We start from the raw sequence: 140200 nt of genomic DNA on the forward strand, positions 1-140200 counted from the left end.
AGTGGGAAGGAGCATCTTTTATTAACAAAGATTATTGGAATCATGAATTTAAACATGGAGAGCCAATCTAGAATTGCATGAAGGCACCCCAGAGTACCATTTAATTGTAAAAATTAAGAATAGAAGAGTCATCTAAATCCATCCTGCTGCCAATGCAGAATAGCTCCCTACAGTATATTTACAAGTTTTTAGCGCCTTGGCTTTGTGCCTCACGTGCACCAGAGACGTACTTTTAGGCCAATAAAACATCCCTTGTCATGGCTTAATGCTGTAAGAATTAATTTATCACTAATTATTTCCTCTTTTAAAACCCTGCTCTTTGGATAGCAGTGATATAATTCTTAAAAAATCGCTGTAGTTGAAGAGTAGAAGAAATACACCGTTCCCTCCAGCTCCCTGAGCATAAAGGACAGATCTTCAAACATGCTTTACTTTTCCTTAACTCTTGCAGTTGATGGGCCATGCTGCACTCCGAAGGATCCAACAGATTCTTTTGGCAGCCTGAGGGAGAGACAACGCTGCGACTAGGAGTGAGCGCTAGTGGGGACTTACTTGACTCCTCTCGCTGCTCCTGTCTGGACGCCCCCCAAACCACCCTCTAGAAGAACTATTCCTTCACGTTGATACTGTTCACGCTGGAAAAGGGTGTTATCATGAAAGTCAGGTCTGAATTCTGACAAAGGGAGGCCTGAGAAAGTAAAGATGAAGTCTCAACGTAACTGAAATCTAAGGAGGCAAGATTTCAGTTTAAATAAGTCTCTGTCTCTCTCGCATGCACACAATCTCAATGTAAGTGATTTCATCTAAATTTTAGAGTTGAAGGTCAGTCTTTTCAAACCCATACTTCTTCTGTAGCAAGTCACAGTTGCTACTCTTGTATTAGATTTGTACAACTGGCATCCTAAATAAACGACAAAAGCAGGGCAATTTGAAGCTATTGGACACTTTTATTTTAATGTAGCACCCAGTTTCATATCACATACATTTTCCAAAATTGGATGGGCATAGTATAGAACGCTATACATTTTGCAGCTTACCATACGGACATTCTGCAGCTGTGAAAACAAATTCCTTAAATCTGGCTATCTACTTTGTAAGTTAAAATTCAAATATTTAGTAGCCTCAGGGTATTTTTTAGATTAACAAGGATAATGCTTGCAATACCATTTTTCTTCTCAAAAAAAAATCACTATCAGAGTAAAACATAACATATATGTTCACAGGACATTATCATGAAGATAACTGAACAAAGCTTCAAAATATGCAATTTCTTCTCAAGGGGACTACATCATTTGTGTTTTATTTCCCTGAAAAAGTACGTTTTCACTTTAGTCAAAAAAAACACATGGCTTCATTAGGACCTCTTTTCCTTCTTTTCCTATGGTTTCATAACACCATGAAGTTCCTTGTCAAGGACTATGTGTGCTGAAGGCTAAAGGGCTGATGGTGGTGGAAAACTGACACTCCTCATACTCTGGCTAGGAACTTTTACAGACTCGTTCTCCCAGTCTGGGAGCTCAGCTGGGAGAAAAGCAGTTTATACACCAGGGAAAGTTAATTTCCACATTATGTCAATCCTAAAAGCTTTCTGTGAAGAGCTCCAAGTCTCAGCTGTCCCTTTGGGATTGTTTCACAAGACAAGTCATCCTCTCCCTGTGCTGGTTAGCCCTGATAGCATCACGCTCTTAATGTCTGGATGAAAGTTGAACAAGTTCCTCTCCCTGATGTAGCAAAAGAGTTCCCAGCAGCAAAACTACTGCTGTGCACACAAAAACAGTTGGGAGATAATCTTTTGAGTTAAAAAGCTATTGGTCAACATGCCACTTTTAGGGCTGTATTCACTGATGACTCACATTTTTGCTATGTCAGCCACGTGAGAGAGAACTCTCTGAAAGATGATAATATTTTCACTTCATCCTAGTATTAATTTAGTGATCAACATCCTCCTCCTAATTATTAAGGACTGATGTTTGTAGTAGGCAGTTTGTTTAAACTGATGCCTCTGAAATGGAAACTGTTCACCTTGCTTAATACTAAGTCATTGTTTATATTTAAAGGCTCAATTAATCTTTCATTTACAAAGGCAACAATCACTATACTCAGTTTGACATTTTTCCTTTTTTCACCAGTGAATTACCATGTATTGAAACAAGTATTTCATAGAAAGGTATTACGTGAAACAAACATGAACGAGTCCACAAAGAAATGCATGATCAAAAGAAAGACAAATGAGTACACACTTACATACATGCACATACCCCAGCTAAAGAGGATCCTTATCTGGGATGTCGAAGAGCCTGTTTAAGACCCTGCTCTGCCTTGTCTTGTCCTGGGGACAAAAATATTTAATTGTCCAAACTAGGAGAGCTGTAGAAAAGTGAAGATTTAGAAAGGGGCAGCAGGCGACGGACACGGCCAGCCTAGGGGTCAGTGCACCTTGTCAGGTTCGAGGAAGCCGTGTTTTAGCTCCTGTTCCCAGGCAGCCTCCCTTGCTGCAGTCCTCTGCTCTGTGTAAATACCTTCAGAACCAGTGAACTGAAGAGTGAGCCCCAATAGGCGAGAAGGTGCTCTCGACCCAGTAGGGCTGCAAGCTGGGACAGGCAGGTTCCTGTTCTTGTTCCAGGTCAGGCAGACCAAGGTCTTGAAAGCTCATTGCTCTCCTGTAGCCCAAAAAAGTGCCTTAGACATAAAAAAAAAAAAATCGGCTGTGAGATCTTCCCTTTTGACCAGTTGTTTTGTCTTGGGTCTAGGAGCATCTCTCATCCAAAGCTTCATCACGTAAATGTTTCTGCAAGAAGTGATGACTCCTCTGAACCTCCATTTTTCCAATGGAAAAATATTTTTTGCGAATTTCGGTAGCACTGGACTTCGATGTGAATTTTGACCAGACAGGGTATGTTAATAGTAGCCACGGGCATGGCTGTGCTGAGCAACTGGCTGCCAGAAGCAATGTCTATAACTTCATTATGCCTTCTCCTCTCCCTCTCAAAATAATAACAAACCCCCAAAACAAGAGTCATTTTTTCATTTTACATGGAATATCACGATTGCTGAAGTACTGAGACCTAAAGGAGAATGATTTCATGCATCATGTATGTAACACATTAACATTTCTCCTTGAATATTTTGCTTTCCTTTCTGTATAAAGCAATATATCATCATCATAGCTGATACCACACCAAACAGAATATAAGATCAATTAATATTCCAGGCCTTGAAGCTGAGTGGAGCATTTGATTGCACCCCTAAAAATGTAACCTCAGTGACAATTAAATTTTAAATTTACTAACTCCTGCGCTGGAATAACAGCTGAATAAACATTTCATTGATGGTTATCCAGGTATCCTGACTTACAGTGAATGGAAAATAACTGTACTTTACAAGTGAGACATCCAAAAGAGCTATGTGAAATAGACTTTTCAGCTCTTCCTTTGAACAACATCTCTTCAATGACTAACCCAGGTGAAATAAATGGAGGAAGCTCCTATCGAACACAGGAAACCTGTTGACAGCCCTAAAAACACAGCTTAAACATTTCTTTCTAATTGTTGAAAAGCCTTCCTCAAAAATCGCAGATAAAAGAAAAACCAAAAGTGCCACACAATTATTGCCTATCAAATAGCTATTTCGCAACCAAATGACAGTGTGAGAACTAAAAAGCAAACAAAGAACATTTAACCTCATTAAAATCTCAGTAATGGTTCAGTGTTATGAACATAAAAAATAAACTATGTTAACTTCTGAACACTACCACTAATAGCAAGAGGATAGCAGTTCTTTTCCAGCTCGCAGGGAGAGTTTACAATTGTAGTATTTTGTCATGGACCATGAATGAGCATCTCACTCAAGCTACGGAAGTCACACAAGAAGTCCCAAATTCAAAGAAATGGCTATTATTGTTGACAGTGATATTTAGCTGGATTAAAAGCAGCATGTTACAAAAATAGACTTTCAGTAACAATTGTGCAAATGTTTTTTTTTTTCCCACCTTTGGATTTCTGGATCTATATCCCACATCCTTTCAGCAAAAGTAGTCTGTTTAGTCACCTCTTTGGGCATTTATGTTGATGTCATTCTCATTTATCTCTGAGCAAAACTTTTGGCTGCTTGATATACCATGTGCAGCCATTAGTTATTTCAAACCTGTTTCTCCTTTCTTCCTGCCCCCAGGGCCATCCTATAGCTATATGGAGAAAGCATCATCCTGAAAACGGAAGAAGACCAATGCACAGTTTTTGAAAGCCAAATGCACACACTTAAATTAGGTCACTGAACAATAGGTATGAAACACATCCAACATCGTGTTTAAGGTGGATAACAGGCAGGTAACATTCCCTTGCAATAAAGCACACATTATACCCATGAAGGGAGCAGGGCTGACATTGTTATGTATGAAATTGCCTGATACGAACATTGGCCCAAGAAATTAAACAACATTAGTTAGCTGGCTTCCATTACTAGAACTGAGACCTAATCCAAAGACCACTGCAGGCATGGAAAAATCCCCATGGAATTCAGTTGGCTCTTCATCAGACCCAGGTTAAAAATTAATCTTTGCTTCTTCATTTAGAAAACTGATGGGTATTAGCAGCGTCACCCTATCAGTAGCACCTCCAGTGAGGTGCAAAAGGAACCTTAATGATAGCTTGTTGTAGGAGGCAACTTCCATCACAGCATTTTATAACCACATATATAGCACTTGTGCAATCTCATTTCTTTTGGAAATACAGTTCTTGTACACATTGCTAGAACAATTCAGCAACTATTAAGACAAAAAAGCAGACTAATACAAATGCACATAGATTTGCTTTTATAAAAGTGAGGAGAATGCGTTTTTAACCTCTTAGTACAACTACATTGTTGGTTTAAAAATAAACAAGAAAGCAATAAACCAACGATCTCAAACATGCTAACAGTTTATAGGCACACTAGCAGCTGCAAGCAAGTGATCAAACACTGGCAGTAGCAAACAGTTATATTTTTTGTAATTTCCAAAATAATCAAATTTTAACACTTTTTACTGCTCTTTCATATGATTTGTTACTTATAAAATACAGTTCCTCTAACATTAAAATACATTCGTGATTGAATAATATACAGTACTAAGAAAATAATCATCTGACATGTGATCGTGGATAAAGACTCTGTACGTCCAGTAAGTTTTATTTTTGACTTTACTTTAAATCCACAAATACTCTGCCATGATATACTCCTACAGGAATAAGTAATATCCAGGAACCCATCTCAGAGAATGAGTTTTAAACAAGAATTCTGGAATTATGCACCTCTTAATAATTGCAGCAAGAGGTGCTCCAAGAATGTATATAAATCAGGAATTCTTTACATAAATAAAATACTCTTAGGCTATTCATTTCAGTGGTAAACTGCATTTACATGTTAGACGGGAAAGAAGGTGGGAAGAGGGTAAAGCATCCCCCGCTCAGAAATATCCTTCAGTTTGATACTTGTTTTCTGTACCTTCTTCATCTGCAAAGGTCAATATGCACAGTAGTAGGGCGCAAAGGAGACCTGACAACCCATTCTTCCCCACTGCCGTCACCTCGGTGAAAACTTTACCCAGTTGCGTTGTGCTCCTATTGCTGCAAGACTCTTGGCGCAAGTGTTCTCTTTCCGCCACTGAATAATGCGCCGAAGGTCATAAGACTGTTACAGGACGTAGCTGCTCCAACTGTGTTTCCAAGGCAATTCGTTCCTTGTGAACTTCCTGGAGCATGGAGAGAGAGATGCACCGTAGCTTTTTTGACACTCAGAGGCACAACTCTGCATTAGTAAAGAGCTGTCTGCTAAACCACTAGCATTTACTAGAGACTTAAGGCTTTACTGTTTATGTAACGCTCCTTCTAGTCTCAAAACATTGTACAAATACCAGACAACTGCCCTTTACAACAGTCTACTGCTGCTTCTTTTCATATTTTGATAATATGGTGGTAAATTGCTTGTTCAGGTTATAACGGAGAGGAGTAGTGATCTACTGGCCAGCAGCATAGCTTGGGATGCAGTGAAGGGATTTTTACTTAAAGAAAATCACGTTATTTTTGAAAACACATTTCCTTCAAAACTGCTTTGCAAAAATTTTGGGTTCATAGAATCAAACTCTTCCATTTTGGAAATGACAAGACTATGCCTCACTAAAATTAAATAGGCTTTGCAATCTACTACTTTGACAACTGCAGCAGTAAGAACCTCAGTCTCCATCAGAAACTGCTAAAGCTTTCAGGACCTGTGCTTCCAGGAAAGCCTCTCTCCTAAACTCTGGGCTGCCCCTGTGCTGAAGGGCACCTGGCTTTCACTGACCTCCTGTCAAAAGGCTCCCTGGGCCATGTGGGGAGCTGGGCTGACATGTGACTCCTAGAAGCTCTAATCTCCTCATCTGGGCAGGTTCACAGCCCTACCATGGCAGTCCAGGCACTGCCGGTCCCCTCAGAAGAGCAGGCAGGGCTCCCCTGGAAAGCTCCCCAGGCTTCAGTGCAAGTTCACTGAGCGTGAGGTGTTTCCATAAAGTCTTCTGGTTTCCGTAAGACCAGCAAGGCCCTCTTCCACCAGAAAATTTCCAGTCAGCAACAGGACTTGAAAGATAACTTCAGTTTGCTGCTCTTGCGTGAACTTGGGCAAATCTCTCAGTCCTTCTGTGCCTCCTTCATCCTGCTGTAAAATACAGCTAACAACACTGGCCTATTTCATGACAGCGGGAGTGTAAGCACATCCAAGATAGCGTATGGAGGCAGATAAGACTACAGACAATCTGAGTAAAATATAATGTGTTGTCATTAAAAGCTTTCATTCCCACGCTTAATCCAGTCACTGTCCTATACTTTGCTATGACTTCAGTACAGAGCATCCACCTTGCATCACTCTAGGGAGATCCTTGAAAATCAGTTCAGAAATTACACTAGAGCAAAGCTGAACATGGAATCAGACTTTCATCATAACTGAAGAAAAAGCGTAACTGGAGGTATCAAGGATAGAGACTGGGACAGAAAATGAAGAATAATATAGAATAGAAATTTCTCAGGACACAGAGGGATATGCAGAGGACAGCTAAAGAGAGGCCAACTCAGTGCAAACCATTGCAGGCTTAAGTAGGACAGCAGAACGCCAGTTCTGGTCACAGTGTCCCTTTTCCAGGCCATTTAGAACTGAAAGTGTTGTGGCCAATTATGTATTTAGCTCCCAACCCCCAATAACAATGTGTGACCAGGGACTGATGTCAGCAGTCTTAGAAAGAGCCCTGTCACACGAGTTCACCTCTCTTTCAATACCAGCGTGTTCATAATATGCAAGGGAGAAGAAGCTGCAGGAGATGAAAAGTTAAGGTTTGTACTACCTTTGGTTTGGGACAACAGAAAAAAACAGCACTCTACAAGAAAGTAGCCCGTTGAGAACACCTTAAAATACAAGCCAGCAGACAACATTAAAAATCAGTGTTAGATGGTCATGTAAAGCATGGTTCAGTCAGACCGTTGTACGTTGAATGCCTGACTCCTGGAGTCAATGTCTATACAGCAAAAGCGATCAGAAAAAGTGAAAGCTATGCTTGAGTTGCTCATCTGCCCTGGGTGATACCACCTCACTATCTAAACTTTTCAGAAGCATAAGGTTCATCCTTTAACCCTACTCTACACGGCAAGAGAGCTGTATGCACACAGGCTATAGCTCTTCCTAGAAAGTCTCATTCTACCCACATGTAATATTAGTTATTCCCTTCTGGAGAGCAGGGAATAATGCAGAAAATGCATTCTTGTTCATCAGAAAATGAACAAGAGTCTCTGCTAGAGGTGACACATAACTGATTGCCGGGAGCCTTGTCACTGTGATTTTCAATGCATTCCTTACCTTCAGCTGCTGCTGGAGCTCACTGTTCAACCTGGCTAGCACAGCATTGGCTTCTTTGTTTTTTCGTATGGCAGTCTGAATAGCCCTTTTCTGCTTGGAAGACTGTCTGCCAGACAGATAAATACAAAACATTTCAATTAGGAGTCTCAATAGCAGCTGATGCCAAAAGACCAACCATCCATTTTGTGTCTCTATACACACTGGACTACGCTTTAAGGACACGGTACCAACGACAAATCTAAGGAACAAAAATATAACACTGAAATCAGATGGCAGAATCAGGTGGACTGCTTGAAAGTAAAATGATCAGACTTGTTAAGCTGAATGACAAAAACATTCTAGGCTGTCTCAATTATTTTAAAATCATTGGAGTCTGATTCAGCCTAAGAATAATCCTTGCATAGTACTTATTGCAGAATCTCTGCTTTAGCTCTTTTCAAACAGAAGAGTTTAACGATTCATGAGCGGTTACCAAAAAATACAAAAATCATTCTATTTGGAAAGTAAGGACATCTGCATGAAAATAGTCTTAGATTTTTCAGGGCACAGCTGATTCTGCTGCTTCTTCACTTGAAAAATTAATCTTTTTTTTCAAAGCAGGTATTGCCACAAAACCATCTGATATCACAAACAGAAACAGGTAGATGAATTATGGACTTCCCTCACCTCTTCTGCTGCTTAAAGAAAGATTTCTTTCCTGTTATTATTATTCTATAACCCACGGTAAGTGGTTTGAAGCAAATTACAGTTAAGCAGATAGGTAGAAAAAGAGATACTTCAGTACATAAGGACCAACTTATTCTAAGAAACAGAGGTAACAACAGGAAAAAGGAAAGAAAACATAAAACGCTGGCTGAATAAGCAAGTCCTGTTCTAAATAGGCTATTTTAAAGTTTTGCATGAAGCAGGAACAACTCTTTTTAATGATAACATAGTGTAAAACAGATGCCCTACTTATATAACTCCATAGTGGTACAGTCCCTGCTAACTCTGTCTCCAAACAGAGCTGATGGCAGTGATCTTCGCAACAGAACCTCCATTTCTTAGAACAGGCTGGTCTTTACGCTATTACCTTCCAGTGAACTGTCAGTTTTCTGCATAACTATTTTGCTTCAAACAAGTATCCACAGGCTCCAGCGTAATAATGATAGGGGGAAAAAAAAGCAAAAAACCACAGAGATATATCTCCATAGTTATTTAAACATTTTAGGAAAGATGTAGACAAGACAGGATTAAGTCGAGAAGTTAACAAATGCTGTTATCTTTCTTTGAACCACTATGGAATATGCACTCCCAAAGCACAAAATAGCACTTAAAGGGCATCCTAGGAGTCCTATTATTTAGTTTAATCTCCAATTACGCAGCACAGATTCAGGCTACTGATAAAGTTTGCCAAGAAGCGCTTGACTGATTTGGGCAGTGTAGTTTTATTTCAGATTGAGCTAGATGTTTTTGAAAGGCTTTGGGTGAAGGCAAGCCATAATGTCTGCACGCTGCTTCCGTTAGGCATAGGCCCTACCGGGCTTCAAGTGCCTTCACTTACCATGCCACAGTAGTATAGCCCCTTCCACACAGCTATTAAATTAAATATAACAGCTTCAACAGTTGTATTTATGAGAGTACAGTAACACACACTGCGTTCGGCAATTACTGGATCTATGGCTCAGCTCATATCAATGGAGAGCTCATTTCTAGCATTCCCTGCTATGGAGAAATATCACAAGGATATGAGCAAACAATCTGGAGCGTTTCATGACTCCATTTCCTGCACATTTAACTGATTATGTCTGTCAAAACAAAGGAGTAAAATTCCAAAAGACTTGTCCAAGGTAAAAACACACACCCAAACAGTTAAAAAGAGACCTCTGTTAGAGATGTTGTCTGAACAGCAAGGCTTGGTCTCCAGACATGTTTACTAGCTAGAGCGGTGGAAAAAATCCATATATTTTGAAGAAGCCATCAATCGAATATTACCAACGTACAGTCAGTACAGACTTGGTCTGTATCTGAGTGGACAAACCTAGACCTGAGAGGCCTGTATCTCACGATGAATTTGCAAAACCGGAACTATTAAGCACAAGAATTGTGCAAAAAACAACCCCAGTTACATCAGATCTCATGGTGCAGTTTGCATGCTTGGTATGGGTTTTTACTTTTGGACTGGTAGGTGAGGCTTAACTGCCGGCAAGGAAGAAGTCACGTTTATCGTGGGAGAAAGCTCGGGGTTCTCCAGCGCCTGTGTCTCAGGCCGGAACTTCCTGCGGACGGGTTTGGAGGGTGGCTGACCGAGCACGACCTCCTGTAAGGGACAAGCACAGCAAGGTTAAGTCAGGCCATATGTGTCCAGTCACTAAGCCAGGGAAGACACAGAAATTGCTGATGTCCAATCTAAGATTTCATAATTTAAAGAGGTACAGAGCTTAATTTAAATTTGGTAAAAGCCTCTTGGGTTTTCTGACTTTGTTCAAAGAAACAATAACTCCTACAACCCCTTAATGAATGAAACTATCGTACTAGTGCTTTGTTTCATCTGGATTACAGACTTCACAAAACTGGACTGAATAGCTCTAAGTACAAACACATTCACTAGTTCCCAGTTAGCCCAAAAGCATTAAAACCAAAATAAGATTTACTTTTAATTGTACATGTTTGGTAAGAACCGATAAGCAATCACTTGCACATCAATTTCCTGCCTTCATGCCTCACGCAATGGCATGAATTCTCCCTTTCCTCTTCCCCTGCTCTCTCATATGAAGTACCACTGAAAGAAGCATAGAAAGACACATGTATAAAATTATCCACGCAAAATTAACATGTCGAATGTGTAGGAGATCAGTTTTTTCTCTTGATAGTTTATTGAGGAGATACTGTGACTCACTGGTAAAACAAAAAGTCTAGGATTTTATACCTTTAACAGTAAGAAGAGCTTTCACTATTTTAAATTAAGATAGCCTTTTTTCCCCCATGAAAGTAGTTTAAAACTTTATAGCTATTTCAATATTGCAGTATAAATATGCTACTTTTCAATGAATTTTGTTATAAGACCTCTTTTATAAGGGATATAACTATTATTGCCCCATTTCATGAATGAGGAAGCTAAGACTCAAAAAGACGGAGTGACTTGACAAAGGCATTTAGTGTCACAGTCAAGAACAGAACCCAAGTTTTATCATCACTTGCACACTGCACCTTTTGCTGGGCTAGACTATCTCACTGTATTTTGGCTAAATGTTAATAAAATGGGAAGAAATTAAATGAGGTGGCCTACTCTGAACTGAGCCAACAATCATAAGACAAAAAAAAGGAGGATTCCGCCTGACTCAGTAGAAGAGATTACTATGAATGATACAGAATGAAAACAACATAAACCCATGAATAGTTAGAATTAAAGGGACTAGAGTTATTAGAGGAATTTGAATGGTACAGGGACAAGGAATTTTGATATTAAAAAAAAAAACAAATTACTAACAGTTCCACCATTACTTTAAAAATAATTTTAAAACATTACAAGATCTTTCACTCAGGATACCAGCACACCAGCACTGCACAGATCTCAAATAATACAGCACTCAGAAAACCCATGCCTACATATAAGCCCTCTGTAAATACATGATGTAGGGCAAGTGAAGACCTTAAACTGCCAAAGAAACTGCAAAATTCATAGCGTTAATTTCCTCCCATTTCAAACACAATCCTGGAAGAAATACCAATTCCTAAAAGCCGACCCCTCCACAGGGTCTCTGGGCTCACTGCTGTAGCACCAGCCCTTTGAAGGCCACAGTCAGCACAGCACCAACAACCTGCAACCTGCATCCCATATCCTGTGGCTTCTCCATGTTTTAGAGGGTGAGCTGGGAAGACAGCAACTATGAAGTAGGTAGACCACAAGAATTTAATTTTCCCAGGAAGAGTACAAAGCAGAGCAAGGAACACATGGGGCTAGGCTTGAAGTAGCAGGCAGTGAACACAAGTGGAGCTAGGGCGTTACCTGAAAAGCCCTATCGTACACAGAAAATGACGGTAGCGCGTTTGCCTGTGCCCCCCATTACGGCAAGAAGTGTACTGATGCTCGCTGGGCAAGGTAACACTGCCAACACTTCTTGCTTGAGCATCAGTGAAGATTTTGCAGGTGCTCCCTGGCTGCAGTAGGGGCTGGGGACAATCTCCAGTCGCCCCCTATTAAAAATTGGTTTGGCTGGGGCAGGTGGGAGGAGACAGAGGCAGCATGAGCAGAACGAGAAAAATGCTTGCTTAAGGCTACTCCATCCATGAGCGAGGCTCTGCTAAGACTGTCATTGCAATTGTAGTGATTAATTTATACAAATTATATGTTTATACAAAAATATATTAGAAACTGTGCGTCTTAAGCAAACATTTGAGGAAGTCTCTCAAATTCCATGCACGTTTAATAGCAGATTCTGACCTCTAACAAACAGGTGTGTTTACATGGGATCAGAACTGAATCCTTAATAACTGGAAGCAAGACGTGTGTCACAATTTGGAAGAATTACAGTAAAACAGGGGTCAAATGCAATCAAATTCTTTTTTGTCTTCCCTAAGGCTCCGTGAGTCCCTACTGATTTGAAACAAATGGCAAGCTGCTGTTCTTAAAGCACATACATTGATGTGTATGTACTAAGAGCTTTCTTAATGATTTATCCGAGCTGATGTCATACATGATCCCAGTTCTCTCTAGTGTCTTGACCTCCAGAGAAGGTAAACATGTACAAACGTAACCCTAACCTTCAGTTTAATTGCTCTAAAACCTAAAACAACGACATTTGTTGACGAAGGCAAATCACTCAACAATGGAACAGCATATGCAGGTCTTACCTTTTTTGTTGAACTGTTTTCTTCTGTCTGTGATGGGGGTCTATTCATCTGAGGATGTAATTCAACCTCGGATACTTGCTCTGTCTGTAACAACAAATCAGTCATTGCTACACCCAGAAAATGACTAGCAGTCACATACAATAAAGTCAATGAAAGGAAACATTATACACAAAAGAAAAGTTACTTTAACAATTCAACAGCGGGGGAAACAGAGATTCAATGTGACAGCTGAATGGATGACATATGTCTTTGGTAGATTTTTAATGAAACTATTTTCTTTCTTTTTATTGTGATAGGAAAACAAGAGAAAAGTTTTTTTTTTTTTCTGAGAAATGTTAGGAACTGTGTCTCTGAATATAAATGACCTAGTGCCAAAGATATCTTCTAGAGTTACCCTTATTGCCTAACTACTCAGAGAAAAAACTAAGTCCTGGGGCAGGGTGGGGAATAAAAGCTAGAAGGATCTTGGTTGCACCTTGTCACCTTATCATCTCCTGAAATTGATGAAAATTCATTGGACTAAGCCTCTGCCTTTGAAGTATGCAAGGCTGGGGTGAGAAAGTATGAATTATACCAAAAACTATAATAAAGTTACTAAAAGTATAGGTCAAAAAAGAAGCCAAATAATCTTCCTTCCTTCCTTCCTTACCAGGTTTCAAACAGAAACCTAGGTGAAGACTCAAAACAGGGGTCTACACTTAAGGAAAAAAAAATACACCGCCTCCAATACGTCTGCCAAAGAAGAAAGTCAAAATGGAGCGTACGATCTTTTCTTTCCCCGCCTCCAAATCTTCCCGTATCTTTGGAGTTTGCTTTACCAGGACATGGTGCAGCACTTCGGCTAAGGGAGGGTACCAGGATTTGGACCTACCTGTCCCTGAGTACACTACGATAAACTTGGTGTGGCCATTTTCTGTAGAGAAGGTATCTGGGGGCTCTTCAAGAAGGGGAGAGGGGGAGAAGGATGGAGGGGGGAGGTGGAGGACACTCAGCCCTCACAGATTGCCTCTTCTGCTCTCTCCCAACTTCTGTGAGGACGGAGCCCAGCTAACAAGGGCCCCCCAAGCAGCATAGGCAACCTGCCGCCATGCTCTTTTCTCAAAAATGGCTCATTTCTACAGAGTAAAAGCCTGTGTCTTAAAAAAAAGTGCAAGGTAAAATTCGAACTTTAATGGGGCCAGAACTTTAGCCATAATAATCTGTCATGCACTGAAGAGTCTAATCTCCTGTGGCTTAGACTCATCAAATTCCATCACAAGACTCACAGCGCTTAGTTGCAAGTTAAAAAAAAATGACAGAACGTACAGAACTTGGTATGTTTAAAAAAGGAGGGACTTTTTTTTTTATACCACTTCCATTTCTTTCATAACACAAACAATAAGAACTCAACAAAAAGCTGCAGGGGAAAAGGAGCTCTGTCAGGCTACTGCTGTTCTTCAACTATATGATGTTGAACATGTACACAGAGGGTGAGATTTGTGATCTTCCTTTAAATGCATGTGCAGCTCCTCTGGAGAGGAGGAAAACATGTCTTGGCTGACAAGATTTCTCTCCCACTCTTCTAACTGTGCTACATCTTCAGTGTTGTCTGATGCTAAAAGATAAGTCTACTGTAATTTTCCAGTAGTTTTTGAATACTAATATTTTAAATATTTGGATTTTAATACCTACTGGATATTAGCATTTCAATTCTGGAAACTGATTCATGGATTGAAGAGCTTCTGTCACAATCAGTGACTTCTGGTACATACAGGAGAGTGAAATGGAAAAAAGCAATCTTCTTTTCTGTCCACAAAAATCAAAGATCTTTAAAAAAGCATTTAATGCAACACAGCGTTTCTTTGTTAGCAAGCTGAATAGCCCATAAATTCCCTGATTTCTCTGGCTACTTTCTATATCTTTGAAAGAAATCAAGGTGCCAAGCACCAGTAACAGTAGTCTGGCAAAGTCTATGAGGCTTTCGTGAATGATTTGGGATAGCAAAGCTCAAATACCTCATAGAGTCACACAATAAATTCGGTCCCAATACACATCCTTTTGACAAAGCATTCATTTAGGGATAGCAAGAGTAAACACAGTCTTTCAGGGACCCATCTAATACGTATAATATAAGGACCTCATGATATAGCTTTGCTGCCAAACACAGCGTAATGACAGAGATAAGTGAGAGCCAGCTCTGAATGACCTATCTTGGACAGGGAGCACTAGATACCCCTTCTAACCTGGCCAGGCAGTTTCTGGTGCCCAAACTAAGCTAGTGCTCAGGGAACCCCCCTTGGCACTAGGTTATGTGATGCTTCCTGAGCATTATTTAAATTCTGCTCGTTAAACCTTGCCTGCAAGGCAAGAATACAGTAGCTAACTCCACAGAATGAAAGAGGGAGATGGATCTTGTGTATTTTTATGCAACTTTTCAAGAACCAGCCTGACCAAGTAATACAGAAGTGACTAACAGACTTGTACTCCACAATGTCAATTACAAGCAAACAGGAAAATAGAAACTAGAATAAGAAACAGCACCTGGAGGAGAAAAAAAAAGTCTCATTTCTCATTGGAGGAGAGAATAATATTTTAAACTGAAGAAAACTGAAATGGGAAAAAGGGCAAACTTTGTGTCCTCGTGGAAGCAAATATAAAACGGAGGGCTGATGCTGATGCCAAAGGGTAAGACTTAAAAGCTTCCAGCAATCCAATATCACAGTCCTTAGTGGCGCAACATGTATTTCTTACTGGCTGAGTGTGGAGATGTGGCTGGCAGCCTAACAACATCTGTGACAACGACAGGGTCTCATACCCACTGGCTGACGTGGGAGCCATGGGGCTGGCCGTTACTCCTTGCTGTCAAGACAGTGAGGACCATCCCAGCCGGGTATACAAACCTCAGCAACCAAATGGACAGTGCAGGCGGACAGTAAAATAAATAAAGAGCAAAAAAACCACCAACCAACCAAACAAAAAAAACCCCCAAACCCACACCAGTTCTGGTGAGGCAGCCTGTGCAGAACGAATAAAGCCGAGTGACTGCCGTGTCCCCAAAGTGCCACCTAGTGGCAAACAGAACAGGCCACTCCCGAGTGTTTTGCTTAGCGTGTAAAAAATAGCTGCCTTCACATTCAGGGCTGGTAGACTGAACCTACGGTTCAGATTCATTCACACGGTGGGCAGACAACAGGCACCCGGACGGAGGGCCTCTCTGGAGCTTCTCTCTCCCCTCTCACACAGAAGCCTGGTCTATGCATCAGTTATTTGCAGCATTTGATGACAGAAGAATCTGCATGCTGTTGCAACGGATTTTGTTCAGGGGCTGACAGCATTTAACCCAGGCAAAAACCTTATATATAAACTGCAACCTGCGTCAATGCAAAGGTTTTCTGGTACAGCTAGCCCAAGAGACCTCTCTAGGCAAGGCTTTAGAGACTTTGTAAGTACTCTCGCAACACGCTATCTCCCCACACTGGCCCCACGCAGATTTTAAAGGAAAAACCCTCCAAGCGATATTGGAAGTTTCCACTTGCAATACTGCAAAATTAAAAAAAAATAAAAAATCAAATAGAAGAGTCTCATTCGTGTCCAGGGAATGGAGTAAGTAACTGATGTCTGTTTGAAGTGCTGGCATACTGGTATGGCTGTGTCCACGTCCAAGGTTTCACCAACTGTACTAGTCGGGATACACAAATTTTGCTCAGGTGTCAGAACACTTCCAGTAGTACAAAAGACACTTTGCGGACCAGGCCTGAGAATACCTTAATGTTTGGGAAGAACTATAAGCGACTACAGAAAACACAGTATCCTGTTTCAAAGACTGTGAAGAGCTTCACTGTCTACAAAGACAAAAGTCCAGCTATTACTAGGGGATGTCTCCTTTTTCCCCCACTACATATTCATATTTTCTAGAAACAGTCATATCCTCCACATTCTGCCAGGCAGAAAATAAAACTGGTCGACACAGCTTCTGTAGAAGGGCCAGAGCCAGAGGAGTGACCAACCTGCAGCCTATGGCCAATAGTGAGCACTAGGACAGGCGGTTCCTAATGGTCAGAGGGCGGTGAGCAAGTATTAGGAATGGCATATGCTCCTTATTTCACTGTATGGTCCTGGACCAGCCATTCATAACCTTACTGCTCCACATGACAACACTTAACAGTACCTTTATAAAAGGATAGACAACACTCACTTAAGCACAAAGTGCTTTGAAAGCCTCAGATTTTTGCCAGAGTAACGTAAGGAATCACTTCACAACTAGTTCTTCACTTACATTTCTAGTTCTTTTGCTATGCAATGCTGGATTATATACAGATTTCACACCCACTTTTCAAGACAATCCCTAACTCATCTTCCACTCCAGGTGGTCTTCACAGAGCTTTCATACTTCTGTTACATAACAGCTTTTTTGCAAGAGCTAAAGCATATATTCTGGAGTCAGTCTTGCCCACACTTATGCTCCCAGGTAACTTTACATATGGAAATAGTCCCATTGTAGTCAATGGCGCTACTCAAAGGAATGAAATTATCTCTGTGCATTCACTGAAGTAGTCCATAATCATTACTTACAGTGTCACTACTTAGATTTGCAAAAAGGTATTGAGAACAGCTTATCTATAAAAAATAGGATACTAAATAGGCTTAATGCTCAGGATGTGCCCACTGCAATCTTTTATCATCTCTACATAGGTTCATTTAAGCATTTTTCTCCTTTCTAAACATTCATATTTTTGTGTCCAATGGCAATTTCTAAGAAGTCAAGATGTCTCAATTCCAGTTTTTGTGACTCTAGTGTATCCCACACCAAATGATCAATTCTTTTCTATTGCTTGTTAAAGAAACTGAAAATGATAAGACAGAAAGAAAACCCATAGGGATGCAAATGTAACAAGGTGCCAGGGTCTTAGTGTGCTGACTGCTTTCTCAGCACTGTGCAGCCCTGAAGTTTTGATAAGCTTTCTTTTCCTGAGCTATCTGAGAGCTAGTGATAAGGTTTAGAAAAAAGGCAGTAAATATAAATGAATTGCTGCAATGTTCAGCCCATTTGCAAGGAAAGAAGAGCACCCAGATGGAAGCATTAACAATCTGTTTCAACACTGCACTTCCACTAAACCAGATTAATGTAAGCTAGAAAGGGGTACGTGCATTCCACTAGAGATACAGGTATTGGATTCCTGGGTGCGTGTGTGTGGGTTTTTTTTTAATAAATATGAAGCCAAATTCAAAAATTATTACAATATATTTTAATTAAGATGTTTGCCCTTCTTCCACCCTCCCAGAAAGCTCTTTAGAAAGGATTTTATGGTATCCATCAACTACTCCCTAAATTCAATTCTAACTGTACTAGTTTCCACCACTTCTTACACCATAATTTATTTTGTCTGGTCGTTTTAGATTTAATATAAAATTTTCATGCCAGCGGAGGATAATCCACTTGCATTATATTAAAGTGGCAGATGGCAAAATCTTTCATGATATAGAAGACTTTTAGTATTATTACAGTTACAGACTTCTTCAGTATCTAATACACTGATTATACAAAATATGTTAATTTGCAGCCAAAACAGTGGAGTTTATTTAAAAAGAAAAAAAAAGCAAAAACAAAGCCCATCCTTTTCTTATACATTGGTTGCAAATGCAAGCTAGAAAAGCATTCCTTTGTTTTAATATAAAAAAGGTTATCTGGAAAACTATCATGATATATACAAATAGAAGGCTGCCAAAGGCAACATTTTTTTTAATTTCTACAACAAAAAAGTTTCTTCCCGTAAAGCTCCAGTATCCTGTCAACACTTGATTCACACAATTTTGCAGTGTAAGAAGGCACCTCTGCTGGCTGAACACTTTCTCAAAACAACCCCTGTAACAGAGATAAGCAAACCCTATCCCATCCTCTATATATCTCTAGCTTTATCCAAATGTCTGTAAAAACAGGCAGAGCACAGAACATATCCTGGGGACCAGCAAGTGTGGGTTGTTTTGGCCAGCAGAGAGGGAAAAGAATCCAACACTCAAGGAGGCCTTACAGAGATCAGCTTGTCAGGATTTGCAGTTCTACTTATGTCTGAACAGTATTAAAACATGAAAATAATCATCATCCTCATATACAAAGATCCTGATCCAAAGAGCATAACAGAAAATGGAATATTTCTTTGGTCTTAAATACTCTTTGGTGAATTGATCGTGGATGACAAGGGCCAGATAATCTGCAGGAGCTCTGCCTAACCATTAAGATATTCTGGTATCCAGCGTTTTTGCCCAAAGGTCTCTATAAATGCTTAAGTATTTTTTCCTGCTCAAGCACAGCACTGCTGCTTCTACAGCTTTGTACTCCTGCTGTCTTCACTCAGTGCCAAATTCTTAGGTATGGAGACAGCGTTGCTATGTTTACAGTAGTAAACTACTCTTGAGAAGAGGAGCGCTACGGGAAACAGGAACTTAATTGTCTATGCAATTAAATTGTTAAAATAGTCACAGGCTTGCTTTTGGCCTGGACCAACCAGCGCTCAGACAAATCCCAGGCAAAGTCAGGAGCTGGCACCGGGGCCAGGATCGGTTCCCAACACAGACCTTGCACGAGGCTGTCCTGTTCAGGAGGCCAGCGCTTTTCAGCGCTATGGACGCGAGCTGTTCTATGCTTCTTGGCCTCGGTGCCAGCGATCAGGGTGGGCATGGTTAATTCACTATTGCAGCCACAGCCTGAGTGCACCCAATACTTGTGCCTCTTTGTGAATTCAGGAGAACAGGGAGGCATGCTAGTAGAGACAACTTCTTGAACTGGGTCCCAGTTTTCACTTGCAATTTTTAATGACGAACGGTCACAAAGCTTCAAAGAATTAGAAAGTTTCAAATAACATTGTGAAAGCTGAACATTAAATATGTTAAAAAGCATAATATTTTAGCTTTCAAACAGAACCAGGTGCCTATAGCTGAGAAGTGTGACCCACCCATCATCCCTCACAACACTTTGAGACCGTAGCACAACAATCTCCGTGATTTCATCAAATGCATACTTTCTAATACTAGCGATTGGTCACTAAATTGACAGTCTAACTGTGAGTTTATATAATATAGCGAGATTTTAATCTTTAGAACTGCAATGCACTTAAAATACTTCAATTTGATAAAGTCAGCAAATGTCTATCTACCCAATTTCACTTGAAAACTTTGCCTCAGTGTTTAACTTTTCCAGTGCCTGTCAAAACTGCCAATATAGAACCAGGGGGAAAACTAGGTTCCAAGGTTCTCTAGAAATAAACTCCAGCGCAAATCAGCATTAATTTACAAAATCAACAGGCTTAAAATTTAGACTCTGGGAGAAGACACTAGGAACAACAGTGTTTTCAGCCAAGATATATAGAGTTTTCTTCCAGTCCCACTGTTTTCCAAAACCCTTATATAGCACAGGCAGGACTGAAGATGTATCATCATTACTGGACAGGAAGGTACTGAAACAGGGTAATTTAAATAAAGGAAGGTTGATCTAATTGTGGAATGCTGCAGATAGTTAGCTGATGTTGGATAAAATCCCAAAGAGTTATATTTGCTCTTCAGCGTTCATCCGTAAGTCCTATTAACATAAATATGCTACTCAATCTCCCATAGTAAGCAGCTGTGGTAAATGGCTTCTGTAGGCTTAAAAGCCAATAGCAATAAAGTATTATTTTGGTTTCCATCAAAAAAATAACATCAGGCTTGAGATGTGCATACGCATGTTCAGCTCCAGCCCAGTTTCAATGGAATGTTATTCATGTGCATCCAAAGTTATTTTCTGCTTGAAATCTGTGTCACTGAAAATCAGCTATGTATGCTGTTGCCTTCCTGTCATGATTCTTACTGTCTATAAGTCACACAGATTTTCCAGGTAACCCTGGGGCAGCACAAAGTTTTGAAGCTACAGTGATTTCATCTCTCCTTGATGACTTACATTTACTGTTAAGTTAGGAACACAGGACCAGAAAAAAAATGACTTGGACACTTTTCTCTACAAGCCCAGACAATACACAGCAGATATTTCAAAGAGCTGCAAATTGTCCATTCTGTATGACATCACTCACAGGGCCAAACAAACTAACGACCTGTAGCCTTTTTTTTTTTCTCCCTCAAACAAGAAAAAGCTATAACTATAGCAGGCCACATGAAGTGAGCAAGAGAGATCAGGGCACTGCCAGTAACCTAAGTCTGTGCAATAACTTGGAGCATATTACATACTTATGGTCAGAAGGAGAAGGAAAACCAATGCTAATTAGTCTTAAATCCAAGTAGCTACTACAGACTTGCCACATGTGACGCATGCCACTGGGGATTCATTGTCAAAGTTATGTACAGACATATATACAGTAGTAAAAAGAAAATATTTCAAAATAATAGATTATCCAAAACAAAACTCGAGTCTTTGCATCAGCCTTTTTCCATACAAAGTCTTTACAAGTGCCTTCCACAGGATTTAGGCAAAACTAAACTGCCTTTCCCTTTTTTTCTTTTAAGAGAAAAGCAATATGAATTGAGGATTTTAATAAAGCATTTCATGCTACATTTCACAACATCATACTGGAAACATCAATTCAAAATGGCTGGCAGATATAGGATGTAATTTGGATAAAAGATGATAAATTGGAGATAATAGTCTATCATGGTAACTCTCCATATTATGTCAGCTTGCCTTTTGTCCATCTTTATTTATAGTCATCACAGGGACCTCAGATGAAAGCATCACTGCATTAGAAAAGCATCTGGTGAAAAATTAAGAGAAAACTAGGGTGCAGTTTGTAGACTGATGCAGATGGAAGTCGATACAATGCTGATTTTGGCAATGGAAAAAAATCCTGAGGACAAGGAGGTACCACAGCTCTTCAGAGACAATCATGAAGAAAGAAACGCATAGTTAATCCACTAACCTTAAAATCTGGTGTAGAGGTTAAGAATAGATGTATCCACACCTGTCAATATGTCTGCCTCCCAACAGTAAAATGAAAAATGGCATGGCCTGGCAGCAGGAACCCAGACTGGAGAAGCCAGCCCAGCCGCTATTTCCTTCTAAACTTGATAAGTCACCACAAGATCCCAAGAACTGAGCCTGTCAAGATAAGTCTGTGTCTCCAGTGAGCTATGAGTGAGGTTCGTTTATACAATAAAAACGGAGTGCACCGTGGTCAAAACAGAAGCAGACCTGGACTTCAAGCCACAGCTCTATCAGCTGTATGTTTTACTTCGTGCTACACTCATCCAGTGCCCCAGTCCTTCTCCCCCGTTATTCACCTAACTGCATTATGGAGGCAGATTTGGATGTGGATATATAATTTAGTAAGTTTGTGATATGACTGGAGACCTTTGGCACGCTATGAATAACCAGTGTTTCAGTAACTTGTTGAGCTTGATTACCTTGGAGGGTTCGACAGGAAAAATAATGTTTTCCTTAAGACTGAAACAAATGTTACGAAAAACAACACCAACCAGGGACCAAAGTAAAGAAGCTGTTTCTATATTCCTATTGATTAAGCTCACAGAAGGACTTCTGCTTTATTGAAACATAGTACCGATCCCTCGGCACTTCTATGCACTTTGGTCTTTACGTCCAATGAGCCCTTCAGTCTCACGCTAAAGAGCCCGCTGGTCCAAGCTGCTTTTCAGCCATCCACAGAAAACTGCAGTTTTCAGAAGAAATTGTTTCCCTTTCCTCCTCCATCAAGTGATTTTCAAAGCACAGCCAAAATAATCACACCACAAGCATACTTACACGGTGCACAGCCACCTGAAATATGTGGGGCTCACTTCATTTCCAGGCTACATTTGTCATTCACAGTACTTAACTGCAGGCATACAGTAAAATGTTAGGGTAATAAAATGGATTTTCAATAACATTGTTGAAAAGAAGTTAAAACAGAAATTTAAGAAGAGCTTGGTAAATCCTGAAACAGGAAAAAGCTGAGTGTGTCATTTCAGCATCATGGCTTTTCTTCAGTTCTTGATCCTGTCTCTGTTTTGAAAGCAGATCCCTCTCTCCAATTTCTTTATGCTCTTTAAATCAAGGGCCCCATTGGACTAATGTAATCCATATGCCTAGTGCTCCTTACAGGCCATTCATGAGGGTCAGCTAAGCTGAATTACGACCCCCTCACACATACACCCCTACTGCTGGTTACCTTTGTCTTCGAATGTGTCTTTCTGTGACAAAACAAACAGGATGTGACAAAGGTGAAGTTTAAATGGTTTCAAGAAATGTTTTTATAGACAGTTTTGTTAGAAATCAGGAAAATAATATTTTGATATTTGATTAAATATCTTTACAGATCATCAGAAATAAATTGAGTAAATGTAAGTAATACATGTAAGCAAAACATCAGCTGTATATTCAATATCGACTAGACAGAAGCTATTCCTTTTTTCAGAAGACAGACTTCTATATTGGAGAGGAATGGATGAAGAATTTCAAATGAGAATCTCTGTGTTTATAAATTTAGAAAGGTCCTGTACTCTACATCATGCAGGGTAGGATGAGCAGTTGGTTCAGTATTTGTGATGTGGTAAGGAAGCTGCTGGACATGAATTTATAAATTAAAATCTCTCCTCACTGCCCCAGTGAAGAAGTGTAAAATCTATCATATGACAGGAAAATAAACAATTAGCAAAATCTTGCTTGAAAACAATGCTTTTATCCTTAGGAACTGGGATTTGCTATATTTACTGTTTCTCTAGAAGGCAGTAACAGGGCTTGCAATACAGGAAGACAGAGTGGCTGTGACAGCTGGCACAAATCACAGCAGAGGCAGAAGGGTTGCTGTAGGTTTTGTCAGTAGCTGCTGGCAGGCAGAACGGATGGGAGGCAGGAAGCAGTGGCGCAGGATCAGAGGAAGGCCACAGGGAAACGCTGCTCTTCCGACAACATTAGACAAAGCAGAAATTGGACGGCTGTGCTAAGCAGCAAAGCGAATGCCATCCTGACAGAAGGGAAGCACACATGCTCAAACCAGAACGCGCTACGGTCCTCAAGGTAAAAAATTAGCTACTTTCAGACACAGATAAGGAGGGTTGGGGGTAAAAAGAGAACAATTACATTTCTTTTTGTGTGGCTGTGGGTGACAGCAAGCCTTGTAATAATTCTATCATAAGATGTTAACATCAGACTTTTAGAGCAGATCCAAAACTCAAGTGACTGTTTCTGGCCCAATAAAGGTGTCTCACCTAGTTTTTGTGTGCAATGGGCTGTTAGCTTTCCTGTGGACTTGTCCTCCATTTTATGTCTCACCTTAAGAGAGTAATATATACAGTGTACTGCTGCCTAAGAATTAACAGAGCCAACAGTATAAAAAGAACAAGACGTTGATTCTCCATCATTTCCTAAAACATGAAGAAGTATCTGCACGCAGATATTCATGACTATGTCTATTTGCATTGTGCTATGGCAGTGTGATGCTCTAAAAGACAAAAAAAAAAAAAAGTGTGCCATCAGTGGCTGGAAACTTAATAAAATAACTGACATGGAATTCACTTCCTTTTAGTGTGACTTTTCACACCTACGGGTGAAATAAACTCTTCCGTGCTCTGGCTCCCTTAACAGATGCCCTGTGAGCATTTGAAGCTTGAGATACAAAAAGCCCATGCCTTCAAACTCTATTAGTAGACTAGCCTTAGTAGCTTTTAATCTATAGTTTTGTCTAGTGGGTGCATACCGGCTTCACTACAAAGAGATTTAATTACTCGGTAATTTGACATTGCAACACGCTGACTAGACAGACCAACAAAAAAGGACATGTATGGAACTGCTGAGCAAACTGCAGGTGCGCATTAACTCGGGAATGAGAAGAGCCGAGATGTCCAAGCTAACTTGTTTTAACCGTAACAGTAATATAAATATGGAGTAATACACAGCAAAGTGCTAAAACTTTGTACATACCTGCGTTATAGAAGGTCGAGGGGGCAATGCAGGTGGTGGTGGGGGCAGCCAGCCAGACCTCACAGCTAAACAGCGAGAGAAAAGAAAACACTTTCACTCACTCACGGATATAGCCAGAAATAATTTCCCTGACAATTCCTAATGAAGAGACAGCATTCAGCATTTTAATAAAAGAAATCAAACTTGACCTTATTGAGCCAGCCCTGTTTGAAATAGCTTCCTCCACTGTTTACCATTCTATAAAAAGAGTAGTGGTTGAATTGCTGTAAAAAAATCCACAACACCACGGCAAAAGGCAAAGATAGAAGCCAGTTAGCCACAAAAGTTATAGCTAAAGCAATCTGATTCTAGTAAAAGAACCCCCGAAAGGGGGTCTATTTATCCTTAGGACTTTGTTCTTTGTCATTAGCATTACAGTATTTTTTAAAAGTGATGCCTCAGTATCTAATGTAGACATCAGAGGTCACTGCAGATAAAACACTCTACATGACGGGGGTGTGGTGGGGTACCCTGAAAAGAAAACATCTGCCATGGAATTAGAAAGATGTAACCCTGAATGTACCAACAAGAAATCGGTTTGCATTAGCTTTGTTTTTTATCTTTGACTGTTATTACTCACTGAGGGTATTCTCGGGGGAGCAGGAGAAATCAGGGGAAAAAGACAATCCCTAATGGCCAGTTTAGGCCCCTTCAACATAACACAATCCAGACTTCCAGTTTAAGCCAGCACAAACGTAGCGTAATAACCACATGGGTCCAGCCACTCTATTTCTGAGTTTCCTTAAAATACCTGAAACCCATCACGGGACAAAACTACAGGACAGATGAAGCCCTCCAAAATCAGCTACAAAGAGGAGGATGAGGCTAACACACAGATATCAAAGGGGACTGACGGGAGCCTTTGGTGGGTTGCCCTTCTTGAGGCCCCTGTTGCACTGTGTGCCTGCACTTGCACTGGGAAAGACGCAAGACAGTCCCATCTTGCACTGATGATTATTTGTAAAGGAAAGAATGTAATATTAAATTTAGGAATGCCTTTTACCACAATAATGCTACGACAGTAATTTTTATTTCCATGAATATTTTAAAAAGCCACAAAGACCACTACGAGCTTAGTTACAGCTTAGCCATTTACATATTTGACACACTAAGACTACAAATGTCTATACGATTGGAAAAAAAAGATAAAAGATATTAAACACTAAGGATAGCAGTGACATCAGAGTGAAAATGTGTGGGTGAAAATATTGAGAACAGTTGTATTGGCTCTATACAGCTCCAGAGAGGCTTATAATACATTATTACTATTTTTTATTTTTTTACATCTTGTGTATCACCACCTCATCAACGAAAATGAAGCCTAAAATCGCTGCACACAGTGCCAAAGAGGGAGGTAGGACAATTAAAACCCAACTCAGGTTAAGCAAGGGAGCTACGGTCGTACCCACAGGTGTAAAAGAGATTCCAAAAAAACAGATTAAGTGATTAGGAACCTTTCTCCTGTGTTTAATTAGTTCTGTTTATAAAGTCGTTGCAATGTTAGCATGTCTTCTCCCCCACGTTCTCTAGCTCTTCTAGGTAACTAATCTTTAGAAACGGACAGCAGAATAAGAAACCTTCCTTTCTTCTAGTCTGAACTTTGTATTATTATTTTATTTATCTGAGCACTGGCAGGGGCTTTGGTTAAAAGCAGTATTTGAAAACACAATCTAACTCAACACAAGAGCTTTGTAGGTCAATCAGCAACATACCTTAACAGCAGACAAGTACATATGCTCAAATTAGTAAGTTTGACTTCAGGAAATCTTGCAGGAACTGTGCTTCAAAGCTCAGTGGAAACATCTGCATGCGTTTTACCTGCCCGTCACCACCAGTTACTATGCCTACAACGCCATCATCTGTACTCCTCCGCACAGCTCAAATGTCATGGCTAAGGCAGGTAGCGTGAGTCACAAACTTCTCAATGTGCCCTGGCGGCTCAAATACAAAGCTACAGAGTAGCAGGACAGGCCAAGGGCAGGCAGACACCCATGCTCAGGCATCAGTGGCACTAGGTTCAGCTGCTCCTTTGGCCTTCTGAAGGTACATAGCCCTCCTCCAGCACTTAAGATTTGGTGGCTTAAACTCTGGCAGGCCCCCGAGATGCATTACTGCAAGAGAGTCACCCACTGAGAACTGGCCTGAACTTCAGTGTTGCTCTAGAGAATACACCACCTACTATCCTGCTCCCCAGTTGTTCAAATTCAGTGATACACCTAGAAAAGTACAGGATAGTCTTTACTTCAAAAGGCTCTGGTCTTGCTGGAAAAACATGTCCTGGCACTGTTCCCAAGTCCCGTAGCGTGAAGCTCTGCAGGACTCCTGGAGTTTGCCCCACAAAATTCAGAAGGGAAAAGTAGTCGTTCTGTAAAACGGTCAAGTAAAAAATAAAAAAATTGCTTCTTCAGCTTTCAAAATATGACATATATGAATCTAGCATTAAAGAAGTTGGATGCTTACACCATGTGCATTTGACCTAGTTTCCTCTTTTTTAATCCTGCAAATTCTAACTTAAGCTACTCATGAAATATTCATAAAATTCTTGCTGTTGCAGAACATCTTTGGCCTGTTGTTGAAGGAAATCATGCTTATGCTAGCACAATTGCTCGACAAGACTCAGAGTTACTAGTCTTTTGAGGACTAATAATAATTTATTATTAAAAAAGAACTTCTTATTCCAGAGGGCCAATGGGAAAAAAGGTAATGGCACAAGTTATACACTTCAGCCTTTTCCAGTGTCACTACTCGAAGAGAGGGCAATACTAACTGATACTCATAGACTTTTATGTGTATCAGCAGAAGACTTGTAATGTTAGCGTATTCCAGAATGTTTGCCTTCTTGGGAGACTGTCCTGCACAGCTCACTTCTTCCTCCTAAAGATGGTATCATCACATTAGCTTTGAAAATAAATACAAATACAGGTGGAGGTCTATTTCCAAAATGAAAACAAGTACCATGGGATGGAGCACCAAAAAAGAGAAACGTCATACTTTCAGGCACGCACAACCCATAGCTTGAATAAGCTCTTTGAAAAGACGTTTTCATAACCTGCACAAAAGCAGAGGGAAAAGGGGCAGGCATGAGGGATCAGGGATAGAAGGACCATGGAGTAAGACGGAGTAAACCTCCCTTCATGCAATTATCCACGTTTGGTTTGCTGCAGTTCTACCTATTGCTCTACAAGTTATGCAACAGCAACGCAGTAATCCTTCCCTGCGGCTGCTCTGAAAATGCCCGTTCTTCCCTGCCCCACAGCAGTTGTCCATGCCAGCTCCACTGGCGATGACGAGATCAAAAATGTCCTGAAGATGCAAGTCACGGATTTACAAGCCCTACCAGTATTCTGTCCCATTCTGCCCTGTTTTGGAACAGCCTCTTTACATTATTTACATAATGAGCAATTACAAAAAAACAGGAAATTATGCTGGGGGAGCACACCACTTGGTAGTGTACAGAGCAGTACCTGCAGATTTTCCGCACTGAAAACAGACTGCAGGGTTGGGCCTTTGTTGTCCGAGTGCTCACATATTTTGCCTTGTAACTGTGCATCTTGGTGGTACTCGCACTAGAGTGAGCAACATATATCAAATCTTAAAGATAGCATTGTGGATGGAGCTTATACGTATCAATAAAATCGGTTTAAGCACATCCAGTAACCCATCTCACACGTATTACCGTAAATGATAGCATTTTCATGCACTAGTTACTCCCACAGAGAACATGATAAGGCTTTCAGTACAAAAATCATAGCTCTTAGCATGTTTACACTTTATGCTGGACTATCAGCATGGCAAGCTTCCAGGACCATTTTTCTGCCCTGTTTTGGTAATCATAAAGGTCTATTAACACTAACAGGACAGCACCCTAGATTTAAAAAAAAAAAAAAAAAAAAAAACAGAAAAAAAGGTTTTCCAGTCTGGAGCTAAATTAACATTTTATAACATATATCATGATTTAATTCCACATTCTGATAACAGGCCATTGCATTCTATCTAGCTAAACTGCCATGCTTCTAGCTTCCCTTGTAGAAAACACACTACACCACGTACTGAAAGGAATTAAGGATTATAAATCCTCCACGTTTTCATTAGTCATGGTATTGGAAGAGACCAATTATGGTGACCATCCAAGAGCAGCTCCTTTATTTGACCTATTTGGTCTGTGAAGGGGAGTCCAAAGAAAATACAAAAATCATCATAGTCCTATCTAAACCATGGGAAGTATGCCTTCAGCTCACCAAGCAGTGCAACAGGAGAGGATACCAAGACTAGGCTGGAAAAAATTTGGGCCCTCGGGATACTTTAGATCAACTTATAAGTGCAACATGCTGCACCTATTCAACTATATGACAGTGACTTGTCCTCTTCTTTCTTATTATTGAAAAGAAATTGCCACAACACACTCAACTGCAGGATCCATGCTATCTTTTTTAATTAATTAATACTGGCTAAGCAGCATATATTTCCTGAAACTTTCCCATGTCAGGTATTTATTTCACTTCAGTTATTTGCAGCTTTTCTTCTTAGTTTTATATGCCTACCTTTTACCTTGGATATCACCTCAGACCAGTTAACGCTGTTTGGATGAAAAAATGTGCTCTTTTTTCCCATCTGAAATAGAACGTACATATATAAGGAATGTCCTGAAAGAAGGGTGATTTCCCTAGGTCATGAGCCATTTCACACCCTTCTGGCCAAGTTACTGCCTGCCAAAGAAAGCTGATCTCATCTGATGTCAAAAGCCAGAACTGGCCCTTACAGTTAGTTGTGAGCCAAGTTTCAGCACTACAAACCTTTCACCCCATGATCAAAAGGGCGCTCAGTTTCATAGTTCCTCTTAATTTGCTTGCCATTCCCAAAGGGAGGAAGACTCCTGTGTTTGTCAGATCACACAGAGGGTGCAGTCCTACAGCAACCACAGCCAATATAAAATCCAGGCTGACATGGATTTAGAGGATCTAAATTCAGGTTTTCATTTCTGTTCCATTTTCCAACCCCCTTCCGCAATGGAGTGGGGCCCATTCAAGGACTGAAGTTGGTAGAAAACACTGATAGAGTTCCTCTGGTAGGGTTTGGCTGCTAATTTTTGGTAGAGCTCTTCTTCAGGTGGATGCTGCAGGCCAGCCCACAGCACAACTATTATTGCTGGGACACAGGAGAGGAGAGGATGGCTGCATCACAGATTAGTTTACATTAGTTTACATTGCCTCAGAGTGATCTGCTGCCAGTTAGGTTCACTAGAAGAACAACCAATTAGTTTTAATCTATCAGAAAGCAGAGGATTTGTGATATTGGAAGCAGTTCCAAAAAGATAAGCCAACAAAATGAATTATTAATATTATACTTGAGGAGTAAGGATTCTCATCAGCTGCTTCAGCACCTTAGGTAGTTTGGGAAGCCAGCATCTTCGCACTTCCTAGGCTAGTCGGGAGAGCTAAGTTATTTTTCCTGCTTCTGTTGCTAAAAAGCACACCACAGAAGAAAAGTTCTGTGTACCTTCATGGAAAGTTCTGTGTCTAAACTGGAAATACAGTCCTTGTTAATCTCTGTCTTATAAAACTTCCCTTCTTGTTCGTCGAAACTGGCACACTTGGATATCACATAATACTGATACCCTCACTGCACCCCTTCATTATTTTACATTCCTGTCTACAGCTTGAGTAAGATGATTGTGCAATAATTGTTTTTCAAGAGATGTGATTTATTAATTCTCACTAACATGCCTTCAGTGAGTCGCAACCCGCCCCAAAACCTCAAACCTGTAGCCAGGAATGCAAATGCAATGAAGGATTCTAGTAAGGTGATGATGAAATACCTGGTTTTCCAGAGTCTGGAAATTTACTAATTCTCACTAATAAATCTTCAGAAGGTAACAATAAGGAAAAAAAGATCTCAAGATTCCTAATACTAATTTTGTGACGAGGTCTGTAGAAAGTTCAAGGGTGGTACGAGCAAGGCCAGACCTGGAGACAGCCTGCAGGTCGAGTAATATTCCTTCTCTTCTCACCGTTAGTTTTGGTAAACTGCTCAGCAACAAAGCTTCACACTTTGTGAGTGATACGCGTATCTACTGGCACAGACACACTCTTGCTACAGATACATTTCATGTTCTAATCATATAGAACACCATTTGTACCTCAGTTGCATGAAAAATTATCTATGCTTTCCAAATAATTAGGAAGACATATAGCTAGCCATGAAGCATGAATACTTCTGCAGCATGAACTCCCAGGTGTTTAACTTCACTTAGGACATGAACGCTTTCTTATATATTAGATGGGACACCTTCAAACCAAAAAAGCAAAATACTATTATGGCTGAGTGTCTGTATGATGTCTTGCTTTTTAATGCCTTATGCAATTTAGCATGTTTTTACTGTAAAACAGATTTTTCTATATTCTGTTTTGTGTTACGTATCCATGTCTTCTACACGTCTAGCTTCCTGCCCCTCACTTTCTTAAATTGTTTCATTTTTTAGTTACTGTTTTCTCTACCCTTTCATTTTCTGTGTGTTTCTATTTGGGGATTGTTTCTCCTCCCTCCCCCCCTTTTTTTTTCCTTTCCCTGAAATGAAAACTATTTGTGATTTTGTTCTATCTCATTTTAAATTTAGCTTCATTCTCCACCCACAGGGAGGCATAGTCCCTCCACCTAGCTCTGGCAGATCCGTGTTGCCAGGGTTTCTCTCGCTGCTGAGGACCCGCAGAGTTTCCCGGTGAGAGTGCTGGAGGCTCCCAGAGAAGCTGCAGCTGCACTTGCTGGTTGTGACTATATTCAGTATAAATCAATTCAGAACGTGTGCACGACAGCAAGGAAGAGCAATGAGCCACCACCAGCCCTCCAGGCCTACTAGTGGGTCAGACTTTTCTTTTTGAGGATATCCATATCTGCAGAGTCTTCCCCACAAGAAGGCAACCTGCATGTCTTCCACACCAGAAAGAGAAGACCCTCCACTGGAAAACTCCTAACTTGGACTGTAGGCTGTTCTACAAATGGACTGACGTTTTTTCATGGAATATAGCAAGCCAAGTGAGACCTATGAAAGTAGGTCAGCCAAGGTTAGTCAGGCTGCTAGGGCCAGCCAAGAGCTTTTCAGCCTTAAGAATTTTCAGAAGAAAAATACTTTTTTTGAGTTAAAATTTCATGAAAATGTTTCCCATTTTTAAAAACCTGTAATAGAATGGAAACAGATTATAAGCCATTCCTCAATCTTAGAAACACAAAAGCTAAAGTTGGAAAAAATAATAATAATTTAAGAGAAATTTAATTTAATTTATACATATTATCATTAAACAGTTGCATTTAAAAGGCTGCTCAGATTTACTCCAATCGGCATAGAAGTACTCTCTGTGCTCAGCATATAAAGATATACATAAAAATTTAAAAGTCTGAAAATGCAGAAATAAGTTACCCACTCAGATTTCTATCATTTAACAATCATTCATCCATTTACATTCCCACCATTTTCTTCAGCCCATTCAACCTTAATTTTGCCCTTGCCAGGTGGGCAAAGAAACTAGCTATAGGGTTGTGAATACACATATCCTTCATAAAACATTCTAAAAGGTTGCAGGGCACAGAACTCTTCCACCCAAACCAGAGAGAAGACATTCGTATTTTATTTAGAATAAGCTCAGCTCAGTGATCATCTAGATTCTGAAGGGGAACAGGACTGGAGGGAAACCACAGCTCCACTTACAGATCAGGAGCTGGTTGGGCTAGGAGGCATAAAATCCCAAAACAAAAAAGTTATTCTGTGCTTAAAAAAAAAATTTAGTAACACTTCTGTTAAGAAACTTTCCAAGCATTTTCATTGCACTGGTACACTGCTGGAGAAAAGCAGTACGAATGGCAGTTTAATTTCGTGTTCTGTCTGCTTTCGTGCATCTGTAAAAGATATTTTTAATTTTAATTGTTGTTACATACCCTGACAACCAGAGATGTTAACTTGACTCTGCACTATGAAGCTGACAACATTAGAACTCTTGCATACTGTGCAAAAAATATTTAGCAAAATTAAATGTTTTACAAATGGTATTTGACACTGCTGTTACTCTAAAATAAAGGTTCTCCAGAATTATCACCTTCCTAATTTAATCTTCTGGTCTAATTAATAAACACAACACAGCAATACGCAAGATAGCATAGTACTTTAGCATGGACAAAATGCTGCCCTGTTGCCCAAGAAAGTAGCTGGGTTTTACCAAAGAGAAGACCAAACAGGAAATGAGAGGAAGAGGCCATGCGTATTAGATCATCATTAATTTAATTAAACAATTAAATCCAGCATTACTATTCCAGATTCCTCTTGTCACTTCAACATTGCATCAAAAAGTTAATTGGGAAATCTCTATTTATGGCAATGCAAACAACATAATCCGCTGCATAAGAACGGTACTTAAAGATTTGACTTAGTAACTAAGAACTGCAGGTAGCTAGCCTCAACAGATACAGCTATTTCCTAGAAAATACAAATAAGCATAAAAAATACAGATAATAAGGCAATAATTATGTTTATAAGTTAACTTTGGCAGGTTTTTTAGTACCCATTTCCATGTGCCCAAAAGAGAAGGTCACCTCTGAGAAGCATTCATTCAGTGAGCTAGCAATATGATGCAGCGGCAAGCAGATTGCAGTATTAGGATAACTATTTGTTCAGCTTCTCTACATGGAGGTTTTCGAGCTTAAAGTCTGCCTCATCCAGGAGTCACAACAATGCAAACTGATGGCAGGGTGTAGGATTACAAAAATGATGGGAACCTAGTAAGACATGGAAAAGGAGATATTGAGAACCAACAGAGAGGACTGGCTTGTATCAAAAAGTTTATCACAATGGAGCAGCAGTCATTTTAAGTCTCTGAATCTTCTCTTTCACACAACTACAGAACTGTTTATTGGATATATAGCCTAAGAGGGGTCAGAAATGCATAAAATTTGGCTGTAGCTGGGCAAATATGAAAACCCAAAGATATTTTAATATGCTTTCACTATTCAGAAATCTCCAGATTTTGCAAATAAAGCCCACCAAGCTTGTATGTTCAAGAAAAGTTTGTGCTCATTTTATAGCTTGGTGAAATATCAGAAAGAATCCACGAACCATGCGCTTCAAAGACGTGAAAGGAAGATGAAATACGATGTCCAGCACCAGCCTTCCTCTAGCATTAATGAAAATGAAAGGGGGCAGAAAGAAGTTTGTACTGACTGAGTCTTATAAAAACACCGTTTTCACCTACATGAGAAGCGTACGTATGAAGGAATACAGAAATGACGTGGGGACGCATCTAGTCCACTTAGGAGAACGTGGAGGCCTACTAACAAATCTGTTTCCTCTCTTCTTTTCTGTAAACAGAAACGCAGAGGAGACACTTTCTTGCTTGGCAGCTGTAACGAACACAACAAGAGATAAGTAGAGGCTGCAGGGCTGACTGTAATTAGAAAATCATCATCCATAACAGAAAACACTGCATTTCTGATAAAATGTTAGTGTGCTTTCCCCTTACTAAGTAAAGATGGTACTCAATACCTCACATTTTGAAAGACAGAAAAAAAATAAAAATATTAGCCTGAAACCCCTGGCTTGTATGGCTGAAACCAACATCCCTGAAGGAACGAATCCGAGTTACACTGAGTATTTGCTTGCACATTCATGTATGAAACGGTGCCTGCGTTCCATGTATCCTTTACTGCAGGAATAGCCTCAGCAGGACAGGAATTTCAAAAGCAAATGAGCACTTTACACTTTCAGTCAAAAATTCATTTGTAAATAGTTATGTGGATGCTTTGATGAATTATACACAGACATTCAATCTGCTTCGATATCATCATGAAACTACGCCGTTCATGACAGCTATGTTGTTCCATCAAAGCAAATGCCCTTTTCAAAACAAGTATCTTTTGTTCTACAGAACTGTAAATCAAAAGAAGTTGTGCGATTGAGAAACAAAACTAAACAGGAAATAAAATGTATTCCACTCTCTATATATTTAATTATATTTCAGAAACACATGTGTCAGTCTAACAAGACCTGGACTGCTGTCATGGACTATACACAGATAATTGCCCAGAACATCACTCAGAAGTAGATACTTCAGTAGTTTTCACGGGCAGAAAGTGTTATTGAACAAAATGCCTGAAGACAGTGACTGCATTTTTGTTGTTGTTTTTTTGTTTTAATTCTTAAAGCTTGGAAAAGTGTATAGAAAAGCCCCTGGCAGGGCTGTATTTTGCTCCGCATCTTACCTCCACTTACACATATCCACGCACAGAGAAAAGCATATGGAGGATTCCCATACTTTCACCTTACTCATTTCTGCAGGTCCAAGAAGTGGCTTCTCTGTGTCTTTACTGGAGCCCAGGTAACAACATCAAAGAGTCTTGAAAACGTGAGGGCTGCCCTAGATGATCACACACTGCTCTACTGTCTCCCCACCCCTCTTCTCACCCTGCAAACAAACCCTTCTGCTCCGAACCCACCTAAATTTTTTGTTCACAAAAAACTAAAGTTGCATTCATGGCGGAATACAGCAAAACACCGATTCTGCCAACCCATCCCAGCACGTACAGCCTCCCCTTCCCACCAGTCCCTGCACCTCTCCATGCAGGACATATCTCCCACCCCTGTGCCTCTTCCCAGCCCCAGGTTACTGGGGTCCACCTGTGGGACTTGCCGCTCCCTCTCAGGCCAGCTCAGAAAGCTGAGACTCATCCCAGTCCCAGTGACAGAGGCACCCCGAGATGGACCCCGGCTTATTGCTGCCACAAGGGGTAGATGGGGAGGAGGCGGTGGCTGGGAGGCGTTGCTGCACACCTCCTGCGCGGTGGGCAGACCCCAGAGGCAGCGCTGGGCTCTGAGCAGCAGGCAATTTTGGCCCCTTAATAAACTGGTCACTCCCCAAGACCCAGGGGCAGATGGAAGAGGCCACAAGTAGCCCTAGTGAGCAGCTGATTCTGTGAAAAACTGACAAAATTAGTAAGTCCTTTGTGAACGGGGAGGAAAAGCTTTGCAGGCCCCAGGCTCATAGGCCTTACTTCGGAAACTCTTAGCTTGTATCTAATTAGACAGAAAGGCTACGGAAGAAATAAAGATGTAAACAGGTTCACATAAGTATGTAAACTGGCATTTTTGTTTGTATTTCAACCCTGCTATTGTCTTTCCAGGAATGCATAAAACCCAGCCAAATATTTTTTAATATGTACTTAGGCAAAATGCCAGAGATTATATATTCAACAAAAAGAAATACACAGAGAATCTAGCTGTACTAAATTTCTCTCAGATGGTAAGCCAAAGACTATATAGGATGGACTGGTATGCAATGATTTTCCTCCAGTTAAATTCACTAACACTCTTAAACACTGATATTGTGGTAAAAACTCTTCCGGGGCTAGTGGGGTTTTGAAAATACTTTGCATCAAGACAATGAAACTTCCACTGCAGCAACTTCCCCGTGCAATGCTTGAGAATATGTGCAGCCTTCACAGCTACGCAAAAAACACAGGCAACCACAAACAGTTTCAGGAGAAGAAAAACAGCTCTGGCAACAGGCACAGCACTTCACTGATGCTGCTACTCCCTAATGCCAATATTGAACTCCTGGGGTTTTGTTTAACATTAAACACGGCCATGCTACCATACAGGCTTTCTCAGTCGCACCATTTTACCTGAGAAATTATTCCTGGGCTACCACTGAGAAACACAGCTCAGTATATGACTGAATACAGCCCTACAGATCACCACATCCACGATGTTTTCCCCAATTCGAGTGGCTTCTTGAATCAAAGGTGTTATATTCATTTTTCAGACATCCACATATATATATTGTTATAGATTAGTAACAGTATTGTGCGTGTTAATAAAATGTCTATCTAATAGCAGTTCAATAATCACAGTAGATTTGAAAAAGTTAATTCTTTCCATGCGTTTCAAAAATATTTAGGGCCCAGATTTGGGTTTCAGTGTTCCTACAGCTCATTTCAGAAGTGAGGCCTTTCAGTAAGTTCTCTTGTTTTTCCTGGGTAAAACTAGATGCAGTATCCCAGAGAAGTGCATATTCCCAGTGGAACACCAATGAAGCATCCTCCGCAAGTGCAGTTTTGTCCCAAATCAACAACTAAAAGGCCAGTTTCCAGGGCTCGTGCGTTAATGGACGTTTGAGCCAAAAGGCACAAATGTTCTCTGCATTTACTTGCAAGGCGAGGGTTATAAGGTAGGTGGTAAACACGACATAGCACACACAGTAAACGGAAAAACCAGCTAGTGCCCACAACAGGCATCTACCATAGATGTTGACCAAATTTAGCAGAGGAATACAAGTACTTCTTTTTCTTCCCTTTAAAATCAAAATAAACAAACAAAAACACCCCCAAACCACTGATGGCTTTAAAATTGAAGAAGTGATATCTGTAGATCAGCACGATCAATCAGGAACTGAAAATAAATCTTAACACAACTTAGCTCCTTTGCAGGTATGGGAGCACATTATCCACCCAGCTCACAAAATTCATTACTTTGAACAAGAATTAGCAGGACAAAAGCTAATGTACAGAAATGGGTTTATTCTAATCACACAGGATATAGCCTGAAAGCTATTCTAATGGCTGATTCTACAGTCTAGTTTTCTGTACTGAAACTCGGCAATACAGTGCTGCTAGAAGGGACGGGTCATTCCAGCTGCTACATTTTGCAGCTCAGCTATAACAATGAAACTATTTTTAAAAAGCTAGGAGGGAAGGGAGAAAGCATAAAACATAAAAAATATAAAATATAAAAAATATAGCCAAGAGTACATTAGGACAGAAAGTAATAAACTAAACTGTTGGTGGAAACACATCACGTTGGATATTTATGTCAGGTTATATTTTCCTAACACCCGAGAAACCTAAACAGTACATTGCAACCGCATCACCTGTGCTGTGAATCTGTAGTTGTACCTTCTGATGGCAGATGGAAACCAACCTAACTTCATTTTTATGCTGTTAGTAGAAATAAAATACAGCTCGTTATTAAACAACCACGTGCAATTTACTTCACACAAATAGGCACACACACTTCCTTTTCCGCAGAACTCTTTGGTCTAAGGTGACAATAATTCGCAATTTCTCTGCTCCATCACGAACGCTTTCTTTAGAAAGGGTACATCATTAAAGCGTTTGGTTCCTAAGCACTGCCACTCCATGAGGAAGAACTGTCTGTCTCCAGATGGCAAAGGCATCTGAATACACAAAACGATGAGGCTGCAATTTCTACTGAGAAGTAAGTTCAGTAAAGAAAGAGTGAAAGAAGTGAGACGATCAAGACAAGAGGTGAAAGAAAAGAAAGCAGCTGTATAAAGAATTATGGTCAATAGGATGTTAGAAAATAACAGCTATTGGGGGGTTAATGACAGGAAAGGGAACGTTCGTGTTTCTTCACGGAATGAAGAACTGAAAACACTCCTTCTAAGGCAGACATTTTTTAATGAAAGTAAAACAAGGTAAATGCATCATGGTACTTGGGCATTCGGGGATGGTTTGATGTATTTCCCTCCTTCTGAGGGAAGATGGTACAGACTTATTCAAATCGGAACCCTCAGGGGCAGGCTATGAAAATACAAATTCTTCCACAAATCCTTTAAGGTTGCAAATTACTCATTATTCTTTCATGGTGAGTATTTACATTCTGACACAAAGTAGAATAGCTCCATTAGCAGAGACTGAAACATACCCATACAGAATACTTAGCAGTGCCACCAGAGGATTTTCAAGAGAGCAAAAAATTACAGGCAAAGACCCTTCGGGTAAAGGAGAAGACTGAACCTCTGGGAGCCCTTTCACATTTCCTCAATTTGGTAGCACACCACATTTCCAGCCAGTTTTTGCTCCAAATATAACTATCTATTAATTTGAACGGAATATGATGCACAATTTTAGGGTGACTAAAGAACTTCCTTTTTATGCAAACAAGCAATTGCCTGTAATTATTTGTCTCATTTCCAGGGACTAAATCCCCCTAAAATGTATCAATAGGATGAGCTATCCTTTCCTTCACTCACGTTCTGCAACTCTTTCAATTTGTTATGCTGTCCAGAAGAAATTATTAAGTTACTTTAAATGTAATGGTGACCCTCAAGATGATCCATTTCAAAGCAAGATTCTTTGAGAATTTACATTTTCCTTCCATTTGTGTTCCAAGAGAAATCTTAATCCAAGTTTACTTCCTTCCCATTATACTTTTTAATCAGGATTCTGAGAAGATTTGCTGCTTTAGAAAACATGATTTGGCTGCGTTTTTTTAAAAAGTATACCGAAATCAAAACTGGAGGTACTGGATTCCTAAACAGGAACCACAGTCAAAAATCAGGAACTGCTTTTCTGTGTAAGGTAAAAAAAACATTGTTTATTTCTGTTGGCTTTCAGGGCTCAGCACACATAACAGGACTCCTGAATTCTGTCTGGTGTTTACACAAAAAATGTCTCATATAGCAAGAGGTGAAACACTTCCTTTTCTATTCCAGCAACCACATTAGAGAACCCCGTTAAAACATTCCTTGACACAGTTAAACCTTGGGCTTTCTTGTGAAGCATAAACATGACCATGTTTAACCTAGTCCTAGATGATTGGTGTGTACTATGTAAAACCCTAGCCTGGTTCAAGGACGCTGCCAAAGCACAATGCACTTCTATCCGTGCTGGGTGCCTGCTATAACTGAACAAACAACTCCTCTTTCCACAGCTCACTGCACAATGCAAAAGGAACGCTCAAATATTAAGGACCAAAGAGTGTTTTTCTTTCATTTCCATCCAGCTACCACTTACAGCTCTTTTCTCTCCCCTCAGTATGCACCCACGTCTAAAGAAAATACCCTTTCTTTTTACACAAAGATTGGTTTTAATTGCCCCCACATATCTGGAAGATTTAACCTGAAAAATATTTGTCTGCTACAAATTTCACTTATCCCAGTTTAAACATTAGAGGTTTTCTTCCTGATTCTGAACTTAAAAAAAATAAATAGTAATAAAAATCAAATGCATTGTAGCTATTGATGAGAATTGTCTAAACAGCAAGACTAGTTACAGACAGTAACTGATGACAGACTACCATATGTTAGCTTCCCGTTATCATGCTAAAAAAAATTTATAATCACGTTAATTATGGCAACAAAGAGATTTTTTTTTCCCCTCAATGGAGATGTAATGCAATAAAGTGCAACTTCAGTTTTGTAGCATACTACTGTCTATAGCCAAGACAAGCATATGCACATACTGTCAAGCATGTGTGCAAACAAATCACATTGCCAAATATGCAACTACTCTAACTGGTCTCAGAAGAATGGAAAGTAAAGATCTAAACGTTGATCTAATTGATCTAAGAAAGTAAGTTCTACCTTGTGCATTTTGTTGAAATATTTTGTTCAGATCCAGAGAGGAAGCTCTGGAATGTGATTTCTGGGGCCTTGGAGGTGGAGTAGGGGGCTCTTCTCCCTTTTTCATGGCATCTTCTATGGATGTGCTGGAATAAGACCTAAGGAGGAAAGGAAAACAAACAGAAATAGACCTTATTTCAGGAATTCATTTTAAACAAATATAGTGAATAATATCCAAAAATATACTGACCAAGTATACTTCAAGTATTTGGTAGAAATTGCTTGCCCCACTGACTAAAAATTCCCCTTCGTAACAAGATAGACTTACCCGGCAACAAATTGAGGAACTATGCCTCTAGGGAAACGAAAGAGTTACACTTACAGGGCTAAGAGTTTTATTTTTTATTTTTTTAAATGTACTACAGCTTCAGGCTCTTCTCATGTGACATTAGCTGCCAATGGGGCAGCTGGTAATTGTTGACTCATGGTAATTAATTCATTGGTAACTATTTATTCAATTTCAAAAAATCCTGAGAAAAAATATAATTTTCCCTTTACAGTTTCTACTGCTTGCCTTTCCTACCCGTGAGGTTAGTGTTTATGCACTTGTAACTTCAATCTGCTTCTTGCAAGTACACATTTTATAATTTATCACATTCTGTCAGCATACATTTTTCACAGAAAGCAGCCAGATTCCACAAAATCTAGAAAAAATTGAATGGATACAAAGTGACCAATACTGGTCAAATACATGTCTCAGTACACTGTTCTAGGCTGTTCCAGATAATTCCATATCACATTAATCCCAATGCACTGTAACTGCTAAGAACTTTGATTTTGCTGAAGTGTCCAGTATTTTTCAGCTGTTGCAGTTACCACTTTTCTGCAAGAACCAGAGCTTTGTTCAAAATGAGCGTTGGCAAATGTGATGTGTTACACTTTATTCTAATATATTATGCATGACAGGCAAGACCAAAAACACATTCAAGCGGAACAGAAATAGCTCCCACTAATGGGAAACGGATCCATTTTTTGCCAAGTAGGCTGTTGTTAGAATACAGCTCTTCAGCAGGACAGACATTTGGCAAAGCTCATCCTATGTATCTGATGTAAACTTTAATAATTACAGGAGTGAAAGCCGTAATTGCTTCAAAATTTACATGTAACACAATAACCTCTGCTGCTGCTGAATTTTTGTCTTAGTAGGGTTCTGAATTCCATAACCACATCATTTCACACCTGATCTAAACCCTGGTTTGGTACCTTGACTTTCCATAATGTGTGATGTATATTTTACTTGCATTAAAATTTTACAGTTTAACAGTTTGACGTGTTTCTTTTTAAGGAAGGGTAAGATAGCAGCTACCAGGTACAAACATGCCTTGCCCAGCAGCACTAACACAGAGCCCCGTGACAGTGAACCACTGCTGACACTACACCTTCACACCTAATAGTCCACACAGTTTGTGCTAGAAAGCCTGGGTCCTGAGGCGAGAGCTGCAATCGACTCATATCGTATCCTAGGTTGATCAGGCACAGATGAAGACGTACAGCGTTAAGGTTATAGAGCCCCCTAAGTCATACAGCGCAAGCTAACTAGAAGGTCTGGGCTGGAGAACGTGCTTAGGAATCTTTAGTCTGAACTTCTGCATCTAAGCACTTCATTTAAGTGACTTTTTTTCAAACTCCTTTAAGCATTTCTTATTCACTTTATGACTCAGTAACACAGCACAAGAATTTAAAACAATATAAAAAGTAAAAGCTTTGGATAACATCATAAAAATAGCACACAGGGTGTTCAGCCTTCCTGAATGCAGATCCTAAGAATAGAGGATTTCCATCTTAATTCATCGTGCTATAGTCGATCTGCTCTTATTAGCAGACTTTGACAAGCTTATGAGGGAGGAGCTCCTGATTATACTTTCATTACCCAAGAAAAAGAAACGAAGCCATCTGACCGGCTCAAATAAAAAGTTGTAAGGTGCAATATGCATGATATTGGCATACGAGAATGGTGAGCAGCCAAAAACCAATACTTAGTCCACTTATACAGAGTATTTTCTGATACAGATCTCACTTTTCTGTCCTTCAAGTATCCAAATTCAGCAGGTGTCACTTTTATTGCACAACTGTATGAGCCGCTAAGTCCTTCCATCATACAGCAACAAGCCAGAATTAAGTACACACTCAGCAACAAAAGCGTACACTCACCCACACCTGTGAGTTGAGCTACCACTGCCGTTTCCTTGGGACTGTGCAGTGTCTCCCTCCATATGCGACCACCACGCAGGTTTCAAGAGCAGAAACCGTTGAAAATGTTCTCCCAGAAAGGGGTAGTGTCTGCTGCACTGCCACGACATCGATGGGCAGGCTTGGAGGAGTCAACACCCTGACGAGGCAGTAGGACTGAGCAGATAGGCAAACGTCCCAGCACCATATGACCAGGGATTGCAGGGCCCTAGGCAGTACCTAAGAAGGGTAGGTAGCTTATTGATCCCTCTGGACAAGCCTGTCTTGGATCTGATCTCTATTTCCAGCACACCACCACCAATAAGAATTGCAACACCAATTCTTAGACCTTGTGTTTAGCATCAGAGGAATATGTCTTCTGAAACAGAAATGAAAGCAGTACCTGGATCTCGGTCTGGCTTTAAGTGCATTAGATTCCTGAGCAACTAAAAGAGAAAAGAATAAAGAACTGTTAAAACATAGTATTTTAAATGAGTGTCTTCAGTTGCAGGATCAGGGATCGTTAAAAATGTCAGTGTTGCAAACGTGGATGTGAGAGTGTGCTCCCACACGGGCAATGAGGATTTAATTATTTTCACTTCTCCTTCCCCTTGGTTTCTGTGGTGTATAAACGTCCCACGAATTTAAAAGCTCAAATGTAGCCACAACTTCACCTTTTAATTGGGTGACAAGAAGGCACGAACTGCAATAGATCTGACACCTCTGACCAGCAGTCCAGGATGTAGTTATGATGAAACAGTGCCACCAAGCAACACAGGAAGAGCATAAGCTTCCCACAGAGAACACCTTACTCTCCTAGTCTAGATATCTAGTAGCGGTCCTGCAACCCAAAGCATGACGATTTATATCCTTCCTAAATACTTCAACTAGTTATCACAAATATACATGTTCTTACACGTGTAATTCTTTTGCACATCTGATTGAGACTAATTTGACATTGGGGTGGAATGACATCCTAAGGTAGAAAGTTTTACGGGCTGCGTTGATCAAAAAAAGGTCTATCAATGGAAAAATCTGCTTCTTTTATCTAGATGAATCCTGAATACCATGCCACATCTAGGTTTTATGTGATAGGAAAACAACACTGCTGAATTATCTCCTCTGGGCTGTTCCCTGGTTTATACAGTCTTTTCGTACCTTTTCTGTTACTCTCCTTACTAACATAAAATACTATTGATAACATATATCTGTTTGATTGCTTTAAAATTCTGCTCACCAAAACGCATATCCTCAAGCTATTACAGCAGCATAAATGATCCCAATGCATAGACAAGGTGAATCCTTGCACTTTTCCCATTACTCTCTTAGTCAGGGTACAATACTACAGAGAAGACAGTAGGCCGGGAATAAAAAAGTTTCTCAGTGGAAATTTCTAGCTTCCCTCAGAGGTATGCCTACTTCCAAGTCAGACATTTATCCTGAGCTACTATAGAGCACTACCTGAGATTACCAAAGGGTTCTTCAAAATACAGAGCAGGAGCTACCTGTGGTAGTAGTTGGCAAATACTGACTTGCTAATGGCTTGCGTTGTATCACTGCATGGACCCTACAGGGAAGCCTTCAGCTGCACAGAAAATGACAGCATGCACCATATGCATAGCTACACGCTACTTCTTGACAAAAGAAGCTGCTTTTAGGGCCGCACAGTGCTAGTTGGTGCTCTGGATGGAATAAACCCAAACATAACTGGCAAAGGTACAAAAAAACACTTAAAAATCAATTTCTAGTAGATGAGTGTCATCAACATACTGACTCTCAGTCATTCCAAATTTCTGTATAACAAAGTCTTACTAGCACTAAAGAGGAGGAGAGGGAATTATTATTAAAATATGTAGGGGTGATAATCCTCCTCTTTCTGTGTCAAACTCCCAGAGAATACAACTTTAGAAACTGCTTCCCTACAGCCATATGACCCAATTTTTCCAATGCTGAAATTGCTGATTATTAAATTACCTGCACAATTATTAAATATATGCCATCTAGAAATAGGAAGTATAATCCTCTCCAAGCTAAGCTATGTGTAAGAAACTTCAAATTTTCTTTCTTCTACAGAGACAGTAATTCTGTTCATGCTTCCTTTAGAACACCTCACAAAACTACAAATAAAACTGACGTTATAACTCTCTGAGGACATCTGGTTGAGGTAAACAGGAAAACACAAAAGGAAGAGAGAATCCTGAAATGAGTAGTAATAAAAAATGATAGCAATATAATACTACTGCCAAAGGTTTTCTTTTCAGCTGCTGAAAAGTCAGGAAATTCAAGGCTACAATTCCACAACACACAGACTTAGCCCTAGTATGAACCTTTCATAAAATAAAGTAATATGATACAAAAGTACAATAAAACAAGTAGTTCATTATTCAGACATGCAAATAACTACTGTTGCAACTTTTTTCTAAAGTGTGCAGATATTTTGCTATGCTCAGTTTGTGCATACTTTATGTGTGAGGTGCAGGTTTATACTCATACACAATATAATCACAATGATACAAAACTATTTACCCAGCTCACGAGTTTTCCATATTCCTATTACTATGTATATGTAAGCCAAGCTTGCATGAAACTGATAAAAGAGATTAAAGCTGCTGAGTAAATTAATTGCATTTATTATTTAGAAGTTTACGTGGTTTCTGAAGTAGTATGGCCAGATGAACTTAACACCCTAGTCTGGACTAATTACATTCATATACGGTGATGAACTCTTATCCAATCATTCATATCACAAGAGAGCGCAAAGGTTCCCGTTTCGGGTGTTTAACCACTCCCAACACCTCCCCAGCCCCTCCACCCCCCAGTTAATACAACTTCTTTCTAACCTTCCTGAAGAAGCAGAATGAATAACTTTTGGCTGTAGCCCAATGGGTTATGCTCGACTGGCGCCTACCTGCTTTCAAGGCTGAAGGCTGGCTGGAAAGCTGTACTATGAATGGTGCAGGCAGGCTACAGTGCTAAGGAGAAAAATTCCCACTAGTTTAAATGACACGTGCACTGACTCAACTCTCATCTCTTACGGATGACCTAGGCAGAAATGTAGAATTTAAACGTTCACAGTATTGGCCCTTAATGCTTGAATAATCTAAGGCCAACAATGATCTTTAGGAACCTCCATAAAATGGCCAGACTTTCTAACATATGAAGTTGGGGTTTTTTTTGAGTATATAGAGTTTTTACTGGCTTTCAATTGCTAGTTCTCCTGATGACAAAGGAAACTTTCCTGAAAAGAACTACAGCAGTATCCCAAATTTAATAAATAGCTTGAATCAATAACCAAAACAAAATTTTTCTCCTGCTTCGTTCCAACTGAATTTGCATCCTGAAGGTCAATGATTACAACGACCTTTCAGAACGAGGATCAGTTTTGAAAGAATCACTCAATTATTGTGTTGTAGCTAGCATGCTAGATAGACAGACGTTTTGACTTTGAATATGAATCTTGCCATGCGACCTGAGAGTGTGCCTGCTCAAATCCTTAATGCCCAGGAGAGCAAGGGTGAAGTTCCTCAAGTGACAACCATCAGCACAACAGGGCAAAACTGTGCCACCCTCTTCCTTGGCATACAAACATGGCAACACTGTTAAAGGAGCACAGTAACGCCCAGAAGACTCCCTGATTAGGAGATGAAGGATAAGGGAGGAAAATGACAGCGGCAAAGGAGATATGCGGGCAACAACAGTTTTTTCCTAAGCGTACCAAAGATGGAATTGCTGAACTGAAAATAGAACTCCCTTCCAATGGAGTTCCTGGACAAAACCGGGGAGGAGAAGAAAACTGAAATCCTGTCACCAAATCTCCCCTTTAGAGGGACGTATGTGTGAAGGAGAAGCAGCGATCACTCAAGAGTAAGAGATGAAGATAGGAAGTCTGGCAACTGCCAAGCGTTTGGGAAGAAGCCAGGAAACAAAAGAGTTGAGAAATGAGGCAAGCAGCTGCTGAGCAGCCATGAATAAATTGAGCTATGACAAAACTGCTAGGACAGACACTCGGGTCAGTTTTCTTGATCCAGGATATGTGCATGACTAAAGACATTTATAAAAAGGGAAAAGAAAACAAGTTCAGATGTTATATTCTCTGGGATGAAGAGACTGCAAACACTCCTACCACTCCAGGAATGAGATTAAAAAAGAGGATGGCCAGGGAGTTCTGGAAATTGATTTGAACAGATGGGAAGTTTCTGGAGCAGCTAAATACCTTTTAGATATGCCATTCCAGAAATACATGTTTCTGGTATGATAGGAACAAAGAGGGTAGGTTCGAGTTGCAGAGAGGAAAAATCAGGGGTGGTTTCACAAGAGAAACACCTCTGAATAAAAAGCTTGTGTCAGTGCCACAAGGTCTGTTCTCCAAAAGGCTGTTTACCCTTGATCCCCTAATGGAAAATATGAAAGCCCAGCTCCTAACAAAGAAATAGACCATTTTAGAATGATTACTGAAACACTAAATAATTTATTTTATATGTGAGAAGAGCTTTTTAATCAACAGATACAATATTCTCATTCTCAAATCTCATTTATAGTACAAAAAAATAAAATCCAGACTACTTAAAAAATGCTATGTTAATATAATTTCCACACAGGAAGAACATCACAGCTGCTAAAAATAAGGGAAAGACAGCAAGAGTACCTTTTGACAACTTTAAGTACTAATTAAGCCCAACTTTGCAAGTAGCAGTCATTACGAGGTAAAAGATAATTTCAGCAGTAAAATATTACTAGAGCAAAAGGATCTTGAAAAGTCAGGTTACGCTAATTTAGGTTCACTGTGATATCAAAGTATTTGACTGAAATTCTAATGGAAGTGTCACATTAATTTTTTTCTTCTTACCTGTTTTCACAGTCAAGTGCTGAAATTCCTTTGGTATTGGTTTGATAGCAATGCTTGTTTTAAGAACTTTATGAAAAAAACACAACAATGAAAGTTACTTTAAATATGTCTAGGTAAAATCAGCTCTGAGAAAGGAATATCTAAAACAACACCAATTAGAACTTCCAATAACACCATACATACCCAAAAAAGCAACCAACGGTAACCAAATATCCTCAGAACACCCCAACACCCCAAAAAGCAACTCTATTTTTAAAAGTGCAAAAGTCAGGAATGGGAAGGCCTACGCCCAAGTTGCCAAATAATCCCAAATCTTCAGAATTTTGGGGTGTCTAAAACCAAGGCCTCATGTTTCAAAGACACAGAGCCTTCACAAAGGGAGCAATGGAACATGCAGCCGGTAGCAACTGGGAGAGCTAGACTCATCTGTCTGAAATTATAAACCCAGGAACTGAGCGCGCACAAGCGACTGACTGCTTTTGGCAACCGAAGCCGAAGCAACTTGCCCCAGGGAACGTTCATATGGCACTGACAGATCCAAACTTAAAATTTAGAAAATCCCAATTCTTTGTGCTTATTTCCCTCCCATTAATGTCTATGCATCCTTTATTAATAACTATTATACCAAGACATTCTTAATGCACTGTAGCATATTTTAATGCAGTATAATACACTATGTTGTAAATTACTGCTTGGAATGAAATCTCTCGTCTTGTCTCTCTTTTATTTACCAAAGAAAACACATGTGGGTAAAGTCTGAAATGCAACATTAGTTGTCTTAGGACCGGATACACTTTAGAAGGTGTATTTTGTATTATTCAGATATTTCTCTACAACTCAGTTGCTGTCCATGAGTTACCTCTTCAGATCTATAGCAACACATGGCCAGCTCAGAAATTAAAGATACCACTGATCCTGTAGGCAAACACACGGATTACTAATTAACACACAGAACTTAACTCTTAATAGAAAAAAAACCAATGGTATTTACTTAAATACCTTGTTTATCATCTTTGTTTGCATCTTGTATCAGGGCAGATTTATCAGGTACCTCTTCAGCTGGTGTCTTCTTTAGAAGAGAAGATTGATTTATTATGCGTCTCGGCTATGCCAGTCAGCACACACATTTCCACAGTCAAATATTTAATAATACAGACTAACAGAAATAAAGGTGATAGTCTTTCTTGCGTCAAGACTTGCTTTGTGAGAAAAAAAAACAGACTTTCAAAAAAGCAACTGTAACTCTGCTTTTCAAGCTACACCAGTTCCACACCTGAAAATAGTTAAAGCAGCACTTCAGCAGTGAATCATGAGGGCCTAAGGACTATCTGCAAGGAGAGGTTTCTCAAAATGGAGTAACGTCACTGTATGTTTTCTTTTTTCTTTGGGTGTAACAGCTGTATTAGGGTTGAGAAAATCTTCTCTACCCTCTTCCCATGAGTAACAAACTCCTCTCCATCCGAATAGTCTCTCTAGTCAAAACTAAGGCCATACTGTGGAATCAGTAGTTCTGCATTTAAAGTCTTCTGGCTGAGATAACTGATCCTTCATCTACTTTTCTCTTTCAGTATGTAACTATAGAGGTGGGAAAAACAGTTCCATGAGCATGTCTTCTGCAGGTCCATTCAGGCCTCTGATGGGAAGACAGGGAGCTTCACCCCAGTCTTATCCCTGAACTCTCTTTTATTTCAGCAGTAACTTAAAATATAACATAAATCAAAAGCGCCATGTTCAGAGTAAGGGACTACGATATCTATTTTGTAAAGCTGCGTGGGATTATTACATAATGCTTTTGAGGAAGCAACAGAGCAAAAAAGTCATCAACTGGCTCAGCGACAGAGGTTGCTACATCAAAGAGAATCAATGGCTCCGCACTGAATGGATCTCTGCAGACTGTTTCAAGTTGGTTAAACAGGAACAAAGACACTGGGAGGAAGAGGCACACAAGCAATTCCAAGTCAAAGGTCTCAGAACTGCCAAATTTTATTATGAATTTCAGAATCACGTTCTGATGCTAGGGATATAGGTTTCAAGAGTAAAATGACCAGCAACAATTGGTGCTGTGATAACGTGTGAGAGGATGAGCCTCTACACCGGTTTCTCTTTTGAGCTCATTGGTTGTTAGGTAAAGAGCATCAGACTAAAGACCTAATTCACTGCATGTTTGAATCAACGGAATGACTCTCTCAAATCTCAATGAACTGTGCGCATGACATTTTTGAGGGAGTTCAGAGTAACCCGAGCCAGCCATTTTATAAATATAATGAGAAATCTTGTGTCTTATCTTTAAGCTTTTGGCAGTGAGAAAGCTTTTGGAAAGGAGCCAAAGCAATAAAAGACACGACCAGAATCAGAGTGGAAGACAAATACTGCAAAATATGGGCAGATGCAACCTTTTCGTTAAAAATCACTCTTGCTATTCTTGAACATATCATTGACCAGTCTCCATGTTTTTTAAGTTTAGCAAAGCCTGTCCTTCAGGTGACCTGTCTCCTGCCATTATTTTTTTTATAGATACATTCAAGAACAGCCTCCATTGTACGGCAGGACCGCAGTTCAGCAATCACAATGAAAATGGTCTTCTGAAACTGAATTAAATAACTTGAATTGATGATAGACTGAAAGGAAGGAACATATGGAGATAATGCATAATTGATCGCATTGCTAATATAATATTTTTAATGCATCAATCAAGTATCTAAACTATATTTTCTCAAATATCCAAGCTACAAATTAAGTTTCAACAGTGAAATATTTCCCACAGAGAGAGCTGAATTACTTCCCTTCCAAGTGATATTCAACATTTATCAATTCTGAAAATAAAAGCATCAGTTGAACACAAAAGAAACATTTAAGTCAAGATCACACTCAAATCAGTTTTGGGAAGAGATTTCATAGTCCACTAATCTGGGATGACAAAGGACCAAAATAACAAGACCCTGCAACAACCTGTGTGAGAGCTCAGCCCTACGTGTCTAGGTCCCAGGCAGAGAAGAAAGGGAGCAAAACCAGTCAAACAACTGTGATACAGCCAGATAACACTATCTATTCTCAGCCAGTAAGCAATCATGCTACAGATTCTTTCTCATTTTCAACTTAGCCATAAAATGACTGATTTTACAGAACACCCTGCAACCTTGCAGAAACTAGGAGTGCAGTAGCAGAACATCCAGCTGTTCACCCAATAACATTATCTCACTGCAGGGGCAGCACAGTAATCCATAAGCTATTGGTAATTCTGGTGAGAATGTTTTAAGAAACAGAGAATACAGGAGGTTTGAAAGCTTAACTGCGGAAAATCCAATGAAAAATTAAATGTAAAATGGGGAATTCCTTGCCTCTTTTTTTTTAAAAAACTTTTTTTTATTGTATACCCTCCTGCAGCTATTTTATTATTACTATAGTATTCCTACTATTATCATCTCTAGTGTAGCAAAAAAAAAACCCTGTAAAGCAAAGAAACATACAATGTAATTGTTTAGGAAATCATCTCCTTTTAGATTTATCCTTACTCTGCACATACATTCAAGGAGCACAAACAAGCTGAACCTTAAAGTCCTAAAGCTTAATAAGATTATCAAATTTTATTAGTTAGGTTATTGAAATGATATTTTTATTATTAAAAAACACAAGACGACACTGAAAGCAAGATTTTTGAGCCTTGTGAAACACATAAATGAATATTCTAATCTCACAGTCCCAAAGGTTGTGCTACTGAAGAGCATACTTCCTCACAACTGTTCAACAACAAAGACTACTTTCTATATCCGGGTAAGCATTTGTTAAGCCATTATCCTAACAAAAACAAGGACTCCCTAGACCACAGAGATAAATAAATGGATCTATCTATACAGTGTGTGCACACACATACACCCCTGCATATTTATATGTGCACACAAAAATGCACATGTAAACGTAAAGAGAAACTGACATTCAGGGGATTTGCCTACTGATAAAAAAAAAAACCTATCTGGACAGGGATATAGCGACTTTTGAGCAGAAGACAAACGACTTTCAGAAAAAGATCTTAAGCTGATATAAGGAGTTAACTCACATACTCAGTTGACCTTCTGCAATCTGGAAGCGGAGCTACGTATGACTACATGCTGACATTAGCAAATGCAAGTTTTCAACACAAATCACCTTGATTTTTGTCTCTTACACTCATTTAAATTGCAAAGCAATAAACATACATGCTAATGAAGCACATTATCACAGTAGTGTTTAGGTTTCCTATCCTACAAAGCGCAGCAGTTCTAGTGCAGTGTGGCCTGTAGCAGAACCTGGCCCCTGCTGCTAACCACCCTCACAGAGGGAGGGCATATTAACAGGGCAAGGCTGTTCTGCCTATACTGCCAAAATAGCAGCACTGCTTTCAAAATCCAGTACAATTGCTATATTTTAGTCAAGCTGTGCTGTACCAAAAGCAATACCCAGTGAGCTGGGAGAGCACTGGGGAGGCCACGTACATTTTAACAGTTCCAGAAGACCAACCGGCTGCTGAAAGCATGGACTGCAATGATATCCAAAGTGAAAATAGCGCTGAGTTTTGTTAGGCGTAGCAGCTTAGGAGAACCTGCCTGGCCGTGCTATTCAGTGCTAAATTTGATGAAGGGGGAGCTAGATTCTGACCTGGAAGCTTCCCAGAACAAGAGACAGAGATTAAATAACTGGAGAAAAGCCTTGCTGGTGTCTAGCTGAGCTGGTGTGACATACCATTACTCTCTAATTTGGAAGCAGCATCAGAAGCGCCTTCTCCTTCAATCATAGCAGCCATCCATGTCAGTTTTCAGAGGCTTAACAGTTCTGAGCTGTAGCCCTGTTCTTGCAGTCAGTCTGCCATTTGATTCACTGTCTTAAAGGCCAAACTCAAATTCTGCACCGTATACAGTCAGAGTTGCAATATCCAGGCACAACTGGGTGGCCACAGGTAATTCTGCTAACAGCCTCTTTAAAACTTTTGCAGTAAACTCCTTTTCTCGTTAACTGAGTCACTTTGCTTGCAACAGTCTTTCATTATAACATTGATATCATATGTTGTGATTTTGTTTACAATGGATCCTTAAGATTCTTTCCCTGTTCTTCCCTCAAAACACTCTTCCAAGCTCCTTACAATTACTACCTAGATCCTTAGACTAAAAGAAGGCTGGTTATTAAAATGGTGACCGAATCACATAGAACCGTGCATGTCCGTAACATACAAAACCTAGTAGGGTATCAGTTTCCAAAGAGAAAAAGAACCAGGGTGAGCCAATACATTTTTCTTCTCATCAACAAAATTTTGGGCGAAAAAGTACTGAAACGGAGCATCGTAAATGGCAGAAACATTCCTTGAAAGGGAGCAAACAGCTAGATGCTCAGGACTGCCTCACTAGAACCAGGTCTGCCCCCGAAGCCTAACATTTCTGACCAATTCAGATTCACAAGAGTTTTCACCTAAAGCGCTGCCCTTGTGCCACTGTCCCTACTGCAGCATGGGCTGATCTTCACGTTTTTGTTTCCCAACACAGGAGGATCAAGTGCTGCACAACAGGACACGGGTAGTTGAGGTTTACTCCTCTGCACAGACTCTAGCAATATGCTAGCCTGGAGTCCCTAGACGACTACTGTAAACTGTGCTACTCGGAAGCATCTTTTGAAAAATACCTGTCAGCCCTTTCCACGCACTGAAGAAGAGAAGGGTTTGAGATGGCTTAAAGGCTAACAGTCCTCTTAGAGACTCACCGTTCTGCTGCTACACGTACCACATTAATTGTTAAGTGTGCCTGTTGCTCTCAACTCTGTAACATAACCGTCCTTCTTGCACGTTCTTACCTCTGTCCGATTAAAGTCCCTAGTCTGTTGACTGCCCGGCAATGACTCAGAATAAGAATCAAACAGCGCGCAGTCATGCATAGGCTTCAAAGAAGCTGCAGGGGAAACAAAAAAGAAACAGAAAGACATGCCAAGTCTTTGGTTAATACACACTTTTAAAAACGCTGTGCCATCATTATTTCACCCTTCTTCTCTTTACATTGAAGCTGATCTATAAGCCACCCACCTAATGGGTGACAAACATTTTGAAAAAATCCTTCTATCTTGCATTTTGGAGCAGAGGTCACTAAAGCGACAACACATATAACATCTGTTGTAGAAGTAACTGTCAAATTTGGGAGAAAGTGGCTCTTAGTAAATTTTAACTCCAAAACAACTAAGTGTTATTTGTGCTTTTCTTCCATGCAGTCCAGTATCAGCTTAGTTGGCTTTATAGTTTACATCTGCTGTTCTGTGAATGATAAAGGTACTCACCAAACCTTCAACTCCCATTTTTGGAACTTCAAATACTGGAAAGTATAGTAGAATCTACATTATGCACTGAAACTGAAGCCCAGTAAAAACCAAACACACTAAATACAGTAGTTGCTGCGGTATGCATCATCGCTGGTATTCTTTAACCAAACAGGACCGAAAGCAGGAAAAAAAACCCCCACAACTCTGCAACCTTTGACAGTAATATTCTCAACAGCCATGTTTCTATTCCATATGCTCAGGTCTTTCTGCTGATATCGTTCTGGGATTAGTTCCTCTGAGACAAATCTGTCTGAACAGCTGGAAAACCTTTTTTCTTTAAGATCAACACATTGAAAGGTAGAATAACCAGTCCTCAAGTCCAATTTTTAGTTTTTGGCTAGCATCTGGTTCATCTGAACAAATTAAGCTCTTGCAAATCTGTCTTAATTTAAAATACAGTGGGTTACGTATAGGGCAAGGAGCCTTTTGGATTTTTAAAATTTGTTTCAAGAAAAACTTTCAGAGAAAGAAACAGGTCAAATTATCAATGGAGCCCTGCCAGAATAAAATTTGACTCTGCATTTGCAGTTTATACAACAGGCCATAAAACCTGCAAGATTAATTCATTCTAAAATGCTCCAAGTCAATTTATTTGAAGCTTTAACATTACTATCAGAAGCAAATATTTTGCCTGAGCCAAATTAAAGAATGAACCAGTCTGCCTTACTCTGAACTTAATACAACAACCTAATGAAAAACAGTTTTCGTCACATTCCTAATCAGCCAAATAAAATCTAAATTTCATAGAAGTTAAATCAAATTAGGATTAGGACTTCTCATATGAAAAAAGAACTTTCTTCTGTTTAGGTAACTATATGCTTATTTGAAACGAAAGTATCAGTAAGTAAGCAAAAGTTGGTACAACCAGGACTCTTCTCTTTTTCGCAGTTCACTGTGTTATAAGGTGTTGAGATGTTCCGCTTTTAATTCTACAAGTCTTTCAAAAGACATATTTCTGAATCTTGACTAGGCAGCACAATGACACATTTTCAGAATGATGCATTTTCAGACCCTTAAATCGTTATAACCAAGAAAGTTGTTGAGTGGGCCTAGAACCAACAAGCTTTAACTCCTAGAACCTTTAACTCTTTCACATGGATCAGCTCAAAACGCTTAGCTGTGTGCAACACATGAAACAATAATTATACGAGAAAATGATAAAGGCTATAGTGCTGAAAGGGGCAAATTATGGCGAAAGGGGGCTCCCAGGGAACAACCACAGCTTATCGTGCTTTTCTTTTTGTTGATATTATGATTCCTTATTACTGTCAACACTTAGTGCCATTGCAGTTCTATACTACAAGGCTTAATGCGAAGAGACGCCAACAAGAACAAGAATATAGGAAGACAAGAACCTGCACGGAGGAGCTTACAGTCTAATTTATAATGAGAACAGGAGTGAGACTAGTGAACAAAGTGGTGGTCCTGGGGGGAAAAGGGTAGTTGTAATTACGATTACAGAGTATAATTAGAGAGGCTAAAAGTGAAGACAATTTGGTGGTATAGGTTTTTCAGGAGCTTCTCCTCTTGGATATGAAGACAGTGGATTATAGGGAACAAGACTCCAACAGAAATTACTTCAATAATCTGATACAGGGTGAACATTTAATTTTCCTAACTACAGCTTGATTTGCTCTTTTCCTGTCTTTTAATGTATTCAGTGCCATCAAATTTAATGGAGATTTTATTAGGTCTTAAATATTATCCGTTAGCACTGTAATTATCATCTGTGATTAATGCTCCTTGCCCTAGAAAGTCATGCACGTTTTTTAAATGGAACAGAACATATTTCAGTATTCATGTATAATTACAAGAGACATAACTGAAGAGAACAAATGAAAGGGCATGTCTTTCACTGCACATTGTTACTGAAGTATGTTGTATTTTGGATTAATTTATCCTTGTTCTACACAAACTGTTGTAATCCCCTGTCATCACCACAAATCATTTACAGCAGAAGCTGTCGCTTACAGAAAATAAGTTTACAAAAATTCCACCTTTGATAGAACTGGTAACTGCATCCAACAAAATAAATTAGCGTAATAAGTTCCAAGGCAGGCCAGGATCATTTTCAATACACCTTCAAGAATCTGTATACATACGGAAAAATCATCACAAGAGCTAAAAGCCATGAAAGTCTTGTTAGATTATCTTTGCTGCAGGCAGTCATCTGCCACTTTAGCCCTAATGACACCTGCAGTGCACCAGAGCAAAGAAACAGACATTAGAAGGCTACATTTTGCATCGCTGTTTTATGCTTTTACACATTCCTTCTTCAGCAGTCGCCTCGTAAACACATTTAAAAATCCATGTTTTAAAAAGCAGCAGGAGAGCCATTATTCAGTTTAGACTTCAACTCTACCTGCAACTTGGAAATAAAAAAATCTGTTTTCTGTAGGTGGAGGGTTTCTGAGACAGCTACGGGAATGTGACAAGCTCACCTGCTTGAAGGTAGTCGGGCAGCAGCGTCTCTGGCAACGTCTCTGGTAGCTGGTAACCGTTCTTCCTAGCAACGACGAGGTGGAAAGCAGCACAAAACTCTGCGAGGGTCAGCGCTCCATCGCAATCTACGTCGCTCAGTTCCCTGCAGACACGACATTCACACGTTCTCCAAGCCCTAGCCTCGGAGCAACGTGCGTGTGCAATCGCAGAAGGTACAGAAACGCAACTTTCTAAAGGGTTATTTTAATTTGAGTACAAGACAAGCTTCTCTCTCACTGATGCTCGATTCCAACTATAACAACTCCCAAATACATAGGAACGTGTACTTTTATACATTTGCCGTGGGAAAACGAAGTAAGCTAATTTTGTAGCTTTCTTCTTTGTTAATGAAGCCCATTTTTTTTCTTACACATCATATCATACAATATGATAATACATACTGTAGCATGAAATACATATCCTGTAGTTTCAAGGGTGAAGTTAGCTTTCCAGTGAGTCGAAGCAGTTTTGGCTAATCCACGCAGGATCTTAAACCAGTTTGAGCAGAAAAAAATAAAAATGGAGTTCAGCAAACATTTAATCAGTGGTGTTGACTGGCTGCAAGAACTGAAGAGCTAATTTAACGTCTGTGACAAGTTTAAACATTATCGTTAAACTGCTCATTAAAGCTGTTCTCTGTTTAATTCTAGGATCCTTCTCAAACAATAAAACTGGATTTCAGAAATTCAAGAATTCAGTTTTATAAGCTAACTCCTTGCAAAAAGTAAATATTCATTTATTATTAGCACAATGATTAAAATAAACATGCAACTTCCTAGTCTTTGAAAGTAATGAGCATTTTTCAAACTGTTGAGGTTATAGTTACAAAGACTGAAACACCTCAAGTGTTTAACAGAGACGAAATCTGATTAAAAAACACATCACCACAAAATTTTAATTCTTTTCTTTAAATTTTGTGCAGAGAACAAAAATTTGTCAGCAACGTAAATAAAATGTGTTTTGTTTTTGTACTGGGTTAATCCATTTTTCTTAAATAAATTTTAAATTAAATACCAATGTGCACTTCCCCCTAACAGAACGTTTCTTCAGTTTTTTTATTTTCATGATTCAAAACATGCTTGGAAAAGATTCCAGACATGTTCTTTGGCCCCAACAGATGTTTAGGCTTTTGCAAGCTTTTCTTCACATCTACCTTCACAAAAGTATATATACAAGTAGAGTAAAAACTCTATCAGCATTTTTGATCAATGTTTAAAACCGTTTGTTCTTCATATCCACATACGAGGATGACATTGAACTACAAAGCACTATGTTGTTTATGAAAATATAATAGAATCCTTGTCAAATTCTGTGTACAGTTCCATCTACAATCGTTTCTAAATAAGCCCATTAAAAGTAAGCGCAGTTCATTGGAAAAACACTGATGAATTATGTAGTTGTACTTACTAAAAATTAGGTATTAATTAGGTCTCATCTGACAAAACACAGACAGAAACATAAAACCAACCACACATCTAAAACATTCCAAATGTGCTTTTCCTCTATAACATTTCATGAAAAATGTCAGTTTGTTGAGCTAATGATCTTGCTTATAATATACAGAAGAACAGCTCTCATTTAAACTGCTGTTCAAATCCTCCTAGGCCTGCTGAGTAGGCGAACATCCCTAGAGAAAACAAGGGTGTCAGGACGATCAGCGTGCACCCTGCTGCTTGGGCCTGAGAGTGATTCTGGAGATAAGAGCGATAATTATAATTAAGGATGCTTTTTAAAAATTTAGCAAGTACTCTTGAATTAAACATACTTTAAAAAACAAGATACACATCCCAAGTGCTATCACAGTACTTACCAGATGTGGGAAAGCTCTGGAATGGGAAGCTTTGATTTTGTGAAGAAATTCTTTGCCACGGAACCTGTTGGGAAACCGTGCCTTATCAACTATTTAAAATTAATTCTCCAATTGTTTGCTGCACTAGAAGCAGCTGGTTACCTTGCGTTCAACAGACACTCCGATTAACCGCATGCTAATATAGCCGCTAGCCCCTTCGCCTCTCAATGAGTGAGTGACAGAGAAAGCCAGACAGAGCTCTTGACCTCATTTCTCCGTTCCCTCCATATGGGAAAAATAAATAAAGTGAAACATGCTCCAGTGCTACTGATCCTAACCAGCATAATTAGTCTGTCACCAGTAATGAGAAATTGGATACTAATGGCTGTGTTTTACCCAGAAGCCATGCATGTGACAGCACAGGGCTGTGGTGTCTTATATTGCTCTCCCAATCTGCTGCTTCAGCTATGACTTTCCCTTGCAGTGGCCAAAACATCATGAAAGAGAAACACAAGAGATTTGGGAATCACATAGCTACTGTCCTTCTAGCAAGGATGCACATTCACCCTTGCCATAACATTCCCCCTCATTCTTTTCCTAGCTAACAAATCCACTGTTTCACTATCTCATACGAACGAGCTATAGTGGCGGCACAAGTCTCCTTAGAGCCAGGAAGGCCTTCCTGGATACAGGCTTACAAAACGTAAGGCAGTGTAATCTTCCTCTTTCCTTTGCACACTCCCATCAGATCATCTGCTGCAGTACATAAGAAAAGCCACAACTGGGACATGACCAAGACCAACTCATCTCCTACACTGGAGGCCTACATAAGGCCAGGACAAAGTCGTGTAGCAACACAGCTTCAGAACATCCTCCCAACCTCTGACTATTTGTGGTTCAGGAACTTCTCAAGCCAGAGGTAACATTTAAACATTCAGTAACTTCTGATGCATTTTCTATCATAGATTTGTTAAATCACTTTGTAAACCTAGACAAACTTCTAGTATCTTTATCAGCACAGAGCAAGGATTTCTACCGCTTAATTGCTGTAGGATGTTGTGGAAGCTAGAACTTCATTCACGGGCAGTAACTCTGGGTGTGTAAAGGCTCCCTGAGAACTCTGCTTCATAAAGCAAAACGCGTAGCTCCCAGAGAGGCTACATATGCATATGAAAATGCATATCTACAGGCACGCACAGTCAGAGATACATACATGTCTGTGGGGAAACAGAGTATTATTGAACCACCATTTTCTCTTCTCCCTCAGGCAAACCATAAGGAGAAGACTGAACTGAGGCAAAGAAAAAACTGGTAAAGCATTAATTTCTATCAGCATCAAGTAATTTATTCAAACTTCTGGCTGAATTAGAACCTCTTGAAACCCTGATGGCGCTGAAGAGCAATAATACAGCAGGGCTTAGTAAAACTGCCTCAGTTTAAAGCCTGTGACTTCTTCCTTGCCAGACTAACTGCCAGTACCTAAAATGATTCCTCTCACAAGCAGTCTGATCTGCCTACTCAGGATGAAAATGCAATCTCGATATGCTGTTACGATATTTTTACCAGGCGTGCGCTCTCCAAGATTTGCTTTTAACCACCTACAGGCCAAAGTCTCGGTCCCTCAGAGCCATAAACACTCAGGCTTGACCACACAGAGCAGTTAACTATGTGCTTAACTTTCATCACATGGGTGCTGCCACATTTCTGCTGGGAAGCCTAAGTTTTTTCAGCTCAGTACACTGTGTGATCCCCACATTTGTGGGGTCCACAAATACTGTCCCTCAGAGTGACACAGTTTATTTCGGTTTTTATTGAACAGCAATACTGCTCTCTTAGATGAAAATATTTTCCTGGAGTGACAACTGAACATTCAGAGTGTTGCCTCAAGTCTGAACAGCAGGGTTGCTTTCTCTCTCAACAGATTCAAATAATGCACTGGAAATAGGTAGCACTTTGTTTTAGTGACAAGTCACAGTTTTTCATGTCTTTCTCCCTTAGCTCTACAGGCAGCTTAACCAAGAGAAGGAACCTGATCTGCATCATCACTAGTGCTTTCTTTTTTAATCCCAATCAATAACATCTGTGCAAATGCACACAGGCAATGGGATGGCAATGTGTAACAGAAAGCAACCTTTGGATTTCTCAGGATGATGCACAGGGCAGGGGGAGAAAAAAAGAGACTTGTCCGATTCTCAGGTAGCAGAGTGAACTTCCGGGGACTGAAGTGAAAGGAGAAAAGATATTTTGTCTGCAATATTAAAGCGGGTGTGATGCACTTTGCTTTTCACACAGTCAGCTTTTAGAACAGAACCACTTCTGAAACAATCAATACGAATATTTAGAAAAGCAAAAACCAAAACCAAAACATAATGCTCACAGTGCTAGTTTGGTGTTGTAGTTGTTGGCCTTTTTTAAATAAAACACAATCAACTCTTTTTCATAAGCATACTCTACAGAAAATTAAAAAGGAAAAAACAAAAAAAAGTTTATCTACCCAGCACTTTGCATCTCTCAGCTTCGTCTGTTTACTCGACGTGCAGGTTATTTGGTAAACATTACCTGAAATGAAGGAGTTCAGGTCGGGCTGCAGGGACCGGAACTGGTTGACGTAATAGTCCCGCTGCTCCTCAGTTATTCTCCAGGGGTCATCTGCGTAATGGGCGCTGCTGTCCGGCGGCTCCCGCTCTGCGGAAAGAGACTGAAGGGAGAGCCACTGGCAGCCAGCGACGAAGGGGCCCAGCAGGGCACGGGACAACCTCAGGGAACCACGTTCACTTTACTCCATTAGCAGACAGGTTTTTTAAAAAGATGACTGGCAGAAAGGGCCACGCTGACTACCGGGTCTCGTTACTTATCTTCTGCAACTGAGCCTAATGTTAAGTATCTCTGTCCAGACAGTTAAAGGAAGCTTTACATGACAGAAACTAAAAGAAAAAGGAAATCTTACTACTGCTGATAGCAAAAAGGAAACTCAGAGTCATACCTTATTACCTCTGGACTCATTTGGGGGTTTCAGCCTGCCATGCACAACAACCCTCAGCTGAACACTGTACATTTAAAACGGACAGCACTTGTAAAGGACCTAAAGCTACATCTATGCAGCATAACACATGAAAAATTTAGCTCTGCTAAGAAACTGCATATTTAGTTTAGGAGCGGTGTTGTAATTACAGAGCTACACCGCTTCTGAATTCTCAGCTCATGCTACACTGAACCAGAGAGAGAGGTATAATCCTAGGCACCCCCTTGACTTGTTGTCACTTGCTCCAGTTTTTGTAAAAACTCTGCTTCAGGAAACAAAATATTCTAGGGGAGAAGAACATTTTATTTACCTACTTATTTGCTTTTAGATTGTCTTGCTTAAGGCTAGTTTGCATGTTTGGTAAGCTGGCTGATAGCGTCCAGAAGACGGCTGCCAGTGCAATTACTCTTTCTGTTAAACTGGAATGACTTAGTATTTAAGATGGTTTTGGCTTGAATGACAAACATGCTTAAAGAGGGAGGGCAAGAATGAACAATAATCATACTCCAACCAACTCTGAAACGTTTCTCTGATATACTTGTCAATTTTCTAAGAATCAAATACAAAACTCTGGTTTTGAAATACATCAAAAGATCCCTGAAACAGGCAACATCATAAAGCTGGAAATTAAGTTTCATTTCACGGTAGTGCACAAACGCACCCCAATTTCACTCCAAGTTAGCACAAACTATGTGACATTATCTGCAGATCTTTTCCTGAGGCTCTGGTGACATTTTATTATGGGTGTGGGATGCTAAACACTAGTAAAAAGGTACAGAATCCCTGGATCTTATTTATTTAGGACAAGCTCTCCCTTATTTTTCTTAAAAAGGCAAAACTGCTTAGTCTAAAAAAAAAAAAAATTCAAAACTATTAGGAAAGTTTTACCTTTTTTCTATAAGGGAGCTCTAGAAAATTTCATTTCAAAGGTCTGCACAATAGTGAATACAAAGCTATATTCTTTAGTCCTTCTATAGTCCTTTCGTGCAACTCCGGGATATAAGCAGAACTGACACATACATGACATGATTGAAATGTGAAATGAGACTGAGAGAAAGGAAATTTTGAGCCATACGAAAGTAATGTCAGTGATAAGCATAAAGCTATGTTAATCAGCCTGGTTATTTCTGCGCCTTAAAATTCTCCACCACTCTTGCCCCTGGAATAGAGATTATCTGCACAAGCCACTAGTGACATCAGACTTTTAATCACTAGCTCTTTCAGCCTTGCCTTTCACATTATTAGAGAAGTCAGTAGATGATCTGATCTCCACATATTCCTTCAAAATTGCCTATACTGAAGGAGATTCACCACTGCTAACACCACAGAAGAATTTGTAAGAAAATGGCCGGTAAAAACCCAGCCATCCAGATAGAAAATGGCTGTGCAAAAAAAATCTTCCTTAAAATTACTCAAAAGAACCTTTTTTTTTTTTCACTACTCTGATTTTCCGCTTGAAGCATGCAGCTTTTTATTGGAAATGCTTTAGTGTTCAGTATTTTTTCATTAAAGTAGGACTCTTAAAAAGTGATTGGAGTATTCAAGAATTTTGTGCCATGGCTCAGGTCTACATCGCACCATGCCACAAAGACAACTGACGGCCTTACAGAATCTCTGTACGCCCATGCCATTAGAAAGCCATTGCTGTATTGGCAGCAGCAGCGCTATTACAAGCACCCACCACGTCTGTCCTTTGGTAATGTCAGCTTTGCCGTTACTGCATGAACTCTCCAAGAGGGGAACCTATTTCAGCCCTGTTCCAGAATTGCTATTCTTAATGGAGAAGGTGCGGTGGTAAAGGAGAATTTCCTTACACTGAAAGGTGCAACCTTTAGAAATGAATTCACAGTCCATAAAACCTACCAAAAGAGAAAAGAGGGCATAGTAGACTATTGTGATTTATTTTATTTAATTTTTTTGGCTTGGTCATTTGAAAAGGCAGAGTTGTCAGCCTCTCCCAATCATAACCCAGCCTTCCCTAAAATTCTTCCTTTCAGATATGCTAGGGGTAAGATGCATATACTTTTTAGAAACTTAGTATTTCCAAGAATAATAAAGTATTACTATGCCCTGTATAAAAAGGCATACTTGGGAGAAGGAAACTGCATTTCAGTATGTTTCTCTTGGAAGTTAAAACTGAACCAAACTAAAAGCAGACCAGAAGAGGCAGAGCACGACTCGTTCTCCAGGTACATTTTTCTGCCTCTGTAAGAGGTTCAAGGCTAACACCAGAGCATAGGGGTCCTCATGACACCATCTATCCCACAGCTCTCCTGCTCCTACTTCAGCTCAGTGGCTAGGACACTTTTGTAATTACTCCTCCTGAAAACTGGGTTTTAAGTACTAAAACAACAAGAGTCTTTGAACTTACTCAAGTCAGCTGTACAAGCAAGTATAATCTTAATTCTCCAAAAAAGTTTAAATAGAACGTAAGTAATAGAACAAGGCACAAATGGCATATTTTATAAGTCAGCCTAATCTGTTCCAGTTGCAAGTGTGTTGCTGTCAAAACCTCTTCCTATTAAGCGTGAAGATATTGGGCAAGCTTTAGGAAAAAAAAAAAAGGAAAAGAAAAAGATGATTTAAAATTATTCTTTGGTTACTACCTAGGTCTTGGTAGATGTGTAGAACTTCTGCTGCAGAATGACTGTGATGCGTAAATGAGCTATTATAAATTGGAATTAGAGTGCACTGTGTTTAATCAAATTGGAAGAAAACTTGAAAATACAGCTCCACCAATATATCAGCAAATAAGCAATGAATTAATTTTTACAGGAACTGTGCTCGTTGATTGCTAAATAGATGTCTGTGTAGGGTAGGAAAATCTGTCAGAATTAAAAATAAAGAAACAAACAAACCTTCCTACACTAACAGTCCCATCCCCTAAATAACTAATCCATGCCTTATCTTGTCCTAGTGGTAGAAGGCAGTAAAAAGGGAGCGCGCAGCCATAAAAAAATGTTGGCTTTAAAACAACACAAGGAGTAGGGGTGAGAAGAGAGTTCTGCTGGTAAATCAGCAAGATTTTTTTCAAGATAAACTACCCCTTTGCATGATAAACGCACAGCAGGCATACTGGAATATTGCAAAGATCTGGTTTTGCAGCCAGCAGGAAAACATAGAACCCACTTCATAAAAAGCAAATGTCCAGACGTTTGGTTTGTTCTGCTTGAGACTCCTTCTAATAAACTGGGGCAACAGAACTGAATAAGCCAGGTATTATGCCATGGATTCTGTGCACATATAACAGATGACATTCAAAAATCAAGCGGCAATCTCAGCGAAATCTCACACATTTTACAAGAAAACGTTTTACTTTTGCTAGGATAGACTCCACATTCTTTCACATTTGAACAGAAGATCCCAAGTCTAGTTTCCCTATGTGATTTGTAGTTTTCTTTTTCCTTCGCTTCATCAATTTAATTGATTATTAATTTTAATTCTTCCTTCCCATCAGCTTTGCTTTTGTCTTTTCCTGCATTAAAAAAGCATGTTTCAGTCTCTCATCTAAAAATACCATGGAGAATACATTTTACTTTGGAAGTGAGAATTCTTTTCCCTTTTTTTTCTTTTAATTTCTCTATTGCTTTATTAGTAGTATTATAATAGAAAAACACGTGGAATTCATTACCCGAGTAAGAGTTGAACATGTAAGTGTAGACTTGGCTCCATAATTCCCTGAGGATGGTCCATCTTGCTGGTGAGTAGAATGTCTGACTTCATAAGGCGCTGCAGATATTCAAAATAAATGAATAAAAGGATAATAAATAAGGTTCTACTAGGCTAATGCAAAAGCTAAATATTACAAGCTCAAGCATCAGTGAACTTAATGTCATCATATCAAAGCCCATGCTGTCTTTTGCAACAGAATCCCAGCTACATGCTCGTCTTTCATACTACACCATTCTCCTTTAGATGTTACTGATAAGAACCATCCTATTATCTTATTAGATAACATAAATCACTGCTCATATTGTTGAAATATATATTTATATAGCTTGCTTATATATTTATTAATTTGATGTGTTTCTAGCCTTATAAAGCAGAAGATATTGTAAGCAATAAGAAATAGTCAAATTGAGCTGCAGAAAAACTTATTTTGACAATGCTATCAGACAGAGTAAATCACTAATCTTCCATATGTTCTTTCTCTTCCCTCCCCAAATTTCAATTGAAAAGCAAAATAAGAGGTTCAGTACATCTCATAATCTGAACTAAAGTTAGTGAGGAAAAGCAACAATCACAATCACTTCTTTTTTAGCTAAGTCACTTACATTCCACTGCAGCAAATATAGTAAGCAGTGACATAATGCCTATTTAAGAACAATGTCTTAAAAATAGATCCTGTACACCAACACAAAGGCAAATAACTCACTTGCAAACTCTCTTACAGAGCTGTAAACTTCTGTTGTCAGGGTATTTAAAAAGTAAGAAGTTTGTCTGCATTAGATAGACACATTTTAAGAAACTCCTGATGAAAAGTGCTAACAAGAAAGCTCTAAATTTTATTAAGCCCAGAAAGATCTTAAAATTATATGCACAACCCCCTCACCTTCTATGTGATCTTATCCTGTATTGGTATCTATTTTTACTCCAGTACAAATAAGTTCTAATTTCAGAAAAAACACAGGAAGGAAGCTGTGAAATATACAGAAGTATTTAAAGAGGAAACGTAAGTACAAGGCCACATTGCTATGTGCTTGCTATTAAGATAAACTTCAAAAGCTATCAAGAAGAGAGTAAAATCCATTAGTACATAGCCATGGTTGCAGTACAAGGAGTTGACTTTTAAATGTTCTTAAGACACACTGTCTAATTTCAAAATCACACTTTCAGTATAAAAGAGGCTAAAAGGATCAATTCTGTGAAGCTATCACTACATGCACATAAACAAATGTTTTGAGTGATCTTCAAAAAAATGAACTTTAAAGTCAGAAAGAACCATTAGGTTACCTAGCCTGACATTCGGTATTTCACAGGCCATAAAATTTTACCTCGTTACTTCTGTCTGTTAATGTATGAGTATATGTCTGTATAATGTATAATGTCTGTTAATGAGAACATTAACACAATATTAATCTTCAGTGCTTTTTGGAAAACAAGCACAGACACCTACAGGATTTTACCACCTTAACAATTCAAGTAGCTGAATGATGAATTTTAGAAGAATCTCACACACTGATTAGGCTGGATTCTCCTCCCTCTGCTCACTGCGCATGGTTTTTGTTTGCCATGGAACTTCCCTGCTTCCATGAGGATTTTCACTGAAGTTACTACTGCAACCAAATTCAGGAAGCAAAAAGAACAAAACCTTACACCCAAAAAAGCTGTAACCCTGGCAGAGCATGAAAACAACCCCAGAAAACAGTGCAGCACTCTACAGGTAATACAGACCACTATTCCCAATAACCTCCCATATCTTAGTGCATTGCTCTTCAGGCTGTATGTTATCTGCAGCACGTGCCACTCATTCGAGCAGAACCTCTGATGTTGAGGTTCTCTGCTCAAACCTCAACGACAATCTAGCTAGACGACAATCTAACTGCTGCTGCTTATTTCAGATGTCAAATATTACTGTTTTAATCAGTTATGCTAAGGGTGGGGTGGGAAAAAAACCTACATCTGAGTAAACGATAGGTTACCTAATCCACAACTAAATGGCTGTGAATCAGTACTAATTACAATTTTTAACCAGAACGTCATTTGATTGTGTTCAATCGCATTCTTATCATGTCTGTAATTAGTTTCAAAATGTTTTATTACCTCTGTTTACTCACTCGTTTGTAAATGAGGATAACTGATAAAGGACTAACATACTCCACTTTTCATTCACTATAAACTAATTCACAGCAGTCTTGCCTTCCTAGTCCCTTTGATGGAAGGACAGTATACTGATGCCTAGTATCTCCACCACCTTGCTCACCAGATGTTGCAATCAGGACAAGAAAGGCACCTTACCTGTAACATGAGCTTCTAAACCCTGGGTAAAGCCTGGCTTCTACCCCAAAACTTCACTGTAAGCTTCTGTCCTGCTAAGATATACACTATCCTCTTACTAAAGTCAGAGGATTTTGCCACCAACTCTAATGGCATCAAGGACAAAATATCTTTGTAGGGCTTTATTTCTGTTTATTTTGTCTAGGTTACATCATGGGACTATATTTATATTCATAGCCTATTGTTATTTTTGTTACGCAACCAGAGATTATTATCCTTTACAATAAACCTTTGTCTGCAGGAAATTTGGAAAGTAACATAGCAGGTACTAAGATCAGAAGTGGGCTTTTCTTCTCCTCTAAATAAACAATTTCCTTCTCCTCTAATCAAACAAAAAGCATCATGCACTCTAAAAATATTCACAAACTTCCCATCATTGGAACATACTGCATATAGTCGTGTCAAAAATTAGGTATTAGCATTTATCTGTGAGCAGTGACACACAGATCTACCTAATTTAGCAGAAAACAAACAGGAAGACAAGATCGCATAATCAGAAAGAAAAGCTTTTATGTAAAACAGAATTAGGTGATTGGATCATTTTCCAAAATACACATATAATTAAAACTTGAAATCATTAGCCTGATTGTTGGTTGCATTTGAAATTTAGAAGCTTATAAGAAAAAAAAAAAAAAAGAACTGATTATAATGTGTGCATCCCAATTTTTATCCTACCTCCGTGCTGCTGCTCCAACCCACCTCTTGATTTACCATATCCATAACTTAAGGGTGTTCTCTGGTAACTAGACGGAGAAGCAGGAGGTGAACAGATTGGTGACATCGGAGGAGACTTGGATTCCTATTTCAAAAACACATCAACAGAAAATGGAATTTTGAGATGACAACAGAACCGCACATAATTCTGCACGACAGTCCGAACACATAGAGCCCTAATGGGCAAAGAACACTGAAACGCAGCAGCTCCTTAAGTCCCTTCATTTTCATGAAAAGTCTCATTGAAAAAAAAAAGAAGGATGGTAAAGACAGGCTTTGGTATTGAGCCGCCTTCTAGGAGAAAAGCACGGCAAGGCCATAACAAAGCTTTACAACTAACAGCTTAAGACATTTTACTTCCACATATGCCTGAAGTATTTGTCAAAGGCTTAATGTTAGTGGCTGTCCCTGAATTGATATGTCTCGTTTAGCTTGTGTGAGTGCATTCTTTGTTTGAGAAAGCAATTTTCATATTAAAAAAACACACAAAAAAGTAAAACAGATCTCTGAATCGGTATTTTAAGCGCTCTGTGGATTTGCAAGTGTTACTGAGTATCTGTCCTAGCTTTCTCTTTCCACTGACTTACAGAAATTGTTTAAGAGGAGGATGTGATCCTGAAACAGTTTACTATATAAAAGGAAAACAACACAACAAGGACAACCTAGATGGAGCCAAAGGTTTGATGGCAGCGTTCTGCTTCAGTGTTGTCAATACACACAGACAGAGAGATGTCCATGCTCTTCTTCCTTATCCTTATCTTCTTCCTTATTCTTCCTTTCTGCATCTTGTCACCAGCTCATTACTGTTGGTTAACCTCCGGCTGGGAATGAGGTTAACACACACTGACGCAGTGTCATGAATGCATGCACACATTACAGAAAAATAAAGTGTCTTCTACAAGGCATTTGTAACATGACCTGATACAGGACCAGAAGAGAAGGCGTCAGGCCTAGGGAAAAAAAATTATGCAAATAATGCTTGCTCTGTGAAGTCCCTCACATTTGAGCAAGCACTCTCAACTCTCCTAAATACAAGTAACAGAAATCTCATTTTGACAGCGTTATTCAAACAGTAATTTGGAACAGCAGAAACTGGCAGGATGTTTCACCGAGGACAAAAGAAAAGCAGATTTCTTCTAGGCTACTCTGCTGTTATGCCTGGGAGAGACTACAAGGAAAAAAACATGGTAGCCTTATTCCACCCAGAAATAGTGGCTCATGACGGGCTTTCCCTCTTTCAAACACCTCTCTCCCAATTGAGTATTTCTGTAGCCACTAAAGATTACACTTACCATGAGACATTATTTGCTTTCCTATTTATCTCCCCCCTTTAACAGACGGATTTCTATTTGCTCCTCCTCCCCCTGCCTTCTCCAAGAAATAGCGCTAGAAATAAGTAGGAGGACAGCAGTGAAAGAACTTCTACAGAATATTATAAGGCTGATAATTTTATACAAGTTCATATAAAGAAGTTCCCTTCAGGGATAAAAGGCACTGCCGTAACGGATATTATTTGCAAGTAGGGGGTTCATCTTGAGTATAGCACTGTAAAACTGAACAAGCCCATGTGAGTGTAATCATTTACAGGACTGGACCCAAAGGGAGTATACATAATGATATATTGGCCTGAAGGAGACAGGCCGGTTACCTGTTTGTCCCCTTCATCTGTTCTTTTGTAGGAATTTTTTTCCAAAGTTGCATGTGGAACCTGAAACTTAACTCCATGGAGCTCTGCTGGATTCCCATAACGTATTTCACTGTCATTTTTCAGCGCCATAAACCGCGGCAGAGGCAATTCTTCATTAAAAGAGAGAAAAATTCAGTTGAGTCTATGGTATATTAAGAGTCTTTGAAGCAGTATCGTATCACAAAACCAATGGAAGAGTGAAGAGTAGTTAGTTATATTTTGTAATACGTGTAACTGTGGAACTCCTGTGATTATTTTATGTCCTAAGAGGAAAAAAATGTGCATGCTATGCAAAGCTGTATTCGCTAGTTTTATACATCTTTTCTGAAGGCAAAGAGAAAGAAATAAGCCTTGTCTGCATTATTAAAGCAAGAGACAAACTCATTTCCTGTCTTGGAAACGTTGTCTAAAATGAAAAGAATAGTTTCCCACAGAAACTGTGGGACTAATGAATTCACTAGGTCAGGCTCACCGTATTCGCAGCACAGCCATCATAAAAGGAAAAAATTAAAAATGCTAGGGTTCAGAGACCATTTTGAGGCCTGATGAGTCTATGGTGCCAAAAGAATACATTTTGCCTCTGCTCTGCAGAGCAAAAAAGAGTGACGCTTCTAAGCAAATGCATCTTAAAGACAATTCAGGATTATTTTGAGAAAATATCATATTATTAGAAACCCTTATTTTTGTGCACAGTCACCCTATAAGACCAATGCAACAAATTAATACAACACAGGCTCCGAAATCAAGCAAAGCCCTACATCACCCCTCTAACCATCTACACCTACAACTACTAATGGAAAGAAAAAGAAATCAATTTGAGTCTGCTGCGTGTCACTCATCCCACTCTAAAAGCACTAATATATTTCAAGAGAAAACGTAATTAGCACTGGAAGCACTTCAGTAACATTCAGTAAGGAGGATATCAACACAAGAACTCGAAGTACCCTTGTTCACTCAAATTCATGCGTTATTTGGAGATGCTGCACTTGAAAAACATACACAGTAAATTCACTCACTTAATTCAGATTTCTAGAGTAGTTTGTTTCTTCTCAAATTAACAATGGCACCTCTAAGAAGAAACCCAACGCACAAGAGAGAGAAAACAAGTTGTTTGTAAGGAAAACTACGACAGACAAATCCAGGCTTCCTGTTTTTCCCCATGGTTTAAACTCCCCTGCTGGCTACTCACCATCCTCTGGTATCCACATCAGAGCACTTCCACTTCACAGGGAGCTCCGAAAGTGCCGGAGCTTGGACAAGGAGCTTAACTAACGCAGGTCTGCATGTGCCACCTGCATAAAAGCCCAGCTTTCAGTTGGGAAGGGGCAGACCTGGGTATCCACTCCCTGCTCCTTAAAACGTACATGAATTTTACATTTGACCACCCTTAGCAGGGACAGCAGAGCAGAAACCGTGCTGTGGGCAGCGACCCACCAAACACTGCCCTGATCACAAGGGCCACAGCGAGGTCCTCCCTTTCCTGCCTTCTCTCTGATCTCATGGTCCTTTGCGATACTGGCAAACAGGGTAGCCCACAGCATATCCTCACGTGATGCTTCAAGTATTTGCCTGTGATATGGGAGCTAAGGGTCCCAACCTGTCCAGGTTGAATCACAACTGGAAAACCATCCGTTTTGAAATCCGAGCACTGCTGAGGCAGAGCATGGATCACCACGGCAAGAGTTATCTAGCTCCTGCCATTTACTCACTACCAAGGTTTCACAGCTTAAAGGCACCTGCTTTCTCACTTCACTACTAGAGACTGATAACCTATTTTATGAAGTATTTTCCTCCATCAAGATGGCACGTTTAATATTACTGTCAATTCTTTGTGAAGAAAAAAAGATGTTTTAAATTACATCTGACGTGTTTTCGTATATACCAATACAAAGCATTACGAATTTGCCACCATAATTCATTTATTTCAATAGAATTATCTGCTAAAACAGGTCAGTGTTGCAAGCTACCTGGCAGAGAGAGACCCCTGAGCTCCCCATGACCCCAGCAACATCGCTTCCATCCAGAAAGAGCCATCAGCCCCAGCTTTGGACAGCTTTTAAGATTAGAGGCTGAAGGTGACAAAGAAATGGATCCATAACATTGAGCAGCTGTCTTTCACCCCATTTCTTTGGTAATGCTTTTTATAGAGGGGGGTGTAATGTCACTTTCCCATACATGTAATTCACTGTAATTTTCAATCACTTAGATATCAGTCACTTAGAGAATGTAACATTACCTACTGGCTCTTCTCCATTCCCCAAAATACAGTTCAGCTTCACAGACAAGTTAGAAGAAAAGTTGACCACAATAGATGGCTTGGAAGCATTAAAGAAAGGAAGAAGCAAGTGCACAGCTTTGCAAGCAAAATTTGCTACTTACCATTCTTAATGCTCTCAATCCGTACTGGAAACCCTGACTGTGCTGCCGCAATTAACTTCAAAGCAATATAAAATTGAGCAGGACCAAAATAACCCACACGCTTGGCTCCACAAACTTCTGTAATCTAAGAGAAGAGAGAGATATTTTTGGTAAAATGCATTTCACCAAATGCAAACGTAAGGGAACGTAAGCAGCGCTAAGTAAACAAGTAAAGAAAAAGAGTCTTCAAAATTGCAGAAGGCTTGTTGTATTTGAAGTTCCCTGTTAACTGCAATTGTTTTAAATCAGGACATTGCTGTCTGATCACATTGCCCTTGTATCAGAGACAAGCAGTTGTTTATTACCCTTTTCAGAAGCATTACTGTGTGACATTGCTATTCTAAAACAGTTTATGTGTTTTTGTACCACAGGTGGTTGAATTTTAGTGGCAGGTGAAATGACCACTGTAAGCACGCAGTCCCATAAAATGCTTCCATTGTAAAAGCTGTGGGAGCCCTTGAAAATCTTACTCACTATTAGCCCTTACAACAAGAGTTCAGACAATTACTGTAATTAGAATATAAATGTTATACCAGAAATACCCCAATACACTACTTCAGCAAAACACTTTTCCTCGTGAAAAATTAACATGGTCTCAGCAGAGAAGCTTAGTTTCCCCCACCCTGTTTCTATATATCCTTAATTAGACCTCAACCACCTCCTCTGCAAAGGAAACTATTCCAGTTTCACACATGGAGACAACAGCCAAATAATCCAAATCTATCAGCAGGTTTGAAACCCAGATGCTAACTCTCCCACGCCTGGAGCTGTGAGATGCTCACAAACAAACTTCAGTCATGCTCGCAGGTCAGAACAGAACTGCGTTGCCCTCAGATGAAGATGGGAGCCTCAAACTGTTTTTCTAAAAACACCCATAGATTAGCAATGCCTGCTAACTGCTGAGGTTTTAGTGCCTGTGTGCTGAATGACACCAGAGCTGTGCTGTTTCTTCATGGGCGAGTTCTGCTCTCCGGAAAACCCTGCCAGCGGTACAAGTGTCAGTACTCCCAATCTACAGCTGCGTGAAGGAGATTATTCACATTTGCTGTATATAAACAAAGAACACAAATGAATGACCAATTTGTTCTAATTTATTACATTTGCTACGGCAGAACGTAACATGCAACAATTACTGAGAACTGGAAGCCCTGGAACAGTAATTTTTAATAATCAGGGAAAATTATCTTCAAGTGAATGTTTTCTTCTTTGGATGTTAGCTGCTGCTTTGACTGAATGAGCGCTGGCTTTCGCCTCTTCCTGCTAGTTTCCGAGATGCATGGCTTAATTCCTTGATCACAAGATGTATCAGGCAGCTTTCTTTTCTCTTACTGCTCGATGAAAAGGGAGACTGAAGCTGTGCTCTTACAGAGGCTCACTTAAGCAGTGGAATTTGCCATTCCCTCTCCTCTACATATCTTTTCTCTGATGTCACTCTGATTTTTTATTTTCTTTTTGTAGATAGCCCTACTACTTCTTCTGTTTTCCGGTGGGAACCCCAGACACTTGGCACGCACTTGAGAGGGACGGAGCAGAAGTGTGATTCAAAACGGGAGAGTCGCGAGGAGGAAGCAGCAGATGGAGAGGAATTGTGCTGGGGGCAACCTCCCAGCCTCCGACAGCGACGACCCGCGCTCCGCTCCGACCGGCGAGGCACGGGAAGGAGCAAAGCATGGCAGGAGGACCTGGGCCACACACACGACACCGGGCGCCCCTCTCCCTTCTCATCCCTGCCCTGGGCTCCCCAGCGCTGCAGGAAGCGATGCTGCCCAGCCCGGAGCCCCGCTGAGCCGGTGGATAATCCCACAGCCGGACTGCTGGGACCTCTTGGCAGGGTGCGAAGCCGGGTCTCAGCGCCCCAAGGCTGGAGCATCTCTCCGCTGAGGGAGGAGTGCCTGGCGGACGGCCTGCCCATGGCGTAAGGCAGGGGCAGCACTAGGGGAGACAGCAGGTCCGGGGGCATTGGCACAGTTTTGGGACAGCTGTGCATCAACATCGTGGCTCCTGAATTCCCAAGCAGGTACATGCTCCCTTCCCCTGCCCTCCCCTTTGCCTCTAGACGAGCCCTTAATTTCCTCATTCAGGTGCACACATCTCCAATTCCTGCATGGTCTCCCCCCACCGACTGCCCGACCTGCCAGCTGTCCCTAGCTCTGCCTTCCCCAGCGGCACGAAGCACACCAGCTCCACCCAGCATCAGCCAGCGCAGCTCAGCCAGGAGCACACAGCACGGCATCACTAAAGCACGCCAGGTACCAAAGGAGCTGAGGACAGAGGTCGCAGCCCAGCTCTGGAGCAGCAGATACACAAGAACTGACAGGCCTGAGGCTTTCTGCGAATTGCAGGTGCAACATCCAGCGCCCCTCTGACAAGAGCCCTGGGGCAAAGCAGCTGCAGACGCAGACAGCTCACAGAAAGCCACAGCAGCCACGCTCCTTTGCTCTCAGTTTGGAAGTTGTCTGCCATGGGCAGAGGGTGAGGGGAACTACAGATCCAGCAAATCAGGGAAGCCAGTCACTGTAGTTGTGGCAAGGTTTGCACAAACACACGTCCCAGGTCATTACAGCACAACTGGACAAGTGTCTCAGCTACCTAATTTACAAAACGCTCAGAATGACCCTTCCTCTGCCTACTCTCCAAGATAGCAATTTTCTCTTACAATAGGTACATGACGTGGATAATTCTTACTCATGGCCTTTCAGCTACATGCATCACCACTAACGCACGTTCTCGGTCTCGCTTGGCTAAAAAAGGCGGATTAACTTACCCAGGGTCTGCATGCTAACGGGCCACAGGCAAGTATCAGTAACTGAAATTCAATCTCCGTACACAGCACTGGTGTTTATGGGGTAGAAGTAGTAAAGTAAGGATAAAATTAAGTCCCAGTCCCTGTGTCTGGAGAAGGTGGTCCATCAATCACTGCTTGAGTCTGCGCAAATTCATCTAATGAGGTAGCATCGTTGCCCAGAAGGCAGTGTTTTCTTCTTTTTTTACATTCAGCTACAATCATTGCCAGCAGCAAGGTCTGCCTCTGAAACCTAGGCCACGGCCGCTTCAAAACCGAACTGCGATGCACAATTGCTCTTATCTGGGACTGCAGTCCTTTAAACAGAGGCTAGCGCTGAGTACGGGACTGCTGCTGGCAACGCAGCCGGCACAAGCACAGGATACCTGCGGATCCACGACTCGCCCTGCCTGCACCCTTAGGCCAGCGTGACAAGGGTGGGAGCACTTACATCTCCTGTGACTTGGGAAGGGCAGAGGTGACTACAGCTGCTGTGGTGCAAAAGAGTGAGCAGAATCCCTTGTGCAAGAGCAGGCACAGCTGGCCAGAGGCTTCCTGGAGGGATTTTTCTCCAGCGGGATTTCTTTCCTGCCCTGCCATCCTATGCCTGTTGGCACAAAACAGTGGTGTTAGCACAAGCTATGTCTTCTCTCACCAGCTGCAAGGAAGAGAACATGGAGAAACTGGGACTAACACAGGGCTTTGTAATGCTACGATCTTGCTTCTGCTATCGAATTATTACTTTTTGAAAAGTAACTAAGAGTTGATTTTGGATATATATTTCTACACTTTGAAATATTAAGGCCACTGAACGCCACAAATGCTCTGCTTGCCCCTGATATGGTAACATAAGCATTTAATTCCGATAAAGCAGACTAAAAATTGTGTAAAGGCTACACCTTCTCAAAAATACTGTGCTGTTTCTCAAGCACCCTTATAAATAATCATTCTGAAACTGTCTTTTTGTAATTTTGCTCTTTAGTGGTAACAACAGAGAAATATTTCTAGGCACAATCTCCTCCGTGTCATTTTTGCAATTATAAAGTGAACAAACGAAATCCTGATCTCTTGCTAATGGCCTAGAGCAACAGATGCAAGCAGATACAGCAGCCAAATTTATTACATGATTAATAGGAGGTATTCACATAGATTAATTGCAGGCATAAGCATTTATTCTTACTAGGTTTGCAGTACAGTTAAGGGGGAGGCAACCCAGGTTCCCTTTCAGAGAGCAGTTCCTACTACCTATATCAGGGTCGTGCTTAGACCTGCTAGCTGGAGAAACCTCTCTCGCCAGCAACAGAGGTAGGTGGCGGATCAGGCTTCATTCACAATTAATTCTTCACAATATGCTGCCTGCTTAAATTCCCAGAGCAGCTTAAATTGAATAATACATTTTTTTATTTGCTGGTTTTATCCTTTGCAGGGTCGGTGCGCATAAGTCTCTTGATGGGCAGATTATATTTATGGATAAGCATTGCTGAAGTTACAGTGGTTTGTGCAATATACTGTTAAGAGTCTTTAAGATATATCTGAATTAAACGCATTGTAAATGAACGCAATGTGATATTTTTCAAGCTGAAACTAGACTCTCCAGCTCATAAAACAGAGAGCACTTTGGAACTAAGCTATATGAAAATATCCCCTGAAAGACAGGGGAAACATCAATTATGCTTTCATTCAACTGAGGTTTGAAAACAAGATCTTTCTATCCCTTCCTGTTGTCAGTTCAGGTTACACAGTTTTCAGCAAGCAAGCAAGCAAACAGCTGGTATTTTCTATTCATGCACTATACAGATAAGCATGTAAAACAAAACAAACTGCACATCCTGATACTGCAAGGGGTTTTAAGATAGAACTATTGACAATCAATTTTCATTGCAAATTTTTTTTTTTAATTCTTCAGCAGCAAGCCATAAGCCATCAGTGATAGCTGAACATGGAGCAAAAGTTTAATGAAGAACATGCTGGGAATAGTTTTTCATAGTGGCAGGTTACTGCTTTTGCTTGCCAAATCTGACCTCAGGATTCTAAACATTAGTCAGAGAGACCTACTCAGTGGTTTGGGAGACGAGAATATGATGCTGAATAGACTGCAACTGAGCTTAAATTTCTGCAAGGTGTAACAGCCCGCATGGAACAGATTCACAGGTCACTTGCCAATTAAGAAAACAACAGTTCATTTCAAACAACATGTGAAAACAACATTACTCGGAGAAGTATGGAACGCTGTAATGTCTCATCTCTTTTTAGTTCTAAATCAGTCCTGGAACAATGCCTTCAAATTCATTGGAATTTCAACAGATAGCCTTAAAACACATGTTCTGTACAAGAATCACACCATCTTTCCTATCGTGCAGCCATGAAAGATGGTGAGAAAGATTTACATGTGTGCATACCCTTGTGATGGCCCAGAATTTTTTCTATGCTTGTAAAAATGCATAACTTTTTTTTTTTGTTTAAAGAGACCTCTGACTTATCAACATTAGAAATTAAAACGTAGCTATGGTATTACCAGGGCCTCTGAGCTGTTTGGAAGAATAGCTGTTTTAAATTACTCTTCTCCATGCAAAGTACTAATAGAACAGCTTTGCATCTTGAGATGCTGGAACAAAAAGCAGATTTTTGTATTTATTATCCACTCACTGCTCTGCTCTATCGGCTGACAGCAAGTGTTATTTTTGTAATTGCTCCTTGAAGACATCCCACATGGAGCAGCTTTTCCCAGCACAATCTGACACAGTTCCAGCTCTCCCCTATGCTCTCCAAAAAGTTTCCACTGCAGTCTCCAAGACCACTGACCTCTCAAACACCCTGGGCAGGTCTCATTCAAATTGCAAGAGCTAAGCTTCAGAATCCGAACGTAAGCCTAGAGCTGAAGGCCGTTTTCTATAAGTACAGAAGGGGTGAAATCAGAAACAACTATTCAATAGCATTAGAGTAGATGGACAGGCTGAAGATGACCATCCTCCAGCCTTACGAGAAAGGTTTTCACCTGCAAGGCAAAGGTAGAGCTGGGATATTTGCTTTTTTTTTTTTTACACAACCATTAACTCTGCTATGTCATCCTCCGTATCCATCTGGCATACGGTTTTTGTCTGTTCTGCTCATTTGTCAGTATCTGCCATGAAGATTATCACTGCCCGTCATCTGTAGGTAAACCGAGGCCAAAGGAGCGCAAACCTTTGTGAGCATTTGAGACAAGACCACATAGGAACGTATATAAGCTGAATGCCTATTCAAGTCATTCTGAAAAACTAAGAAAATGGAAAACACTGGCTCCTGGGTCAAAGGATATCTTCTAGCTGCACCTTTCGTCTCAGCCCACCTTAGAAAGGACAATTCTTAGTACTCGTCCTTGTTCGTAATAAAACTAGGTAAAAAGATTCTCCAGTTTATCAGTTGCCTCTGCGTTTTATGGAAGGTGTTAAATAGCTTCTGCCCAGGACTACAATAACGCTAGACACACTTCAAGAAATGCCCTGATGGAAGAACAGTAGTGACAACACAGCTCAAAACCAAACTGCTGAATAACCAAATACTCCTTTCTAAATCAACCATCCTAATGTAACTGTTTCAAAGGCATGTATTTGCAGGGGTAGCTTATCAACAGCTTATCTCAAAACTGTATCATGCATCTGACCCACTTTGCATTTTTGTTTTTAATTTGTGTTGATAGATTCTTTGATCTGCTTGTTACAGCCATGCTCTGCTACATTTTTAAATGGGTATTTCTTTCTGCAGGGATCATTGTTCAAATATCTGTAACAGTTCCTGGAGCCTGGGGCTACATCTCTCTTCATTATTTAAAGCGAAGTAAGAAGCAACACATCCTGGATGCAGAAGGAGACCTTACTGCCAGGGAGGGATGGAGCAGGAACATACTGGAGCCGTTAGGAATCAAGCTGCACAGAGGAAGACGCTCTGTTATGCATTAGTTTGCTAGTTTTGCTCCTTCGTCTCAGTGGCATTTCTCTAACTATATATTTTACTCTGTCATCCTGTCTTCTAAAAACAGATGCTTTGTCTATTTTAGACTGTTTTAAAACATAACCTGAGGTACTTACTAAAAAACTAGCTATTCTGAGCAAACAGGGCCCCGACACCTAAAACAAAGGAATTTTCAGTCAGAGTAGAAAGTGGTTTACTTGACGGGACACAAGATAACACGTACACAGTGCATTTTTAAAGACCTAAGTACAAAGTGTTCTCACTGACTAAGCTTTGCATGATCATAGTTTTGCAATATAAGCAGCGGGGCCAGATGCTGGTAAGTTAGTAACGTTTAACAGCTCTAGCTAACACAGTGCTAAAAGCAGGGGAAAGCAACCACATCTGCTACGCAAAACCTGCTGAAAGCAACTCCAGAATTTTTCCACGCTACCTCTTACCGGCGTGGCCCAGAACCGTCCACACCTGCATGCACAGGTGCTACACAGACCATTTCACCTCTGCACTTTTGGAGGGAAGGGGCAAAACACTTCTCAGGCAGTTCCAAGCAGCACGTTGCGTGCCAACACCGAGAACCGCAAAGTCTGCGATTCAGCCCCCATTCATGCGCACGCGACTACAGGCAGAATCACAAGAAACAACTGCTAAAAACATTTTCAAACAATCCTCTAAGTCTCATATTTTCGGACAACAACAGAAATAATATTCGATATACTCTAGAAAAAGTCCACTCCTGAGCAGAGGTGAAAAACCTGCATGCAGTCAGTAAAGGTTCCTGCGACCGGGTAACCCAGGCACAGAACAGACATGCTTGCTTAACTCTCATAGCAGTCAGCAGCGGATGCCTAGAGAGTATGCGAACCATGCAATACTTCTCTTCAAAGAGCAAAACAGGCAACACCAGCATACTGCAAGTTACAAAAATATTTATCTGAATTATGCAGCTACCAGGACATGTACCTCAGCACTGTGAAATGAAAGACTTCAAATATCTTTTAAATCAGTGAAAATGTAGGCTCAAGAAGAAAATATGCGAGGAGTGTTGGCCAGAAAGACTCTGTCAGTGAATAAAGGCTGCTTATATAACCTAATGCTTACAAGTGTTGACCTGTACATAAAAGAAATCCAGCTTCCTACGTTTAGGTTTTTGTCTCTGATATACAACTACTAATGAACCTTTTTCCTTTATCTGTATGTAACGTTGAAAAGGTGGACGTTGTCATCTAACGTCAATCTTACTGGGAGGCTTAGGAATCACCACTCCTGAGAAATACCTGAAAAGTCTACAAGCCCAAGGATACAAAATTATTTTCACAATAGCCATGCCGACAGAATTAGGTCATAAGCAGTTATGTTCATTTTCTGATTCCATATTGCCTTTTTAAAAGAAACCTAGCATCACCTTCACTAAACGCATGCCTTTACGAGTGTGCAAAAAGCCTGCAGGGACAAAGAGATGAAGCAATATTTTTCAAAACCTCCTTACATTTTTCTTCTTCCTGTTTGGCAAATGAACGCCAATGACAAAAAGTCAATCATCTGAAATTGTTCTAGCTGTCTTATGCTCACTGTTTGTATTGAATTAATATAAATATCTATCCCGGTCAATAAATACAGTTTACAAAATAAACTTATATAAGATTATAAGTGAAATTTTAACTAACTTTATTAGACTGGGAAACCCAAAATAAGAAGGCTGAAAATAATCTACTCTGCACTTAAAAAAAATCTTCATAAGGATACTAACTCTCAGTAGAGAATTTTATAAAAGTATGATTCTATTTATTCACTGAATTGCTTCATATTCTTTGTAGGCAATCAGCTTCTCAGCATCGCGATAGGGAAATGCACATATTCATCAGGTCATTCTGTGAAATGCTGCACGCATAGCCTTGCCAAAATCACTGTTAAGACCTGAGATCCAACAGAAATCTGTAGAATAATCAGTATTTGGTTATGTATATTTTATCTGCTTTTCAAATCTTATTGTAGAATCAACGAAGCATAATATCCCAAGGAAAATAAGAAATACAAAGCTGTCGTGCCACCCCAATCCAAACAAGTAGACTGCAGGAAGCTTCCACAGAGCTCATGTGACTTTCTTCTGAAGCAAGTAACCGTCAAGAGCATTTCATTCTCATGAACATGAGACAGTTTCATAGATCTCACCTTACAGATGTTTAATGCTATATATTCTATACATTATAAATACACTTCTTTAAAGGTATGAGCCATTCCAAGGATTTATGTTCATCTTCCTCCTCAACTCTTTCCTTCCAAGACCGTATCTATGCGAATAACACAGAAAAGGTGTGGGACATGAGAGAAGAGAAACCAGAACCTTCAGCTCTCACTCACTCAGTAGAGACATTATACAAAGCCCCCATACCCACAAGGAACTGAGGATGTTGGAACTGAGGAACTGAGGAAGAGGAACTTGATGTAGGCAAGCTACATGTAACTATCCAAAATGGAATTTGGCCAGGACCGGCATTGGGCCAACAGAAATATGTATCAGTTTGTGAAACTCATTTTCTGGAGGCTGAACTGAAAATAGTATATAACTCTCACTAGTAGTGAGAGTGAATGGAGAACTCCGGTTTAGTTCAAGTGGAAATATCACATTTTGCAAAGGAGCCGCACTGATACCGTTCTGTAATGAAAATGGATGATCGCACGAACATTAAGGGACGACGTTATTACTAATGAGGACAGATTTTAGGGAAAGGTAGTATAACTTTGTGTTTTTATCATTTCAGACCACTTCAGCAACAAAGTTGTTAATATTTCAAGGGATATTTTGCATAAGCAGCATTTCCATTAGCATATTTTCTTCTTGAGCCTACATTTTCACCGATTTAAAAATATGACACTCATTTATCAACTTGAATTTGTTATTTATGATGGCATTTATTATGAACTTCAATGTATTTCAATATGCTTATTTTTAAAAATCCACCCATAGCACTCTTTATATAAACACAGCTGAAATTAAACGCAACTTGAAGCTCAGTCTTAACAATCAAACCTTATTAGGGAAAAATTTCTGCAATCTGTCCAAGTCTTTTTCTAATACAGAAAAAATGGTCTCTCCATTGCTGCAATTGGATATGGATTAAAACATACACCCTAAGGTAAAAATAAAGGAAAACACTTAAGTTTTATAATAGAGCATAAAGCCATTTATAATGCACGACTCCTCAAGCCTGCTCAATAACATTTGACTGAATCTTGCAGTTTATGTTATTCACACAAACAACCATTATCCTACCTTTTGTCAAATTTCAGTCTCAGTAATGCTCTACAGTTTGAGATGTCAGGGTTTTTTTTTTTCAGAAAAAACCAGCTGATTTGTTTCAAATAATTTTGTTTGCAGAAGTGAAAATGCGGTCAGACATGAGTATTACTCCTACAATACAAATGTGTATTATTGAAAAATCCATTTCATTTTTTCTTGCTTCATTTTGTGTTCTTTAGATAATACTTACCTTCCTCTCCAAAGAGCATAACATGAATTCTTTGTTGTAACTTACCCTTCAATAGATATGCTAACTTACGAAGTTCAGCAATACAATAGCATTTTGTTCTAATGTTAGAATAGCATCATAGAAATCCTGAGTATGACTAACACTCATTCTTTTAAAACATCTCCCCATCATCAATGAAGCAGCTAGCCAAATCTCACCCAATACACAAAAAGTAACTTGCAACAGCTGAAAAAACTGAAAGGCTTTGAACTTACCAGCAGAGAGATGACAATCTCCTATCAACATAACCACAACAGTTTATGAATAGACGAGCAAAATATCTCCTCAAATGCTGAGGCTCTTCTGTCCCATATGGAAAAACAGTGGAAAACTCCCTACATAAATCTAAAAATCAAACAGCAATGAGGAAAATGGACAGAAAGGTGGAAAATTTCCTTCTCAAATGTATAGAAATTAACCGCTATCAGAAGTCTTTTGATACTTTCACTGATGAACTCAAGCCAAGGATACCCAAACAATGGCCTTAGTCAATTAAATCTTTATTTTCTCACTTGATGACAATGTTTAAAGACTTTGTACTGTCATAGTACATCATGTTACCCTGGGTGAATCCTGGAAAACACAGCTATTCTAACTCATTGTCACAACCAAGAGATCTGCATGACTGTCTGTAGATAGTACCACAGGATATTTTCGGTGCCTCCACAACAGCTGCCTTATTATTTCCATATTTCTTTGCAAGTTCAGCAAGAAAATATTTCAAGTTTTATTCTTCGATGTTATGCCAGAATAACTTTACAATCTGTTCCATTTATTCTTTTTTCAGAGCTGAAAAGATACCAAGAGCACCTGACAGTAGACCTCGGGACTGTTACTGTTATCTTCACATAGCCAAGCCAAATCGTTTCTTTACTTATCTTGGAAAGTGAACAGCCTTTCTTCTCAACAAGTGCACTTTTACTTTTTGGTGGAACATTACCACTCCAGAAGCCACCACAGTCGTGATGCATATACGCACACACCTCAACTGATTCATATGTAAATACAATCTTGTAAATAAATCCTTAATCTTGCATCATAATCAAACAATACCCTTTGAATTCCCTCTGCCTTGAGGCAACAGATCCAGATACTGAGCCTCGCGGGGCAGAATTCAACTCACAGCACGCTTGTGGAATTAAATCAATATGTGATGCCAAAAGACTGGGGACACATCAGGCTGACTAGAATGATTATGCAAAAGCACCTCAAGTTTACATTTCTGCATTTCAGTGACAGCTTAAATCATTATGGTACAAAGTCTACGAAGAAATTTAGGATCTTTTGGCTTTAAAGCTTCTGTATAAACACAAACCTCTGCTGTTTGAAGCCTAGTACATAGGATTTTATCTCAACTAACTAGGTAGCCCAGGAAATTAAAAAGCCATAGGTGAAGATAGCTCAGATGCAGGCAATGAGACCACTCGGAGAAGCAGTATCCGAAATTCGTCTCTCAGTTATTGACAGCATTTTACTTCATTTTGGCCAACCTCCTTCAGCTCATAAGCAGTTGTGGCATCACGGGTTACAAGGAAGTATCTACTGGAGTTTGCGTGTGATGATCTATCCTTCAAGTTTCCTCCCAGAAACTCCTACAGAATCCTTGCTGGCAAGTCAAAGGACACCTCTCTTTCCAGTTGACCCAGTTCTGAAGTCCTACAACTACGTCAGCAGTTCAGAAGACACCGGGCAGCACAGTATAGGAAAGCACCTACCAAGCCACAGACCTTCTCTTTTTAGAGGCTAATAAACGGAGGCGAGGACTTCTGGAGAACTCTGGAAAACCCTTCACTTGGAAACACTCAGGCCCTACAAAACTGGTTTGCTCTGGCATTTCAAACCTGTCACAAAGGCCAAGTAATAAGACAAATTAGTTGTCCAAATCTGAACAGATTTTCACTGCTTAACTGCTGGAAAGACTCGTCAATGGCTACGTATTCCCCTTTGCACGATATTAGCTTCTCTTTGTTGTAAATGTAAAAACAGAAATTCAGGACAATAAACCAGTAACGCCTTGAACATGGAGCTACACCATTATTTATATTTCAGGTGTGAAATCTAGTGCTGCTTTAGGACAGTAGGAAGAAGATATTTTGTTTGTATTTATTTCAGCTTTGTGGTTATTTTTCTTAAAACATTGCATTGCTTTGCCTTTTTTTCTGAGGCAAAGGGTTAAAACAAGCATTGCTCAGGACTGCTCAACACAAACATTTGATCGATTCAGCTTTCCCACGACTTTTGGGACAAATCCCTTAAAATACAAGTAAGGTAATAATCTTCAGCAATTACCCAGAGAAGACGACTAGTTTTTAAAAACAAGGTCAGGCAGCCACCCAAAACTGAGCAGAAATTTGAATTTTCTGCAATCACACTGAACTCTGGATTGCTACGTGAATCCTGTGAGCACCAGCTACACCCAGGATCAGCCCGCTCGCCTGCCGAACGCCCTGGGGGCACGGCCAGGGCTCCTTCCAAGGGCAGGTGGCACGGGCAACGATTCAGAGAGAGTGATGTGCTCCTGGAGCGTGTCCCGTCCTGCACACCTGGGTCAAGGAGCTGGCAAACAGTCCCAGACCCCACTGAAATGCTGTGATGCAACTGGTGACTGATAGGTTGCAGTGCTGGCCAAAAAAATGTAGCACCAATGTTATTAACTGCAGGTTTGGTGATTCCACTAAAGAAAGCCTGGCACATGTATTAAAACAGGATGTCCTCTCCCTCTTCTCTACAAGACAAAACTCAAAAAAGTTAATACCGCTGGGTCTATTTCTTTTCAGTGTGCCTTGGTTCCAATATAGAAGACTAAGGATAAAGCACTTATATAGTAGTCATATGTAACATATAATTTGTATCATTCACCTTTTATCACCTTTTTTTTTTTCAACTTTGGCCACGGCAATACAGATGAGGGCTTAAACATTCAGTTCAGCAACTCCCTTATGCTTATTTCCATTAAATTTTCTTTCCTAATTTTTTATTGCTTAACATAATTGTAGGATCCAATTATCATGATTTGCAAAAGCAAACAGGACATCGTTTAAGAATCCTAACTGTTTTGCAAAATCTTCCATAGCAGCACCCAAAGAGATTATCATCCAGCGTTAACTTTCAGCAACATGTGTCTAAAGACTTAGCAAAAAGTATTTAGCAAAACTTATCTCACTTTTTTTTATCCGAAACTACTCATAACATGAAATTCTGTACATCAAAAAGGAGAGGGGGAAAAAAAAAATCACAGAGTGCTTTAAATTATGTCTGTCCTAAAGTCCCATGGGAGCAAATGATGAAGTCTGTTTTCCAAATCTTCCTTTCTTGCTGGCAGAGTGAAGATTTGTACAATTTAAAACTAACTGATGTGTTATTAAGAGGGTCGCTCTCAACTGAAGCGGGCATAATTCTTTGACAGCCAGGTAACTCTGAAGTAAAATCCTGTATAAACATTTTCTAGCATCCTCTCCTAACAACCTGAACTGTGTGAATTTGTGTGGAACAGCTGAGGCAGGTTCATACCGGAAAGACAGAAGTCACTACTGGTGCAGCCTATTTCTCATTTATCACAGAGGCTGCATGATCCAGCACACATCACTGCTTCTGCTACCTCTGCTGAACCTTTCCCTCCCGTCTTTAGACACAGACACTGATAGTATAACTTGAGCTTGTGAGACAGACAGTCAAAAAGCGCTCTGGACCTTCAAGTTTTCCACCAAGGACGCTGAAAGTATTCCTGTAACAAGCCTTCCTCTAACCAGGGCGTCTGCTGCACTGCAACAGGGAACTGCACGGACTTACACTACTGGGAGCAACAACCCAGTGGCTGAGATTTTCAAGCTACGTTGAAGTTTATTTTGACAATTCCTATAGGTATGCAAATTCCATTGAATTTCTACATCCTTGTGACAACTTCCCATACCCAGCAAAGTTGGGGTAGATAAAGGACTGCTGATTGGTAAAATGGAGAGCAAAATGTGTCTGATACCGTACAGTGATTTTTAGATCTCCAAAGGCACTAATCACGGCAGGAGACATATGCTACTATCTGAAAAGCAGGGAGGAAAAGCCCAATAAAACCTGACCAGTTTTCTTCTGGTGGGGGGAACCCTCACTACCACCACCAGCAACCTTTAAGAAACATTTTGATAGATTTCTACACAAAATATTTTTTAACTGTTTGAAAAATAATTCCCATATACGTGCCTCCTCCTACTACACATTCACAAATAACATTTTGCCATGGAAGCTCTTACCCCGCCTTTTGTTTCCAGATGCACGTTTTATAAGGATATGAAATGTGATGTAGGTCTCATTTCACACAAGGTACACGAGCCAGTGTTAACCTTTAAGCAAGAAATCCCACTGAAATCAAATGGGACACCTCATGAACAGAACATGACCCGTGTTTGGACAATGTCCTAAAACAGGGCCATAAATCCGCATTTGCCTTAGGAAGACAACTTCCAGTTTCTCTTTATAAAGCTTGTTGTGTCGCATGCTTATTTTATTTTATTTTATTTTTTTTACAATCTGCTCTAATAATTGCTATAAGAAGCAATTATTCTGCTTTGTTCCTTCATTCAAGTACCTGAGCTCGGCAGGGATACACCGGAAAAGAACGGTTCTGTCCAAGTTCCACCCGCTGCTGCTTTTCACCAAAATCAACTTACAGGGCAGGCCAGGAAAATAACTCCATAAAAAACACCGCAGGGACAAAACTTGTTCTACAGCTCTCAGCACGGCTGCGCGTGCAGGAGTTCGCGACATATTTGAAATGCTAAATTATTCAGTTTATCATTTGGTCTTAATGTAAAAACTATCGACATGCTTATTTTGATATACCTCCGCTATTAAGACAAAACATCACAGCAGCCAAGGTATTTTAAAATATCACCTGTGAGGATTCTTTGACTCTTTCACAGGACTTTCTGGAATTAATCCAGAAAAACAAAAAGACATCTGTGCACATTACCACATATTACATTAAAAAGGATTTGTAAAGGCTTATCACAGGCAGCTTTTCCAAATATCTGTTCAGTTTTAGCATTACTTTGTTTAGTTTTAGCATTACTTTGTTTCAGTATTGGAAATCAAACCCATGCACCAGGACAGTGAATGAACTATTTAACAATCATTTTTCTTTTCTTTTCTATTCCTTCATTTTCTTTCTTATTCTTTAACATTGGAAGATTTTATATTTAGGCAGAAAGCTCTAGGTGAATTATTGCTTCAAGTAAATGAAAGCTGGATGCCAAAAGCTGAGCTTGTGTTTTGTGCCAATTCAAGTCTTAAAGGCAGCAGCCTCTTTTTCTGCTCATAACCCTCTGCCTTATACTTTGCACAGTTTATGCACTAAATGAAAAAGAAATCCCGCGGAGCAAATAGTTTAGCGTGCAATTAAAACTCCGTAACGCATTCACAAAGGGGGGCCAAGTACAGCAGCTTTAAAAAAGCAAAACCACAAAAGGCTTTTAATAAATTTATATTTTAGTAAGCACGCGCTCTTTGTATTTTTGGGCTAGAAATTCTTTTCTTATGTAAGAGCTGTACAATTCATGAGATTTCTCTCTGCGAGATTCACATTAAATAACCCCATGTGAATTCACTAGGAATGCGCATGGGCTGAAAAACCCTAAGTTTCTTAAACGCTTTGTTAGATTGGAGCCTAAGAGAAAGTAAGCAAAAGCATTAGTACATACCAAATATATACTCTTTCCCCTATTTTCCAAGCCTAAATCATTTAAACTCCTGAGAGTGCAGGAACTGCTTAAGCTTTTAATTCCCTCAATGTTTTTGCACAGCAATCTGTTGGCTTAGTGGACTTTCAACAACTAGTTTGTTGTCTTATGCTTAATTTGATGCTTAATGAGGAAAGTCCTTTTTCTGAATCTCTCTTTCACTCTGGTCCTACCTAACAAATATTGCCCTATCTGCTTGTTGCTACCCTGCAAGAGTATTACTACAGAAAGTACTGTCAACTTGGGATGTCTCAAGTATTTTTTCACAGTAGGAAGTTAAGTTTCAGATGTTCTTATTACTGTTTACTGAAATTAAAAGTCTAAATACAACAAAAATGCTTAAATAAAACAGAATAACAGGAAAAAACATTATTTTTATATCCCAACGTTTGTTCACTTGAATTCTTTCAACTGCGGCTTAGTTTTATTTTGCTGTTGAAACTAGGTCTTCAGTCAAGAACGGAGAATGTTTTTCCACATATGCAAATACTTAAAATAAATTTAGATTGTATTTCATCAGTATTTTTTGGAGTAGGTGGAAGGGAGGGAACAGGGGACCAAGAGTTGAGGTAAGACATTTCTTTTTGCCTTATAAGCTGGTGGGGCTTGGAAAGGGGCAGGGAAGAAACGCTAGTTTTACATGGGCGCTGTTATATGACCCCAACTGCAAAAGTAACCAAAAAAGTACATCCATCTGTGACATACTTCTCATCACAGTTGCGAGCTCACCGCTGAGTATTGCAAAAGAGAGTTTTGTATTTCTTCCTCTCCCAACTTCCTAGTTGCACTAACTTTCTATGAAAAATGTTTTGCAACACAGGAACAAAGCATTTTTGTCCTCTAGATAAACAACAATTTTTTTGAACACAAACAAGCTCAACACATTTTCCCACAAGTACTTTTTCTTTTCAAAAGAGAATATACATATTTTGCAATAATTTCTATCCAAGAGACCCCCTTAGATTTTATAGAAAATGCTACATCAAGATAAAAAGATTTTTGAAATAATCTATGCTATTATGTTAATTCTGAACCAAAACAACTTCTTTGCTTTGACTAGAACCAATAAATTAACTATAAAACACTGAGTACTACACAAGAAGAAAAGTAAAGCTCTTAATTTCCTGACAAGTTTCTGACAGTACAAATTCTTATCATATCTGAAAAAAAGCCTATTCTCAGAATCTATGCGCAAGTACCACTGAAAAAAAGAATAAACGCACTACAATTTCAAAACTATGGTTAGGTTGATGTCACAAATGATTCAGAATCTCTGCACTGCACATCCCTTACTAGCACAAAAAGAGTTATTAATTGCTGACAGGAAAGGTGCAACCTTAAAAAACGGTATGCTTAGATTGACATTTTCTTTTTGAGGTATGCACAAAACCAGGATGATTTTAATTCTGCCAAAGACAAACTGTGCTACCTTTTTTTCCCTGAAAAAGCAAAAGATCATGGAAAAACTGTGACAAAAGTTCCAAGTCATGTCAAAACGTAAAATGAACAAGTCTTGCAAAAACCATCCAAATAAACCACAGTATATAATGGAAGATATTTGTATTTTATACCTTTCTTTTTAATCTCACAGTATTTGGGCACCGCACACTGGGCCATAACTGTTTTTCAATCCCTCAGAATTGCTTTCGTAACAATAACTCTCAGGACACTGAAAACCTTGGCTCCACGCTTCAGCATCGAGAGGAATTAATTCAAATCGAAAGATGCAAATACTGTTTTCTCATAATTAAAAAAAAAAACTGTAATGAGGTACACAACTGTACTTACTGCACATCAAATGCACAAAAACAATTACTTTGCCTTGCATAACACCACCAGATTTTTTTCCAGCTTGCAAAAAATTTGGATGCATTTCCGCAGAGCATTAACCTTAAAAGTCTTGACACTCCTCACAGGAAATTGATTTTCTACAAAACCTTTGGAAAGGATTAGATCTGGATTCCTGTGTAAGATATTTACATTCCATTTAGGTCTAAACCTACAACATGACCCACAGATGAGAACACAGTGTATAAAAAAAGCACGTTGAACAAGTTGGAGTCAAATCAAACTTTGAGAATACAAGTCCCAGAGGAACAAAATGGAAGATAACAAAACAAAGAATTTAAGCGTTTAACATTTTTTAAGTCTCCTTATTAAGCATTCTGTAATAAAATTATTTTTGCAGCAATTGCTTGCCTTCTGTAAGTCCTGACAGACATGTAAAATGGCAATCACCCACCTTATCTTGGCCCAATTGTATGGCTCATTTTTCAAGCAATGAATTAGAAACATTTCCTATTTAACAAGTTTACTATGAACTCATTCCATTACAGAGGGGCTAGTTTTACAGAGTTGTGCCAATATTTTCAACCAGGGCCCTTTGAAAACCGGCTTCTCTAACAGACCTCTTTTTCTGGACTGCAACCAAGGTTGGTTTCAGGGGCAAGGAGTGTATGTGACTACAAGACAACGCCACTGGCAGTAGGAATGACGTTTTTAAAATCAGAATAAAAAAAATTAAAAAAAAAAAAAAAGGCAAAACACCAAGCAATATAATCCACTGTTTTAATATATCTTTAGGAGCTGTAACTTCACGTCTGCCTAGGTGGACAATAAAACGTTTCTATGAATGCCCGAATTAGCCCTCTTGATCAAGGGGATTGCTCTCCAGGCCGGAAATAACTTTGGACGCAATTCACTGCCTAGATGGTAAAAATCTCATCGTCCGTAGGTGCGTTTTGGCTTCCTTCAAGAATCCAGTCAACACGGCTTGAAGGCTTGCTCCTGGGATCCCTGATTGAGCAGAGATGCAAGCAGAAGCCCCCCAGGGGCTGGCGACTGTATCTGCCTGGGACCTGCTTTACAGGGCAGCGTGCGGCGTGCAGTCTGTAAGGCAGGCCTCTCCTGGCACTGCACATATTACAACGCTTATGGGGCCTTTAAAACTATGTTGGGAGTGCTGCAGACACACAGAGGGGCCACATGGAGCCAAATGAGCCCAGAGACCTGCAACACCGTATTTGGCCCTGCTCAACACTTAGAGGGTGGTTTTCAACTGTAGGATCACACCTTGCGTCCCACAAGGCACAGTGCCTCTATGAGGAGAGGTTCAAGCACAGCTGAAGACACCTCACTTGAAATTCAACCAGATAAATCAGCGCAGCCTACCTCAAGGCGCAGGGTGAGAATGGGTGGTGTCACTTCAGCCAGCCTGCAGCAGGCAAACACTGTACGTGGTGTCACGCGGGGACCCCGTGGATCAGCACGTAGCTACAGAGACTTGCGGGACAGGTCTTCAGCCTGGGATGTGCCCAAGTCTCACAGGGACAGGTGGGGCCACACCACCCTGGCAGCCAGGGGAACTGGGATGTCTTCCCAGAGTGTATCACAAGGACATTACAGACACAGCCAAAATGAAATTCCTCATTCTCTGAGGAATCATGCCCATACATTTTTATTCTTATGTCCAATGTGACTATTTGTACCATGCCTCATTAGCAAGTGCTACTTCAAGTTTCTTGGAAGAAAAATTCTCTTTTTAAAATTTTATTTTATCAAGATTTGCTGCAAAAACGGCCAAGCAAGCATAATGTGAAATGTCAGTTCACAACGTCACTGAGGGAGTAACGTTTAACGGAGATATGATAACGGTCAGCTTAAAAGGAAGAGGAATAATCTGTTCTTCATACTGTCTTTAGGCAGGACATAAAGCAGCATAGACAGGCCTTTAAAAAAAAAAAAATTCCCAATAGTAAAAATCAGGCAGCACTAGAATACATTGCCTACAGAATTACAGAGTTTTCATCAGCAGCAGTCAAGAAACTGTTCAGGAATGCGACAGAAATGGGGTCACCTGTTGGTGTGGAAAGGAAGATGGGGGCCTAGCGACCACATGAGGTCTCTTCCACGCCTATTTTCAGTCCAACCTCCTATGTAGATGAGGCTGACACGATCACACTGTGCCAAACCCTCTCTCTAAAAATTTCCAAAGCCCAACAGCTTTGGTTTCTACTCAGTCTGCAAAACATTAATTTTAGGTCGCATCTAACATCTACAAACTCTCAGACGTGCTTTTCCTGAACATCCTTTCTTTTACTCCCCGTTAATGCTTTGAAAAATAAAAGTGATAAAGTCCTGTCTCCCTGTGCAGTCTCTCTTATCATTAATCAAATCTTCTTTTTTTTTTTCCTTTGGTATATTAAAAATATTCCTGATCCCTGCAGATCGGTGGTCCTCTCCACCTCTATCTGAATTGAATAGAGTTAGCAGTGAAGAAAAGAGTGGAGAATTGTTCAGACATAACTGAGTAAGGCTAAAGGGATAAAAGTACGGCTCCTTGACTGTTTCCTACATCTCAACAGCAGCTCAGCACTGGTATTTTCAGAACATACACAAAGTGCTCTCTAGATTGGGAAACTGATCTAAAAAAGCCTGTAGGATTTCACAGTTTTCAAAGAGATTAACAACATGTACCTTTCAGTGCCTTTTACTAATATATGGCTCTGATTTTTCATTAAAAACCAGCTCATCTTAAGCAAAAGTTTATATAGAGCAATAATCCTCAAAGCACGATGCAAGAATGTTAACAAAGTAATTCAAAAATTATTTTACCTTCCAAGCAGTCTTTCAAACAAATCACGTCACAAATATTTTGCGCAGTTTAAGCCCTCAAACACATTTACAGGTCAAAAGGGACACTGTCAAGCAAAATTTGTCTCAAAATTAGATTCTGTTAAATAATTGTTGTTACATAATTTTTATTAAAATAATTACTTAAGAACAGCAGAAATGCTTGTGGCAAGGAGATGAATGGTGCTGTTTGTTATTTTTAAACTCCACTGGAAATAGTTGTGGGTTTTTTTTCTAAAGCAAATAGCTCCCTGCAAAGCTTACACCTAAACATTTCTGTAATGAAAATGTGAAAGTGAGGCAGACTTTCCTTCCAAGTTGAGAAAAATAGAGAGCAGAGAGAGGAACACAGTACGAAAAGTCTATTACTCGTTTTTACTTGTAATAAGAACACTGAATTTTACAAAAAGATAACTATACATAAATAAAAGCCTGACATGATCCTCTTCAAGTAAGAATGTAATAGATAGGGAGATAAATAAGAGGCTATATTCATGGCAAGACAGACATCTCATTTTCAGATATAGTCTCACTATGAAGGAGAATCAGGCAGACAGTCTGTTCCACAGGACAGACACTGCCGTAAAGATGGTTCTTGCACCACACGCAATGAACTTTCTGAAGAGAAATCAGCATAGAAGCTGAACTAAATGAACTAAACCTGTTCAAAATGAGCGGAGAAATCAACATCTCCTTTCACAAAAAAGAGGAATTAGACTTCGCCAACTCTCTCTTTAAAAAGGAAAATAAAAGTCTATTTTCAGCCTGAAAAGGGAAACTGGAGAAAATTATGAGCAACTGACAATGAAGGTGGGCTATTTAAATTAAAAGCAGCCATTAGTGGCCCCATGCTGAGCTGGCACCTCACGTGTGTAAGGGGCTCACCTGTATGTTGTGCCAAGCATAATCCACCTGTTCATCTGGATCCCAGACATAAGGCAAGACATCACCTGGGTTAACAGGGAACCCTGAGTCCAAATCTAATTTTAAAAAATGAACAAATGAAATCAACAGGCACGTTCTCTATAACTCTCAGACAGATGGCAGCCACAAAGATGGAAACCCTAGGAAAAGGTACTGGCCCAAAAGGAGCAAAAAGAGTGCTGGCATGTAATCTTCAGCTTCCCAAAAAGACAGTTTGGAAGAATGTGTGGGACACAGTGACGAACTCTCAAAGCCAGCCAGAGATCAAATTCAGGCTGCAGTTACCTGCAGGCGTGCCGAACAAAACACCTTACAAAGCTTTCCATGAGTAAGGGATGTACGCAAACAAAAAATAACGTCTGGCAAGCTTTGAGGGGCTACACCACACCTCCGAATGGCAATGACAGATTTAACAGAGGTAGAAAAAGGAACCCAGTTCCAACGCATGAATGTTGAAGGACTTGTATTTTTCTTAATGCCAGAAAATTAAGGAGACTGAGGAGGCAACAGGATTCAGCTCTAGTTAGAAGGAAATTGTGTCACACTAATACATTTTTGCAATGCGCACAATTAAAAAAAGCCCTTAAGTAAAGCTAACAAAAAAGACCAAGAACACATCCCTTCCGTTTCTCTTCCCACTATTTATTTATTTCCTGGCAGATGCACAGAACTGCTGACCCAGCAACTTTCTTGGCTTGTTGAAATTGCCAGCTGGAATCAAAAGGAAGAAAGAGAGCAGAGCAGGTGGAGTGGCGTAGGAAGAGAAAAGGGGGAAGGGCAAAGAGAGTCATAAAAATAGCTCCACAGAGCAGATAAAGAGACTCACCTTCCCCTTTCGTTCCCCTCTACTCATTATCAAGGTAACTTTTAAAATGCTATTCTACAATAGTCTTTTCTCTCATGCCCACATCACTATTTAATAACTACATTAGCTCTAAGATAAAGTTAGCAGTAGAACCAACGAACCCCAATTTTCTTTGGACCCTTGTCTTGAGGTGACGTTCCCATACAGACTCTCTGATGTTGAATATGAGTTGAGCTCACCCTGGCAACTTTCCCTCAGCAGGAAAACTAACAGGGTCATCTCTTACCAAAAGACCAATGAAGGATTAAGCTCCTAAGAGTTACATCTTTCAGATAACTCTTAGGAACTTCATGTCTTCAAAATTTCTCAATGTGCTGTGAAATTTTGTTGAAACAGTTAACAGATTCAGAAGTCACTACTGAGCTGAATTAACAGCATTATTGCACAAGCCTCATGTTCTTTAGAAAACCAGACAAAAAACTCCCAACCCACAACTGGTCTTCCCTACTACGACATGGAAAATTGGCAAATTTTAGATTAAGAAAGATGAAGTGGATTAGACAGTAACAGAGGAGACGATAACTCACTTGCGCTCATTCTTGAGCTGAAACTAGGCAGTTACATAATAAATGGCAAGACCTTTCAGAAATAAATACATGCGGCTAGCTATATAACGATAACAACAATAACACAACAACATTTGTTGATAGGTCATTCTCAGCAAGAGACGAAACCCAGTGTTGCACAAAAAGCATGGTGACACGTTAAGCAAGCTGCTTGCTAATGGAGAAACAGTGCAACCTTCACATACAAAACCTCAAGTGTGTCTTGAGCCGTTTAACCAATTAGAAACCATCAACCATGAGATGCTGACAGTCTACCTTGGTATCTAACGAGACTGATGGATGTACACAAAAGGATCTGATTGGTTATCACATTCTGTTTGCAACCTTGTTGATAAACGAGCTACTTTTGCCATGGAGGAATAAGCTGGGCATTTCGATTGCAAGTGAACACTCTGAAATTCCACTCACAGCAATCCTCCCAGACAGACAGACTACTAGAAAAGGCTAACACAACAGAGAACCAAACGTATCATAGCAATATATTAACACCACAGAGGGGCCAGGCTGTAACAGAACAGGAGCATCAGCAGTAAACCAAAACAAACATTCTGCACTTCACATTTCATGGGAAAAAAGTATTTTAGATTAGAATTATTTAAGCAGTAGGTTTGGGAAGTGGTTCACTATGGTAATATATATTAGCTAATGATTCAAATTCACCTTTCCTAGGAAGTACACAACTCTACTGTGCTTTCTCATTACAAAACTATAACCCTGTCCATAGAGGTGAGCTGGTTTTGAAACGGCTTAATGCTTTCACCTCTTCTATGAATGAAAACTGCTACACAACGCTGCTTGGAAAAAAGTGGAGTCCTGCAGCAGCCAAAACCAAACAAAATTGCAAATATTTAGAGTTGGCCCAAATGATTACATTACCCCAAACAAACTAGATGCTTCTCTGTGCTCTGTACAGTCACATATTAATCATGCCACTCAGCTAGAAGGTGCTGTGGAACTGCAGGGAAATGCTGTTTTGGGCACCTGCCAATTTGTCCACAGGACAGTCCTGCAACTATCTACTGAAGACATTGTATATTAACAGAATCTTCCAATCAGAAGAGAATCGGAAAGAAGAAAAACGAGATAGCGCTGCTAATCTGCTTCTTTACGTGTACTTCCCATCTACAGCCCCTGACACATAACTTCTTTCTCTTCATTAAAATATGTCAAACTCTTGCATATTTTGAAATTAAACTTACACATCAATGACCAAGTTACCAGAAGGACCCAAAGCTTACTGTGTCTGTCCCAGTATTAATTTGGTTGTGTTACTAACATTTGTGCGTTGATATTGCCAAATAATTTAAACTCTATAGTGTGGGAAAAAAAATCCAAAATCTTATCCTTTACTTTTGCCCTTTTGGATGCTTCCCCTACTGAGAGTTGTTTACTTTAAGATCTGTCCTTCAGTATCTGAACAGAATATCTTCACCTCACTACTTATGTTATAGGGCCTAAATCTGGTAGTTATACTGAAAAAAAGCACCTTGCTGGGCTGAGCTCGAAGTCTTACCTTTCACACACATTCCCTACAATCAAACACATGTATGCTAAATAATGCAGTCTTTAAAAAGAGTTAATGAATATTTCCTGAGGAGAAATATTCCTTCGGAGAATACTCACCTCAAGGAGAATAGCCTTGATTTAGATGAGATCAAAGAAAAGATATAGTTATCATGACACAGCTGAGAAGGAAAGAGAAGGAAAATAAGTGACTGAAAACTCAACACAAATAACATTAAGGATTATTTTCTTTCTGACATCAGCATGCTTCAAGGCTGCTCTTTCTTGTCCTGAAACAATATTTGCTCTGGCGAGTTAAACTGGGGCCTATCATGCTGTGAGGTACCAGACTCTACAACCCCATTACATCCCGACTCCTGTCCTGGTTCCTTCCTCTCAAAACACTCAAAACGTGTTTCGAAAGGCATGACTTCATGACTGTATTACTTTACAAGCACAACACATGTACAGGATAATAATTTAGCGCTGTTTTGAAGAAAGTCCATAGCTAAGTGTGGCTAGCACCATGTTACAATACAAACACACACAAAAAAAGCCAAACATACTATTGCTACAGTGGGAAGCTCCCATAATATACCAGGTCTATAAAACTGAAAGATAAGACGCCTCGTTTCTAACTTCGGCATTTCATGAGAAACTCAGCCTAAAAACAGGGTAAGCTTTCAGCTGCGCAGTGTTTTTGGTTTTGCTTTTTTTGCTATTGACATGTGCTTCACGACACTGCTCAAGGACTCTGTAGGAAGCTCCAGACATCAGCATAATTTTAAACCTTACATTATCCCTTTTTAAAGGTTACCAGGTTCCAGTCTGTTTCATGTCCTAGCTGCAGTGGACATTTATATTTATAACACGCTCATCACCAGGGTATCTAAAGCATCTAATAAAAAACAGAAACAAGCAGCTTCCCGGTTCCTGCCTTTTATTACTCAATAACAGAGAACAGCAGCTGACAGAGAAATTGGGATTTTTTTTTTTTATTTATTTTTGCTTTCTGATCTTCTACCAAACAAGATATTCTCCAGCATACACCTTGCTGATTCTTTTAAGCCTTCTCCCCAACGTCTTTCACAACTACAGTTTCTAACGAGATTCACTGCTGTCCTACCACTTTCTAGGTCTCTCATAGTCAGATAATGTCTCCACTTTTCTTATATCCTTATAAAGGGAAACTACTATCAGTCTACCTGCTCTTTATGCTTCCTACCAGAAACATAAGGGATCCCATGTAAGCATCAGAAGCACAAAAAGCCGTAGAAAGCATCAACATCACAGTTACCAAACCCAGAAGGAAATCAGGCAGGTAAGCATGAAGTCAGTCCACTGCGTTCTAGAGAAAAATGCTATTATTTTGAAATAGCCTTGTATTTGGTTTCTTCCTCTTATTCTGTTTCAGAAGAGAGTTACTGTATTTTGGGCCTAAAGGAAAATTTTCAGGACTCCTTTCTACCATTAATACTGAATTCAGAGTCTATAGAAGAGAAGAATAGGTGGTTAGGAATACTCCTGTTAATACGGGACATGTGCACATAGCTAAGCATAAGTAGAACATTTCTAGCAGCCACTGTTATCCAGGTCTTCCAAACCCTCATCAACGATAGAAATACTCATTCTTTAGAGACTTAAACTTTTTTGCTTCTAACTTCTCAGGATAAGAATCAATTATGGACAACTCCGCGGGGCAAATCTCACGTTCAGTACCTCCTATTCCCACACCTTTTATACTTAAAACACTAACAGCAGAACAAAAAAAGAGAAAGATGTAACATTCCGAAAGAGGTGGCAAGAAGCACTTCAAGTTGCTAAAAACTGCAAGAGTTAGTATGCAAGAAGTGATGATGAACACACATGGAAACCCTAACAAATCTTCCTCAGATAGATGGCAGGCACCACATCCAGTCATCTTCCAACTATAAATTTTGTTTAAAACAAACTGTTTTGATTTAGTGCAGTAAACTGAAATGATGTGTTTTTTAACATTTCCAAATCAATTTCTCTTGTGACCATTTCTGAGACTTCAACTTTGCTTTAAGACCAGAAGAAATTCTGTTATTTTCCATGAAACTATTCCTCCGAGTTTTGTTCAGCGTTACAGACAAAATGAAACCTTACTAACGCAGAAGAAAACAGAGACACTGCAACATAAGATGCATTTTTCACCACAAGCAGAAACCACACACAGCCTGATTTCCCATTTCATTAAATCATGTTTTCCAAAATAAAAGTTTCTTACTTCATCGCTTCTTCTCATGAGGTTTTCTAGATTGGTAGCCCCAAAAACTTGATATTCCCTGTACCAATCTTTTTTTTTAAAATCACACTTGGCATGTTTCCTGAGTTCATTTCTCTAGCAGCTTACAGCTACGTTTTTATAAGCAATACAGCAAACATCCAAAACATTTTCTTTTTTATTGGTTAAGGTAACTGCACAACTATCACAATAATTAAAAGCTTCTTTCACTGAGAGTTCTGAGATTATTTTCATAAGACTGAAGAGTTATCACGAGATTTCTTAACTCCTGGCGTAACCACGTTAGCTGATTACTTCATTGCATATAGTGTGCATAGAAGACGCATCCTGCCCTTCTTTCATCTTCCACCTCATTTATCTATAGTTCCAATTAACATACCACTTGTAAAAGCAGCTTAAATTTCTCCCTTCCACATCACTAAACAAAAACCTAAAATTATCATTTCATCCAACATGTTTGCACCTTACATGTCAAAATGCATCACTTAGTGAGAATCTACTTGTTTGCGTTTAAACCATGTGTTCATCCTCAGTTCAGCTAAAGAACACAGAATCTCAAAGAGCAACATGAAGAGAATCAAAGACTATATATAGTCTCCAGTGTCCATGGCCAGCATACGCCAATATTTTATAGTGCATTTAATAGCCCATCTTGTATTTGCATTTTCTACCTGTAGATGGTAAAGGAAAGGCTGTCTACTTCTCTGGAAACAGTAAGATGCTCTTTTAAAGGTAACAACTACTCAAAAAGGAGAGAAAGAAAAAAAATCCAACTACTGGATTGAGGTTGCCTACCTCCCTGTTTATTTTCGGTATTTTAAACCTCTAAGTACTTCACTCAACATTTTACTATTCCAAATTGGTAACAAAATAACTCTGACTGCATTTCTTAGTTCATAGCTCTCATCTTGTTTTCCAAATCATTAGATACATCATTTTATTCTGAAAGACCATCACCTTGGCTTCCTTGGGACATCATCCTGTATATTATGGCAGAAGCAAATAATGCATTAAATGTGAAATGTTACCGATACCTATGCTGATCCAAAAGGAAACATTCTTCTTCGCTGATAAATTTTCCTGGTGTGGAAAGGGAGACTTGGGGCGGGGGGGAAGAATCTGAACAGCTGAGGCCAAAAACCTTGACATTTTAAACAACCACAAAAAAGTAACTCTTTACAGACATTTGCTACCAAAGGTATAATTCAGCCTCATGACTCATGTCATAACGAGCAGGCGGACACTAAGGGCCACGTTCAGACAGTCTCAATTCTAGCTCAGCTTCTGCAGTTAGCGTTTCCCATTAGCCAATGCAGTTTTCAGTGCCACCAAGCCAATACGAATTATAAAGTCTGAATCCAGTGTTTCAAGTATGGATCTGATCAAAAGATCAGCTCCTTACCACCTCCTGTTAGAGAACAGGACAATATGAGTTGCACATTCAGATTACACGACTATGCAGATACAAACACAAGACACTGGAAGAACCATTTGTAATTTTTTCTGATGGGAAAAACCGCTTGTGGCTTTGAAAAAATCTGTGGAGTTCAAAAATAAAGCAGCAGAAGAGAACGCTGAGTGAAAAACGCGCTTGGATAGCCACACTACTTAAAGTTTCTCAATACTTGTCTTTCAAAATCTATTTGCTAAAGGTGCCGCTCTACGTGGGACGTTCTTGAAGTTGTGCTCCTTAATTTATATTCATTAGGAAGTCCACTGAATGACTCACCCAGGTACAAAGAGACCACGCAACAGTCAAAGTGCAACTTTGGGTTAGTTTAAAGCAAGCCTAGCTTCACGTGGAGCGATTTCATGTCCTACTGCATGCCTCTTTACCATTCAATCCATTCAAAAGTTCAGCTTAGCCCATCCTTCTTGTTCAAACCTCACACAGCTTCATAAATAGGCTTGTCTGGATGGGAGCACTCAGGAAAGCTATCACCTTCCACTGATCTACTTTAACTCCATGCCCCTCAGTCAAAGCACATTAAAGTCCTTTACAAAACAGTTTTACCCACAGTTTGAGAGGCAATGCTGAGGTGAGCACACTCAGGGATAGCCGTTCATGCAGTGTCCACCTACTCCAGCTGCTTCCACCCAGGCTAAGTGGCATCACAGCGTTGCTTCCAATACTCAAGCTGGCCTCACAATGTAGACACGCTCTACATGTTGTGACAACATGCTGGAGGGGCCCTTCGCAGAGACAACTTCTGAAAATTCCTCTTCACGTGGGCCGTCCACTCTAAAACAACACTCAACATGAAGCACCTTAACCTTAATCCTTGCAGGACAGATTCACAGCAGAAAGAAAATATTTAAAACATTATATAAGATGGAAGAGATATGACCTTAATTTCATTTTTGGTTGGTATTTGAACTATCTAGTTATTTTTCTAGATAAAGAGTTTATCAGCTAGTCATCATTAAAGCACATACAATCTTTTTCTAAATAAGCATAGTAACATTTCTGTTTTTACTAACAAGTAGTATTTTTCACAGAATCACAGTATAGTTGGGGTTGGAAGGGACCTCTGAAAATCATCTGGTCCAAACCCCTGCTCAAGCAGGATCACCTAGGGCAGGTTGCCCAGGGCCATGTCCGCTTGGGTTTTGAGTATCCCCAAAGATGGAGACTCCAAAACCTCCCTGGTCAACCCGTTCCAGTGCTCAGTCACCCTCATAGGAAATAGGCATTTTCTTACGTTCAGATGGCATTTCCTGTATTTCAGTTTGTGCCTGCTGCCTCTCATTCTGTCACTGAGCACCACTGAGAAGAGTCTGGCCCTGTCCTCTTTGCATCCTCCCATCAGGAATTTAGACACACTGATCAGATCCCACCAGAGCCTTCTCTTCTCCAGGCTACATGCTCCCAGCCCTCTCAGCCTCTCTGCCTATGAGAGATGCTCCAGGCCCTTCGCTGCACTCACTCCAGTAGCTCCCTGTCTCTCCTGTGCTGGGGAGCCCAGACCTGGACCCAGCACTCCAGGTGAGGCCTCCCCAGGGCTGAGGAGAGGGGCAGGATCCCCTCCCTCCACCTGCTGGCAACACTCTGCCTCATGCAGCCCAGGATGCTGTTGGCAGCCTTTGCCACAAGGGCGTCTAGCTGGCTCATGTTCCACTTGGTGTCCACCAGGAATGCCCCTGTCCTTCTCTGCAAAGTTGCTGCTTTTAAACATACTCAAGCAATTACATAGCTTCATATAGAGCCTTAATTTTTATTTCTTAAGGAGTATGCTCTATTATCCTTGTTTCAAAAAGAGGCAGAGATTTCTTCTGCCTGTGATTTATGCAAAGTTAAATTTAAATGAAAACTGGAATCCATTTAAAAATATACAGATCATTTCATTTGCTAGAAAAACAAAACTCTACATTTCTTATGTATTCAAACACTTGTAAGTTTATTAAAAGTATGTTTTCTGTTTTAAATAGTTTGTTAGAAAATGGGTATAATTTGCAATCAGTGATTTATCTGATTATTTCTGGTCACTCTGTCCTACAAAATCATATCATCCTCCTACATCCTCCTACTGCATTATCACTGCAGGAGAAAAAAACGATTTTTTTCCTGCTTCTAGACTTCGCAACAGAGTTCTCAACTTCTATGCAATGGTCACTGAATGATAATGTTGAATACACTGGAAAAAAGAAATATTCCCTTTGTACATGAAGGACAGAGTACTACTGGAGTAGCTAGTCTCTCCTAATTAATTAAGCAGTAACTCACCTGTTGAATTTCCGACTGTCTTCAGAAGTTGAACAAACACGTACTGCTTACTAATTTTTTATTTTAATATACAGCTAGTAAGTTTAGATGTTAAAACATCAAGTAACGTGTTTGCTTGATATAACACTTGTAAAGAGAAATCTCTCAATTCATAAAGTTTTAAATTTAGATAGGTTATTTTTGCTGATTTTTTTTTTCACAGAAGTGTTTTCTATCTTTCACAAATCTGTCTACCCTAAGTTTAACTCAGCTAAATTCATGTTTTCAGAATTGATACCAATCCTTTGTGGGGGTGTCTGCACTAGATGCAGCGATTAAAATAGGTGAATTCTGTGCATAACGCCTCCCTTGCAAAACAGATTATGAACAAGATCAATCAATATGGATATAAACTTTAGAATACTGACAGTGTGATGTTGTAAATGAATGCTTAACAGTAAAAGAGGTTTTACTCAATTGTTCAGGGAACGCACCACACTTATCTGACTGCCAGGACAAAAACATTTGTAACAAAAAAATCAGAAAAGAGTTTAGGTTTCCTGGATCATTTTACAGCAATCTCTCATGAAGCATGAAAGTGTAAATTCTTCTTTGTCCTACTAGATCTTTTTCCTCTATGCCTTCTACACAGTTTTAGGAGATCACTGGCACAGTAAGTTTTTATTGCATTGGAAAACAAAGAATGGCAGGCCTTGATCATGCTAATTCTCACCATCACGTTGGAAGCATATGACAAGCAGTTCTGGAAGTCTCTGGTTTTAGAGCCCAATTTGAAACGCACATGACAAAGAGGAAAGACCAGCATCTAGAAATCTTCTACTGTGTAGCTCAACTCTGAGGCACTCCAAACTAACGATCGCGCAAGAGTTGATGTCTACGATAGTTTAAAAGATGTACTTTGACCTCTGAACGCTTCTCAATGGAATATATCATCAACGTTGCCTCACGAGAGGTATTACCCTTTACATTAGTCTAGTTTTCGTCGGTGGGGGGGGGAGGTTAAAGTAACACTACTGTGTTATTTGCATCTGGATTTTGCATATTCCTACTTACATAAATACAGCTTTGCTTATGACTCTAAGAAAGGCAACAACTGCTTAGGGAACTGTGGCCAGAACTACTGGTATTGAAATGTCAGTTTTCCTTTCTCATTCTTGCTATATTGCTTACCCAGTTGTACCCCCCTTTCATTTTTCCCTGAGCAAAAGATATCAGTAGGATGCGACTTCTCCATGTATATGCCCACCGAACATGACTTTTCTGATGGACTTACTGTTATTCAGTTATCTAAATCACATTTTCAGACTAAGAGCAACTTACTGCCAAATTCTGTAAAGGTATACAACAGAGTTCAGTTTTATCTTTTATACAGAAATGGTAAATCCAGACTTCCCTCACTCAAAAAGCTCATATTCTAGCCACAGTTCTTATTCTTCTCTGTCTAGAGAAACTGTTTCAGGCTGACAGCTAATGCCCTTCCTGCTATCACACAGGCAGTAATTTAGGCTAAGGAAAAAATAACGGAAAGAAAAGTCAACCCTTGCTGGCATTTTTCCAGTGAAATATCAGGGTGGCAATTTTTAAAATATATTCACACTTCTGCTTTTTGGGCACAAAACGGTTAACCAGTTCATTGTAACTATGGAAACAAGCCACCATAAACACGAGTTAACTCATGAACCATGTGGAAGAAAAGCAAGATCACAGGTCTGCATTCTCTATTCACACAGAACTGGAAGGAGAGCTCCAACTAAAAAATGCAGCATCTGTGTAGCTACAGCATCATCCAGTCAGTACTTGGCATCCTTGGAGCTCAAAATAACGCAGTTTGTTCATTCGTAAAGGAAACGATGCATTTTCTTAATAAAACTGGATCTCTGCTGATATAAGTCTACAAATAAGATTAAGGTTTATCAAACTGGGAATTAATTTAAAGGTACACATCATATAACCAAGTACGAACTAATCAAGTAAATCAAAAACTAACAAAAAAGGAGAAGCATTTCAGCATAAAACTCCCCGGACTGCTCCCTAATTTCTCAGTCAAAATCTTCAGACGCACACAGTAATACCAATAAATATTAAAACCAGCACACGATACCTCTCCTTTGCAAGTCAGTGGGTGAAAACTACGTAAGTACTGTGTTATATGGAATCTATAAAAATATCAGTCTTTGTATACCTAACGAACGCATTTTGGGATCACACAATCCAAGCAGCAGATGCTGTCCTCACTGCCGCTTAGCTTTAAAATCAGGTCACACTTGATGGCCCAAAACGAGACACGGCAAAACAGCCGTAATAGCCGCCTGTGGCGCAGCAATTAGTGTGGGGTATCAACACCCTAATGCACTCAGGGAGCATAAATGTAATGAACCGTTACTGACAGACTGTCAGTAGCCTGACACACTCCTCAGCCTTGCATATACACCCTTCGAGCTCTCCACCACCCCATTTTTCTCAGTGGGGTCATACCCAAGGGGCATAGCCATCCGCCTAGCCAGTCAAACAGATTCTTCCACAAAAACAGGCTAGAAATCCCAAAGACAGTTTGCCCTTATGGACCTGCTAATCTACTGCCGTCATCTACTCAAGAGTCATCAGCGGGGCCTCTCGCTCTGATATGTAATCATTTCTCCCTTCGCAACTGATAGCGTCCCTTTGCCTTCTTTCCCCCCTAATAAGAAGTGTCACCAATATTGATCCAAGTAACAAAGTACTCTGCGGGATCGCCTTGGCTTCAGTGATATCTTTGCGACCTCAGTGAGTTCAGAACGTTTATTTTTTAGGAACAGTTTTTCCTTGGGCTAAATTCAGTCCCTTTTTCCTGTATTATGAGCCAAAATATAGGAAACACCATTTACAATTTGACCAACATGGGTAAACTGCTAAGTCCAACTGGTGCTCTTCAGTTTCCTCCTTTTCTGACAGTCTACGTAACTGCATGTCGCATGACTAGTCTCTTCCTCCTCTGACATAAATTTAGAAAGAAACAAACAAACCTAGCATGGATCTTTCAGGCAACAGACCGGAGACATTTTACACAGTTACTTTAAAAGCTTCTAGTGAAAGATCTGCCACAGGCTTTGTGCAAGTCTAAATAAAATATGTTAACAGTTTGCCATTAACCACGTTATATAGGTAGTTAAAAGACTTTTAGCACATGAGGGAGGTATTATACTTCAAAAAAACATGCTCTTCTGTCCCTGTCATGCCCAGTTCGGTTCTGTAAAGTGACTTACAACTCTAATTTTAGTTACAACTTCAATCACTTTTCCAGAACTGAAATAATTCTTGCTAATTCTTCGATCTCCTCTTTAAAAGAAGTCAAATAGGTACAATCTCTGCTGTATTCTATTGCTCAGCAGAATAGCTGATTTTAGTGAAACTCCATTCAGTAGAAGTTCAGTCACTTCATTCTTAGCAAGACTCAGAGCTCTTGGGTGCACACCATCTGCGCCTACTGACCTGGTTCCTCTCAGATTTTTTCAATTTACTCCAGCGTTTCCTCTGCTGGCACGTTCTCTCCCGTTACCGCCCTGTTCTCTATTACCTAGTCCGCTTCATCTAAACAACCTCTTGAATCATGCCAGCTAACCCTAAAACAAAACAAAATCCTTGCCCGTTTGTCATCTGGGGGCACAAGCCCTTGCTTTTCCGACAGCAGTTGCCATATTCAACGACAGCCCCCCAGCCTACGTGCACCCACCCGACTTTTGTCTAGACCGCAAAACTCGGTGCTGCAATTGAGGAGCGCGGAAGGCCATTTCCCTTGACGCTTGAGAGCACCTTGCTGATCCACAAGAAGTCTTGATCAAACGGTGTATAATGAAAGGCTTTTTCTTTCTCAAAGGTTTATCCCACTTCTCACACAACTATAAAGCCTTGGAGATAACAATATAGGTTCAAGAGTTTGCCATGGCACTGAATGCCAGTCCTAGAAGCATATTAATCTGTAAAACCACTAGCCAACAAATACCTTGAGAATAAAAAATCTGTAGATTGCACATGTTTTACAAAACGGTACATAGTTGCCTCTTAGTCCAAACAAAAACCTGGCAACAGCGTTAAGCACCTTCTGCTCTGAGCAAACTCAGCTTAGTTGAAATCCAAAATTAGTTTCTAATCCAAATCTCCACATTTTTGACCTGACAAAACTAAGCATGACTATTACTTAGTGGGTCAGTAGGGACACCTGCATACTAAGCACTAATTATGAAGCATGGAGATTTTGAAAGCGTGGGCTTTTTCCCCTGTTTAAAGAAAACTTTCACTGTCCAATCATTTCAAAGGAAATGTCTACCTTAACACAAACAGGCTGCCTCTGCTTAAAACGGGTGCTTCCTGTACTAGTAGAAAACAGACACCACGCACCACTCTGCCCTTTCCCATCATTGTCAGAATGGCACTTTTCTTTTTTTAACTAGATTGTATTTTCAGAGGATAATTAAAGATAGAACAACATATCAGCAAATCTCCGATAATCAATGTTGTGGGGTTTTTCCCCATCAGAACACACATATTCCCCCCTCTTTTTTTTTTCAAATGTTATGTTAAGTAACTTTTTCTCAAGTTGCTGTAAATGTTAGTCCGAATACTTGACAGTAGTGGGTTTTGAGGATGGGAGCTCTAGTCATGGACCAGCAGCACTCCACGCTGACTAATGCCATACAAACAGGAGGGGGAGGGCAGGAAGGAGGAAGACAAAGCCCCAAACCCCCAAAACCTTATTGTCTGACTATTCTTAAAGCCAATTACAGATTTGCTTCCAAGAAATATTCTCCGCACATCATAAATATACCTGGGAATAAACTAAAATAGTAGTACACAACAAGATGAACAAAAAAGACAACATTACCAGGCTTAAATTACATGCTGCAGTCAAAAAAAAAAAAAAAAAGCCCACTCAAACCTCCAAAACATGTCATGATACCAATATCATAACAAATTACACCTAAATGATATCATAAAGATCTACTTAGCAAAAATAAGAGGTTTTTTTCCATACCTCTTTGGAAAGAAACTTTAATAAAATTACTAATATCAAAGTTACAAAAATTTGCTGATTGGGCTTTAGTAAGAGTCTTAACTACGCCTTCTTGTTTGAAATTAGATGAGTTTCATCACTGAATTCACCACAAGACTAAGACCACAGTCCGACTCAAAACAAAGCAGTACTATAGTGCCTGATAACATTTTTTTTTTGTTGCACACCAGGTAAACAGTGCAACTTAAGAGAGGAGAAAATATGCTTGCTCAGGTAAGAAGTCATCATCATTTTAGTTCAGAATCACTTGTGTAATACAAATTTATCTAATATATAGCCATTAAGAAATGGCCTGGCAGTTTTCTGGAAAAGAAGAGAGGAGGTTTGTACCTACTGCCCTTTGCCAGGTATAGCTATACTTCAGCTCAATTTTAACGTGATTTTTTTTTCCCACTTGATAAATAAAAACCACTGAAGAATAAACAATCCCTATAGCTTATTAAAAAAAAGAAAATCAACATTGCTCTACCTATGTTTAGTTTACTCCCCAAGGTACGCAACGCAACTACAATGCATCAGGCACAATACTAACCCGCAGGTGGAAAAGACCAAGTGCAGCTCTTCCCTGTCACAGGAAAGGGCATGGCACAAGCCTTCTCACAAACCGACCACGCTCCGCCTCAAAACTAATGAGGTTTTTGCCCTCATAACCTCTACTGCAAATCTCTTCTACAGCTTGACCGGTCAGAAAGCCTCTTGTTTTCTACCAAAGCGTACTTGCTTATTTTAAGTACAGGCGTATAAAGAGTACATCGTCATTCTGCTCGCAGATTTGTTTCTTTTTTTTTTTTTCCCACCAAAACATTTTGACATCATTGACGTGAAGACGCACCAAGTTTAAACCCGACCGATCGCCTTCAGGCCCCGACGGGACCGAGGAGGGATCTCACGACAGTAACGACCTGGCAAGACGGCACGTACAAACCCCCGGGGGCGGGGGGGGGGGGGGGCACGCCTAAACTTAGTCCTGCGACTTATGGTGCAAAACCATAAGCAAGCGCATCACCTGTCCTTTACACGGAAACACCAGGAAGAAAAAAAAAGAGGAATACCGAACATGAGCAGGATGAGTAGTTTGTCTAGAAAAACTGGGGGGAGGGGGGGGGGGAAACAACTGACTAGGAAGCAGCCTCAAAAATAAATGAATGGATAGCTATCGCTTACAGTCGCGACAGCGTGAAGAAACGCACGCTTCCAACAGCACTTTCGCGTCGGCCGCAGCCCGGCTCGCCCCCAGCCCCGAGGGAAGCCTCGCCGGCGGGGGCCAGCGCACCGCCAGCCCCTCTCCTGCGGGACCACGGCCCCGGGTGCTCCCCCCCCTCCCCAAAACAGGCAGCTCGGACACCAACCGGCGCCCCCCAACCCCCTCGCTCACCCACCTGGTGCAGCGTGTCCGCGGGCAGCTGCGAGGCCCGGAACAGCTCGCCCACGCTGCTGCCCCCGGCGGCCGCCTCGGGGGGCGCCGCCGCCGCGCCGGGCGGGCAGCACCGCGCGAAGAGCTCCGAGTAGCGCTGCTGCTCGCTGTCGCTGAGGGGCAGGAAGAGCGCCCCGCCGCCGCCGCCGCCCGTCCCCGCCGGGCCCGGCTCCATGGGGGTGGTTGCGCGGGGTACCAAGCACCCGCGGCGCTAGGGCAGCGGGAAAGGTGCCGGCCCCGCAGCGCCCTGGCCGCCGCCGCTCGCCTGCCGCCGGGAGGCCGCTCCCGCCGCCCGTCCCCTCCCTCCCTCCCTCCCTCCGCCCTCCGCGCCTGCCGCAGGGGAGCGTCCGCGCCGCCCTCCCCGCGCAGGAGACGGCCGGGATGTGCCCCGCCGGGCCCTGCCCGCACCGCACCGCAGCGGTCCGGCCCCGGCCCCGGCCCCGGTCCCGGTCCCGGGGGGGGGGGGGGTAGGGCGGCTCGGCCTCCCCCTGCGCCCGGCGCCTTTTTTATTTTTTATTTTTTTTCGGTTTTGTTTGCAGCCGCCAGGTTCAAGCGCCTGGGCCGGCCGCCCGGCCTCGATCGCCCTCGCCGGGACAGCCCCAACCCGCCTCGCTCCCATTTCACAGACGGGCTGAAAGCCGCCTTTTACCGGCCGCCTGGCAGCTCCCGGCCCGGGGGAGCCCGGTACCCCCCGGGGCTGCCTCCCCCCCCCCCCGGGGCAGGGTGCACCGCACTTGGGAAGCTCCCCCCTGAGTTTGGTGCTCGGCAGCCACCTGGGTGCGTGTCGGTGCCAGGCCTTGGCCAGCCCTGCTAGGGTCCTCCCTCCCCCGCCGGGGCGACGGGGCTGCCTGGCCAAGGGCCCTGGACTTCCCCAGCTGGGAGACGGCGTCGGGGGGTCTCCGCTCTGGTCGCGCTGCCCAGGTGCAGCTAGAGGTGGGTGCCCTCATCAGGAGCCTGGCGGAAAGCCCTGCCTCCTGCATGGATGCTGTAGTAAGAAAGTACAATAACGTACTGCCCTGGAATGAATCTAAATGGATGGGTGTTGACAGTTTAACAGAAAAAAAAAAAAAATCATCATCTTCCCCCCCCCCCCCTTTTTTTTTTTTTTTTGCTAGCAAGGAACCTCCTGTTTATGGAGACGAAATTCTTCTCTACTGCTCCTCGGTAGGTTTTAATTTAGCATCTCGTCTAACGTGCTACACCCGTGTTTAACTTTGCTGCTGTAAATGTTCCTGGTTAAAGGTCAAACAGTTCCTTAAAAGTGAGGAAGGCCGTGACCCAAGGTAGGAGCGCTGGATAAATCTCAGTGAAAAGGATGCTTGTGGGGCTCTCATTGTTACTCAGAGCATTGTCTTTTCTCCCAACAGTTCGTGGGGGCATTTCTAGGCAGAAGGTAATCCACTTGACGCTTTCACTGAAGGTGGTCTTCGTAAATGCACATGAGTTGCAGAAAAAGTAAACAATGAACGCTTCTGTTTACAGCAGCTCTGGTGCGGAGATGAGGCCTGGCCCAGGAGAAATCAGATTATCTGCTATTCACTTGCAATATCATTAGCAACATGTGGCTAATGTTGTTGGTCATGTTCTTAAAATACAAACCAGTTAGGAAGTAAATATGTTTAATTTATATATGTATGTTTGTTACTCATTCTGGTGAAATATAGAAAGCAAATGTAATAATATTACATAATATTTTTCCTGGAAAATACTGGGTTAGGGTTACTTCAGCTACAGTTGCTTCAGTTTAATTAATAAAGCCAAAAAAAATTTGCTAACTTATCACCTCTGTCCTTGTAACCAAAAGCTATTGTTTCTTCTCAATACTACCTTATCCTCTCCATGCCATGCGTATCTGTGCCGCCTTCTCTTCTGCACAAAACATGCAAACCTTTAATTCTGCTAGTCTAGAATGAATATATAGGCTGTCCTCGAAATGGTTGGAATGCTGAATGGGTTGTTATTTGCAAATTATTGGTGGGTGGATAATTGACGATTATGTTTAAGGATAGAGTGTTAGGTGACTATTAATGGAGAAATCCTTGTTGCTTTAGGGACGGTGGATTGTCGTAGTATTTTCTGGTTTAAAAAGATATTGTTTGGAAGCAGCAGAAACCGTATATCAGAAACTGAGTCTTGTAGCCAGACTTAAAGTGGCAAAACCCATAGTAACTCCATAAAACTATGCAAATCCTCTTGAGAAGGCTCTACAGAACAAAGAGTAAATGCCATCTAGGTTGCTCAACTCTTTACCTATAAAGTCCTAAGATGTCACTGTACCTTTTCTGTATCTTCAGTCAGGTGCCAGATGGTACCAGAAACAGGAAGGTGACATGCTAAAGGTGACTAACTAAAGTTAGTGCTGTATCTAACTATTGGCATGTGTAATTATACCACTATCATGAAGATGGACTAATATCTTCGAACTAGTTTATGGAAGAACAGTTGTCTTACAGCTGAACTTCAACAAGAAAGATATTACACTGATGGGCAAAAGGAAAAGCTGATGATAGATTGTGTATTGTCCTGTAACTGAAGGGACTGATAACTGACCAGCTCTGTACTTGTGATGTTATAACTTATCTGTAACACATACTCCCTTCTGCAGCACCCCAAGAGACTCCATTCCACCTTGGTTGATGTTTTCTAAGTTTTTTTAAGGTGAACAATGGCAGTGCAAGATATTGCACATGAAACCTGCAGCACCCAGGAAATTTCCAATCTCAGAAAACAGTACTCTGTCTTACCAGCCACCACAGCTGTTACTACAAAAATACACAGTGCTTTTTTGGGGGGTGATGGGGGGGAAGAGAAGAGTATTTTACCTTCTTTCTTGACCTGTAAAATTTATGTTTCTCTATCTACATGGCCCCTCCTTATCAGAAAAGAGAGTGACTCTATTCAAAGCCACTCCACAGCCTGGTACTGTAATCTCCGATATCTCCGAAGCATAATATCCAAGACTCTAAAGAACTGAAGCCCTCCAAGCTGAGGAGGCAGGGAAGTCTGTGTCTCTCATTTTTGCAAAAAGTGGACAGGACACTGCTGTCCCTTGGTATAAGGTGTGGGCTGGGTACACCTCATGGCTTTGAGCAGGCCTTCAGAGGGATGGAGGTGGAGCTCAGGTGTCTGCCTGCCCACCTCTGAATTGCGAGAGTCCTTAGGCGCTTGACAGATGAGGCTGGTGTGCTCTGGGAAGTCATGTTTAGGTGCCTACTGTGCACACTGGATAACGGCAAGGAGATTATTTATCTCCAGTATGTGGCAATCTGGTTAGTAGGCTGTCTGCAGGTACAATTCAGTGAGGCAGCTCAGCTGATCAATGCAGCTGATGGGAACATGCTGCTTCCCACGCTCCCATCCCAAAGGACCACTCACCAGCTGCAGCACTTGTTATGGACTCGGTGAGCTGGATCCGCTCGCTAAACTTACTGGCGACAGCAGCGAGCTGTCTAATCGTTCAGTGCACTGGGTCAGACGAACTCTAGAGCTAGTGGAAAGAAGAGAGTGGAACTGTGAAACAAGAAGTAGGGGATGGAGGGAACAGGTCACCCTGTTGGCAGCAGGGAGCTCCAAGGGGGTCTCAGTGGCCTTGTCAAACCACACCTCGACTTGCTCTCCTGAACCCAGCATTTACCGAGGTACTCTGATCCACCTTAGCTGCCAGAGGAAACAGTTCCGACATAGTCCAGTGTGCCTCAATATCAAAATGTAAAATGGTATTGATAGTCACTGCATGCCTTAAACTTCTTGTGAGGGTGCGCTAGTTCAGACTGAGAGGCGTTCAGTGATAATAGAAGCCATATAAGTATCATAGGAAGATGGTTTAAACCTTCCTGTCTACAGGGAAGTTGTGACAGCACTGTAAGTTACAAAGCTTTCCTATAACTAAGAAACACTACTTATCAGTAAATCAAAACAATGTAAGTATTTATTGTTCGCTTTCTGGAAGAAATAACAATGACCTACACTGGATTAAAATTTGACTTATCAAAGTATGTTTTAGGTTAGTGTGTGGTCCTCCTTTCCTCCCTACTCTCCGAAATAATAATAATGCAATGACTTATTCTAAAAACAGCCAGCAGCAATCCGACAAACAATTGTTTGATCAAGTGTGGGAGGGAGACGGAAGTGTTATTAAAAAAAAAAAAAAAAGAAATACTACTTCCAAAGATTTGCCAGTAGGAACTATATATATATATAATATATATATATATATATATATATATATTTTTTTTTTTTTTTTACTCCTTCAGAATGAAATCATCAGTATAAATTGTTATGCATAATATTACGTATGGTACATAGACACCGGTAAAAATCCCTCTCATTATACTAGTATTTAGGGGATCCTGGGAACTCCATTTGAACAGTACAATCCAAAGACTAGTGACCAAGATTTGTACGTTATTTCACTTATCTTAGGGTTCAGATCATGTTAAACTTGTCCCGGCCCAAAGGGCCTAAGACCTGGATGACAGCTGCTTCTTGTTGACAGTAAAAACATCCTGCATTATCACTGAGTGAAGCTTCAGAAACACAGGGAAGTGTTTGGCTGGAAAACTGTAATTTAGATTTCCCTGCCTTAGTCTGAGTGAATCTCAGCCATTGTTTCTAATAACAATTATTTTTATTTACTTTCTTTGCAAAATGAAAAACGACACTGATGACAAGTTACTGGCTGAGCAGGTTTCATGCCCCTTGCATAAAGCATGCTTGGAATGTACTTGACAACCTTGTAGTTTCATGTATAAATTTAGCGTGTAAATACTCCTGCTGAGAGTTCCAGATCCTTTATTTTTCTTTGCCTTGTTGCATTCATGAAGATGTTCCATCTCGAACACCAGAAGTGTTTAGTGAACTGTAAAATTTGGTTTGCCCTTTTCCAGCTTTCTAATACTTTTAGTTCATGAAAACCAGCAAACAAATAGTAGCTATTTCCTAGCTCTGACCTCTTTCTTCAAAAATTAGATGGTATAATAGAGGAAGACTGCCTACTCTGAGCAGATGGTGGAAGAATGTTCAAGTCAATTGTCTCTGTAAGTAATGGAACGCATAATAGAGAAGAACAGGAATCCTGTAGAATATTTGACAAATATCCACATATTTATTTTTCTAGTTGTGTGTGTATAAAATAGGATGCTCTCTGTTTTTACAAAGACATGCATGTAATGTGAGCTTCTATAGACTTCTTAGTGCATAAGGCTAAGCCCATGCACACTTCTTTGCAGGAACAAAGCCAAAAATAGCATACTGCTTTTTAAGTATCATTCCAGGAACATACAGCCTCATTTCCATTACTTTATTTCAAAGCCTCTGGTAGCTTATTTCTTTTCAAATATTGGCTTGACATGAAATTAAAAAAAAATAGTATTTTAGATACCCATTTGTTACTTTTTAGTTTTAGTTTTTAAAAGATTATTCACTTACTTTTATGATCCATAGATGGAAGAAGTCAGTCAACAGACCGAGCATTAGAAAAGGTGTTTCATCTATCATTTGTGCTCTTACATAGGAATTTGGCAGAGCACTCAGTAACACCCAGTTTCAGCCTGAATTCACCAAAGCTTACCACTTCAAAGGGCAATGTTTTCTAAAGTTCCTATCATCAGCACACTTGAAGTCCTGAGCCAAGAGATGCTGCCAAGAGAGGATCTATACGATTCTGGAATACACAAACAGGAAAAAAAAAAAAAGGGGGGGGGGGGGGAACTATGATTGTCTTCTCCCACAGACAATGAGTTAAAAGATGAATCTTGCAGTATATCCCAAGAGTTAAAAAACTGTTCTCATGGACAGGGAAGGAAATACATGTCAGACAGAAGGGGCTATTACAAGAACATAGACTATAATTAAAGAAAATTTCTTGATGCTTGGTGAAGTGGCTAATGTTCCATCACTTGTTTCTTGTAACAAACTGTTACTGGCAATCACACCCTTAATTGTAAAATAATCACACAAAGGTATAGAGACATTAGTCATCACAATCAAGCCATTAGTGCAAACCAGAATATATAGTTTCCATTTAACGAAGTAACAATTAAAACACAAATCACTGCACCTTCAATCTTCTGTGTGTTTTTCAGTTAGTTTGCCTCTCAACAATTTTTCCTTAGGATTTGGAAAAAAATTCAGTTTTGAGATAATCTATTGACCAAAAAGTTTACAAAAAAGGTAATAACTTTAGTGGCTTTACTTGATATTTTAAAATTCACCTTTCCGAAGCATAATCAATGATTTTCCTTAAGAGGTTCGATGAATCATGTTGCTCTGATGGGGCTTTTTTACACTTTAAAATAACATGGATATTTTCAATTATGCTACTGCCCTCTCATACTTCATAGGCAGTTTTCACCCGAATGAGTTTCCTTCAAGGAGAATAGTATGCCCTATGCCATTTTCATAGTTGCATTTTTTTAACAGAGCAAATGCTCCACCTTGTCTTCTAATTAATCCATGAACTCAATGTAAAATGTAAACGCATCAGGCAGCTGCAATACGCTACAGCTTCTAGTGTAGGGGTAATAACCGCTGACAGTGGAGAGGCAGCTACAATCAATTATATTAACTACGGAATTTTCTCAGACCAAATACAGCTACAAAAGTGTCATTGCAATTGCACTAAGTATTGTTGCAGGCGTTTTCTGCAGGAACATGCACTGTGTCATAAAAGCTGCTAATTTGCACGTGACAAATCTTTCAGTTTAGCATCAGTTTGAGGAGGGCTGTACTTTCACTGCATCGCTTGTTATGCAGAAGCTGCTATAATTAAAGGCTGGCCTACAATGTAATAGCAACCCCCAGCTGTCAAATCTCACACGCTGCGAGGGAGAAACACGCAATTGGCTCATACTCTCCGAGAGCTAGAACTGTGTCTCCGTGCTGCTCCCGTTTGCAGCATTGTACCATGGCCTTTCTACCATTTCGTAGCCTCGTGCATGAGATGGGGTTCGTCTGCTGGAAGTGCGACAACTCAGCCAGCTGCGCCTGGCACAGGGGTTGCGGAGCAAAAGAGAGGCCGCGAAGCTGCGTGGCAGCAGGGGACAGGCCGGGTAGCACAGCTCAGAGATAACACCAGCTAGCTGCACAGCCAGTACACCATCATGTGAGTACCTCCTTCTTCTTCTCCCACCCCTCAGGGGAGACAGAGACTTGAACTATCACTTTCAAAGAAATGAAACCTGAGAGACCTGGGTTGCGTAAGTTTGGATCTGGCATTGTTTTCCAGCAACACAGGCAGAAATTCTTCTCATTTTCTGGTGAAGGCCTCTTGGCATGGACAGTCGCTGACTATTAGAGCTCCTGAAGCCACAGAACGGAGACTGCACAGAACCCCACACCTGGCCTCTTAATGTCATTTCTAGCCCAAACAGTCTTCATCTCCACCCTGCATAACTCAGCAATCGGCAAGTCGGGGATGGTATCCCAGTCGTAATTTAATGCGCCTTTCACATGGAATGGGGCAGAGTTGAACACGAGATCTCACACTGTTGGAGAACTTGATCTGGCCACAGTGAAGACAGAGCACAAAATGACTTACTATATGTCCCCAGGAACTGTTCTTCCATTGAAACCTCTTCCAATGTAGAGCAAGATGCTCTTCCCAAACCCCTCTTAAAGCTGTTTCCTGCTTACGTTCGTCACTTACCAGCCTTTCCTGACACCACAGCAGCTTCGCTGAAGTTATCCTTCCTTTACAGCAGTGTGAGAAAAGAAACAGCTTGCATTCTTTGTAACTTGACGTGCTGAAAATCCTTTTATAGGCTTGCTGTCGAGGTATCTAAAATCAGGATTTAAAATAGGAATAGAATTGGGCCTAAAACACAGTGCTAGTCTGTATATATGCACCTACATTTTATGTTATCAGGCCAGCATCACGCTGAGTCTTATATAAAATCTTATTTTTAAATTACCTGTATTTGTATGCTAGCATTAATTAGTAAAGATCAAATGTTGTTAAAATAGCATGTTCTTTGCCATTTATATTGGTCCTTTACTTCTTCCCCGATGTAAGAATTCCAGGCAGTTGACAGCTGACATATTATTATACGCTGTAGAGATTAGATATTAAATCTCGTCATGGTGGAGAGGGAATGTGTGTGTAAGGAAGATGAAACACAGTCTTGTGACTAAGGAGCTTCTCTTAGTAGGACTCAGAAAAATCTGTACAGTTCCTACTTTTGCCACATTCCCCGTGCACTCCTGTAGACATTCTCTCTTACTAATACAAAGATAATATTTTGCAGCCTTATAGCAGTGTAGTCTGAATGTTTGTATGGCATTCAGATGCTCTGAAAGGGTAATGGAGGGAGATGAAATAAACTCGATGAAGGACTAGCAATCAGGAGATTATTTCTGACATTGACTCTGGAGCAACTTGAGATGTGATGACAGTGACTAATAGGAAATAAGTTGGTGAAATGCAGAATCTGATTACATGATTCAGAGGTTATTTTAGCGTCCTCTGCAGATGACTAGGCTGCACAATGCAGTTAAGTTTGGAGAGCCCAAGCAGAAGCCATACCAGCTACTGGTCCTCCAGAACCAAGGCGGTATAGCTGCCTGTGCCTAAGCTAACAAGCTCAGGTGAAGGGCAATGTTAACGTTACTCTTCCAGGATCCAAACTATCATCTCTGAATGGCAGTGGCCTGGGCTGTGTTGACATATCAGTCTTTCAATGCTAGCTACAGTATTTCCCGTATTGCTCAGCATTGTGCCAGGTAGATGTGCATCAGGACTGGATTGCACAGGAGCAGCACTGGGACACAACACCTGCAAGGAGAGCTCTAGGTGGGAGAATAATCAGTGGCATACTAAAAAGGAAAGATCAGCGGTTAGAAGCATCTTTCAAATAAATGAAAATAAAGAGCATCTCCCAAGCTGCCCCTGCCCTATTTCAGCCCTCTCCTCCAAGTGATCACACCATTCGCTGCCCCAGCTGTGGGTGATCTGAGACCTTCCCTATCATGCCTATCTCATCCTTCTTGTCAGTGACTTATCACTGTGTACCTTTTTTGCCCTTGCTCTACCTCCCTCTGCAAGTTATAGATGAACCTTCCTGTCACCTCCCCTCCTCCTGCTCCTCCTTATAAGTGACAGAGAACTCTCTTCATATCATGTCTGTCAAAGGATATAGCCCCTTTGATTAGAAAATCCTCCTTCTGTGCCTGAATACTATACTTGTTTTTGAATCTATGGCTGATGCCGCCTTTCAATGTTCAGCTCTAAATCACAGCAAACTTTTGACACTGGAGATCAGCCCAGGTTGAAAAAAAAAAAAGCAAGCAAGCAAAAGGAAGGTCTGTATCAAAGGATGTCTACACTTAGAGGTGTAGGCAGAGACTAAGCTCTACACCTTTCTGCCAGGTTAGCTGAACTTGAGGTAGTTGCGGGCTGGAAACTACACAGATGTACTCATGCAACCATCCTCCTTCTGTCTTCTGTCTCAGCCAGCTCTGAGCATAGCACTGCAGAGCTCACGTCTGCCTGCATGTATCTGCCTAGGCATATCCTGTGTTTCCCCTTGCCATGCACCACTACAGAACACAGCAATAGATGCAGCCCTGTTTATTCTCCTGCATGCGGTAAGTCAGCCACCCTTGCCTCTAATGTTAGAAAAATAAGAGTTTGGCCACAAGACAGGTAACCCCTCTCTCGTACTTGGTCAGTATTTCCTACAACAAAGCTCCAAGCCTATTCATAAATGACTTTCAACTTCCTCTGTTCTGGTGCAAAAACATTGGAATAAAACTCAGCATTATTCTGTCCTGAAGCAGCTCTAAGCATGGCTAGAGACAAAATATTTTACAAAATATTATCTTTTGAAATTAAAACTCCTAGCGATGTCTAGTGTTCTTTCTTTAATATATGAATGAATTCAAAAGTCCCCATGCCTTACATCTGTGTAGGAAATGTAAAGGGATCTGATGTAACTACAATGTAACTACATTTTAAAGTAGAACTGTTCAAACGTGAAAACCTCATTATTAGAATCTTTTGGCTCCTAGTCAGTATTTTTTAGCAAGCTGACAAGGATTTTTGTCCAGCTGCATTTCTGAACATTGTTATACTTTCCATATAGTTTAACCAAAATACGTTTGACAAGTCTTGCCTTCTCAAAAACTCCGGATAGTTTAAGGCAGGAACATTTTCAATGTATATATTATCATTTGATGAGTTTTACTCAAAGTGTAATTGATTTGAAAGAGTAAAATCTGCTTACAGAGGTCATTTTTTTCTTTTGTTTGGTTGCTAATTTATTTTTCACTGGGTCACTCAAGGTAAACAAGGAGAATTTTTATGAAGGCTATATCCTTATACAGGTATAGAAGAGTGTATTCATATATAAAACCATTATGCTTTCAGTGTCATCTTTATTAACTTGTACTATTGGGATAAAACAATGTGAAAAATGTCATGAAGTATGAAGATCTATAGTCAAAAAAGTGTGCCTATACTGAGTTTGGGGGTGATTTTATTGTGCTTTCTATAATAATTGATTCTTTCTTGTGCTACCTCTTGGTATATACAGAGTTAGGTAATGCCTGTACCCTGAGGGCTAGATCTCTTTGTACTTGCTTACCTTTAAAACCATGAAAGAATACTGAATTTAAACAGGACTACACACAGTGGCAAAATTAAACAAGTGCAGGATAATGGCCTAGGAATGTACTGTACGACAGATAGCACTGTTAAGATTTGCAATAAGCTAGTGTGCCAGATGAAGCCCTATCTCAAACCCATTGAAATACAATTTTGTACTTTAGTGAATGGTCACTGAAACTTTAATGAAAGAGTGCGTCTTGAGCAGGGATCTAAATGAAAGAAGAATCATCATCTGAAAAGTCAGACAACTTTTCCAGTTACATGAATGCCATGGAAATAAAATTAAATGCAAGGAAAAAAGAAAACTAAAAAGAATAGCTAAACAGGATAACTGGGTACAAGAATAGGAAAATCCTTCCAGATTTTAAAAATAGGCAGGAACTTATCAACATTCAGACAAAAGTATTTCTTCTAAGTTATCCACACTGGAAACATTTCATCAAGCGGAGCAAAGATAATAGTATTCAATGGTCACATTAGAGACACTTGAAATTTTGCAGTACAAAACTAATCTTTCAGGACATCCAGTGAGTAGACGTTCAGAGGCAGTCTCCTGCTTGGCGTACTTACAAATCACAACTGTATTAGAAATGTTATAGCTGCTGATGTTCTCAGGAAGGACAGATTTTCTTTTGTAGATTGTTTAACGTCAACTCTAATAATCCTTGATGATCCTATAGATTCAGAAAAGTCCTAATATCTTATTCTGAGGAAACTCAGCAAAGATAATGCAGATGAAAAGTAATTTAGCTGTCAGCATTACTAATTGAAAAACATTTTTTTAAGAAGCAGGGTTTATGAAGTGTAGTTTTCCCACAGTTCTCCCGTCTGCGGATACTTGGGTGCCAACAAGGGCACAAACTTTCCCCGGTGAGAGCGCTGTTTTGCTTTCTCTGTCTTCACAATACTGTCAGAGAGCCTTAGTCAAAAAGTTTCTTCTATTTGAGACAGAAGAAATTTGCCTCACATTCAGGCATCGGCCTATACTACTTTTTACTTAGTGCAGTCACTCATACGAGTGCGCAGGGACCTCATACCACCATTGCTGGAATGGTTTCCTCTTCCTTGGTAGATCCACGGGTTTGCTCTTGCTTTATGCAGTCCTGTTGGTTACAAATGTATCCATCCCTCTTTCCTCTTCTGAAGCTCTGTCATACAAACTGGGCAAATAGATATTGCCCAATTTAGGAAACATTCAGTGGGAGCTTCTCATGATCACCTGTGAAATTTAGCATGCCAGCTGTTAGCCAAATCCTATGTGATCAGCTAAATTAAAACTGAGAAAAACCTTCTTGCTCAGGAAGAAGAAATTAGCATCCAGTTGGCAAGGCAGCTATGTTAAACCAGATAGTGATCTCAGCAGCACCAGAATTCATTAGGAGTAATTGCAGTCTACTTCTGCGGTGAAGAGAATAATTTTTTATGAATATGTATTTTTTATCTTTATGCTTGAGCCTTTCAGATTACAATCATATTTTTAAATGTTACTTTCGTTTGATAACTGAAGATGGTATGGTTAGACACCATTGCATTAGGACCGCTCTAGAGAAAACATCGCACACAAAATTAAATATTTAGATTAAAAAAATAAAGCATCCCAAAATTAGGAAATATCACAAGTAAGATCTTATTATACAATCTTATTTCTGTCCTGTTACATGCACAAAAGCTTATAAATGAAAGGTAACAATGAATTCTGTATAATACAGCTATTTGCTAAACAGTGACAGAATGTACCAGATTATATGCTATTTGGGAGATATGACCTTACTTCCTAATAAAGATCTGTTCTAACAGCGAACAAGAGAATCACATTTCTAAGTGCTGTTCACAGGCCTTGAAAAGAAGTGATGTTAAATAGAGCAGGGGACTAGACAACAGCAGTCAGAGATATGAGTGCCAGCTCTGAGCTAAGAGTGGAGCAGTCACAACAGCAAGGGACAGTAAGGGAGAGTTTGCGGGGTGATTCATAATATTTCCCTGCCAAACTCATTCCTCCCTGAGCTTTGCAAAGGTAGTATATGTGAATCACAGCTGTGAAGGAGTGAACAATATAGCGCTTCTGTTCACAAGCCAGAGAACTCCAGCTACTCCTGCTGGAACGCAAAACTTAACGTATAGGAAGCTCATGGCAGTCTTTGGAGAGCCTCTCTAAAGTATGAGGGTCATTTCTCTGGGCTGACATTATCCCCTCTGTAAAAATCCAGAAAGACACAGAGGTGCATTTTCTTCATGATTAACTGATCATGAGAAAATACGTAGCACTAAGATTGTAAAGTAGAAGAGGAGAAAGTATAAATCACAGTAAGTTGTCTCTCACACCAGAACTCTCTCCACAAAGTCAAAGGACGTTTTGGTGGAATTGAAGGGCAAGAGCTGCAGTTTGCCTGCTCTCACAAACCTCTGCAGTGCTACAGTAAGTTCAGCAAGCTGCTTATATGTTGTCTGGTGTGACTTCTAAAGATATAGTGATTTGTAACAATATTTATAAATAAATTTTATTTGTACTTTGACATTAAGAAAATACCAGGAGGAGAAAAACAATCATAGTCTTTTGTTTGCTTGCAACCCTTTTTCAAATTTGTCCAAATTTAAATAAGCATGCAGCCAGCGCAGTAAGAATAAGGCCCACAGTTGCTGCAATTAGCAAACAGTGAGGCACCTAAAATACCTGAATATAGACTTCCTCACACTACTGATGAGTAGTGATGCTTGTTTCTCTCCAATGCATCAGTCTGCCCAGTTCTGTGGCTCTTTTACTTCTGCTGCTTGACAGCAGAAGCTGAGGATGTTACTGTCTTACAGTATTAGTTGGTAAACAGATGCTTTTCAAAGCAACAGCTGCAATTCAACAAAAAACTTTAATTTTCTTTTACAAGATTTGCAATGAGATAAAGCAGCTGGAACGCTTTTGAGATAAAGGAGCTCATGAGTAATGCATTTGACACCTTTATACTGAAGTATGAGTGTCTTCATTAAATAAAATTGTCTCCTGTCAAGGGCAGTGAGAGGCTTTTAGGAAGAAGGGAAAATTGTTTCCACTTGAGACCCCAGAAAGTGATAATTTGTGGTATGGTGGAAATTAATGTCAGTATCATTTTGCAACTTTCTGTGTATTATTACCCTTCGGATCATTTCAACATAATAATCATTTGGGTTCAATATTCTGGAAAGTAATGAAGCCAAAGAAAAATTCTTCAGTGGATGTGCCAATTACAAATGCTTATAGCCAGCCAAAAATACAGAATATGCAAATTTATATAAATGATTAAAATCACATACTGCTGTGTACAAGGTATTTTATTCACTTTTAGCATGCGGTGGTGCTGCACACCCCACTGGGTGCTACAGAGAGGGCTCTAGAGAGGCCAGTGCCCCAGGGTGGGTATAGCTCCTTGGGAGCTGAGGAGCTGCTGAGCTTTGGGCTGTGAACACCTGCCTGAGCGCTGCTTTGTCAGGATCCAGCTGGACCTCCGGCCTCCCTGCATCCCCTCGATGCAGAGCATAAGTTGCAGGTATCGTCTGCCATTGCTGCTATCTTACTGGCAGCATTATGAAAGATACCATTTCAGTGAACAGCTGCAGAGCAGGGGCGCGGATCTGACTCTGGTTAGCACAGCACGAGAACAGAAGGTGCGGGGTCTTTCTCTGGAGGGTAGAGAGGACTGCAGGGATCTGAAACGAGATGACAGACTGCTGCTCTCCTCCGAAACACCTGCCTGCTTGGAGCCAAGAACACACTGCAGCTCTTCAGCAAGCCCCTGTAGCTCATACAGCACAGGTAAGTTACTACTTAAAGGGAGCTGGCAAATGTCTTAATCAGGTAGACAATTATGCATTTAATAAATCATACAGGGAGAAAGGACAGGACTATGCCTATAGCAGAAAATGATCCTGAATTGCTAGCTGAAGAGGTATAGCCCTTCAGTTAGGCTCTGCCACAATGGAGATGTATAGAGAAAGCCATATCAAGGTATCTATGAACAAATTAAAAAGGGAGGTTTGGGAAGAGGGTTGAGAAGAAAAGTAAGGGTGAGCTACTGCCTTCCTACCTGGAAACCTGCAAACTAGTCGAGATTAAAAGAGCATGACCATTTGCAGAAGAATAACTTCTCAGAGGAGCTCCATGTGTGGACAACTTCTATTACAGAATTAGGAATCCCTTGCTAGTGTTGTATTACTCGCTGGCAAAATCGACTAAACTAATTCAGAAAAAAAGTGTTCTTATTCCACACATCATTTCAGAATAATCCTGTGTCAATAGAACCTTTTGGGGAGAGGACGTAAAATCCTCATTAGCAAATAGTTTCTGATAGCCAGTCAACTCTGATGAGTTTAGAGAGAGCTTGACCAGTGAAGGTACTGAGTAAAACAGAGTATGTGCCCATGCTGCAATCAGTATGTGACTGCAGCTTGTAGGGATAGTCTGGAGCTAGTTTTTGACTAAATGATTTGGAGTAAACTGTTGTAGCAGCTCAGTGTGGCTAGCTATGCAAACGTTTACCTACATTCTTAAACTGCCTTTGCAGCCTCTACTGACCTAGAAGGCAACATCTTCTACATACTACCTAGTTAGCCTTAAGCTAGCTTCAGTACATCTACTGAAGCTATGCTTATGCCTTTGCCTTCAGGGTAAAGATGCCATGAGCTATGTTACCTGATCATGCTCCCACAACTCCTGAAGGAAATATGAATACTGTGACTATAGCACCACTAAAAATCTTCCACTGAATATTTTTTCTTTCTTCCACCCTTGAAGGCATGTGCTTGCACAAATTACAATCAGCTATAGCCTTCTAAGCAAATCTATTATATTGTAGAGAGAAATCCACTATCTACAAGAAACATAGGTCTTTCACCCTGGTCAGCTCTTGGCCAGCCTTAGTTCTCTCTCTTCTACTTGCAGCCACTTTTTGATGTGCACCACTGCTATTTTGCTCACAGTAAAGAATTTTGCTCATAGTGATTCAACCGCACTGTCGTTAGCAGTTTTAGTGTGGACAGTGCAGCCAACAGGAGCCTCAGGAGTGAGGATAATTGACATAATATCGAGCACAATGCCAGCAATTGGCAAGACTGTCTACAAATACAGCTTAGCGCCACTGGCTGCGCTAAGCAAGGATGGAAAACTTCCTGCAGTTCCTTGGTACAAGCACGAGTGCCGAGTCATTCCTTGGGTTTTCAGTTTGTTTTATCGAAGCAAAGAGCAATAGGGGAGGCTGCTGAGTGATGCCACCTGGCAATGTTCCCATACTACAAATACAGCAGAAGATAACTGCAATTTTGTCAGAAGAGTTTTCCTCCTCGGTTTTGTTTGCAGATTTTATACTGTGCATATATAATGCTGAATGGGAAGGACAGCAACTCTTTCTTTTTTGTTCAAGCTCAAAAATTTCTTTGGTCTAATGCCTCTTTGCTAGCGTATGCTTTTGTTCCTAGGTACACTTCTGTTACGGTTTTTCATGGCCTTAGCATTCTGTCAGTTATAATTTATTAAAAACAAGGGAGGCCTTTGCACATTCTTTTACCCCTCATTGAGAATGGTTGATAATTTATGGGAGAAGTAGCAGCACCTGTTAAATTTTGGAATTAGTGGACTCCTGACCTTGCATTCTTCACACTGATTTTCTACCTCAACATTTTGAAAGCTGAATTTCAGGGCACAAACAAATGGTATCACCTTTTCTGATGCAGCGGAAAAGCCAAACTTTTTCTTAAACCATCTCATGAGTGACTGACGGCCATATTGCCGGAATGAATGTAAGTGAGCAGACTATCTACACTGAACACTCTTATCAGCTCTTCCAAGGAGTTTGTAAATGACAACACAAAGCGGTGGTACAATAACTACTGTGACAGCAGAGTAGAATTTTAAGGCTTATGTGCTTTTTCACAAAAGAAACAGTTGCAGTGATTTAAGATGTTACCAGTCCTTACCCTCCGCCCTGCCCAGTCCCAGTTATCTTATCCAAACCTTTCAAAGGTAACCGTTTAAGTGCTCCTAAGCCACTATCATGCGAAATCTGGAAGCTTAGTATCAACTGCCTCTCACAGCAGTTTAGTTTCAGCTACTAGACTACTAGATTTCAGAGGAAAGTGGCTGAAGGACCATTCTGCTTATACTGAGTCAGCAGGGGAGGATGTGAAGAATATAGTTGTGTTCACCTCTGGCAGAAGGACAACAACAAAGAGTTGGGCAGTAACAATTTAAATTGTTGCAGCTATTTTTCTTACTGAATGTGTATCTAAGACGAAAACTACAGTTTTGCAAAACTGAAGGGAATAAATCTGGAATTAATCTCTGCAGGTGATCATCAAGTTAATTACTGCACTAAATTTTTTTAAGACCTATGTAATTTCAGGGACTACTAACTGGTTTCAAGCTACTTGAATAAACCTAATCAAATAAACCAACCATTTGTAAGAGTCCTGAAAGAAAAACAATTCCCTTTGGCTATGCAGTTCTCCATTATTGGCTGGATGCATTTACTACTGGCGGGAGACAGAGCCCTACTAGATGGACTCAAGCCAGGATGACAAATTCCATATCCCAGACGGAAAAAATATTTTCCATCAGGCTAAAGCAAAGAAATCTACAAACAAATGAATGATTATCATTCAGAGACAGATCTCTCTCATATAGAGGATTCCAGGCTTGTGACTACAATTTGTTGGAGTTTGAGCTGAATGTTCTCTGTTTTCACAGATAATGAGTTTGGGTTTGGGCTTGTCAATAACTTACAATAACTGTAAAAGTGTCAAAACCTAATGTGCTTATTGTTACAAGAAAATAGTGAGGGACAAATTTTAAAAATTCGTTATCAAATTTTTTCCACGTGCACTAAGAACAGACGAAATCTACTTGAAGAAAGGTTTGAAAAGTTGATTTTATTTTGCCAGTGACCTAACATGTTGATAACATGTCAGCCTACTCGTGCATGTATGCAGCAAAAAGAAATAGCTGAGTGAAGCACGTAAATATTTGAAAGACTTACGTTAATCATCATTAAAGTGTTTTTGCACCCTGGGTGACCTGCTGGAAGAACTTTGAGCTTGAATGCTTGTGTGTTTTTTCCAGTTATATGAAGAAGTAGTACTTTTTGTTAGTATAAGCTTTCTATCTGTCAAAGAATGCAAGGAATTCCTCCACCTTCTTCTGTGTGATACTGGGGGGAATACTAGTTTGGAAAGCAGGAGTAGTAGCCTTGGGTCAAAGGAAAGTACCCAAGCTTATGAAATGACCTACAGTTGACTTCACTGCAGAGTGAAAATTACTTACGCTCAAATGATATCCCCTTGAGGTAGAGCACTTTAAAACAGTACTTGCATGCAGCACCAAGACTGCTTGGGGAATACCCCAGGCTTCTCAGCACTCTAAATTAAAGCTGAGATGTACTGCAAGTTTCTTTACAGGGAATGATTGGAAAACTTGTTTGTCATTTCAGGATGTAGAGATATGTAACAGACATACTGAGATTGGTACAGATGGAAATGTGTGTCTGAAAGCACCAGAAGAAACAACGGAGCAAGGTGACAAAGCTACACCATGGTGGAAGGGCCATTCCTCTTCCTGTTATCTCTACAGTAAGACAGACCATAATTGCCAAGATACGAGAAATGAAGAAGCAAATAGAATGGGCAGCAGCCTTGTTTAAGATTCATGGAGGATGAAGTAAACAAGCTTCTGAGGCAAAAGCATCACCCCATAACAATTTTTGACTTCCAAATGGTACAAAAAACTGCCCCAAACCCAGTTTATTGCTACCAATCCAAAGGAATCCAAGAAATGTAGTGAAGACCTGACAGCCAGTTGTCCATTGCCCTTTATACTACCTACAGGCAATCCTGGACAAATTGCTTGGGGTGCACACATCTTAGTACTTGTAAATATGTGGGCATGAGAGTATGAATGGGTAGAATCAACTTATTTAGAAGCTTGTAAATTACAATCGTGTTCTGCCTGCATAACATCTTGTATTGCCTTTGGTTCCTACAAGGACATGTATCTTTCATCATGCAATACTGTGTTATGAACTTATTAATGGGTTTGCCTTTGTTTAGCAGCATGGCTCAGAAATTCTTTCTGATTCTGTTCTCACAATACTTCCTTCAGCATTTTCAAATTCAGGTAATTGTGGGAGAATGTTGGAGGATTTCCAATATATACAGCAAGATAAACTTAGCTAATGGATATAAAAGTGGAATCTGGTAAATCTGGATGGAAATGTATGGCATGATTGCTTAAGACAGAGTAAGGGCTACTCCTGGTCACTGTGGTGGTCTCTTGCAAATCAAGATCCTGTATTGCTCCAACCATTGTGAATGATATTGTCATATAGCTGTGTATGGCAGAATTGCTGTATGAATAGCTGAGGACATAAACTCATGTCAGCTTTAGGCATTGCCCTCCGCCAGGCCAGATAACTTGAGTTAAAAGCTGCACTACAATTAGAGCTATGCATTCTTCTGTGAACAATTTTAAGGCAACACTCAGTAAAGCAAAGCACAGAAAAGTTTGGTTAGAGGGGGCACAGCCACTTGGTGCCACTTGGTTGTCCAGAAGGGATAGAGATGATACTGTTACAAGATATGCTACCTATCTATTTTTCTGACGTAGCCTCTATTTAAGATGAAAAGATTGCACCTGATTTTAGTTTATGGGAAGTATAAATCTCACATTTTAAAGCTAATTGTTTATTTCATTTTTCTCTGCTTTTTCGAAACAAGAAGTACCTTCATCTGCATGTCCCTAAATAAAGGAACACCCCTTAACCTTTAACGAAAGGTAGAAAAGGATAGAGAGTGCCTGGAGGTAGCAGAGGCCCCTTTCCAGAAGCACAGAGAGTAGAGTCCTTACCCAAAGGGATACAGAAAAGAACAAGAGCAGAAGACAAAGCAGCAATGAATGAACTGTATCAGCTATTGACAAGCTGACAGACAGCATCTGGAGTGGATATTGTTCACTTTAACATGAAATAGTACTGTTTGTCCCAGTTGCAGCATCAATCATAACTTTTGCTGGCCTCAAAGGTACTGAGCAAGAAGCCTCAGGAAAAATGCAGTGATCACACCAGTTTCCTGCCTCAACTTTCTGCTACACATTAGGGTCCTGCTTTCCTCCCTCTATTTGATAACCTAAATCCTGCTAGGAAGTATTGCTATCTTTCATTGTGCAATACTTTGTTATGGATTTATTCACTGGATTTGCCTTTCTCTTAAGCAGAATGGCTCAGAAATTGTCTCTGACTCTGTTCCCATAGTTCTTCCTTCACTAAGCAAACTGTGACCCAGCACACCACAAGAGAGAGCTGTGGAACCTGTGTTCTTCCATACTCCTTTGCTTTTGTTTCCACGTGTGCTTTCTTTTGGGGAGAAGCGGGTAACCAGGTGGAAACCAATGCACACACACACACACACACAAACGGATGTTTTCACACCTTAAAAAATAAAGAAATACGGCCTGTTTCCCACTCCACAGAATTCCGCAGCACTTGCTGGTAGAAAGCTTGGTTAGCTCTGTCTACACCCAGCTGCAGCCACAGATACACTCTGAGCGCTTATAGCCTTCGCTTTCCCATGACAGAATCAATCTGCAATATGCTGTAACCCTTTATGTGTATTTCAGCATTCCTTTACGCAATAAACCAAATGTTAGTTATTACTCAGTGTATTCACTAACACCCATTTGTGAGGAGTCCTCCTCTTCCTCCTCTTTCTTTTCTCTTAGCTCAGCAGGAACAATTGTGCTAAAAAGGGTTAGGGTTTTTATTTTTGTTTTCTTTTAATACAAATTAATTTTCTTGGTTAGCGTTTCTGAAGTGATCAAACATGACCCGCTTAGAGGGGGTCTGGTTCCAGACTCATTGGAAGTCTATGCCTTACACAGAAAGATCACCTGGGTAATAGGCATGACCCAGGTCCTGCTGAATTTTGAACTCAAAGAAATGAGAATACTAAACAGTATAGCGCCTTACTGTGTGGCAACAACTCACAACCCAGCTTGTTGCCCAGCTTGCAGGATGTAAGTGGGAGAAGCCGAATCACCTGTAGCCTACCTTTCTTTGAGGCAATAGCTACTATGGCACCTCTTCAGGCTTCCTGAAAGCTACTGTTATCCAAAAAAAGGGGCAAGCTGATGTCTGAAATAAAAAATGTCAACAGGGTATGTCGCCGCATGCTGCCCCCTACCCCGCTCCAAACAGCTCTTTATATCGATGTTGCCTACCTGGACTGATATTGTCTCCCTGGTCTTCAGCAAGGCTTTCGACACTGTCTCCCATCACATCCTCCTAGGTAAGCTCAGGAAGTGTAGGTTGGATGAGTGGACGGTGAGGTGGATTGAGAACTGGCTGGATGGCCGAGCTCAGAGGGTTGTGGTCACTGGTGCAGAGTCAAGTTGGAGGCCTGTAGCTAGCGGTGTTCCCCAGGGGTCAGTCCTGGGTCCAGTCCTGTTCAATGTATTCATCAGTGACCTGGAGGAAGGGACAGAGTGCACCCTCAGCAAGTTTGCTGATGATACTAAACTGGGGGGAGTGGCTGACACAACAGAAGGCTGTGCTGCCATTCAGAGGGACCTGGACAGGCTGGAGAGTTGAGCGGAGAGGAACCTCATGAAATTCAACATAGGCAAGTGCAGGGTCCTGCACCTAGGCAGGAATAACCCCATGCAGTAGTACAGGCTGGGGGTTGACCTGCTGGAAAGCGGCTCTGCCGAGAAGGACCTGGGAGTGCTGGTGGACAACAAGTTAACCAGGAGCCAGCCCTGTGGCCTTGTGGCCAGGAAGGCCAAGGGGATCCTGGGGTGCATGAGGCAGAGCGTTGCCAGCAGGTGGAGGGAAGTGATCCTGCCCCTCTCCTCAGCCCTGGGGAGGCCTCACCTGCAGTACTGTGTCCAATTCTGGGCTCCCAGGTACAAGAGAGACGTGGCACTACTGGAGAGAGTGCAGCGGAGGGCTACCAAGATGATGAGGGGGCTGGAGCATCTCTCCTATGAAGAAAGGCTGCGAGAGCTGGGCCTGTTGAGCCTGGAGAAGAGAAGACTGAGAGGCGATCTCATCAATGTGTACAAGTATCTGAAGAGAGGGTGTCGAAAGGGTGAGGCCAGTCTCTTCTCCGTGGTGCCCAGCGACAGGACAAGAGGCAACGGGCAGAAACTGAAGCACAGGAAGTTCCATCTAAACCTGAGTAAAAGCTTCTTTCCTGTGAGGGTGACAGAGCCCTGGAGCAGGTTGCCCAGAGAGGTAGTGGAGTCTCCTTCTCGGGAGATATTCAAAACCCACCTGGACGTGATCCTGGGAAATATGCTCTAGAAGTCCCTGCTTGATCAGGGAGGTTGGACTAGATGATCTCCAGAGGTTCTTTCCAACCTAAACCATTCTGTGATTCTGTGATATAGGCTTAAGTTTTATTGCTACGTAAACCAACACATTTAACGCCACTATCAGTTGCTTAGAAAAATATCACTCAAAGATAATATCCTTAGATGATTCTATTCTATTAAAGTACTTCTGTTGCCTTCATAGCACATTTTTAACTCCTTTTAAGAATGCATTAAGCAGCGTGACTGACACTTGTAACGGTGGTTCAGTATTTTTTATCCTTTCTTAGGAGAAGAGTTATATGCTTCAGTGTTTTAACATGATTTTTTCTTTCACGTTGTTGTTTCTTAATGCCTATATTGCTACTTATTTATATTATATTTCAGAGGCTTTGTTGAAGAAGTGTGCCTGGCATTTGGGGTGACAGGTGGTGAAATTTATGGTAGTCCTTAGTTCTTGTAGGAGTTCATTCCCAATGTAATGGATTATTCTGGGACCACACTCTCTGTGATATTTTATATGTATTTAAGCCTTAAAATACAGCACTAAAGGAGGGGCTGTGAGCAGCTGTGCTAGTCCAAGAAAAGTCTGCGGGAAGAACGGGGTTTCATCTGCTTGGAGCACGTTCAGCCACAGGGGAAAGGAAGGCTCCAGACAGATGAAACCCAGTCTACCATACCTTTAACAACCTGTGGTAAATCCTTCCCTTCCTTCCCCTTTTCCCTGCTTATATGGAGACAGGAGAATGTTTGCACATCACTGCCCTCCACCTCTTCTCTTTGTGTTCCGCATGTTATCTGAATATTACTCTTCTAAACCGTTCTCTAGGATCTGAAAATGGGCTAAGCCTCAATAAAAGACATACAAGATCAATAGTACACTGTCCCTAGACACATCCATTGTGGAGCCAAATAGAGTAAGCGGGGAGGAGTGACTGATAAGTGACTCTACGGCCACACACGGAAAAAAGGGAATAGCGTTTCCAAATGTTTCTGTTAAATTATGTAACATATTTTCAAAAATTCTAGCATTTCAAGTAAAAATCCCCTGAGACAGGATTTCTGGCCTTTATTATCTTTAACAAAGGTTTTCCATATGAATCTATGCCATTGCCAAAATGCTAATGCTGAACAGGCGTTTGTGACATATCTTCAACACACCATTTACAAGACGCACATCCTTACTGTGAACCTAGAAACTCTGTCCTGAAATAGGTGCAATTTCACTGCAAACACTAAGCAAAGCATAGGATGCTACCTGAACAAGTGCCACTGAGGCATTACAGATGATAGGATACCAGCATACTTAAAAAATGAAAGCAAAGAGCACTCAGAACTCTATCAAAAAGCTGTTCTCCTTTCAAAAAAATAGATAAAAGAAACAAAATAATGTATGTATATACCTTAGCAAGTAATGTCATGGAAAAGAAGTGGATCTGCAGAGCAAAACACTTAGTTTCGAGGAGCTTTGCTCCATACTAAACATATTTGTTTTTGTTTTTGTTTTTTTACTTTAGACTATATCTAGTCCATTTCTGTGTGACTAACCACCATTGGCAGTTGGAGCATTTTTCCAATTTAGTGTCATCCAAAAGGAATCTAGTTCATGTGCTCTGAGACCACCCTGTGCTGTAGACCAAAGTGTGGGAAGTGGGGGCAATCAGAAGGTTTACTTAAAAGTGTACTCCTGATCCAAACTAAAATATTAATTTTAATCCTAGAAGACTAACAACCAGGATACTAAAGCGACTTTTTTGGGAGGTAGCCTAAATAAAAAAAAAATAGAGTTCTCTGCAAAGTCATCTACCCTTTTTTTTCTCCTACTTGCTTGTTTTACCTGGGAAGAGATCCCTCATAAGCATTCACAAGACACTTTGGGTCTCTTTCCGATTTGTTCTTTATACATTATCTGCGCTACCAGGGAAGTTGCAACCATGATTAAAAGTACTTATTTGGCTCACCAAAAACCGTCTCCTTGGACAGCCTCGTCTTCCTGCATCTAACTGTTTTCTCCTCAAAACGTAAGAATGAGACAGATCTTCAGGTCAACAGCTGACTTCTTCCTACGGTGTTTGCAGAGTGCTGCCAGAATCAGATGCCGATCTGATTCTGATCTGGCTGTGGTATGCAAATGTAACGGTAACACACGATTAATAACAAAGTCATCCTGGCATCCAGCTAACTACATCTCAGTCAATGCTCCAAAAAAGAAACCAGATTATTCACAACCTACCTTAATCTCAGATGTGGAAACTTTTTAAGAAGTGCAAAAATGTCTTCTCACGCAGAAATATGTTTTCATGTAGTCTGTACTTGACTCCCTAAATCTCAGCAAGAAACAGGTCCTGCATAAGAAAGAGAGTACAGGTGCCCTGTTCACAGTTTTCACTGCTCTACTGTCCTCACAATGCCCCTCACAGCAGAAATTCAGGAAGGCAAAACATAAAATAATAAGTCCAAATATTAGCATTCTGGGCAGGCAGTTAGAAACTTGAGCTAGAATTAGAATTTAGCAGTTGTGATTCCCTAAATTACTTCGGCCAAATCACTTAGGCCCTGCTTACATTACATTTCCAGCTGTATGGAGAAAGAGCTCAAATATGTAAGCTTAGATTTTTCTAAAGCCTCCTGTTAGCGATTTCCTCAGCTGATGGATGCTCAGTCTCAGACACCTTTTAAAGAGGTTCTCTGCCGCTTCTCAAATCTCAAGGTGCTTTTAAAAGTCAGGCTCTATTTAATTTGACCTAGTTGTGCTGCCTTCCAGCAAAGCCATCATTTTACTAAAACTTTTTTCCTCTAAGGAAACTCTTTAGATAATATTTGAATATATGTCAAATAAGGCCTTGGCAGTACCCCATGATACTGGGAGTCCCTGTACTCATATTTAGCTCAGCTGTCTCCCACTGACGTCCTAGCTGTACACCCCAATTTACTCCCATGCCAGCAAACGAGATCATGTGAATGAAGTTTTCACCTTGTTTCTCAGTCTCCTCATCCGCAGAAGAAAGTGAAGTGGCAGAGAGATAACAATACTTGCTGGCTAGTCAGTGGACTCAACACTCCAACTATTGCAGTGAACTGGCAATAAAGTGCTAACACTCGATTTGCGTGCTGCCTGTGGTGCAGTTTCACAATCAGGATACACTAATCTGAAACCAGATAGTCAATAGTGCCATCACCTATCTTACCCTGGCCATGTGTTCTCCCGCTGTGCCAGGTTTAGAGACCTCGGAAGTCACACAGTGAGTACGCTCAGCTTGATGATCTGGTCGGTCAGCTAGAAAAACAGCTAGACTAGGAACGTGATTCAGCTCCCCATTGACCGTACGAACATTAGTGCTGACACAATGGCAGGGGCAGGAACAGCGGCTGGCAGGAGAGGAGATCAGGCCTACTCCTTTCAGCATTAATATGGTCTTAGATTGGCTTAACCTGCTCATAAAAACATACTCTGAAATGTGTTTCAAAATGGCATTAACAGCATAATGACCTTTGAAATGGCCCACAGGGTATATAAGACGGAGTGCTAATTGCAGAACATGTTGAAGTACAGCTCTGATCTGACAGGGCAGTGCTGCTGCCTTTCTTTTCTCCCATTTCTGAACGTGCGGCTATGCCGCTTTAGCTGCAGACACCATTGGGATTAACTAGTGCAGTTAATAGCAGCAAAGTATATTTGCTGGACACTCCTAAAACGTTTGGGTATTGTTGCTTTTCGGTCATGTGGGTAAGGGATATATCTACCAGTTTTAGAAGTGACTACAGGAACGCAAACGGGCACCCACATGGCCTCAGCAGATCTTCCATCTGCCTCTTCCTTCTTTCCCTTATACAATGTCCCTAATACACTGAATTACTAACTATCTTGGCCCCAGCCTCTGCCTCCCAAAGTAAAAAGTTTTATGGCCGTCTAACATTCCACCTACCCACTACCAAATGTGCTGTACGGTGCTGTGGTTCTCAGCATCCGAAACCCTTAGAAAGGATGGAGGATATAGAACTTAAGATCTCCACAGCTTCCCAAGATTGCACCTGAGGGTTACCTGCCATAATGACTGAGTAAATCAAGCAAAACAAACAAAAATCTTCATTACCACGGAAGCCGACTGGTGAGCTGAAACAGCTTGGCACAGTTCCCATCTCAGTGGATTCGCCTCTGAGATATCCAGAACCTTGAGGATAACGCTGTTATTATTTGCTTAAAATCTCAAAGAAGACTGTGAGTGAAGAACAAAGGAAAAAAAAAACATATGGTGACCTGATAGAAGTCCCGGAAAAAGGAGGCCAGGCAGCTCAGGCGAGAAGAGACATTCCCAAAGACTGGAAGGCAAGAGCAGAGATCACTTTCCGTCACTGAAGACTTGAAGGAACTTTTAAGCCCTACAGTGAAAGATGCAGAGGAAATGGATGATAATAAACATCTCTTTCTCACCTCCTTTGGCACCTCTAGTTATTCATGGAAGGCTTATGCTTAACTTTGCTTACTAAGCTTCAGCCTGCTGTTGAGAGCAGCAGCTTGCCTTGACTTCCTCCCACATAACTGAAAACTGCAGCTTCTGGATTGCAGTCTTCTCTGATCCCTGTGTCTCAGACGTGGGCTTGGAGCTACTCCTTTCTAACTCCCAAAATTTCTCTGAGATCACAAGGGGAAAGGTCAAGGCAACATGCAATGAGGAACTTCACTTGACCGAGCCAAAATGCTGGAAGCCTTGGAAATGAGATGTCTACTTCCATTTTACTGGAAATCCCCACTGGCACTCATATCAACACTTGTACTTTCAAGGAAATAAAAGATTGTTGTGCAATCCTGCAGGTCTGCTATTTCTATCTAAAAGCCAAAGTATTTTCTGCAGGCTAAAATCCTCTTTTTCATTTCCTTTGGTATCTCTACAGGTCTTTAAACTCCACATATAGGCAATAATTTGTCCAGGCTGCAGGACTACAACAAAATATATGATGAAAGCACACCCGACATCCTCTTGGAAATTTATAGCAAGTGAAACAGCACATGTTGCAGCATTGTTTCACAAGATGACATGTTAAAAACCATTGACAAATCCCCCTCGCCCTCAATAATTCAATGAGTTCCACTACTCTGTGTAAAATTAATAAAAGTGTATCAGGCCAGTTACATAAATGCTGTTACTTACGACTCAGAGAATTTACCCACCATTCTATATGAATTACTAAAAAATGCATAGAAAATGATAAGCAAATACTGCAGAGCACAGAAATAGCCCAGCAGATCAAGGTCCTGAGGGAATGCTGCCAAGCCCATGGCAAGCAACAAAAAAGTGTTCAACGGGACAGAACTTCTTTTGGGCTTAGTGCCATGTTAATGTTCTTTTTTTCCTGGGGAGGGCTTGTTATATGAGCACAAGTTTAGGTTTCCCATAACTTATCATGTAAACCTATTCTACCTCAAAGGTAAAATGCTGTCTATTCCTCAGTACTGAAGAAATGCATAAGCGCCGGAAGGATTCCCGCTCAGTTGCAACATGAAGTTCAACACATCGTACAATGGTTAGCTGACAGTGTGAGGGTGCTGGCAGATTATGAATTCCTTCTACAGCATCCGAATATGTGGGAACAATTCCACCTTACGCTAGGCCTGGAAGATGCAAGGAAAAGATTATTGGCCCACAATACTGGATATGTATCTCTGAGTGCACCATGCCTTCCCTTAAGTATAGGGAATAATCTCCTACGAATGTACCTGATTCATTGTAAAGCGAAAGCTGTGATTTGCACATGGCTAAGCAGCATTCCAGTGCTGCGTATCAGGAGGAAACACTTGCAACCAAACTGTCAGGGTGCCACAGGAGCTGTCAGCTCCCTGGGGGCCAGAGTGCTGGGAACCGTGGGGGCTCCCCATGGTGGCAGGGCAGGGCCTCGCCAGCCAGAGGCCCATCCCACCACCCCATGAAGGAGCAGGGCAGCCAGGGGCAGTAGCGGGTGGCCCCAGCCCTGGGCATCAGGCACCTCCATGGGGACGAGACTGGGATGAGGCCTGGATTGAGGTCTGGATTAGGCTGGTGAGGGTAACTGGGGTCAGACATAGCCAGGCAGGGCCGTATTAATGGGACTGGGCCAAGGCCAGAGCAGGCAGTCAGCTCGTGGGTTGGGGTCTGGATCAGCAGCATCCTTGGCCAGGCAGGGTGCACTGTGGCTGAGCTGGAGGCTAGCACTCCTACAGCATTGCTAGGGCAGAGACGAGTGGCCCTGGGTTGGGGCTCCCAGGCCCTTAGCCAGGGGATGGGGGGAGGCCCCAGCTGAGGCTGCTCAGGGTCAGGGCCAGCCAGCAAGGCTTGTTGGTTCCTCCAGGGCCCTGACACAAGCTAAGCTACCTATGCAGAAGTGAGCACCAGAAACATGCTGGTTTTGCATTAGACAGACACCAGACTGCATGTCACAGATGGAGAACAACAGAGTCCAGAACATTGCTACAGTTCAAGATCTTCTGCAATGGCGGAGTATTGATTAGGTGAGTTTTATACTGGCAGGATAATAATCACTAGGTAAATACAAAGAAATATTGGGATGAACAGTGGGAAAAAGGATGCAGTCACATTTCAGGAACTTCTGGATGGATAGTTGCATCAATTTATCTGAGGTATGCTTTGCTTATCTGCATATTTGACGAAAACAATGCTTTATTCCAAGCAAACCCTGAAGACTAAGCAATGATAGTAAATATTAGAGAATACTAAATGCTGCGGCTGCTCTTTTACTTTTTCGGTGTGCACTTCTGAGGTTTTGTGCAAACTTGATTGCCTTCAAAGAATTTTCTAACTGAGATGGTCATTTATGGTAATACCTACATCTACTTGCTGAGTTGTCGTTATGAACCTTCATCTGCTCTGCATAATGTATAAGCTGTAAGCATCAGCAAGCCAGCTAATTCTTTGCAGAGTAATAAATCAGCGCACGTCTTTGAGCTGGAAATTAGTAAATGCAGATAATTCCTCACAAGGATATCTGGCAATTTGATGCACAATGCAGAACATACAATCAAGGATGCAGAAGATAGTGGGTTTTTTCTTTTTTTTTTTTTACTGAAATGAAAACACAATATTTCATGCTTAGGTGTGAAAGCAGTATAGCTTAATAAAATAAAGCTTATCATTCAAGTCACTGTTGTACGTCACAACTAATTTATCATCCATTTCACACAAACTGCATGTGATGAACAGTGGCCTTTGATAATTATTTTCCTTATAAAGTGCTGGAATCAAAGGACATGTTTTAAATGTTTGGTCACAGATATCACCTTGCTGGTGAACCCCAAATAGCCAGCCTTAAGTGGCTGATATGCATTCTTGGATAGTTGTAATGTTTATAAACTGTCTTTTCCATAGCAATCTTGATAGGCGAAAAGCACTTAATAGCAAGATTGTTGGTGTGTTTGCATATAAATTAAAAGAAAATTTGGCTGTGTGCAAGTATAGTTGCTAACAAAGGAGAAGATAATTGCACAGGTCACTTAGGGACTATTTTGACAAATAGGTGTAACAGATTTTTTTCATCAAAACTGGTACTGCTCCTCACAGTCCACTAAAATGCAACTTGACTTGCAGAGTCTAAACAACTGAGTCTTCCAAAACTGGTGGGGGGGGGAGGGGGAAGGGGGAACTTTCCTCTCTTAATTTAGAGTTTAATCAAGCCCTACATTACATCACTGAAAGACAATTTTGTCTACCTTTCTCCAAAAATAAATCACACTTTGCCAATTATATTCCAGGTAAGCCGTGGTGGAAAACCACTGCTGTTCACAGCCAAATGCACACACAATATCCCACCCAATGCTCAGATCGGCTTGATCCTTCAAGGGGCCATGTAATTAAATTTCATCAAGAGCTAACAGAACTCACTTAGAGCCAAGAAGCCTGACAGAGATTTCCTTTATTCAGTATCTGAGTTTTAACAGATCAGCACTCTGCACCACCACACAGGCTCTGAAAAGCTCAATCTTCACCCTCCCAGCATTTCAGGAAGGCCTCAGCACTTTGTAGGTTTAGACACATACTTGGCAGCAGATATCAAAACAACTAATAAGTGTTGCCAAAAGCAAGTTGGTAACTCACCTTGTACGATCAAGGTCCTATGTCTGTGTTAACATACTCACTAGTGCATTCCTATGTAGCAGATTATTCTGCAGCTTCCAATTAATTCAACAGAATTCTCATTTTCAATAAGTAAGCCATACATAGCTTTAATTCCAATTTGTGCAGGTTCAAGAAGATTAGTATATGGTTATTTGGCTTCTTCACCAGAACATTTCTGTTTTTCAGCACTTTGGCCCATAAAGGAACGGTTCATTACAAACGCTTCCTGTTCAAGGAGCTGGCTGTCTACTCCAGCCTTCTCCTTCAATTCCCATGCTACAACCTTTGGCTGCTGTTACTAGCCTCTGCGCTCCCCAGCCTCTCCTAGACATAAACATTTTCCATAACTGGATTCCTTCTTTGAAACACTGGAGTCCAGACTATAGAGGGCTCAGTCCATGAGGAGTTCCTCACAGAGTGAATATAAAAATCCTGGCTCTTACTTGGCTGTGCAAGTAAGCCTTCTCTCTTGCCACAATATCGCTAGCTGAGCACAATGATCTCCGCTACAGAGCTAATTTCAGCCCCTTCTGGGGCTCAAGGCCTTACCAATATAGGATTCTGCTTCCTGAGTTTAATATCAAAGCACTGATCTAAAGACTTTAAGTCACCACATGATAAAAGAACTCATGCAATGTGGAAGCAGAACGTTCCTCTGATTTTTTAGGGGCATTTGGGAGAATTTAGCCTGATTCCTAACTGCCTCTATTTCCATTATTCTGTTGGAAGGTGCTATTAACTGCCCTCAAGATCTGCTCTGGTTAAGGCTATTTTATATGCCAAGTGCTGTTTATTCAAGCTTAATAGAAAGCAGTTAAATGAAATGGCCTTTTGGTTAGTACTCGCTGAAACAAGAGAAGAGACTAGAAAGGTTGGGCATGTCCTGGCAAAGCCATACATTTGATTTGTATGTGACTGCTTAAAAGAAGCTGTGTCACTCACCACAGACAATACTTCTGACCCTAACAGACAGCTGTAGGATTTAAAACTTCTGTAATCCTGACTGATATTATGTGAGTGGGAAGTCAAGAATGCGGCTTAGTTTATTGGCATGCCTTTATTGCAACTCAGCAAACTTTCAAACAGGTATTTCTTGCAGCAAAATAAAAAAAACATATCTTCAGGCGCCATTGTTGAAAAATAGTAACTATTTAGCAGTGGTCTCTATAGCCATTTTTACGTATATTTTCTGAGCTGTGAAGTGGGCTTAGTATCTGAGTTTGTAGTGCAATTTAGGGCTTATTAGTTAAGACATACTAAATGACGTCAACCACCATTCTTTGCTGTTGCACCTAAGTTTGTTTCAAATGTATAGAGGCCGCCTGATAGTTGCTGGATCTCCAAGAAATTTTCGCTTTACTACCATCGCCCCAAATAGACATACATCCTGGAGCATGGACCAGAATAGGGTGTAACCGACACCGAGCAAAGAAACTTCCGCGGTCAGATCCTGCTTCTTGTGCAGGGAGTTGAGACCACCTCCTTCCTCGCCTGGCTCTGCAGCCCGCATGCGGCTGCCCGGTGTGACAGTAGTGCCACCTCCTGCTCGGCCCGCCGAACTGCACACCGCAGTCTTGCACATCTCCCCCCCCACCCCGCGTCTTTCCCTTCTTCTTCTTTATGCCCTCTAATCCCGTGGCTTCCCGATTTCAGCTACCTCTGTTGGCTTACATAAGACTAATGTCTGGTTTTCATTCCGGCTGAGATTGTTTTTTAACTTATGTTAAATATGTCGGCTGTTTTTTCCCCTTTTATGACTAGATTACCGTTTCTGATTGGTAAAAGGGAAT

The 140200-nt window shown here is 40.6% G+C and overlaps 1 protein-coding gene and 1 long non-coding RNA gene across 6 annotated transcripts; one reads left to right on the forward strand and one right to left on the reverse strand.

Annotated features, from left to right (window-relative positions):
• Nucleotides 1-927: 927 nt before the first annotated feature.
• REPS2 (RALBP1 associated Eps domain containing 2) lies at nt 928-108627 on the reverse strand. 5 transcript variants are annotated; one of them, XM_068919007.1, is made up of 18 exons: nt 108351-108611; nt 71414-71537; nt 68996-69144; nt 67333-67432; nt 64268-64365; nt 60174-60312; nt 57636-57699; nt 55786-55928; nt 52829-52923; nt 48014-48083; nt 47015-47080; nt 42572-42614; nt 39961-40097; nt 24563-24627; nt 12688-12771; nt 10008-10153; nt 7855-7960; nt 928-5725 (listed from the first exon to the last, which is right to left on the reverse strand). In XM_068919007.1, exons 1-18 carry the CDS (start codon nt 108558-108560, stop codon nt 5657-5659), a joined length of 1908 nt encoding a protein of 635 aa, XP_068775108.1. In that variant the 5' UTR covers nt 108561-108611; the 3' UTR covers nt 928-5656. The 5 variants fall into 5 exon arrangements, 4 of the variants coding, with proteins under 4 accessions (XP_068775108.1, XP_068775100.1, XP_068775092.1 ...); XM_068918999.1 differs by having other exon boundaries at nt 48014-48080; nt 67309-67432; XM_068918991.1 differs by having other exon boundaries at nt 67309-67432; nt 108351-108607.
• Nucleotides 108628-108856: 229 nt separating this feature from the next.
• On the forward strand, nt 108857-110292 carry LOC138062195 (uncharacterized). The gene is made up of 3 exons (XR_011136285.1): nt 108857-109318; nt 109501-109668; nt 109753-110292. It is a non-coding gene; the product is annotated as an uncharacterized lncRNA (long non-coding RNA).
• The last annotated feature ends 29908 nt before the right edge of the window (nt 110293-140200 follow it).

The sequence above is a fragment of the Struthio camelus genome, chromosome 1 (assembly GCF_040807025.1).
Source record: "Struthio camelus isolate bStrCam1 chromosome 1, bStrCam1.hap1, whole genome shotgun sequence".
Classification (NCBI taxonomy): domain Eukaryota; kingdom Metazoa; phylum Chordata; class Aves; order Struthioniformes; family Struthionidae; genus Struthio; species Struthio camelus.

Excerpts from the sequence above, each read along its gene's own strand:
- REPS2 (XM_068918991.1), bottom strand. The coding sequence starts at position 108,560 with ATGGAGCCGGGCCCGGCGGGGACGGGCGGCGGCGGCGGCGGGGCGCTC. Across the intron at positions 52,924-55,785 it reads GCCCGACTACCTTCAAGCAG|CTTCTTTGAAGCCTATGCAT; the intron begins GTGAGCTTGTCA and ends TTTCCCCTGCAG. Across the intron at positions 47,081-48,013 it reads AAACAAAGATGATAAACAAG|TTCTTAAAACAAGCATTGCT; the intron begins GTATTTAAGTAA and ends TTTTTCATAAAG.